This window comes from Marmota flaviventris, chromosome 19 (assembly GCF_047511675.1).
Source record: "Marmota flaviventris isolate mMarFla1 chromosome 19, mMarFla1.hap1, whole genome shotgun sequence".
Lineage (NCBI taxonomy): Eukaryota > Metazoa > Chordata > Mammalia > Rodentia > Sciuridae > Marmota > Marmota flaviventris.
In genome coordinates, this window is record NC_092516.1 from 27,668,271 (window position 1) to 27,804,246 (window position 135,976).

Here is a 135,976-nt window from a genome sequence, read left to right on the forward strand (position 1 = left end):
AGCCTATCTTTGCCCAGACCCCAGAGCCACCTCCTCATAGACACACACATGGCTCTCTGGTTCCCATGTCCCCAGCCCCATGACCCTGGAAGCCTCAATTCCCCCGTCTGTCCCCAGCATCTGCCCCAAGGCCCTGCACATTTGTGGAGAGGTGGCTCCACCTGCCAGTCAAGACCCGGAAGCCCCACTTTGAATGAATCTGGTGCAAAACAACCTTCCCAACTCTGTCCCTGGATGAACTGGGGAGCTCAGACCTCCTTATCTTGGAGGACCCAGCCAGTGACATTCATAATTACCCGAATGTTCATAGCAGGACTATTCACAATGGCCAAAAGATGGACAACCCAATGTCCATCCACCAACGAGTGGATACGCAGAACGAGCTGCAGCCACGCGATGGAATAGTACTCTGCCGTAACAAAGAACAAAGTGCTGACCCATGCCGCGGCCCGAGGAACCTGGAAAACGTGCTGCGTTAAAGAAACCAGAGCAAAACGCACCGTGCCGTGTGATTCCACCTCCATGAAATAAATGTCCAGGGCAGGCAAAGCCACAGAGCCAGGCGGTGGATTCGCAGTTGAGGGGTAGAAGAGCACTTTTGAACCACCCATCCAGTGCCAGACCCTACACAGCCTCTGCCGGTGCTCCACGCACCAGAGTGTGCAGGTTAAAGTGACTTACCCAGGGCCAAGGAGCTGAGGGGGGGTCCAGAGCTGAACCACAACCATCGCAGCCAAAGCCGGAGAGGCACCTGATCTATTCAAACTCACTCCCAGGACATCACCAGCCCCGGGCTGGCTTGAGCTAGGGAGAAACTCAGAAGCCCACAGGCCACAAGGACACAGGAGCTGGTCAGACCTGCCTGAAGTGGCACAGGGCTGCCAGTGAAGGGTGGTAGTGAGCAGCCAGGGCACCTGTGTCCAGGGTAACCTCAGGTGGATGGCAAACAGCTTCTATCCTAGGCAAACAGCGCCTATCCTAGGTGACACCCTCCAATCCAGCCAGGACTCCCCGTCCAGAAGAGGCTGGGGCCCCAGGCACCCGGCAGAGGCCCTTGGGAAGGCTGGTATCCTTGCTCTGGCTGGAGTCGCCCCCACCTGTTTGATTGTGGGAACTGTAGTCTCCGGGTTTCCCATGGGTGCCCGTGGCAGGTGGAGGAGGGTGGAAGGAGGGTCCCCTAAAGGCCCCTTAAACTGGTGCAGGCCTTGCACATGGTAGGCAGCTGCACTACCCCACCAAGCTGCCTCCCCGGCCCTAAACTGGCTGTTTCAAGGCTGAACCACGGTTAGGATCTGTACATTTTTCTTACAAGTTGTTCATAGTGATGGAAAGCGTGAGCTATCGGGCCCCTGGCACGGCTAAGGGTCCGGGTCTGTCCCCAGCGCCCTCCCCCCAGGGTCCGGGTGGGCAGGCTTGATGGCTGCTAGTCCCTGGGCTGGGCTAAGGGCCCTTGGATGTCTGCAGAGAGTGGTCACAGCAAGTGTGGTCAGACTGTGACCCGGAGGCTGCAGAAGCCACCCCAGGCAGGACTTCGGGGACCCTGGGAAGATTGACTGGAAGGGGTTCCCACCCTGGGGGGAGCTGCGGCCCCAGGAAGGCAGGACCCTCCCAGTGCAGGGCTGACCCCTCGCCCTGGAGGAAAAGACCCCATCCCCCAGGTGTCCAGTGGGGACTGAAGGCCTGAGGGCCAGAGCCTGGGCTTGAGGGGACCCCACCTTAGAGGCCTCCTGACCCTCCTGGGGAGAGGGCAAGGGAGCGGGTGTCTGAGGAGGGAGAGAAGTGGGGACAGGAGCCTTCAGAGTCCCTGGGTGACTTCAGAGTCACAGCCCCCACCTTGTCATCCCCCTCCAGGGCGGAAACCTCACCCATATATTTTCCAGGGAATTGGAATGGACACCTGCAGGTCCCAGATTGCCCTGGGCCCCTTCCTCCTTCTCTCTGTCTCTCTCTCTCTCTCTCTCTGGTTTGGGGATTGAACCCAGGGGCACCTAACCACTGAGTCACATCCCCAACCCTTTTTTATTTTTTCTCTTGAGACAGGGCCTCCCTAAATTACTGGGGCTGGCCTCGAACTTGTGATCCTCCTGCCTCAGCCTCCTGAGCTGCTGGGACTACAGAGGCGCCACTACCAGGCTCTGCTAGTCCCTTCCTCTCTCTTAAACCCACTCCCCAATCCCCTGCTTTTCCTCTCCCACCCACAGCCTCTCAGGCTGCCCAGGGAGAAAGACAGCGGCTCTGGGGAGTGGAGGCTCCTGGAGGGGAGGGGACAGGTGGGTGTGGGCAGAGGAGGCAGGGAAAGCCTGGAGCTGGGCCAGCCCGAAGGCCTTGGCACAGCACCCGGGCAGCCCCCAGGCTGGGTTTCAGGAGACCAGGCTGAAAACGGAAGGAACGATCCTGGGCAGGGCCTCTTTATGGCCCCTGGCGAAACCTGGCCCTGGGGACTGGCAAGAAGTTTCTCCTGGGGGAGGGTGACTCACTCCTTCCTTCCCAGCTCGTGACACCTAAGAGCCTGGGAATTACCCGAAAGCAGCCAACCAGGCCACAGAGAGAGAAAACAAGTGCACCCTCCCTGGTCACTCTCACCTCACACCTTCCCAGTGTCCCCAACAGGGAGGGGCAGGCCACACCTCAAACTGGGGACACCTGGAAAAGAAGCGCACACCCTGTCACGCAAGCACAAACCTCCCTGTCAACCCCAACATGCCCCCATCCTCAGACAGACCAAGTCCCCAGAGCCCCTCTGGTCCCGCCCGCAAAGGGCAGCCACCAGGAAGCCCCAGAGACCTGCTCCCACCAGGCCCCACCCAGACCCTCCTGTTGGACCTGTTTGGCTTCTCCGATGGCCCTTAGGGGCTCCAGGGTTGAGGATGAAAAAGGCAGACGCCCTGAGATGGCAGAGGGGAGAAGATGCCAGGCACCCTAGTATCCTAGGGACACAGGACCAGAAGCCCCATCCCACTTCTCCCCCCCCCCCCTCCTGGGTTCGATTTCCAGTACCAAAAAGGAAAATAAAATCCTGTAAATCAATAACAAAAGAACAAAGAGCACAATAGAAACCAAGTGTCCTGTCGGAGAGAATATCAAAATGAACAGCAAACATAGGAAAGATGCCACATGTCACTGGTAATGAGAGAAATGCAAATTAACACAAGATGACACCCACAGAATGTCAAAAATCACTCTCCACAGGGCAGGCTAACAGATGGGCACCACGGTAGAGACCCACGCCTGGTAAAGTGGAAGGTGAGTTCACCTTAAGACCCAGCAATTTCACTTCCAGAGAAAATCTGGAAGCCATCCAGATGCATGTGGATGTGAACCCTGGTACGATCGCACCATGGAACACCACAGAGCCATTCAAAGGAATCAGCCCGAGCTTCTTGTAAAAACCCAGGTGTGTTTTAAAAATATGAATCCAGGGGTCAGTGTGGGATGGTGGGGGTGGGGGGAATCTCAAACTCTCATTGTTTCTTGTAGAACACTGTCACCACCCAGGTCACTTCTGACACCAGATGTGTGCTGGGTTTTCCCACAGAGTAAACTCTGGCTGTGGACACCAGCTGGGTGTCATCTACCCCAACTCGGTCCCCAACACTCCCAGGTCCCACTGCAGAAGCCTGTTGCCAGCCCCTGCCAAGCTTGCAACCAGCCTGCTAAAGATGAGGGTTCCCAGAGGTGCTCACCCTGCAATCCCAGCCACTCCCAAGGCTGAGGCGGGAGGATCACGAGTTCAAGGCCAGCCTGAGCAACGTAACAAGACCCTGTCTCAAAATTTAAAAAAATGTAAAGGGCTGGGGGTGTGACTCAGTGGTAGAGAACCCCTGGGTTCCATCCCCAGCACTTCAAAAAGAGAGTGTTCCCACGACCTTCTCTTGAGTCTGATTAATTTGCTCAAGAAGTTCACAGAACTCAGGGAGACACTAACTTCTGTTGACCAGTTTATTATAAAGGATATTACAAAGGATTCCCAGGGTGAGGTGTGGGGACAGGGACACAGACCTCCCTTCCCCTTTACAAGTGCTCTACCCTCCAGAAATCCCCACTTGTTTGGCCATCCCAAAGTAGCTGAATCCTGTCTTTGGGGGTTTTTATGGACACTTCCTTGTATAGGCCTGACTGAAACATGGATGCCCTTACCGAGGTGCAACTGGACACAGAGGGTATGTCCTCACGCTAATAGGCCAGGCGGGAGACCCAGCAAGGCCTGTCTGTTCAGATTCTTCTTGGCCTCTGTGCAGACATCCTTCCTCCCATGTATGGGGCAGGAGCCCTCTGGAATGAGGGTCCTTAGGATTTCTTATCAGATGAACCTCCTTTTGGCCAATTCCAAGGAAGGCCGAAGAAGACTGGAATTTCTATGATCTGCCTTGGGGAGGGTGTTATCAGCCAGAAAGCATGGACAAAAACCAAGACAGACAGACAGTCATCATAACATCACAGATATCAACTGCAAGACCATTTATGCAAAAAATTTTAAATGCACCACCCGGTTCTCTGCCTTGTGAATGAATGTGTATCTAAGTTAATATAAAACGTGAGGTTGAGGGTGTAGCTCAGGGTAGAGCATATCCTTAGCCTGAGCCAGGCCGTGGGTGCAACCCCAACACCACACATATTCAGGCAGGTAGCTGGCACGCCGACCGAAGGACAGTGTTACACCCTGGAAGAAAGAGAGTGAATGGGGGGCCGGCCAAAAAGGGGTACAGAAGGAGCTTCAGCTAAATGTTACGACTGGTTAAATCTGAGTGGTAGGCCCATGGTTGTTTCTTATATTATGTTTTTTAATACTTTCCTGTGCATTTGAGATATCTCATAACTTAAATATATATATATATATATATATTTTAGATGGGGATAAGGCAATTTGATAGACAAGCTGTAAGATGGCAGGCTGCCATCTTGGTTTCCAACTTGGCTCGACTTGGGCAAGCCCAGAGGGTCCTTGAGCTGTATACACACACAGCCCAGACTGCTGTCCAGGACCTGTGATCAGAGTCAGTCACCTCAGTCACTGCAATGACTCCCTTTGCCTGTTCTTATAATAGGGGCATAAGAAGCCCAAACTGGCCAAGAGGCTCCCTCCTTCCAGAGACGCACTATCATCAGCAGTCCCCCAGATAGCACCCTTTCCTTGCTATGCTCCTAGAACCAGGAAATAAAACTCTCTCAAGAGTAGGCCACTGGCTGGACACAGGGGCAAATGGCTATAATTCCAGCGACTTGGGAGGCTGAGGCAGGAGAATCACAAGTTTAAGGTTGGCCTGAGCAACTTAGGGAGACCCTAAGCAACTTAGCAAGACTGTGTCAAAACAAAAAGTAAAAAGGGCTGGGGATGTTGTTTAGTGGTAGAGCACCCCTGGCCACAGGAGAGATGGCGCTCCACGGAAGCTCTCCTGCAAGACTACCACAGTCTTCAGAAAAAAAAAGTGGGACACTGGCTATTGCACCCTCAATTTTGCCCCTTGGTTCCTGGACCCACACGTAACTCTTATGATCTGGAAACCTAATCCAGGCTTGATGTCACATCCACAAAGCACAATCCAGCCTTGAAGACAAGATGAAAGGAGTTCCCCACCCGACACGTACCTTTTGAAGGACATCCGAACCCCAGACAACTGGAGAAATATATCGACTTTTTAAAAGGAAGGGTGTCAAGGGATCCGGATGTATATACAGGGCACTCCTACACAGATGAGCTTCTTCGTCCTTTCTTCCGATGACTGGTTCTAAGCCAGTCTTCTAGAAGTCACCTCCAAAACCTTTCTCCCACCGCAGCCTACAGAGCTGTGTTCCTCCTCCCCAAATCCCAACCCTTCTCAGCGCTTCCTATACAGATCACACCTGTCCTTCCTCCTTAGCAGACCAGAGAAGGGAACCACACACCTGTGTTCTGGCCACAGGAGAGATGGCGCTCCATGCAAGCTCTCCTGCAAGACTACCGCAGTCTTCAAAAGGGCATCTCCTTGTCCTGTGAGGCCCGTGCCCCAGGGTGGTGCCCTTCATGATAAGGGTAGGGATTCTCCAGACATCTCCCCACTGTTCTTTTGCTATTAGGGACCCTGTGGATCAAATGTGGTGCTGAAGGCTCATCAGAGTAGCCTTCAGAGTTTCTGGGTCCATGAGCTGTGGTAGAAACAGAGGCAATCAAGATTTCCAGGAAACCCCTACTTCTGGGAGAAGGTCACCCATCGCTGGCTGGTCCCTAGGGAAGGCAGGTGTCCTACTGGATTCTGGATTGATGCTATTTTGAAGGCAGTGACTATGGCGGCAGCCTTGGTGAGAGAAGGCATTTGTGGCCTCTGACAAAGGTTCTCTGCCTGGTGAAACTTCAGTCAGGCCCTGGGCCATTTCCCAGGAGCCCGTGCACATCCTTGTAAACAAGCTTTAGCAAAGAGCCCCACTGGGCACTTGGGCCCGAACGCCCAAATCTGATTGCCCTCCACAGCTGGTCAGCTTTCTTGGCCTCCGTCCTCCAGGCGATGTCCCCTCCCCTGGCCTGCCTTCAGCAGGAATCCTGCCAGGTGGGCTTAGCCGGAGTCCCCTCATCCTGAAGCCCCTCTGAGTCATTCCCCATCGCTGCCCCCACCCTGCTCTCTGGCTATAAAGTCCCACTTGCCTGGGCTGTACCTGGAGTTGAGTTCAGTCTCCCCGGGCAGGCCCCCATTGCAGGTATCCACCATGGCAGTCCTGAATAAAGTCTTTCTTCCTATGCTTAACGAGTGTCATGGAATAATTTTTCTTTTTCTTTCTTTTTCCTTCTTTCGCACCAGGGATTGAATACAGGGGCCCTTAACCACTGAGCCATATCCTCAGCCCTTTTTTATATTTATTTAGAGACAGGGTGTCGCTGAGTTGCTTAGGGCCTCCCTAAGTTGCTGAGTCTGCGTCTGAACTAGAGATACTCCTGCCTCAGCCTCCCTAGCAGCTGGGATTACAGGCGTGCGCCACCGTGCCCAGCACTTACTTACTCTCTGTCTCTGTCTCCGTCTCTCTCTCCCCAGTGCTGGGGATGGAACCCCGGGCCTCAGCATGCTAGGCAAGCACTCCACCACTGAGCTACACTGAGGACTTTTTCTTTTAACAACTCCCTCTTGCCCCCATGGCCACTGTGGTCCCAAGTACAGCAGGTTCTAGGCCAGCTAGGGAAGAAGATGGCTGCCAGCCATTTGGGGGCTGTTCATTGGCTCACAAAGTCACTGGAGTCCCTTCAGCAGCCAGACCTCCCTTTGGGCTGGAGCTCGAGAGTCAGGCTGCGGTGTGGCCCCACGAGGGAGCTGGCCTTTGCCAGAGATAAGGCAAGAGCCCAGCAGTGCTGTAACCGCTGATAGGGCCTATCTTAAGTCAACTACTCTCTCCCCGGCCTCAGAAAGCTGCTTTGTTTAACTTTGTGCTGTTTGGATGAAGATATGATAAGGTCCCCAAGGTTTAAATAAACTTGGAAGTCAACAGAGTCTAATGCCTCCATCCCCTGGGAGGACGCTTAGAGACACAAGCACAGGTGGCCCTGTGAGGCTGGGGACCCCCAGGCCTCTCATCCCCCCCTCCCTGGTAGTCCCCTCCCCACTGCCAGCCCCAGCCTCAATCCAAACCAGGTTCCTCAGATTTCTTTCTTCCTTTTTTTTTAAAAATTAATTAATTAATTGGTTCTAATTTGCTATACATGACAACAGAATGCATTTCGATTCCTAGTTCACACATGGAGCATAATTTTTCATGTCTCTGGTTGTACACAAGGTAGAGTCCCACCGTCCGTGTCTTCATACATGTATCTAGGGTAATGACGTCATGTGCCTAGGGTAATGACGTAGTCTCACTCCACCATCTCTCCTACCCCCACTTCCTTTCTGTTTTTCTGTCATTGCCAATAAAGGATCCAGGGCCAAACACCTAACCGGAAAGGCTAAGCCAGGGGTCTCAAACGGAAACAGTCACAGGAACCGAGCAGAGACCTTGAATGTGTCCTCTGCAGGAGATGGTGCTCCTAACACCCTAATCCCTGCGACAAACCTGCAGACAAGGACATAAGATGTTTTGTTCTGATATTTGGCTTTTGACCCCAGTCCCTAACACATTTCCTAAGTCTCTTGGAAGTTCCTGGGCGATGGGAGACTTTCTTTTTTTTTTTTTTTTTGGTACTAGGGATTTAACCCAGGGGAGCTTAACCACTGAGCCACATCCCCCGGCCCTTTTAAATATTTTAGTTAGGGACAGCCTCTCGCTGAGTGGCTTAGAGCCTCCCTAAGTTGCTGAGGCTGGCTTTGAACTTGCAACCTCCTGCCTCAGCCTCTGGGATACAGGCATGCACCACCGCGCCCAGCCGAGAATCTTTCATTTTAATGAGGAGATTCTTAGTGGGTTCCTGGGTAGCGTCAGGATGGGGACCCCTTCCCTGCACTCCTCAAGATCAGAGGATTGGAACTTTCAGTCCTACCCTCTCAACCTCCCAGATAAAGAGAGGCTGAAGGCAGAGGTGATGGCCCTTGGCTAATGATGCGATCAAGTAGGCCCATGTCATGAAGCCACCATAAACTCCAAAGCACAGGGATCAGGGGGCTTCTGGGTTGCTGCACACCTGGGTGTTTCTGGAGGGGGCACACCTCAGGGAGGGGGTGGGACCTATACACCTCTCCCCACCCACCTGGCCCTGCGCACCTCCTCCAGTGGATGTTCACCACCATCCTTTCTAATAAATAAGTAAATGCGAGGGACACATGTCCCCAGATCCTCTGAGCCACTTCAGCAAATTAATCCAACCAGAACTGAGTCCACCAGTGTCTGCGGAAATGACTGTTGGTGGGGCCAAATCCCTTCACCTCTGGTGACCATAAGTGTGCTGTCGGGCGGCAGGTGTTGAGCACAGAGTAGGAAGCCGTTTGGTGTCCCCACATCAAGTACCAGGGACTTCCAAATGTGAGAAGCAGAAATCGACACGTGTTTCCCTCTTCCTTCTGCCAAATAAAAGAAAATCTCTGGACATCACAGATAAAACAGGCATGAGCAGTCGTGGAGGGACGAGCAGACGTGGAGGGACGAGCAGGCCAGCCAGGGATCTCTGGACCCGAAGACACGTGTCACCTGCAGCCCAGCAGCACGTGGCGCACACCACCGGGCGGGGCTGGGGGTGCAGACACGGCCAGGTGCCATGAGAGGCATCCAGCTCGCCGCTGGACCTGCAGGAGCCTCATTGTCCTGGACACCCTGCAGACTGCCTGGACTTCCAACATCTTGTGACCAGAACAGAGCCCCCCAGTACCTCCAGCAAGGTAGTATCACACCCCGGGCTCCCTGCAGTGTCCACAAAGCCCACACGGGGAGCTTGGGCAGGCAGTGATGAGGCACCAACCCTATTTCCCACTGGGTCCCTGTCAGAGGAGGCCACCTCGAGAGCTGGAATTCCCACCCAGGCCAACAGGAATCAGAAGTTCCTCCCCCACTGCCCTAGATACCACTCAAGACTGAACGGGGACCCTGGACTTCTACCTGTCAGTGACAGGAACCGCCTTGTCCTTCTCCTGCCAGAATGATGTCACCATCAAATCGCTAAGACAAAGGCTGCCAGAAGATCCACAGTCTCCCAGCACAAAATGAAAGATTCAATTGAAAATCAATCCTCACTAGAATGAGGCGGGTCTCACACTGAATGAAAAAAAAAGACAATTATAGATCCAACACCAACATGACAGATGTTAGAATCCCCTGACAAGGGACACAGTGGCATACTCCTGTGATCCTGGCTACTCCGGAGGCTGAGGCAAGAGGATCAAAAGTTTGAGGCCGGGGGCTGGGGTGGTGGCTCCGTGGTAGAGCACTTGCCTAGCATGTGCAAGGCACTGGGTTCGGTTCTCAGCACCGCATATAAATAAATAAAATAAAGGTCCTTTGACAACTAAAAAATATTTTTAAAAGAAGTCTCAGGCCAGCCTCAGCAACTTGAAGACATCCCATTTGCAACTTAGCGAGACCCTGTCTCAAAACTTAAAAAAAAAAAAATTAAAGTGGGGGCTAGAGATGTGACTCAGTGGTAAAGCATCCCTGGGTTCAATCCCCAGTACCAAAAAAAAAAAAAACAGACAAAGATCATTTAACCATCCATGATAAAGTGATTCAATGGGCAATTATGAACAAATCTGAAACATGGAAAAACATCAGAATGCCTCAGCAAAGAATTTTCAGTAAAAAAAAAAATAGGAGACATAAAGAAGAACCAAATGGAAATTTATAATTGAAAAATACAATAACTGGGGGCTGGGGTTGTAGCTCAGTGGTGGGGCACTTGCTTAGCATGCATGAGGCTACGGGTTCAATTCCCAGCACTGGAAAAATTTAAAAAATAATGATAATAACTGAGGGCTGGGGTTGTGGCTCAGCAGTAGAGCGCTTGCCTACCACGTGCGAGGCCCTGGGTTCGATCCTCAGCACCACATACAAATAAATAAATAAATGAAATAAAGGTATTGTGCCCAACTAAAACTAAAAAATAAATATTTTAAAAAGAATAATAATAACTGAAATTAAAAGGCTCAATAGATGGTTTGGTAACAGAATGGAGGAGACCAGAGGAGAGAGTCAGTGGGTCAGGGAGAGGGAGACAGAGAGTCTCCCTAGGAGGAACACCAACGAGAAAACAGGCTGAGAAGATACAGGAACAGAGAGGTTAGGAGTACGTGGGACCAAAAAAGAAGATGTCAACTTTCCTTTTTGCTTTTTTTTTTTTTTTTTGGTACCAGGGGTGCTCAACCACTGAGCCGCATCCCCAGCCCTTTTTATATTTTATTTAGACACAGGGCCTTGCTAAGTTGCTGAGGCTGGCTTTGAACTCGCAAGCCCCCTGCCTCAGACTCCCGAACCTCTGGGATCACATGCACATGCCTACGTGCTTGGCACAACCTTCTGTGGCATCAGAGTCCCAGGGGGGAGAAGAAAGAGGGCCAGGCTGGACGAAATGATGGCTGGAAACTTTCCACTTTCCCAACAGACACAACCTACAGGGGCAAGAAGCTAAGAAAATCCCAAAGAAGAAAACCCCAAAGACAATCACAACGAAATATGCTATAAATAAATTGCTGAAATCAGAAGCCTGAGGGGGAAAACTGTAAAGTAACCACTTTACCTAAAAGGGTGAAAGCAAATTTATCACCAGAAACCACAACGGCCAGAAGAAAGTGATACGATACTTTTCAAGTACAGAAAGAAAAAGACCCAGAAAATCCTATATTCAATGAAAATCTCCTTCAGAAGTGAAGAAAGAAAACAAGACATTCTCAGATACAGGAAAATTAAGAGAATTTGTCAAAAGCAGACAACTTCTAAAGGAGAGTCTCTAAAAAGAAGGAGATGATAAAAAAATAGAACATCAGAAAAGAAAATAAATATATAAGTTAGACATGAATAGACAAAAGAATTCTGAAGGAACAGAGTTGGAGGACTTGTGCTTCCTGATTTCAAAACCTACTGCAAAGCCTTGGGACATAGTTTGGTGGTTTCTTGAAATGCTAAATAAGTAATTACTATATTAAAAAAGTGTAGTAATGACATCAATATGGACGTACAGACCAACACAACAGCATAGGAGACTCACGTAGGAAAGGAACAGACATAGCACCCAAACATTTTCAATAAGAGACCCAAGACCATTCAACGCAAAAAGGACACTCTTTACCCAGGCACGGTGGTGCACGCCTGTAATCCCAACGGTACAGGAGGAGAACCTGGAGTTCACAGCCAGCCTCAGCAATTCGGCGAGGCCCTAAGCAACTCAGCAAGCCCTGTCTCTAAAAATAAAACATAAATAAAAGGGCTGGGGATGTGGCTCAGTGGTTAAGCACCCCGGGTTGAATCCTTGGTATCAAAAAAGAAGGAAAGGACAAACTTTTCAACAAGCAGTAATGGGAAAATTATAGTTGTAGATGGACAGAATGCCTTTATTTTATTGCTTATTTTTATGTGGTGCTGAGGATTGAACCCAGTGCCTCATGCATGCTAGGCCTAAAGCACTCTGCTACTGAGCTACAACCCTAGCCCCAGTAATGGGAAAATTATACATCCACATGCAAGAAAATGAAATTGGACCCTTACCTAGTACCATGCATAAAAAATTAACTCTAAATGGATCAAATACCTAAAAAATACCAGTTATGGTGGTGCACACCTGCAATCTCAGTGACTCAGGTGGGAGGCTGAGGCAGGAGGATAACAAGTTTGAGGCCAGCCTCAGAAGCTTAGTGAGGCCCTAAACAACTTAGTGAGTCCCTGTCTCAAAACAAAAAAATAAAAATGGCTGGGGATGTGGCTCAGACAGTTCAGCGAAGAAAATACACAGATGGCAAATAAGCACATGCAAAGATATGTCACATCTTTAGCCACCGAGAAAATTCAAATTAAACAGCAATGAGATACCACTTCACAGCTATCGGGATGACTGAAGCGAAAAATAGCGTCAATACCAAATGCTGCTGGTGAGAATGTGGAGAAACCAGATGCTCCATACCAGTGACAAGGCCAAGTGGTCCAGGCCCTGGGACATAGTTTGGCGGTTTCTTGAAATACTAAATACGCAGTTACTATACAACCCAGAAATTGCACTCGGCACTGATCCCATTAAAAGGAAGATTTGTCGTCACCCCAAATCCTGTCCATGGATGTTTATAGCTATTTTTATTGATCAAAGCCTCAACCTGGAGATTGACAGATATCCCTAGACCAAAATATGTACACCCACACCACAGAATACTACTCGGCTATGAAAAGGAATGAATTACTGATACATGTAACAATCCAGTTGAATCCCCAGAGAATCATGCTGAATGAACAAAGCCAACCCCGAAAGGTTATGCACATATGATCCCATTTATGTGATATCCTTGAAATGACAGAAGTATAGAAATGGAGAACAAAACAGGGGCCAAAGGGGGCTGAGGTTAGAGAGCAAGTAGGTGTGGCGTGTTGACCTCCCGTCCGTGATATTGTACTATAATTTTGCAAGCTGTTACCATTCAGGGAAACTGGGCAAAGAGCATCAGGGTCTGTAGGATTTTTTTTTTTTTCTCCTCCTAGTGCTGGGATCAAGTCCAGGGCTTCGAGCCTGCTAGGCGAGCACTCTACACCCCCCGCCCTATATGACTTTTTTAAATTGTAGGTGAATCTACAATAATCTCAAAATAAAAAAGCTTAATTAAAACCAAAAAGATAGTATGTGTGCTGTATCAGCAGCAACAGAGTGTGCTTACCCCACTTACAAGTATTCTATTTTAATTTTTTTATTCTGTTTTTTATATTTGTTCTGTTTAGATATACATGACAGGGGAGTGCATTTGGACCCATGATACATACAGGCAGTATAAATTATTCTAATTAGGATTCCATTCTTGAGGTTGTGCATGGTCTTTCCCATTCCCATCTCCCTCCCTCCCTTCATTCCCCTTTGTCTAATCCAGTGAACTTCTGTTCTTCCCTCCCCACCACACACACTTCAATTTTTAGAACAACCTAATTTGCTAGTCAAACAAAATTCTTTGCAGATAGAATTCTGCCCGGGGCTGCAATTCACAGCTCCCGTCCAAGCCCTGGAAACATCCTTTAGCACAGGAATCCAATGAGATTGACAGCCAAGTGTAAAATACACATTTAGTGACATGCATTATTCCTACTATTTATTTCTTAGCCTCACACACCAAACAAATACCTCACACCACAGTCACGTGCACAGCCCACCACAGATGCCATATGTTCTGATGCCCCAGTTCAGTCACATCACACGTACACACACACACACACACACACACACACACACACACCAGCACCACACTGACACCCAGATGCTGCAGCAAGTTAAAACGGACACAGCGACTGCAGCATGCCTGGGTGGTGCCCTGAGCGACTCGTCCCCAGGGCTCTACATGGTCTGTGCCCTGAGCCTGGGCATCTGGAGCCCCAAATTCCTCAAGCCCTAAGCTCCTCCCTCCTCGATTCTGATCTCCTGCAGCCTAGAGATGGCAGGATTCTGATCCTGTAGAGACTGCAGAGCACAGGCTGGGGCAGAAGAAAGGGGAGGAGTCCACAGGTGTCTCTGCCAGGAGGAAGTGGGCAGTGGGGCCCGGGGTCTGCGGTGGAGGGGTGGACACCAGGAGGGAGGGAGAGGCGGGCTGGCCCCCTGGCTCTGGGCGCTCTTCTCTTGGTTCTCTCGCCGCCCCTACAGCGCATGCAGTCCTCGACCCACCGCGCCTGGTCACCCCTTCCCTGCCAGCTCCTGCCCCACTCCTGCAGCCCAGCCTTGGAACTCCACTTCCCTCCAGTCACAAAGTGCCTGCTTCAGGGTCCAGTCCTGGAGTGGCTGTCACACCTTGGGCTGTGCTGCTGCTTTTGGATAGGAATGTGGGTGGGGGTGTCCATTATGCCTGAAGATTCCAAGCCTTTTCCATTCCTAGACACCCTGACCCCACCCTCTTGGGCCCATGTCTACCCAAGCAACACACCCACACAGACAGACACACACCAAGGCCCCAGCACTACAGTGGCTTTTATTTTAACAGCTTAATGAGGTATAATTTCCATACCATGGAACTCACCAATTCAAATTGCACAACTCAATAGTTTTTGTTATGTTTTAAGGACTGATGCAACCACAGCACAATTAATGGAGAAGACTTTCATTACCCCAAAGGAAAAAAAAATGCCCTTATCAGTCACTTCCCACTTCTAACAAAACCTTACCCCGGACCCCATCTTTATAGATTTCCCTAATCTGGATATTGTTTATAAATGGAATCATACAGTAGGTGCTCTTTTGTGACTGACTTATTATATTCTTTTTTAGAAACCAAATAATATTCCATTGAATGGATATGCTACTTTTTTTTTTCTTTGCTACCAGGGATTGAACTCAGCGGCGCTTAACCACTAAGCTACATCCCCAGGCCTATTTTGTATTTTATTTAGAGACAGGGGCTCACTGAGTTGCTAAGCACCTCCCTGTTGCTGAGGCTGGCTTTGAATTTGTGATCCTCCTGCCTCAGCCTCCTCAGATGCTGGGATTACAGGCATGCACTACTGTGCCCAGCTGGATATCCTGAAATTTTTTTTTTAATCCATGGTACATTTGTTTATCCATTCATCAGCTGGTGGACATTTAGGTTGTTTCTACCTTTCGGCTATGATGCATAATGCTGCTATGAACATTCGTGTACAAGTTTTTTTTTTTTTCACATGAACATATGTCTCCATTGCTCTTGGGTGAATACTGGAAGTAGAATTGCTAGGTCATATGCAAACTCTATGTCCAAACTTTTGAGAATCTGCCAGACTGTTTTCAAGAGTGTGCACCATTTTACATTCCCACCTGCAGAGTCTGAGGGTTTCGATTGCAATTTCTCCACATCTTTGTCAACACTTGTTATGGTTAATGTTTTGATTACAGCCATCCTGGCGGGTGTGAAGTGGTATCTCTCTGCAGTTTTGTGGGGTGTTTTTTGTTGTTGTTTTGTTTTTTTGACCAGGGGCACTCAACCACTGAGCTACATCCCCAGTCCTTTTTTAATTTTTTTTTTTTTAATTTTGAGATAAGGTCTTGATACGTGGCTCAGGACCTCGTTAATTGCTGAGGCTGGCCTTGAACTCACAATCCTCCTGCCTCAGCCTCCTGAGCCGCTGGGATGACAGGCCTGAGCCCCGCACCTGGCAGATTGATTCCATTTCTTGGCTGCTGTGAATAGTGCTGATGCCTCCTGAACATGCTGAGTTCGTTTCCTCTGGACATCCACCCAGCGGTGGCACGGCTGGTGCTGTGGTGGTTTCCTTTTCCATTTTCCTGAGGGGCCGCCACCCTGTTTTCTATAGCTGCTGTACTAACACACCCTCCCACCAGGAGTGTGCAAGGGTCCCCTTTCCCCTATCCCCTTTGGCACCTGCTATCTTTGGCCATTCTAATTGGAGTGAGGCCACATCTCGTTGTGGTTTGATTTCCTTTCCACTTTGTCAACTGGATCGTTTGTGTTTCTATATTGAGTTGTAAGGACCAGGGTAGATACTGAGCGCAATGTTGATTGGTGATCTGTTTGTCCAGAACCAAAGTCTTATTTGCCAAGTCCCTGAAGTTTGGCCCCTGGGCATGAAGCTCTCTATCCTGCTTGCCCTGCCCAGCAGGTCTGTCTCACCCAGGCTCAAAAACAAGGCCCTTCGTTCCTGCCCATCCCTCTAACCCTAGCAGCACAGAATCAGCCCCTTCTCACAAAGAAGGCAATTGACACTCAGTATGGGTGGATAGGACCTGCTCAAGGTCTAATGACCCACGAGAGTGAAGTCAAGGTCAAATTCAGATCTGACCACACTGCCCTCTGCCCACACCATTTCTCTGAACCTTTGCATACCCTGCCTCGGTTGTTTTCTGCCTCTTGGTACATTTAGGTTTTCTATTGTTGCCAAAATCCTAAGAGGTGAGTCATGGGGACATCATTTTCCTCACTTTACAAGGGAGGAAACTGAAGTTAGAGAAGATGACGTGACTCCCCCCAGCCGTGGAGTCAGCAAGAGTCAGTCAGAGCCATGGCAGCCAACCCTGGCACAACTGGCTGTCCAGTGGAGGACCATGCTAGGGCCAAAAGCCCGCCACCTCAGCTCCTGACATACTGCCTGGGGTAGAGGGGAGGGTCTACCTTTTTTCCTGGTCCAAAGCCACTCCCACTAAAAAGGACCTGGGCTACAGGAGAGCCACCTCCACCCAGCACCCAGCTGGGCCCTCTGGCACTCCCAGCCCTGCCCAACAGGCCCAGCCCAAGACCTTTGCCCTTGCAAGAAGAAGGACCCTGGTTTCCATGGGCCTCTGGCCCTGTTTACCTGAATCTTCTATCACTCCAGGCTGGGGCACTTTTTTTTGAGAGATGGGAAGCAACCCAGAAAACCCCTGAACCCAACTCATGGTCTTGCATTTTGGCAGAGGAGGCCTTGGTTTCCACTAGATTACAAACTCCACCACCACCTTATCCAGGGAACACAGTGTGGGAGGGCCACAGCAGGTCAGGATGCAGAAACAAGAGAAGTCACTAAACCAACAATCAACTGAGAACAGTGCTGGGGTTGCAATAGAAATGACACCGGCAGCACTGGGGATATAGCTCAGTTGGTAGAGTGCTTGCCTTGATGCACAGGGCCCGGGGTTCAATGCCCAGCACCATAAGAAAAAGAGAAAGAAGAAAGAAATGACATCTGGCAAAAATTCGTGGTCCTCTTGGAACAGACTGAGAAAAACAATAAAATATTATAAGAAGAATATAGAGTGTGTCAGAAGGTATTAAACTGCTAAGGAGCCTGGCATGCTGGTGCAGGCCTGTAATCCTAACAACTCAGGAGGCTGAGGCAGGGGCCAGCCTGGGCGACTTGGTGAAATCCTGTCTCAAAATATTTTTTAAAAATATATAGAGGGCTGGGGATGTGGCTCAAGCGGTAGCACACTCACCTGGCATGTGCGGGGGGGGGGGGGGGGGGCTGGGTTCGATTCTCAATACCACATAAAAATTTTTTAAAAATAAAATAAAGATATGGTGTCCACCTAAAACTAAAAATAAATAAATAAATTCTAAACTTTTTCTGAAACTCGAGGAGACTATAAAACACGAAAAGGGACAGGTCATTGTGAGCTAAGTATCTGCAATTTTAAATAAGGTGGTCAGGGATGACCTTGTTGGGCACAAAACCTAAAGGGGGAAAAGTAAGCCAGAGTGTGCATGCAGAGGGGACAAGTGGAGGGGCCAACAAGTGCGGGGCCTTGAGGCAGGAGCCCTGGCACGCCGGAGCAAAAGCCGGGAGACCCCCGTGCTGCGGTGAGGGGAAGAGGCGAATGTGGGAGATGGCAGGATCCCCGAGGCCAAGTCTGAGAGGCTCCGAGCTGGTGGGGAGCGCACAGGGCTGGGAGCAAGGTCTGAGCGAGTGTTTCTGACTTTTCATTTTTGCCTGAATTAAATCTTTCACCACCACTTCATTCAAGTTCCCCGAAGAACTCACTCGGGGCCCAAAGGAGGGAAGAGGAGGCTCCGTAGGGGAGGGAACTCAGTGGGGGAAGGTGGCTGCGGGGAGGGAAAGGCATCCAGGCTCACCGCCAGCGGAGGGGGCTGGACCCGGGCTGGAGAATTTGAGTTCAGCACTAGTCACGGTGACCCGGGGCCCTCAGCAGGCAGTCCCCGGCTTCCGAGCCCACCTCCAGGCCTGGGCAACCCCACCCGCCCGGATGAGGCGGGCAGATACAAGACTTGCGCTGTTTCCAAGGCTGGAAGGACCCCGAGCAGGTGCGCAGTCGCGGGTTCCAACCAACGGCCGCGGCCACGCCCCCGCCGGCGCTCGCGGGCTGAGCAGTCCCAAGAGTTGGCCGCGCCCCCATCCCACGCCTCCCGCTCCTTAGGCGCCGAAAATGGCAGGGGTGGGAAGGGTAGTACTGGAAGTCAAACAGTTTGTGGTTTGCACCCCAAATCCTTGAACCACCCGTTGCCCCTCCTGCCCCAGGGAATTTTTTTCTGAGCTTGGGGACAAAGAGCGAGGAGCGGGGGTTGGGGAGAGCCCGCAGGTCCCGCCCTTAGCACCCCCCACCCGGGCGCACACCGCTCCTGGCCAAGTCCTTCTTCCCAAGGCACTTGGTGAAAGTGGGAGGGGGGCCACGTCACTGTCCCCAGGCCTGGGAGACCGCGGCTCCGCCTCCCCCCCCCCGCCCCCGCCGGAGCTCTGGGCACCAAGCTAAATGTAACTGGCCCCAGCCCAGAGCCAGCCCAGTCCCGGCGCCCGCCCACAAAGCTACAGGTGCAGGGGCAGCCGCGGCGCCAGCGCGCAGAGCCGAGCCGTTAGCGCGCGCCGTCGGTGAGTCGGTCAGTTTGTCCGTCGCTCCGGGCGTTGGTCTGTGTGTCAGCGCGCCGCGGCTCCAGCCCAGGCCCAGCGGCACGCGGCCTCTCTCCTCCCAGCACCCGGAGTCGCCGGTAGAGCCGGCTTTGGCACAGAAACCATGTCCATGGGCCTGGAGATCACCGGCACCTCGCTGGCCGTGCTGGGCTGGCTGTGCACCATCGTGTGCTGCGCGCTGCCCATGTGGCGCGTGTCGGCCTTCATCGGCAGCAGCATCATCACGGCGCAGATCACCTGGGAGGGCCTGTGGATGAACTGCGTGGTGCAGAGCACCGGCCAGATGCAGTGCAAGATGTATGATTCCCTGCTGGCGCTGCCGCAGGACCTGCAGGCGGCCCGCGCCCTCATCGTGGTGGCCATTCTGCTGGCCGCTTTCGGGCTCCTCGTAGCACTTGTGGGCGCCCAGTGCACCAACTGCGTACAGGACGAAACGGCCAAGGCCAAGATCACCATTGTGGCTGGCGTGCTCTTCCTGCTGGCCGCCCTGCTCACCCTCGTGCCAGTGTCCTGGTCCGCCAACACCATCATCCGGGACTTCTACAACCCCGTGGTGCCGGATTCCCAGAAGCGGGAGATGGGCGCCGGCCTGTACGTGGGCTGGGCGGCCGCGGCAATGCAGCTGCTGGGCGGCGCGCTGCTCTGCTGCTCGTGCCCACCCCGCGAGAAGTACGCTCCCACCAAGGTCCTCTACTCCGCGCCGCGCTCCACCGGGCCCGGCATGGGCACCGGCACCGCCTACGACCGCAAGGACTACGTCTGAGGTGGCAAAAGCAGATAGAGTCCTCCGCCGCCACCAGGAGCTGGTGCTCCCACCAGTCCAGCCTGTGGTCTTCAGTCGGAGATCGGCCCACCCCCAGGTGCCAGGCAGCTCTCTAGACCGACTGGGAGAGGCCGGCCCGGCGCCCCCTTTTCCAGCCGCCACCCCTTTTCGGACCAGAAAGCCGGACCGCGGGACCTAAGGACCGACCCGCATGGAAAACAAAACCTCACCTTTTTTAGAGCGCCGGGCTGGGGTGGCCGCCGCTACTTGCCAGCCCCATCGGGCGCGACCCCCAAGCCCGCGTTGGGCAGGGACCGGCAGCCACGAAACGGGCCACTTGTTATTTTTCAATAAAAGTTTTTCCTTTTGCAGTTGCTGGCGCCTCCTTGTCCTGAGCGCCGGCGGTCCGCCACCTCCCTGCTGAGTGCCGCCTCGGGGGTCGCCCTAAGCTGGAATCCCCCTCTCCCGCTGGATGGAGCTCAGAACAGGACGGAGGTTCAGTAACGTGGGAGTGAGGGTGTAAATTGAGCGTGGTGCTCACTGGGTGGTCACTTGCCGACCCACTGGGGATTTGGGCGCTGAATCTACAGAGCCTGTGCGGCCAAAGCGCAATCTAGAGAGTGGGGCACACTGCAGGCTTGGCTGTGGGAGGTCAGGGGAAGGTGGCAGGCTCTCACAGGATGTGCCTGTTGGATGTGCTTGGAACTGGATCCTCCCCAGTGCTTGACCATCTCCGTGCGCTGTGTGAAAGAGCACATTTATTTGATACTGTGATTTCATATTTGGAGAAGGAAAACAAAAAGACCTATTGTTTGAATCCAACTCACCACCAAAAGGAAAGCTGGGCAAAATCTCACCTGGAGGAGAGATGAGAACAAGATCCCATCTTCTTCCTGGGGCACTCCAGAATGGGAAAGAGGGAGAACTGAGAATATACATCTCAAAGGGGCTAGAGGTCAACAATGTTGAGAAATACTTGTGTCTCAGAGACAGGTAAAGGGCTCAGTGCTCAGGCCCAGGGCTAGAGAAGAAAGACTCCTGTGCTCAGAAAAGGTGGGAAAGAAAGGTAGGGTAGCAATCATTTCTGTGAGATAATGGGGCAGAAATAACACAGAGCAAGACAGGAAGGGCTCCAGGTACATGCTCTGCAAATGTCAGGGTGTTGTGTTTCACGTTAAATAAAGAATTTGGGGAGGGGGCTGGGGCTGTGCCTCAGTGGTAGATCCCTCACCTAGCATGGGCGAGGCCCTGGGTTCGATCCTCAGCACCACATAAAAATAAAATAAAGATATTGTGTCCATCTACAACTAAAAAATATAATATTTTAAAAAAAGAATTTGGGGGAGCCTGCTGATGTGGTACTAGCCTATAATCCCAGCCTCTCGAGAGGCTGAGGCAAGAGAATTGCAGTTTTAAAAAGATATGATTTGTTGGGGAGGAGAGCATGAGGTTGGGTGGAGGTGGGGCAGAACCTGAGCAGAGCAGTTAAGGAAGCAAGATTCCCTGGATTTGAGAGCCACTCAGAGGTGCAGGGAAAGGCAGGAAAGGATCTAGGATAACCCACCCTCAATTTTCCACCAGATCAGAGATTGGATGGTGGTGCCATTTACCAAAAAATGAGCCCAGGTTTCTGGGGGAAGCTGATGGGTTCCATTGGGGGCATACTGAGTTGGGCGAACTCCTCCAGGACATTATGGTAGAGACACCCAGGAAGCAGGAAGCAGGAGGGCGTGTTCCCAGGTCTGGTAAACTGGGAATGGTGAACATACATACAGATGGCAATCGAAACCTGGGAAAGCATGAGGTCAGTCCAGAAACCAAAAAAAGAAAGGAAAAAAAAAAAAGTGTTTCAAGGAGGCGGTGTTTGCAACCGTGTCTCTAGGCTACCAAAGTGGTCAAGCAGATGAGGCCTGAGGAGTAGCCATGGGATTAGGAACCCCAGGGGTGGGCACAGGTGGCCTTAGCAGAAGGTGTCGGGGACAGAGGCAGCCCAGGGAAAAGTGAACAGGAGGTGGGAAGTCAAGGTGCAACCTGTAGACCACCTGTCCAAGAGGCAGGCTCATTGGGAGGGTCGGGGCTGGTGACTCAAGGGGGAGCAGGTGTCTGAGATTGGGGAGACTTGAAATGGTTTCCAAATGATTGGATCTTGAACTCGTTTTAGCTGCAGCAAAGTGAAAGCTCAGTAAAATCCTCGAGGCCCCTGGATTTCTAAGGAGAACACTTTAGCACCAGAAAAATTCTTATCTTGGTTAAGAAATGCCAACATGTTGTCACCTCCATGACCCAAGGAAGAGGAGGTGGGTTACTATTAATAGCAAGTGACCCCAGCTTAGGGTCACTCCCCATAAGATCCCAGGAAAGGACTGGGCGGTTGGAAGACTGTCCCCAGCAGATTCCACTTAGAGAACACTCTTCTTGAGGCGGTGGGGCTCAGGAAGGGCTAAAGTGAACCTGTGGCCAGGAGGTGATTGACAGAAGGCTGGGGAATGTGAGAGGGAGGGCTCAGTGAGGGAGGGGCTTGGAGATGGGAGGGGCTGTTGAGGGAGGGGCTTGGAGGTGAGAGGCTTAGGGCTAGGAGGGAAGAAGGGAACTGAGGGAAGAGTTTTCTCTAGGCCTCTCTGGAATTTGGGGCAGTGGACAGAGGGCTAAAGTTTGTCCCTCCCTCCACCCCCAGCAAACCCTTGCCAAGGGAGCCAGATTGCACCAAGCTAGAACTAAGGGACACTGGATAGCCTCTTTGTCCTGGTTACTCATTGACTATTAGCTTCAAGAGGGCAACCTGAACACACCTCTCCCTGCCACGTTGAAGGCCAGCGCCAACCTGCCCCACTAGCTCACCCAGTACCCCCAAACCAGAGGGGTATGACAGAGAAGGGAGACAGACCCATTCCTGTGTTGGGCAGGCAGGGATCGGGGGCCTCAGACTCTCCCCTGGCTGCGTACCTGGTCTCCCCAAGCCTGGGCACCCCGGGACCTCCCGAGGGAATGGGGGAGGAGGAGTAAGACAGTTCCTGGTTCCATCCTACGCCCTCCCCACAAGCTCCCACATCCTTGCCTGGCTTCCGGATCTGTCCCAACTCAACGCTTTTTCAACCTGTTTGGAGTCCAGGGCCCAGGTAGAGTCGGCACACAGACCCCAAGCTGAGGATGGTCCTGGGGAGGGGTCTCAGGAAGTTTCAGGGCAGAGAAAGACGTTTGGTGTCTAGGAACACACCCTGGGCTGGGAGCCAGGAGACCTCATTGCTAGGTCCTCTCCCTTGTGGTTCTAGCCCTGCCCTCCCCTCCCGGGTCTTGGTTTCCTGTCATTTCCACAAGGGAGATGGACCAGATGCCCCATGAGGTGCCATCTTCACCTCCTGCAGAGGAAAATTACCCAGAACCAAACACACCAGGGGCACTTTCCTCATCTACAAAATGAGTGTGATAATAGCATTGAGTTGGGTTAAGGAGTAGTTGAATGAGCCCCCGGTACCCCTTAGCCCAACTCTTCCCATCACCCACACACTACCCCATACTGTTGTTATGTTCGTCAGACTTCCCACCAGAAGGTCATCTCCCGAGGTCACGACAGTATCCTGAGCTTCTCTGTCTGCAGCACCCAGCAGGTGGCACAGGGAGGCTGGTCAGAGATGATTCTGGAATGAAGGCAGGCCTGCCTGCTTGCATGATGCTAGGTACACAGTAGGAGCTTAATTAACGTGTGTTCACGTTTTTAATATTTTGGTATATTCAATCAGGCAGGAGCTTGGGGACATGGGGAAGATGGAGGATTTGTGAGAGAGTCCCTGGGTTTCTTCAAAATCCACAGCCCTGGAGCCCCCTGCCAGGCAGCCCCGGGGCTTGTCTCACCCCACTTCCCACTTGTCCCCTGGGCATCCCAGACTTGCCACACCTGTTTGAGCTCTTCTTCCTGCTCAGAACAAAAGCCAAGTGCTTGGTCAAACAAACACTGTTATTGTGGCTCCCTCAAGGTCTGCTGCAGGCCTGAAAGGAGCACACTGCCTTTGTTTCTTCCCCACCAGGTTCCAGTAGAGATCACCCGTGCCACTGGTGAGCTGGTCAAATAGCCAGCAGGAGCTCCCAGCTCATCAGTAAGCAGGTGATGCTGCCCTTGGTACTGGCAAACCCCCCGAGGCTCACAATGTGATGGGACTGGTTTCAGGTCTTGCCACCCTCTGTCAATGACCTGCCAACCATCTTGTAACTTCTAGACGTACCCCCTCTCTTCACTTGTACTGCCATAGCTCCAGGGGCCACCACTGTCATTCTGTCACAGCTCCAGAGGCCTCCCACCTCCAGGCTCCCTCTCCAGAGTCCTGCCCGGCTATGCCCCTTTCTAAGCCATTCGCCACGGAACCATCCGGAATTGGACCATGTCCCTCCTTTATTAAAATCCTTCAGGCCCTCTACCTCCAGATGGCTCTTAGGACCTACCAGGATCTGGCCTGCCTTGAGAGCCCCTCCAGGGGCAGGCCCTCCTGTGTCTCCACATGGTCCCACCTCCTCCCCACCCCAGCCACGAAGGCCGACCTCCTGGCCATCCTTTTTCTCCTCCAAAATCCTGTGCCTGCTGGACCCTGGGTCTCAGCGCAGATCCCTTTTTCTTGGTACAGGCGCCCAATCTCACCTTACCCATGGGGCAAACTTAGAGGTTCCTTCTTGTCTCGGTTGAGGGAATGTTCCCTGATACCCCTGCATCCGGGACCACACCACAGCACTGGTCACTCTGGTCCACTGTCTCCTCTTCGCTTGTGTTCCTCCTGCCTGTGAACCCTCCGTCTGTGAGGGGCCCTGAACATCCTGTTGGCCTTTTATACCCCCAGCCAACACTGAGCTGAGGCTCAGTAAAGAGAAGCCAGGTGAGGCGGTGCCAGCCTGGAACCCCAGCAACTCAGGAGGCTGAGAAGGAGGATCAGAAGTTCAAGGCCATCCTCCGAAACTTAGTGAGGCCCTGTCTCAAAATAAAAAATTAAAAGGGCGGGGAATGTGGCTTAGAGGTAGAGCACCCCTGGGTTCATTCAATCCCTAATACTGCAAAAAAATAATTAATTAAAATAATCATAATAATGGGGTGGCATTGCCACCCAGCCTAGAGAAGCAGAGGGGGAAACCAAGCTACAGGAACGGGGCTGAGAGGCAGAGGGAGGGAAAGGATACTGCACAGTAGGAACCTGTACAAGGACACCACCTCTGCTGGAAGGGCAGAGAACAGATTCAGAGGCCATAACTAGTATTTTGCATTAATTTTTTTAGTTGTCAATGGACCTTTATTTTATTTATATGCAGTGCTGAAAACTGAGCCCAGCGCCTGCTCTCTATCATGGACTTACAGCCCCAGCCTCATAATGAGCATTTTGATGATATCCAATAGGAGAAAAATGCTGGGCACAGTGGTGCATGCCTATAATCCCAGTGGCTGAGGAGGCTAAGGCAGGAGGATCGCAAGCTCAAAGCCAGCCTCAGCAACAGTGAGGTACTAAGCAACTCAGTGAGACCCTGTCTCCAAATAAAAATACAAAATAGGGCTAGGGATGTGGCTCATTGGTCAAGTGCCCCTGAGTTCAATCCCTGGTACAAAAAAAAAAAAGCAATAGGAGAGAAAATAATAATTCATTACAATTGCTGGGTGCAAGGATTGAGTGAACGTGGACAATATCACGTCTGACCTGCTAGATCCCAAGTTTGCTGACCACTGCACGTCCCTGCCTCTCCTCTGTATCTTCCTGTTGGTGTAACACATATCAGTACAACAGTTCTGGAGGACAATTTGTCCACTTCTATTAAAAAAATAAAGTCTCTCAGTCTGGGAGTGTAGCTCAGTGGTAAAGCACTTGCCTAGCGTGCCTTGAAGCCCTGGGTTACATCCCCAGAACCACCAGGATTTTTTTCTAATTTTTAAGATAAATTCTCTTAAATATAAAAATACTCTGAGACCCTGCAATTTCACAAGAGAGGTTGTTCAGAAAACACCCTGTGCAAGGATGGGGCTATGCATTCCATCCACCCACCCACAGACGACCGGCCCAGAGCCCCAACTCCAGAGGTGACTCATGGCTAGACCAATCCCATCGTGGTGGGGGGTTCTCTTTGCCTTTTGGTTTAGAGGGGCATGTGACAGTTCCAGCCAATGAGACAGGAGGGAAGGTCTGCTGGGAATTTGGATTCTGCCATCCTAAAGAAGAGGCACCTCCTCTTCTTCCCCTGGATGCTACCTTGTCTGATGGGGACCAGCTTGAAACCCAGAAGAGCCCAAGCACGAAGCCAGTGACACAGTTTGGAGAGGAGGAACCTGGAGACCCCTGGAAACATTTCCCACCCACTAATGGTGACCTCCCTGGGACCTCTGATTCCTCTAGATCTCTGCTTGTGGGAGATGCGGCTTATCACTTAAGCCCCAGTTTGACTTGGGGTTTCAGCCCAAGGAGTGAATACAACTCAGCCACCACAAAAATAATCAGGTACAACAAATCGCACAAAGTGGGCTTGCAAAAATTAATTAATTAATTAATTAATTAAAGCAAACCTGAATCTTGGGGCTGGGGGTGTGGCTCAGTGGTGTTTAGCATGTTGGAGGCCCTGGGTTCCATCCCCAACAGCCTGAATTTGATCAGTTTTTTAGATCCAGTATCAATTTACAAGATATGCAAAAGAGAAGGGAGCACATTAAATAGAGAATTAGAAAAATACAGAATATGCAAATTTCTGTTGGACAAACACCTTCAGACCCTCCTACCAATTTTTTTTTTCCAAGAAAAAAATGAGATGTAGGGGAACCCTCCAGATCAAAAGAGCCCTTAAAAATACACACCCACACAGGGTCAGGCTCCATGGCACATGCTGTAATCCCAGCAGCTCTGGAGGCTGAGACAGGAGGATCATGAGTTCAAAGCCAGCTTCAGCAATAGTGAGGAGCTAAGCAACTCAGTAAGACCCTGTCTCTAAATAAAATACAAAATAAGGCTGGGAATGTGGCTCAGTGCTTGAGTGCTCCTGAGTTCAATCCTTAGTACCTCCCCAAAAAATACACACACACACATATACATGTATATATATATAAAATCTCAACAGACCGCAGCTGTAAACCTCAATTGATTCCTGATTCAACTGATAATATTTGTGGCATTTGTGAAATAGTTGAAAATCTGAGTACACACCTGTAATTCCAGCAACTCAGGAGGCTGAGGCAGGAGGATAAAAGTTTGAAGTCAGCCTCAGCAACTTATTGGGCTGGGGATGTGGCTCACCCTTCAAATCATGCTTAGGTTCCATCCTCAGTGCAAAAAAAAAGTACTGAGTGGACAAATTGATGATATAAGAAATTATTTCTTTGTAAAGTGTTTAATATGATGGTTTATGAGGGGTTTTTGTTGTTGCTTTCTTTTGTTTTTTGTTTATTTGGTACCAGGGATTGAACTCAGGACACTAAATCACTGAGCCACATCCTGAGCCCTTTTCATTTCTGTTTTTTTTTTTTTTTTTTTAGAAAAATTGCTAAATTACTTAGGGCCTTGCTAAGTTGCTGAGCCTGACTTTGAACTTGAAATCCTCCTGTCTCAACCTCCCCAGCCAGTGGGATTACAGGCATTCGCAACCATGCCTGACTGTGAAGTGTTTGTTTTAATTTCTTACCTTTTAGAGGAACATACTAAAATAATCACAGATGAAATGATGTAATGTCTGGGTTGTACTTCAAATCAATGTGTAGGTGCAGGGGAGATGCCTGGGGTAGAGATGAAACAAGATTGAATGGTGCAGGGGGTTCACACATCATCCTATCTCCCTTTGTGTGTGTGTGTGTGTGTGTGTGTGTGTGTGTTTGTAGTTGTAGATGGACAACAAGCCTTTATTTGTTTAATTTATATGTGGTCCTAAGGATTAAACCCAGGGCCTCACAGACATGCTAGGCAAGTGCTCTGCCATTGAGCTACAGCCCAACCCACTTTGTATATGTTTAAATTTTTCCATAATGAAAACTTCTTTAAAAATAGATTTATATTAATAAAAAATATATACATCACTCAGAAATCCCTTTTCACCTTGTAATTGAACTGCACTCCCTGTCTGCTGCATCCTTAACCTCAAGGGGACCTGAGGTAGGTCCCAGGACACACCCCCCCCCCAGGGGTTCCTTACTCCCCAGCGTTTCCTAGTTCCGGATGGTGCAGTATCTGCATGTGACCTGGGGTTATCCTCCTTCCCATTGCTGGGTCTGGGGCTGTGGCTCAATGGCAGAGCGCTTGCCTTGCACCTGTGAAGCCCTGGGTTTGATCCTCAGCACCACATAATGATAAATAGGTAAAAATAAAGATATTGTGTCCATCTACAACTAAAAAAAAATTTTTTTAATACCTAACATAGTGCAAATACTATGCAAATGGATGTACTATGTCGCTTAGGGACTCGTGGCAAGAAAAAAAAATCCTTGTGTGTTCAATACAGACGCAATTTTTTTCCCCAAGTATTTTCGATCCCGGGTTGGCTGAATCATTAACCTGCGGTTGCAGAAGGCCCAGTGCATGGATATGTTCTGGGAGCTGTTCAATCTTTTTCTTTTCTTTTTTCCTTAATTTTGAGACAGGATCTTGCTAAATTGCTGGAATGCGGGAACCTGATCCCCAGCGTGGCCTACAGGCGCGCTGCCACCTCCCTGCCCCGCAGCGCCCATCCTTCCAGAGCCTTTTCCCTGCTCCGGTCCCCAGCAGAAGCCGCCCTCACGCCGCGCGGCCACTCCTGCCTGCCCCTGCCCATACCCGGCCTCCACTCCCAGGACTCCGCAAGGCCACAGGTGCCTCCGCGTAGTCACCGCTAACCATCAGGCTCCTCTCCCCAGCCTACTCTCTCGCACGCTTGTGACCCGGGACGGCTGGCTCCCGAGTCCCCCTCGGCCGCCCGCCCTGTAGGAGCCACCCTCACCTGACCTCCCTCCTCCCTGCGCCGGCCTCCCCCTCCCACTCAGGCGTCCTCTGGTTGGGCCCTCTTCTCTTCCTCCAACGTGCTCTTCTCTTTGATCGTCTTCACGCTGCCAAGCTCTGTGATCATGGGCAATTAATTAACTTCTCTGAGGTGCCATTCTCCCATCCATAAAGGGGATCTAAGTGATAACGTGCGCTCTCGGAGTCCTTAGGAGGATTAGCTGGGTTAATGGATAGAAAGCATTGGCAACAGTGTTTGGCACATGCCAAGCCCTCAGTAAAGGTTAACTGTTTTGAGCTCTCAGGGATATTTCAAAGGGAACATGTCCCCAGGTGGAACTCTAGGTTCTTACCACTAATATCCTAGAGATGAAAGCAAAGATTTCTCCATCTCTGTAAATAAAGCAAGGACCCAGCCTGGATGTGGTCCTGATTGCTTCTCCTCCCTCATCACCATCTCCCTTCCTACCCAGACAATTCTTCATCAAGCTTCTTAACTCTAGCTCCAAATTACACCCCAAACCTACCCATCTCTCTCCACCTCCACGTTCACCTCCCAGTCAAAAGTCACCATGGCGCATCCATTGTGGGCAGGGGATGTGGCTCTGGGATAGAGCGCTTGCCTTGGCCGTGCAAACCCTGGTGTTCCATTTCCAGCCCACCCACCAGATGTCCCAACCCAATATCTACATTTGTGCCTCCTAATTGATTTGTGTCTCTTCCATTTCCTCTCTAACCTGTTCCCCCTCTTCTGGTTAGCCAAGCAGTCTTTGGCTAACTGGGGAGGCTGGGGCAGGAGAATCAAGCTCAAGTTCAAGGCCAGCCTCAGAAACTTTATAAGACCCTGTCTAGAAATACACAAAAAGGGCTAGGGGTATAGTTCACTGGTAGAGCACCCAGCACTGAAAATTAATTAATTAATTCAATTAAAAGCCATGCTTGGTAGCGTTTAAGGTGGCACTACCTGAAATCCTAGTGACTCGGGAAGCTAAGGCAGGAGGATTGCAAGCTGGAGGCCAGCCTGGACAATTCAGTGAGACCCTAACTTCGCAAGAACTTGTCTCAAAATAAAAAATAAAAAGGGCTGGAATTCCTAGAAGAAAATGTAGGGTCAGCACTCTAGCATATGGGCTCAGGTAGGACCCCTAGAGCTCAGGAAATAATGCCAAGCATTAATAAATAGGATGGCATCAAATTAAAAGGCTCCATACAGCAAAGGAAGCAATGTGAAGAGAGAACCTACAGAATGGGAGGAAATCTTTGCTAGCTACTCACCTGACAGAGGATTAATATCCAGAATATATAAAGAACTCAAAACCCTTACCAACCAAAATAAATAACCCAATTAATAAATGGGCAAATGAACTAAACGGACACATCTCAAAAGAAGAAATACAAATGGCCAACAAATATATAATAAATGTTCAATGTCGTTAGCAATTAGGGAAATGGAAATCAAAAGTACACTGAGAGGGCTGCGGGTGTGGCTCAGTGGTAGAGCACTCGCCTAGCACGTGAGGGACGCTGAGTTCGATCTTCACCACCATATAAAAAATATAAAAAAATCTTCACCACCATATAAAAAAATAAAATAAAGGTATCGTGTCCAGCTTAAAAAAAACTAAAATATCAAACAAAATATTTTTAAAAAACTACACTGAGATTTCATCTCACACCAGTCAGAATGACAGTCATCAAGAATACAAACAAGAAATCGGACACAGTGGCACACACCTGTAATCCCAGCAGCTCAGGAGGCTGAGGCAGGAGAATTGCAAGTTCAAAGTCAAGTTGGGATTGTAGCAATTTAGTAAGACCCTAACAACTCAGTGAGACCCTCTCTCTAAATAAAATATAAAAAGGGCTGGGGGTATGGCTCAGTGGTTAAGTGCCCCCAGGTTCAATCCCTGGTACCCCCCCCCAAAAAAAAAACCCCGAATACAATCAATAATAAATGTCAGAAAAGACGTAGAGAAAAAGTAACTTTTACACCTGCTGGCGGGATTGTAAATTGGGACAACCACTCTGGAAAACGGTGTGGAGGCTCCTCAAAGGACAGGCATGGAGCAACCACGGGACCCAGCTACATCATTCTTCAGTATTTATCTAAAGAATTAAAATCACCATACGATAGTGACACATGCAGACCCGTGTTTGTAGCAGCACAGTTCACAATAGACAGACTACAGACCAGCCTGGGTGTCCATCGATGAATGAAAAAAGAAAATGTGATATATATATATATATATACACACACACACACACACACACACACACACACGCATATACATATAGATATGTACACACATACAATGTGTTTTTGTTTTATTCATCCACAAAGGAAAATGAAATTTTGGTGTTTGCAGTAAATGGATAGAGACCTTCATGTTAAGTGAAATAAGTCAAACTCAGAAGGTCACGGGTCATACATTTTCTCTCACATGGGGAAACCAGAGGGAAACAGGGAAATGAAGGTGGGGGGTGGATCTCCTAAAAATCAGAGGGAGATCAACAGAGGAAAGGGTGCAAGGGGTAGGAGAAGAGAGGGAGGGTAAGTGCTGGGGAGCGATATTGGCCAATATATATCATTCTATTGTGTCCACGTGCACAGATGGGAGGAGAAATCCCATCAATATGCAATATGTAATGCACCAATTAAAAAATGTAGAAAGAAAAAAATTCTACCGGTACCAAAAAAAAAAAAAAAAAGCGGGGGGGCTGAGGATATAGCTCACTGGCAAAGTACACCTGTGTTCAAGCCCCAGCTCCAAAGTCATAACAACAACAATAAAGTTGTTTGCAGACCAATACAGGGTTCTGGCAATCAGTCCACAAGCCCACCTGCATAATGTAATTTTCTGTAATTCATCTTAGAGTCCCCCCTTGATGCTCCACTCGGCCGAGGCAACAGGTAACAAGTGCAGCTTCAAAGTCCCCAAGATTGGGCCACAAAATCCCAGAATATTTAGCAGGACCGAATATGGGGGCGCGCTGGGGAGAGGGCGAGTTGGCAGTATCTCAATGGTCCCTTTGGTGCTGCAGTTGGCACCACATCTGCTCTGGGCTTGAGAAGGGGGAGTGTTTTGTGAGCCCCCTACAGTCCCAACCAGCTGGTAGGCTAGAGAGCCTTTCCTCAGTGGGAGTAGCAGTGCATAATCCCAGCAGCTCAGGAGGCTGAGACAGGAGGATCAAGAGTTCAAGGCCAGCCTCAGCAATTTATTGAGGCCCTCAGGAACTCAGCAAGACCCTGTCTCTAAATAAAAAAAACAGGAAATACATAAACCAGCTTTTCTACTCTTAGGGATGCTACATGCATCCCTTGGGGCAATGAGCACAGAAAAATAGGAAAAGGTAGGAAAGAATAAAACAGATTAAAACAGAAATATATTGCATGGCTAGGCGCAGTAGTACACCCCTGTAATCCCAGTGGCTTGGGAGGCTGAGGCAGGAGGATTGCAAGTTTGAGGCCAGCCTCAGCAATGTAGTGAGAACCTGTCTCAAAAATAAAGAACAAAAAAGGGCTGAGGATATGGCCCAGCAGTAAAGGGCCCCTGAGCTCAATCCCCAGTACCACAAAATTTAAAAAAAAAGAAATACATGTGTGTTCTGAGCAGATCATGCTGGTTAAGGAGGGGGGAGGTCACTGGAGAGGCCAAGATGCACACGTCCAGCCAAGAGGCAACAGTACAGGGGAGAGAAATCAGAGCCATCTGGAAACAGAACGAGGTGGGGACTGGGTTAGGGAAGGTGGGGAAGGAAGAAGCATCAAGAGTGGCCTGAGGGCCGGCCTGAGGACATAGGAAGGCTTCACCTTGTACTTGGTACACTGGCTTCAGGAACACTCTCTTCCTCTGAAACCCCTCCACCTGGCCAGCTCCTACTCAGCCTTCGGATCTTCATTCATTCAAGCGTCTCTATGCAGAGCTTCCTTGCCTGCCCCAGGGCCAGGTCTGGCTCCTTGGAGGCCCTCAGTGTGCCAAGGAATGTCCCCAGGATCTGTTGGGTCTGAGTTGATGGGGGCTCACTCGCATCCCCAGTGCTCAGCACTTAGTAGCTGCTCAACAAAGGCTCCAAAACACAGGCAGAAGAGACAGGACTATATCCTGCAGGCTGGCCTTTCACAAGGAGAATGTGGTTGCTGGGTTTCCAAAGACAGACTTCCCCCATGTTCCTCTCATGTTCACTCCCAAAGGGAATGCGTTGTCACTCTGACTGTATAAGATTCTGTGTGTGTGTGTGTGTGTGTGTGTGTGATCATTTGCACACAAGTCTGGAGGCAGAAAACAAAGTTGACACAGTTTGCTGTTAGCAGGGGCCCATCCGGGTGCCAGGGGATGAAAGCAAGAGACGAATACATTGGCCTGGGAGCACAGAAGGTAGAGGGTGGGGCACAGAGATGCCCTTGACACCAGAGCAGCAGATGGTAAGTGCAGTCCTCACCTTCTGTGGGCCTCCCTACTCTTTTTTTTTTTTTTTGCACTGAGCCTTGAACCCAGGTCCTGGTGCATGCTAAGTAAATGCCCTGCCACTGAGCTACACCCCAGCCACCGAGCCTGCTCTGAGGAAAACAAATGCTCCCACAACCCACTGCTATGTGGCTCATTCATTTACTTGTCTAGGAAGGTGCCTGGCCTTTGTGGAAGCTCAATTCTCTACCCACTATGGCAGGAAGGAGAGAACCTTCTCCAAGTGCTCAGTGAGTCGTGGGAGAGGCCAGTCAGGTAACCAAGCCTCAGGGATTACCATTCCCGCTGGGAAAAGCTGCTGTGCGGATTAAAGCAGATAATGTATAGGAAAGTCCAGGCAGTTTAATAAACTCGGGTTCAGAATCTGGGAAGAGAGAAGCCGGGCTGACGGGGGGGGAAAGGACAGGAGGCGGCGCTGGGTGGATTGACACAGATGGGTCCCTGGAAAGAGCCCCACCTGGAAACCTCAAGGGGCCTGGGGGAACCCCCATGGGCCACAGCACCGTGGACACCCCTGCCCCACCCAGCCGGCTGGCAGGAATTTGCCCTGGTGACCTCCCCCAGGCACACTCCTGTCACTATGGAGACAGGCTGTGGAACAAGCGGCTTGATTGTCCCTGCTCAGCGGGGCAGGTGAAACCCTGGCCACGTGACCGATACTGGGCCAGGTGCGGTTATGGAACACAAGCCACCTCCCACCTTAACCCATTCAACACCGCCACCACCACCAGTGCAGTGTCCCTGCTGCTTCAAGCCACACCCCTTTGGCCCTTGGTCCCCAACCACAATGGCAGTGACGAAATACAGCAGCATTGCACTAGGGTCAGTGGAGGGCAGATTCCAGGAAGGAATCCGGACTGGGCCACCCACTGGCTGAGTGACCCACTGGCTGGGTGACATGGAGCTGGGTCAGTTTGCCTCCTCCCTTTCCTTGGGGGAATGGATGCCCCAGGAAGGCTGGGATCACCAGGAACAAGCATGTGAAAATGTACTCTCTACCCCACTGGCCTGACACTCCCGCCTGAGAGAGGGAGACCCTCACCAACCCACAGCGGGCCTGCAATAAACTGGGGAGGGTGGGTGGGCAGCCATGGGCCTTCCTCAACAGCAGCGGGTCCTTTACAGGCAGCTGCCACCCGCCCACCACTTTCTCTGGAATGTTCACACGGAAACCTCAAACCGACAGGTTTTTCTGCTTACCAGGCCCAACCTTGACCAGCTGGGTGACAGGGCTGGGCTGGGGGCTAGGGACTGAGTACAGGCCTCAAGGCAGAGGTGCCCCCAACTCCCAGCTCTTTGGCTCCAGAGCGAGAGGTCAAAGGTCATGGGACAGGCTCAGGTTACAAGGCTAGACAGTAGGGAGGGGGTAGTGTTTGAAAACACCTTTGAAATACTACCTTTCTGAACAAGTAGCCTCCATTTCCTGCTTCCCCAGCTCTAGAAAAGCACCCTTGGATGACCCCTCCCAGGCCAAGACCAGCCCCATCCGGGGCTCAGGTGTCCCCATCACACCCCTAATAAACTAAGCTGGCAGCAAAAGAGCACACCACCTGGTGTTCTAGAGTCCCCAGTGACCCCAGGGCCCTCCTCAGATTAGAACAGAACACCTGCTGAGAGCCCCAGGCAAGGAGAGGGCACCTGGGAGTGAGAACACAATTTACTTCCCAAAGGAGGTGGGGGAGCGCAGGTGTGTCACTGGGGGCCCACGGGTCATGGTCTGGAGGGAGCAATGGCCTGGCTACCTACTGAAGCTCTGCGTAAGCACTTGCAGGTGCTCTTGAACCCCTTGATGATCATTCAGCAAAATTACTATTACACCTTGGACACAGGAAACTGGCCTAGGGCAGACACAGGAAAGGCCAGCTCTAGAGAACTGTGCAGGAGTTTGACAAATGCTTTGAGGACACGGGGTAGAAAAGATTCATCTCAACTCAGGAAATCTGGGAAGAACTGAGAGGAGGTGGCAGTTATCCTGGGCCCTGAAAGATGGGCAGGATTCTGGAAGGCCAACATAGCCCCAGAAAAGGGAATGCGGGAAGGATCTCACTGGGGGAGCCTGAGAGTGCTTTGATTTAAACTCCTAACTTTAAGGACAGAGAGTCCCTGAAGGCTTCTAAGCAGAAGGACCCCTTGATGACACCAACTGGGAAAGAAAAAAATCAAAAGCAGCTACTCTTGAAAGTGTTAAAGGATGGACTGCAGGGGAGGCCAGCTGAGACCTGAAGCAACCTAGCCCAAACTGGGAGAGACCAGGACAGCTGGCTGGGGTTCCCAAACGAAGTGGTTTCCATGCAAGATGAGCTAAGTTCTGAGGGTGGAAAGATGAGGATTGCCTGTTACTCTGCTGCTAAATGGCAGGGTGCCGATCTGTCCAGCAAATGATCGCAATAGTGCAAACATCTGGCTGGGATTTGACCCTAGTCTCGGCCCTGACTCGCATCAGGAAAGGGACCAGACCGAAATTCTGGTTGTTTCTTGCACAAATCTTTTACCCTCTCTGCGCTTCAATTTTCTGTGAAAAGCCCATAGGGGTTGAAGGTGATCTCTAGAGCTCCTCCTAGCTCTTTCTAGAGGGGACTTCAGGACGCATAAAGTGCTCCCGTACCGTCGAACCCCAGCTGTGGAGCATGGCGCCACCAAGCTGGCGCCCGGACGACAGAAGCCACTCCTGGCGCCTCTCACCCCCGCGCCGGCGGCATAGAAAGAATGGCACCCACCCAGTGCGGTGCGTGAGGACAGATGAAGAAGCCAGGTGGGGGCTGGGCGCCGGCCAAGGCACAGCCTCTCGGGCTTGCCAAGGATCCGCCCCGAGGCCGCGCAAGCTCGCGCTCTGAACTGGGGCCGTGTGCAGCGGCGCAGACCGGATTCCCAGATCGCTGTGCCACCTGCGTAGAGCAGCGCACGACGGGGCGGGGCGGGGCGGAGCCAGAGTATCGGATGGCTCCGCCCAGGGCGTGGCCAGGGGCACGGCCGAGCGCAGCCTGCCGAGATTACGTAGAGACGCACGGAGCGGGGCCAGGGGGTGGACTGGTCTTTGGGATTACGTAAGGGGACACAACCAGGGGGCGGGGACTCGATGGACTCTTTGCGGGCTAGGAGAGGGGCGGGGCTCCAGACAGAAATGGGCAGGGCTCCGTGCGAAGGCGGGAGGCGGAGCGTGGGCAGGCCGTCCCCTGCGAGGTGCGTGCCGGGTAGTAGCCGGCATGCTCTGCTGGGCCCGATCCTGCAGGCTTCCCCGTGGGGCGCTCGGTCCCTCCACTCCCAGCTTCTCGAGGGTGCCCGTCATACGCAGCAGCAGCAAAGGCCAAAGGGAGGGCAAGCCGAGGTCAGTCAAGGGCACTGGGAAGTGGTGCCCTCTGCTCCTCCTCCCGCCCAGCCCCGATGGCCTTAACGGCCCCTCCTCCCCTTGGGCCCACCCCCTCCCCCGTCTCTCCTTCGGCAACCCTCCCCCTCTCCCAACTCAGACCCTCCCCCCATCGTCCCCGCAGGCCGCTACCGCTGTCCTACAGGCTTCTGGACGGGGAGACGACCCTCCCGGCTATAGTCCTTCTGCATGGGCTTTTCGGCAGCAAAACCAACTTCAACTCCATTGCCAAGGCTTTGGCCCAGCAGACAGGCCGGAGGGTGAGCTTCCGGGTGGGGCGGGGCTTAGGGGCGGGGCCTATGAGTGGGGCGGGGCCAGTCCCTAACCCTCACCTTGGGGGCCCTGGTTGAGGAGTGGCAGTTTTCTGGACACTGTAACCCTGAAGCAGAAATGGAAGAAGTCCTTCCAAGGATGAGTTCGCTGTTCCGGCGAACCCAGGCCTTGGAGGGACTCCCCATTCCTATTCCCTCATGCTGCCACTTGTCCATCCTTCGTTCATGTTTTAGATCTCCACTGGCCTGCTCCACACTGAGCTAAGACCAACACCCTCCCTTTGAAAGTCCCTGCTTGTTCACCAGGGACGGCAGGGAGCTCACCACCTCTTAACGTTCCTCTGTTGGAAATTCTTGGAGTCTCCTTCTGGACTTATTCCGGGGCTACACCTAGCCAGCCCATTCCTTCAGAGACGTGGTCACACCCCTTGGGCCTTCTCTTTTCTTGCAGAGCATCCCCAGTTCTCCATCTGGACCTCTTGGGTCTGGGCACTGGGCACTCTCACAATCTGAGCCCTTCCCCCTCCTCAAGGTCTGTCCCCAGACTCGCCCACCTTGATCTGCAGTCCCTATTGGGATACCTGTGCTGCTCCATCTCCCCAGGTGCTGACAGTAGATGCTCGGAACCATGGTGACAGCCCCCACAGCCCAGATGTGAGCTATGAGGCCATGTGCCAGGACCTGCAGAGCCTCCTGCCCCAGCTGGACCTGGCACCTTGTGCCCTCATTGGCCACAGTATGGGAGGAAAGACAGCCATGCTGCTGGCGCTCCAGAGGGTGAGCCGCCCCTGTCTGGGGCTACCTCCCTCCAACTTAGACCTTAGATGCCCAGCAGGTGACCTGGGACTCATAAGCCTTAGAGGGCCAAGTTTGGGCTCCAGGAACTGGGCCTGCTCTGAGACTGGTCCCCAGTCCAATTATCTCCCACAGCCAGAGCTGGTAGAACGGCTGATTGCAGTGGACATCAGCCCAGTGAAGACCACAGGCACCTCAAAGTTTGCGACCTACGTGGCTGCCATGAAGTCCATAGACATCCCAGATAAGATGCCCCGCTCCCAGGCTCGAAAATTGGCCGATAAGCAACTCAGCCATGCCGTCCAGGTAATGCACCCAAGCTCCCTGATGGTACTGAGACTAGGATTTGTCAAGGGCAGAGTGGTGGCCTCACAGGGAGCCGCCCACCTGCACTCAACTTTAGACCCCCACAGGACATGGCCATGCGGCAGTTCCTGCTCACCAACCTGGTGGAGGTAGATGGGCACTTCCAATGGAGAGTGAACTTGAATGCCCTGGCTGAGCACTTGGATGAGATTATGAACTTCCCACCACAACAGGAACCCTATTCTGGGCCAACTCTCTTCCTCCTTGGTGGAAGTTCCCATTATGTGTGGTAAGCCAGCCCCAGCTACAGGAGGGCCACACCTTACTCCCTTAGCCCCCCAGCCTGGGGAGGACTGGGGTGTGGGCACAGGGTACCTGAGAGCCTGGAAACTACTGGGCATGTGGACTCAGGTGGCTCTCCCTCTCTCCCCACCCTACCCCTGCTTGTCCCTTTCTGTCCCCATTTACTCCTTCTCAATGGCTGCCTCTGTGATGCCCAGTCCCAGTCACCACCCTGAGATTAGACGACTCTTTCCTGGCGCCCGGATACAGACAGTGCCTAACGCCAACCACTGGGTTCATGCTGACCGCCCCCAGGACTTCATGGCTGCTGTCCAAAGCTTCTTGGTCTAAGAGGTGCTGCCTGCAAGAGGAGCAGGAGGTCCCAGGCTTCGTGTCCTTGCAGCCTGTTCATGTTGCCACACAGGACTCGGGCGCGTACTGAGAGGGCACGGGGGTGTGCAGTGGCGAGGCCTCCAGGTTTAATGAATAAAGACAATTCCCCAAAATCCTCCGACGAGTTCTCACCACCAGCGCCCCAGTCGGGCCCAGGGGCTCCTGGGAGCACCAGGGACCCCATGGGCACCCTGAGCGTCCCTGGCTTCTCTCTGCAGCTGACTCTGGACCTGCTGCCTCACCAGCTGCTGCATGTCCTCCTGGGGCAGGAGAGCAGGTTCAGGGCTGGTGCTGGACTGGCTCCCCACACCGCCCAGGCCCAGCTGGTATCCCCAACCTACCTCCCAGGCTTCCACCTCCTGCCTCAGCCTCAGTTTCTCCTCCAGGACCTCCAGCAGCTGGGCCTCCACCGCACGCAGCCTGGCCTTGCATGTGTCCAACTCGGCCTCCACTGCCCGCTTCCTGCAGGTCGCAGGGACCGCAGCCTGAGGCTCTGGGCCCTGGCGGTGGGCAAATGTGACCACAGCCCCAGCCTTAGCCACACTGTGGGTGTTCTAGTGGCTTTTCTCCAGGATCGCCTGACTCCCCCCCCCACCCAAGCAGAGGCTTGAGGATGGCCCTGTCCCTGCCCACTCAGCAGGGGCCCTGAGTGTGGCCCTCTCCCCACCCACCCCAGTCCCCACAGCTGTCCTCACTTGGCGATGGCTTCATCCCGCTCCTGCAGGACCTGGTCCAGAGAAGGCTCTGTCTGGATGGCCCCCAGTGCTCCAGCCGCTGGAGATTCTGGGCTCTGTTGTAGGGGACAGAGGAGGGGACTGTGATCTGGGGCTCCGCTAAATGAGGTGTCCCACCCTGGAATTTTCTGCCCTGGCCTTGACCCTGATGCTGGTGTCAGGAGGGGAGGAAGCTGAGGTGCCCTGTACCGGCTTCAAGCACCCTGGCCTGTGGCTGCTGGGAAGTAGAGCACAGACCTGAGAGGGCGGCAGGTGACACTGCTGCTTGGTCTCAGGGCAGCAGAATGGGCAGGGTGTTTGAGCCCCCAGAGACAGGAGTCCTCACCCCCTCCTCAGGAAAGGAGAAGGTAAGTGGGTTCAGGACACTTACCCCTTGAGAGCCCTGGACAGAAAGAGTGGCCGGGTGACGGGGACTCTTGTCGGCAGGGTGGGGCAAGGAAAGGACATGGCCCTTGCCCTCCCTTCCAGGCAAGGCACTCCCTGGCAGGCGGGACCCAGTGGGCAGGCCCCAGCAGGCGGGCCCAGGACAAGGAGCATAGGGCCCCTCCCTCCTGTCCTGCATCCTGCCCAGTGGCCTGTGCCAGTGCCTTCCTGCCCAGTCACAGGCCTCCCTTCTACTGCCTCTTGTGATGACAGGGTCAGCAAGATGCTGCAGCCCCCCCCCCCCCCATGAAGGGCCTGTCACCTTGATACCTGGAATGGCATCGTCCCCACACAGCTCTGATCTCACCTCACAGGAAATAAGGAAAAAAGTTTATTTGCGATCCTCCTGCCTCGGCCTCCTGAGTCCATGGGATTTCAGATGGCACCCAGCCCTCTAGACAACTTGACTGTCCCTCCTCCCTCCATGGCAGGCAGCAACTGCATTGCTACACTCTAGAGAGCAGGTCTCAGGACCCCATATCACCTTCAGTGACAGTCTGTCTCCATGGGCACATTAAGTGACAAAACTCATAAGGAGACTCATCCCCACTGAGAGGCCTTTGCAGTAAGATTGTGTCTTGGGGGTTGTGTTTCCAACTCAGCCTAAGCAGTAAATGCTTCCTCTAAGACCCTCTGTGACTCCTGATCTCTGGTCCTGCCCAGTGAGGGTTGCTTCAATGGCCAGTCTCAGTGATTTTTGTGACTGTACCCCAGGTCAAGAGGTGGGCTTGGCCTGTACCCTGAGTATGGCTCTGCCATGAGCAGACAGGCCCTGCTCCCAGGGTGCTCCAGGGCTAGGAAGGATGAAGCTCAGGCATGGTGGTAAGAGGGTGGCAGTGGTCCCCAGGTGGGAGCACAGAGACGGCCCCTCAGACCCATCAGCCACAGGGATTCTTGAGGTGTTTGTCCAAGGTGAATCTTGCAGGCTGTCTGTCAGAGCCAGGACAAGGGCTAACACTCGCTAACATTTAAACTTTTTATTTTGAAACAATGTCAAATTGCTGTTTGATGTTAAAAAAAAAAAAAAGCTTTTGCAGTTAAATATTCTATTATGGTATCAAACATTATGCCTGATTGTACATCTTGCTGGTCTCCCTCAATCAAGAACAATTTGCAGCCTTTGAGTTTCATGACCTTGACATTTTTGTAGTTTACAGGGAAGTTATTTTGTAGATAGTCCTTCATTGGTCTTGCTCCGATCCTCCCTCTGATTGGACCACTGTTGTGCGTTTAATGAATGCTGCGTTCTATCCAACGTCGACTGGAAACATGACTGGGGGTGTTAATGTGGGCCAGTTGATTAAGAAGCATAAAAAGGTGGCTCACGCCTGAAATCCCAGTGGCTTGGAAAGTTGAGGCCGGAGGATTGTGAGTTCAAAGCAAGTCTCAGCTACTCAGTGAGACCCTGTCTTTAAATAAAGTATATAAAAAAAGGGTGGGGAATGTGGCTCAGTGGTTAAGTGTCCCTGGGTTCAATCCCTAGTACCAAAAAAAAAAAAAAACAAGCTGGGCATGGTGGCACATGCCTATGATCTCAGTGGCTCAGGAGGCTGAGGCAGAAGGATCACAAGTTTGAGGTCAGCCTCTGCAACTTAGTGAGGCCTGAAGCAACTTAGCAAGACGCTGTCTCAAAATAAAATATAAAAAGGGCCGGGGACGTGGCTCAGTGTTTAAGCACCCCCTGAGTTCAGTCCCTTGTACCAAAAACAGACGGAAAGAAATGAACAAGTACATATATTATAAGAACTGCTATGGAGAAAAAGTTGACGGAGAGAGAAGGAATGGGAAAGGACCATTTTACATAATTACGCAGTTACCCTAAGGACATCCCAAATATTCACATACCTAAATGTAAAACAGCCACCTTGATCATGCTCGGGATTTGGGATCTCATTATCAGTGAGTGACGGCATCAATGATGGGTTCAAAAGCGCTGTGTTTCCAAGCAAAAATGACAATGATGGGTTTGAGACAATTGTCAAGGGTCCCGGAGGAGGCGCTTGGGATGAGACATGATTCTTTCAATGTCAAGGGGAGGCAGAAATTCAAGGGAAGGGTTTGGAAAAATCTTTCACAAACCAGGAGAGTGGGAAAGCTTTGTTTCCACATAAAATTCTCCTTTGAAATATAGGACTTTAAATATTTAAATTTTCAATATTTTAACCACTCATCCTAAGTAGGGATTCAATTATTCATCTCCATCTCTAAACGTTTAAATTAAAATATGAGGCCAATTCTCTTTTAATCTCCTCATTAGGAAAAGGAAGAGAGAGATTTATATTCAGGCATAGAGCGAATTTCATCCCAAAGTGCTGTCTCAACTGCCTGCATCCCCCGAGTCCTGCTCCCCATAATGGCTTGGCCAGGGCCTCGGGTGGAGGCAGATGGTGGCTCTGGACTAATGGTGGACTGGGGCCGGGGAGAACCAAAGTGGCAGTCAGCTGCCTCTCGGACAGGGGACTGGAAGTCTGTGCTCAAAACAGCTGGGATTTGCTGGGCTGGTGGTTTATAAACGCTGTCACCTGACCCTTCACATCCTTGTCTGTGGGTGCCTCCCTGAACCTCATTGTCTTCATCTGTAAAATGGGTCTAGTAGGGTGGCCTCCCTGAGAGGGTCACAGTAATGGCTAAATAAGACCCCACACTGTGACCAGTGCTTTGTACCATAAATGAGTCAGGACCAGGAAAGGAGCCCAAGAGAATAGACCTGCAGGACCCAAGAAAGCAACAACAGCACAACCTTAACATCAACAGCAACCCCCCCACACACACACACACATACATGCACGCACACGCATGCAAACACCAGCCACGAAGGGTCAGTTGCCCTTCCTGTTCTCCTCACGACTTTGCCCCAGAAATGTCTGTTCCTGAATCTTTCACAAAAGTTTCCTGCTCCAGACCTCCAGTCCCTGTACTTCCCCAGCACTGGCTTGTCATTGTCACAGCGTTTTCTCCCATCAGCCGGAGGGCTTCTGGATGAGGTGGTGACCTCATCCCAGCCCCAGCACACAGGTGCAAAGCAGGAGCCGCGGGGAGGAGGCAACACCGGCCTTGTCCAGCAGGTGGCAGCAGCCCCCAACATCAGGATCCCAACAGCCTTGGGCTCACCCAGGCCCAAGCCCGGGGCCTTGGAGAGCCCCCAAAGTCCCAGCCAGGGCTCCTTTATGGGAACACTGCTCATTCAAATGTGCGAATTTTTAACAATACATGTGCAAACTCTGGGAATCAGTGAAATATGACCAGGTTCCTGCCCTTCAGTTCCTGAGTCTAAGGAGGGGACAGACACTGTCCGCGCCTGACAGTTAATGCTGTCATTAGGTCTTCATGGGACATGCAGAAGGAGCCCAAACTCATCCTCCTGCTCTCACAGAGGAATGATTGGAGGAGGTGATGTCTAGGGGGAAGGGCTAGGGGTCACAGCCACATGCATGGGGGAGGAAGGACACAGGCTTGGGACACTGACATTGCAGAAACCAAGAGGATGCATGCCATGGGTTGTAGGGACTGCAGTGGGTGGGCACTGCACACAACTGCTCATGGTGGTAAGGCTGGGCCAGGCCACAGAGGACATGGCAAGTCACGTTGACATACCAGGACCTCCTATTGCCCAGGCAATAAGGAAAGCTCACTGCCCAGAACAAATGGGCGTGGACAGCCAGGAGTGGTGGTGCATACTGGGAACCCCGTGACTCAGGGGTCCGAGGCAGATGATGATGAAGAGCATGGGCAACTGAGAGAGACCGTGCCTCAAAATAAAAAATTGTTGGAAGGCGGAGGGTGAAGCTCACTTCCACCCCAGTTCCACACACACAAGTGGGAGGCAGAAACAGAAGCCGGTATTGGGGCTTACAGCTGCCCCCTTCACTGCAGTGGAAACAGGACATCAAAGAACAGACAGGGGGGGGGGACAGGGGCGTGGCATGGGGACTAGTCCCCAGGGGGAATGAGCCCCCCTCTCACAATCCCTGCCTTGGTTACCCCCTGGAGTATCCTTCCCCATCCCCCACCCAGCCACTTCCAGTCCAAATACCCCCACCCCCGCTCCACGGAGTGCCCCAGATTCCAGGAGGTCAGCTGCCCTGGGGGACCCATGGCATCTTCCACACAGGGTCTAACTCAGCCCAGGCCCTTTTTCTGGCTCTTCTGTCTCCATCCATCCATTGTCAGGAAACATTCCAGGTGGAGCATTCTTACACACACACACACACACACACACATACACGCACAAACACGCACACGTGAACACACGCACACACGCACTCCCTGGACAGTGGCCTATAACTTCCACTTCCACCTGAGCAAGACTATTCCTGACTCCGAGCCTCCAGCCCCTGCTGGGACCCCACATGGGCCATCCGGGCGACCCCCCTGCACGTGGAAGCAGACCCCTCGAACACCAGATGTCCCAGTCTGAAGTCACCTCCTTCCCATTCATTCCAGAGGCTAATCCTGTTGGCGCCACCTTTCCCAGGTACCCGGAATATGACCGTTTCTCACCACTACCACCTCCATGGCCCTGGGCCAGCACTGTCACCTCGAGCCTAGCGGGTGCCCCTGCTTCTGCCTCAACCCCCATCTGTCCCTTTTCAACCCAGAGCCAGGCTGTTAAAGTCAAGAAAGGGTTACATCCCTCCACTCCTTCTGGGCTTGTCCTTGCCCCCTGTAGTCCAGCGAGGACCAGGCCTCCTGGCTTCCTGGTCCTTACCCAGGTGTGCCAGGCAAGCTCAGTCCTCATGCGAGCTGTTCCCTCCACCCAAAGTGCTCCTCCCTACATGGCTCACTCCTACCTCCTTCTCAATTTCCGCACACGCCACCTCCTCAGCAAGGGCCTACCTGACCATCGAATTTAAAATCCTCCCCCAGCCCCAGCAGTCTCTACTCCTTATTTCCTACTTTATCTTCCCTATAGCACATTATCGTCACCGTGATGTTATAGACCAAGGACTCCATGAGGGCAAGGACTATTTGTCTGGCTTGTTTTCTGCTCTATCCCCAGAATCTAGAGTAGCCAGCACAGAGTAGATGCTCAATAAATACCTTTCAAACAAAGGAATGGGAATCTAACCCACAAGGCTCCGCCTTCTCTACACAGTAAAGTTTAGCATTCAAGGCCTGCCTCCCTGGCCTTGTGTGCCACCTATGCCCACTCAGGCTCACTTAGTACCACAGCAGACCCTTGACGTGCTTCAAGCATGCCCACTTCCCTCTGCCCCTGCTCTTTTCTTTCTTTTTTGGTAGCAGGGGCTTAACCCTGGGGTGCATGCCACTGAGCCACATCTCCAGCCTTTTTATTTTTTAATTTTGAGACAAGGTTTCACTAAGTTGCTTCAGTTCTCACTAAATTGCTGAGACTGGCCTCAAATTTGCAATCCTCCTGCCTCAGCCTGCCCCATTTCTGGGATTACAGGTGTGCACCACCACGCCCAACTTCCTGTGTCTTTCTTTTGTCCAGGATGCTGTGACCTCATCCCACTCAATGACAGTTGTCTAGGTCACAATCCTCGCTGGCAGTCACCCTTTGGGAAGGCACTCTGGCTCCCTCTCATATTAGAACCAGATCTGGGTGCCCTACTTCACCAGGACCACCCTCAGTACAGAGCAGGGGCCCCAGCACATGGCTTCCCACGTGGTGTTTGATGAATGAATGAATAAAGTATAAGGTTTATATCAGAAAACCAGAGTTTACGGTGAAGGGCTCCCACCCCTTTCTTTATTCTTCTTTGATGCAACCATTTCATGTGTCTCAATGACTGATGCTGGGTGACCCCAGGGCTCTCTGAGGCCAGGAGCTGTCTCCACTTCCCAGACAGCCAGACTGGTCTCTAGGAAAGCTCAGTGGACCAGAAGCCAGGCAGCCTCCCCTGCCACTTGTTCCTTATAACCCTGGGCAAGGTCTTCTAGCAGGTGGGTCCTCATTTCTCATCAGTCACATGGGGTGCCCCGGACACCGCCTCTGCAGGGCATTCAAGGTTGAAACCTGGACAACTAGAAGCAGTGAGACTGTCTTCAGTGCCAGGTTACATCCCTGGGCCAGATTTTCCAAGGAAGAAGGGAAGGCTGGAGTGTGTCCCCAGCCTGTCTCTCAGCCAGCTAACCTGTGCCGGAAGTCTGGGAGAGGTGCCAGGCCCAGACACACTGGGCGGCAGGAGCTGGACAGGCTCCAGAGTAATGCCTTGGCAGCCCTGGGAAAGGCAAAGGGGAGTGCTTGGCTTGAGGTTAAGAGGGTCTGAGCCACTACACAGAAGACAGCTGGGACTCGAGGGGATGCTGGTGTGAGTGTATGTATGTGTGCGTGCACGTGTACTCCTGCAACAGATGCTGGCAGGGACCTAAAGGTTACATCTGTTCCCGACTAGCCCCCCACTTCCAGTCCTCCGCAGGTACTACTAAGATCTTCCCATTGATCCAGCAGGAACCTGGGCCCCAGTCTAAGCTGCTCCAGCTTCCAGATAGGAAGTAGGACCTCAGGCCTGGGGCTCAGGGTTGGGGAAGTGGGAAAAGGGGAAGGAGGGACCTGTAGCTTAAATCTCCCTTTCCCAAAGATCAAGGGCTTCCTACATTCTGCTAGGCGTGGAAACTAAAGAAAAAAGGGCGGTCACCCAGCATGGGACAGATTAAACTGAGAAGTTTTGGGGAAAGAGGGGCCCAGAGCCTGTGTCTGGAGGAGATGATGGGAGAAGTGGAAGAGCAGGGGCTCAGAGGCTGGAACTCTCCTTGGGGGGGGGGGCGGGGGGCGGGGCGGACTTTGAGTAAAGGAAGGAAGAGGCGCAGGGGGTCCCTAGTCAATAAAGTCAAGGAGGGAGTTCCAATCTCTAGCCAAACCGGGGCGAAGTGACAAGCTCTGGAGTGAGGATCCAGGGTCCAGACCGAGGACGCCCAGTGGCCGACTGGAAAGAGGGCTGGGGCAGGGGAGGAACAAGGGCTCTGGGACTCCATCCTCTGAAGCGATCCTGCCTGAGGAGGGTAGGACACCGCAGGATGCGGGCTGGGGGCGGGCTGGGGGCGGGGCCAGGCCGCGCGCGGATGGCGCTGGGCGGGGCCGGCTGGGCTGGGCCGGGGTCCCGGGGGCCGGGGCGGGGCCAGGCAGGCGCTGCGCAGCCGCGGGGCAGCCGCCGCGCATGCGGGGCTCACTCGGCTGCAGCCGGCGCCGCTGCCACTCCCGGGAGCATGAAGGACCGAACCCAGGAGCTCCGCACGGTGAGTCCGGCCCCGCGCGCGGCCGCTGTCCGCCGGCGCCGGCGCGCCGCGCTCTCCCGCCCGCCTCGCACGACCCTGGGGAACAGCCCGGGCGCCCCCCGGGAGGGAGCCTGCGGGCGGGGACCCCGACCCCTCCGGGTCCCGCCCCTCGGACCCACTTGGGGTCATGGGCTCGCGCCAGCTCGGCCGCGTTGGCCGGTGGACGGGAGGCCGGGGCCTGGGGTCCTGGACAAACTTTCCGGCGCCCCTGGTTTGGGGGGCCCAGGGGTTGTCGTGGGGTTTCGGTGGCGGGACGGAAGCCTGACCTCTCCTCGTCAGCGGAGCAGGTCTTGCCTCTGTAGCTCCACTGCCCCTCGCGCCGAGCCTTCTTCCCCCTCGGTGTAGAAACACGGCAGGACCGGCAGGACCGCAGTGGGAACCGGCCCGGGGCAGCCCCCCGCACGGAGCCCCGCCGCGGAGCCCGGCCCCGGGTGCGGGTGGCCTCGTCGGCGGGAGCCACAGGTGCTGGGCTGTGGCTCCCGCCCAGCACCTGTGGCTCCCCGTCCGCCAGGTCGTGGTCGGATCCTCTGCCCACCCTGGGTTGGGGAGGGGGTCACACCTGTTCCCCGCCCACCTTCAGGCTTCCCGGGAGCTCAGCCTGGCATTTCCAGCCCCTTCCCGGATCCCCTGGTCTGCCTGCGACCTCCGTCTGTTTTTCCACCTGTGTCTGGAGGCCCCTGGGGTGTGGTTCCAGGGGCGGGGTTTCGGGGGGCAGTGGGAGGATGCACAGAGGTTCCGACTCCGAGCCCACCGACCCCCAGCCCAGACGGGGATCTCCTGCCACCTGCTCCTCGTCAACGGGGCTCCCCTTCCCCTGGCCTCTGCAATTAGGGATGGCAGGGAGGGCTGTGGAGGGCAGTGGAGGAAATGAAGCCTGCCTGTGGGAGGGGCCAGTCAGGCTCAGTACCAGGTTGCCTCATCTGATCCCCTGACTGATCCCACCCATTGATCTGTGGGTGCCACCCCACTTCAGTGGCTCCCCAGAATCCTCCATCTGTGCCCCAATTAGAGCCCCCGAGCCCTAGGTCCCCTTATATGCAAAGTTTCAAGTGTCCTTGAGCTTTTGACCCCTTGGCTTGTGCTCTGCCCAGAGGCTAACTGCCTCTGTGCCCGGGGTGCCCCTGTTGTGCCCCCGTTGTGCCCCCGTTGTACCAGTCTTATCTCCTGGGCAGACAGAGCCCGGGGTGTTCTCCCGCCTCGACGTCCCTGGCTGCAGCATGCCATACCACCTGCCTTATTCCTGGCTGAGTGCCCCGCCAGCCCCTCTGTGAACCCCAGGAGGTCTCAGAGGAAGAAGATGCCCCTCCTGTCGTCTGAGGTCTCTAAATGCTTCCCCGCAGCCCTTGCGGTTGCTCTCAAGTTTCCTAGCAGTGTTGAGTCGGAAGCGTGTCAGCCCAGGATGAACAGCTGTGAGCTGTATTTGTCCATGTCAGGGTGCCTGGTTGGTCCCTCAAGGGACTGCGTGGGAGCTGAGTGGTCAGGGGCACAGAATCCCATACACTTGATGGCGGCCCCTGGTTCATCGGCCATCATCCCCTCTGCTGAAGAGGAGACTGAGGCACTGGAAAACTGGTAGATGGAGGGAGGGGTGTTAGAAAGGGGCCTTGCTGGTTCCTGGCTGGGACTGGGGAGCCCCAAGAGAGCTTGGATTGAACTTGAATCCAGATCTTTGCCCTGCTCCCAGATGAGCCTGAGTGGTCCCTCAGACAGTGGGACTTGACTTGGCTTTGAATTGTCTGAGGCGCTCTCTCCAGGCACCCCAGCCCCACCCTAGGCACTCAGAGCCCATGAAGGCTGACCTCATTGTCACCAGCCCTGCTGTGGAGGGTTTCTAGCAGCTCCAGGGAGGCTGGCAGGAGCCCTCTCTGGCTGGGGTGACTAGTCAGTCCTTCCTAGAAGTCCCTTTCTCTCTCCAGGCCTGGGGCGTCCACCTGTGAAATGGAAATAGGAAAACCTAGATCCCAGCTTCTCAGGGCGAGAGGTGTGGTCCCTAGTCCCCTGACTTCAGCTGCATATTTGGGGGAATCTTTGAACCCCAGGACCTCTAGGAATGAAGAGGCCAGTGGTGGCCAGGCTGGACAGAGGCAGCGCCTAGGACAGCAGCTGTCATGGCCCTAGCCTCCAGCCTCCCTCCTCCTCCTCCTCCTCCCTCCTCTCCCCCACCCAACGCCACCACATTTGGAAGGAAGGCGACGGGAGCTTATTTATAAAAGTCACACTTGGAGAAGGAGCTGGCGAGCTTCCTCAGCTCCGCAGGCCAGGCCCGGCCCTCCAGCCTTCCCCAGCCCCCACCGTCCTGGGCAGATCCTCCCTGTTCTGTAGGCCATAGTGAGGGGACCATGGGGACCAGGGTGGGGGCCTCAACTCTGCAGCAGGCCCTCGGAGGAGACTAGAAGGTTAGCCCCTGGGGTGCAGGTGACCTCAGAGGGGAGATGGGTGACAGAGCCGGGCAGACTTTGGGGGTAGGGTTCCCCAGACAACCACACCCTGGCATGTAGCTGCCCCCACCCCCCGACTCAGAGGCCTTCCTGACTTTCCCCCAGGGGACTCCCCAGAGCGCCCACACACCTTCCTGCATACACTGGGCCACGCGGGTCATGTGGGAGCTGCCATAGGAGGCAAAGAGTGACCACAGAGGGCGGGTTGGGCCACCTCGACCCTGGGAGGGCCCAGAAAGGGAAGCTGGACTTAGGAGGAGAGGGGTGATCCAAAAGGAGGGGCCAGCTGAGGAAAGCCAAGGTTCGGATTGTCCAAGCAAGAGACACGGGCTGGTGGCCCTGCACAGGGCCTCCCAGGGCCCCCTGAGGTCTGTAGCAGGCTGGGCTCCCTGGGGCAGCCAGGAACCCCAGCCCCCAGCTGGCCTCTGCCGCCTCAGCTGCTTCGATTCCCCATCTGTACAATGGAGCCAGTACTCCTTGCCCACAGAGGAGGCAGGAACAGGAGCCGGGCAGAGTCTCCCTCCTGCCCTCCCATCAGCTCCTTTGAGGACCTCAGAATAAACAGGGACTTTGGGCACATCCCCCCACCCAGGGTGCAGACGGAGGTGGCCCTGCAGGTCTGTCCAGTCTAGCCTCCTGTTTTAAGCACCACAAAAGTGAGGTTCAGAAAGGGCCCGGGGTTTATCCAAGGTCACAAAGCAGAGCCCAGCCCCTTTCCAGGGCCGGAAGTGCCTCCCTGAACTCTCTGGGGCCCTGTGAAGGGGCATCTGCCGCCTGGGGACCTGGCATGGGAGGCACAGGGAGCACCCAGACTACAGACCCAGCGGTGGGGAGGAGAGAGGCCGGACCACAGAGGGAGCCTGCTTTCCTGGAGACCCAGAGTGGCCTCTCGCACATCCTGATTGGTCTCTGGGCCTTGCTGCACTAGTGGTATTGACTTTGATTAGTCATTAAAAAGAGGAAGGGAAAAAAATAGCCCCGGAGGCAGACAGCAGCGGGCGCTGGGCTGAGCAGTGACGAATCAACCTGCTGGTTGGCCAGGCGCCATCGCCGGGATGGCTGGAGGCCGTGGCCAAGGAATCAGACACAGGTCAGGAAGCTGTCCTGGAATCCTGCAGCCTCTGCCAGGAAGACCACTGGGGCTGCCCGCAGCAGCCAGGGCAAGCCTGGGGCCTTCTGCCCACCGTGGCTCCCGAGGGGGGTCTTCTGATGGCCTCTGTGTTGGGGGCGGCCCTGGTTTCCAGCTTAGGCTGGGGAGATGAGGCTGGAGCTGGACTGCTTGGCCAGAGGAGGAGAGCCAGCAGCATTGCCCTGGGGCGCGGGGTCACCAGCCCCGCCCCACAGCCCCCATTCAGCCCTCTGGGTGGAACCTGGGGAGCAGGGGATTCTGTTGCTGGACCACAGAAAAGGAGGGGTGGCAGGGAAAGAAAGAAAGAAAACCCAGCCAGACAAATGGGAGGTTGGTGGCTGTGAGGAGGGAGAACGGGGTGCCCCCAGATTTCTGGCTTGGGGGCCTGGGGCAGAGTGGGTTCTGAGCTGGGGGCTTAAGGAGGGGGCTCTGGAGAAAGGTGGAGTCGAGCGCTGGCCAGGTGGCTGGCAAGATGCCCATGTGGTACTTGGGCACATCTGTCCAGCCCACTTGGGCCCTTGAGCCTGCAGCTGCCCTACAACTCCAGCTGTCACCTCCACATCAGGGCTTCGCAGGGCCTCAGATCCAGTCCAGCCCCCTTTCCAGACTTTCTGCTGCCGCTCGGGGGGCTGCAGATTCCCAAGGGAGCTGGAGACCCAATCCCCCAAACAATGCCTGGCTGCCCTCTTCATGAGCCTGTACGGCGCCCACCCTGGCCAAGGCACCAGGACGAGCAGGCTCACCACATCACCCCATTCTGTCTTGGTCAAGCATGTGGGAGGGTTGGGAGGTGAGAGAGGCAGGTAGGGCTCTGATATCCAGCACCCCAGGGGCTTGCATTTAATTCACCGCCCAGTGAGCTGAGCGAGGGTCTGAGTTATCTGAGGGTGTCTCTAGGAAGGTGCCATAAGCTCTGGCCTGGATGTAGTTGAGGTTGCAAAGAGCATCGGTCAAGAGCCACCAGCGTCTCACAAACCTCGCTCCTCTGGTCTCCTACACACGATTCCCAGCCCTACAAGAACCAGAGCTGCAGACTCTCAGGCCCCAAAGGACCTGAGAAGTCCCGTGGCCTCAACTTCTAGCCTCAGCTAGCATGCCTCCTGTGACAGAGAGCATAAACAAAGACACAAAGCAGGAAAGAAGTCCTTCACTTGAGCCCCAAATCCAACCCACACACTGGTGGGAAAAGGCTTAGGTTTTTCCTTGTTGGGAAGCACTACACGATCACCTGTATCATTTCTGGCTACATTAATAAAAGTAGACCATCTAGAAAGAGGAAGGAGGCAGGACACAGTGGCACATGCCTGTGATCCCAGCTGCTTGGGAGGCTAAGGCAGGAGAATCACAAGTTCAAGTCCAGCCTGGTCCACTTAGTGAGAACTGGTCTATAAATAAAATGTCCTTGGAATTCTACCTTGGGCCAAACCACAGGAAAGGGAAGGAATATCTAACAGTGGAGTCTGCCTAAGATGTGCAGAGATGCCCCGGAAAGCTAGTGAGCTCTCTGTCACAGGAGGCATGCTAGCTGAGGCTAGAAGTTGAGGCCACGGGACTTCTCAGGTCCTTTGGGGCCTGAGAGTCTGCAGCTCTGGTTCATATAGGGCTGTGGATCATGTGTGGGAGACCAGAGGAGCAAGGTCCTGATTGGGAGGGACACCTCCCATTCCGAGTCAGAGAAATGCGCGGACCCAGGGTGGCAGAGGAGTGGGAGGTCCTGAGGGGAAGGTGCCCGCTATGTCCTTGAAGCATCCCCTCAAGGGGACACAGCTGGTTTGACTGCAGCTGTGAGGTCGGGCCCTAAATCCTGATCGGCTTGGAGGCCACCCTGAATGTCATCTCTAAGGTGGACCTGGGCCCCTTCCAGCTCTGCCCTCTCAGTCAGGGCCTGGAGGAGGCCGTGCACCTCCGCCACCAGCTCTGACTCAGGAACTTCCTCCTCCAGCCTTCGGCCTTACAGGGAGGCCTGGAGGGCAGGTTGGCGCTCACTGGTTGCTGGAGAGGATGGGGCCTGTTTGACCGATGGGCAGGTCGAGGTCCAGAGAGGCGCCAGCCCAGATCCCAGGGGCTCGGCAGGGCTGGCACTGCCTGTCACCTCTGGACATTCTTCTTGCTGGAAAAGGAGCTGGAACCCTCTCCTTCCACCCTTTCCCATCCTCATCCTTCTCGGCACCAGAGGAGCAGAGGGGGCAGGATTCTCCAGTGGCAGGAACCCTTAGGACCACTTCCCAACCTGCCTGGCCACCAAGGACAGAGTGGGGTTCCTGGGGCTGCCCTGGGCCTCAGTTTCCCTAGAAAATGCTCTTTGACGATTCCTGGGCCTGGCTTGGTCCACAAGTATGAAAATGGTGCCCGATTCTCTGTGTCTTTGGGTGGGCCTGGGGGAGGGGCAGCCACCTGGCAGCAGCCGCACACATTGTGGGGAGAGGGAGCAGGGGTTTATTTTAGCAGCTGGGGGAGGAGGTGTGATCTTTGATGGGAGGAGGCCCTGGAGCTGCCTCCAGATAGCTCCCAGCCTCCTGTCCTCTCTTGGTGGGTCCCTACGTGGCAGGGTCTTGGTGGGACCCCTGAACATCTCCGCCGTCCACCCTCCTCAGTCCTCTCCTTGCAGCCAGCCATCAGTGTCCCCATTTCACAGAGGTGCAAACAGACAGAAGGATGACCCTCAGTGGGCAGTGTCTGTCCTGGGCCCAGCCCAATGGTTCCATCAGATTTCCTCATCCCTTGACCCCCACCTGACGAGAGAGCCAGGCAGTGCCTGCCCCCCGCCCCCTTAGGGGCCCTGAGCCCCAGTCTGAGAGGCAGTGCCCCCTGCCCTGGGCAGCCACCCTGCCTCTCCCTGCTTCGGCTCTGGAATGGGACCTTGGGTAGCAGAATGGGCTGGCCCCCCCGGCTGACTCCAGGTGTCGGGTGGACAGTCATGACTGCGGCCAGCACAGCAGAGACGGGATTCCCCCTCTCATGACCGGTGGCTATCGCGCAGGTGCTCTTGGGGCAGCAGGGTGGGGCCACACCTGTGACCATGGCCTGGAAGTGACCTGCCCCTCCTGCCTGCTGGCCCCGCTCTGTGTTGGAAGGAAGGAGCATCTGGGTCCAACGTGGAGGCTGACAAGGAGTGAGAGCCCTAAGAAACCTGAGCTGGCCAGGCTGACACCCAACAGAGCGCCTCACAGACGGCATCACGCGGGCCTGGCTGGGTGCTGTGGAGGTGGCATCCACCTTGCGAGGCAGGGTTCAGTGACGCCCAGGCCCAGAGGGCGGCAGGCTCCCCAGCAGGGGCCAACCAGGAAGGGACCTTGGAAACGCTGGGCTTAACTAAGACCACAGGGCTGGAGAGAGGAGGACCTGCTGGCAGGCAGTCTGTCCCAGCCAGCCTGGGGACCTAGAGGGGCCAGCCAGAGGCCCAGCCAACTTGTGGGCTCGCTTCAATTTTGGGGCCACTGAGTCGGGGGACTGCACCTTGAGGTTGGGCTGCCCGCCCCATGGCAGGGCCTCTGAGCCACTGGGAGGGAGTCCCTAGTCTGGAGGTGGAGACCTGGTCCCTTTACCAACTTGACAGCCAAGGCCACTCTCTTAGGCTGCATGCTCAGGGATACTCCAGGTCTCACTATGGCTGAGAGACGAGAGCACAGGCAGGACTGTCCCTGTCCCTGCCCAGAGGCCCCCCTGAGGGAGGTGGGTGGTTGGCACTGCTACATCCTCACAGATGCCCTGCAGCTTGGGGTCCCAGGTCCAGTGGGACTTGGGGATCTTACATGGGTCCACTCATTTATGCACAACCCTGTGCAGGCCAAGGACAGCGACGATGATGATGATGTCACAGTCACCGTGGACCGAGACCGCTTCATGGATGAGTTCTTCGAGCAGGTGGGAGCCAGCCCACCCTGCGTCTCCCTGTGCCCTGCCAAGACTTGGGTGGCCACTCTCCCCCCTGAGCGGGCCCAGCAGCCCGAATACACCTGTGAATGACCTCACTGGAGGGCAGAGGTGTTGAAGTTCAGAGTGAGCTGAGCTCACGCCTACCCCCCCACCTTCCCGCCCAGCCCGGCTTTGAGCAGGCCCTGGGCCCATGCCATCCCTCCTGGGCTTTTTTCTGAGCCCCCTGGCCTTGATCTCCAGGTGGAGGAGATCAGGGGCTTCATCGACAAGATTGCAGAGAATGTGGAGGAGGTGAAGCGGAAGCACAGTGCCATCCTGGCCTCACCCAACCCTGACGAGAGTGAGTGGGGGCCTGGGGACGGGCCAGGACTGGCAGGGGTACAGAACCTGGCATCCCGCACTGCAGGCGGCTGATGAAGCAGCGGTTGTGTCCTGGGGTCCAGGGGCCAGTGCCCACGGCCACCAGTTGGATCTGGGACTCCTAGGAAGTCTTGGGTGGTGGGAGGGGCACGTGATCAGCACCACCCTCCCTGAGTACCCTGGTTTTTTCCTAAGGCCACAGGTCTGGCCACTGCCCTGCCTAGGATTCTGAGAGGGAGGGAGCAGTCTCTGATCAATAGGAGGCCGTCCTGCTGGCCCCGCCCCTGGCCGCCTCCCTGGGGAGCAGATGGCTGCTGTGGGAGGGCATGCCGGCCAGGCAGGCAGAGCTTCCGGCAAGAGCTGGCAGCCCTGGCACCTGGCCACTTGGTACCCAGGAGCTGGGCATTCTCACGGGTCCAGGAAGTCACCTCTCCCTCTGCACAAGGAGCCTGTGTACTCCGGGATTCCACCCTGTCCCCTGATGGTTCCCCTGCCCTGGCCCTCTCATTCCTGTTGAGATACTGATTAATACACCAGTGTGCGCCAGGCTGCCATGAGCAGCCCCGCCCAGGATCGTCTCCCTGGAGGGGCATTCACCCCCCCCCCAAGCTGGCAGAGATTGGCCCCCTGTGGCTGGACCCAGACCCTAATGCCTCCAGGCACTCTGCTCCTTGCAGCCCTCTTACCTCCTGCCCCTCCGGCTTCTCTGGAAGGTGCCAGCTCATGAGGCCTATGAGGAAGCACAGGAGAGGGACCTCTGGGGCAGGGGACATGCCAGTGAAACTATCATGCTTTACCCCCTCCCCAGGGATGTATCCAGGACAGATAGGTCATGATGTGTCTCTCTGCCCATCTGTACCTGAGTCACTGCATGACCCTGTGTGATTGCTCCTGCCGAGGGTCAGGTGGTGACTGTGAGTAAGAACAGAGCACCCTCAGCTGCCCCAGGGGGTGGCAGGGCAGTGGAGCCTCTCAGCAGCCACCCTCAGGCCCCCGTGCCACTGTCTGTACTTCTCCCACTGTGTGCCAGGATGGGGACCGTGCCTGTGAACTGAGCAGTCGAGACCTGGCTGAGACCCAGGCACGCAGCAAGGGGAGGGGGCTCTTCATGGGGCGCCAGGGCTGAGCGGAGTTGGGCAGGTTGGCAGGGGGTGGGGGGGCTTTCCTGGTCCAAGGCTGGCATTGCTGCCTCTGGGGGCCGCCATCCGGCTGGGCTATTTTGGGTCTGAGCAAAAGAGGCTGAGACGTCAGAGCAGCTGGTAACCAAGTTTCCCTCTGTTTGCACGGAGGAGGCGCCACCCCTGCTCTACGGAGACCCTGCTCCACCCCACTCAAGTTCCCCTTGGGAGATGACCCCTGCCTAGGCCCTTCCTGACACCACGTTGAGACCGGTCTCCAGTCCCACCTTCTGGGGAGTCCTAGGGGTTGCCTAGGGCTTGGGCATGCCAGGAGCACCCCAGCGGAGGTGGCCAACCCCTCAGGGAGGGCCGAGCTGTGCACCCCCAGGGCCTCTGCCAGCCTAGGAGGGTGGTCCTGGTTGGAACAAGAGCCAGAGCACCATGTTACTGCCCTCCTCCTCCTTCACCTCATGGCCCCAGCCACCTGTCACCTCCAGGCCAGCTGTGTCCAGGGAACCTGCCTCTGGACCTCTTCCTCAGCTCCCCCCACAGTCCAGGTGCCTCCTCCCCCAGCTGCTGCATGGTGCTTGGCACCTGGGGGTGGGGTGGCTTTGTGAGGAGACCCCGATCTGTCCTATCAGGCACCTGTGGCTGAGACTCCAGGGGATGCAGGTTGGGGGAGGCTCCTCCCAGCCTGGCCTGTGTCAGCCCCACTGGCTGGCCACGTGCCCTTTTGAGCCACCAGGTACGGCGAGGTGAGCCTGCACCCCCACCTCCGACTCATGCAGGCGTCGAGTAAATGCTCCCCGGTGCCAACTCCAGCCTTGCCAGCTGCTCCACAATTATTTCTGCCTTAAATTTAGACCCATCTGTTATCTCCAGGGGGTGAGGGAGCCAGTGAAGGAGGAAGGAGGTGCCTCCGAAGGCAGTGCAAGGGGTGTGGGCTGCAGCTGCCAGGCCTGGCCTGAGATTGGGGGGTGCAGGCAGAGCCTTGGCCCAGGGGAGGGGAGGCCCCCTCCAGGCCCACAGTGAGGGAGATAGACCCCAAATATAGGCAGGGATGACCCAGGTATCCACACCCCACCCCTCGTGCCTCCCCAGAGACCAAGGAGGAGCTGGAGGAGCTCATGTCCGACATCAAGAAGACGGCAAACAAAGTTCGTTCCAAGTTGAAGAGTGAGTCCACTGATCACCCCCCTCCAGGAGGGGGGCACTGGGTCTTGGCTCCCTATTCACTCACAGCACCTGGCGCATCCCACTCTGGACATGGCCCTGGCCTTCCTGGCAGAAATCGAGCAGCAGGGGCAGAGGGTGGTCGGAGCCACCAGACCCAGCACCCAGTAGATGCAGATATTGGGGTGTGCCCAAGGCCTCACAGGTGGCCCCCTTCTACTTCCCGTATCACCATTCAGGTCACTCATAGACCACTCCACCCCTACCTCTGCTGGCTATGGGACGCCAGATCCTGGGCGGGCTGGGGACGGTGGTGAGTGGGACAGGTTGTGGCCCAGCAGCCCTGTGTCCCCCACCCCCAGGCATCGAGCAGAGCATCGAGCAGGAGGAGGGCCTGAACCGCTCCTCCGCAGACCTGAGGATCCGGAAGACACAGGTGTGCCTGGACTCCAGGGTGGGCGGGCACCTGAGGCCCCAGGTCGAGGTGGGCCTGACACCTGTTCTCCTGTCTCGGATTCCCAGCACTCCACGCTGTCCCGAAAGTTTGTGGAGGTCATGTCCGAGTACAACGCCACGCAGTCTGACTACCGTGAGCGCTGCAAGGGACGCATCCAGAGGCAGCTGGAGATCAGTGAGTGGTGGGGCCAGGCCTGGAGGGATGGGGCAGGGCCTGGAGGGACGGGGTGGGGCCCGGGCTGCCAGTGAGCACCCTGGAGAGGGCCTGGCTCAGAGTGACCCCACCTGCAGCCGGCAGGACCACCACCAGTGAGGAATTGGAGGACATGCTGGAGAGTGGGAACCCCGCGATCTTTGCCTCTGGGGTGAGTGTGACCCCACCTCTCCTACCAACACTAGCCCCGTCCTCATCCCAGCTGTGTGCTCAAAGCACTGGGCCTGGTCTATTTGGACACAGACACCCTAGGGCAGGTGTTAGAAGAGGGAAGGGGCCAGGCTGAGGTCACATAAATGTAGGGAGAGTGGCTGCGAGACCCATGCCCTTGGTGCCTCAATTGGACCCATTTCCTTGCTGTCCCTGATCGTTGCCTGGGCTTCTCCCATCATCCTCAGGACCGGCTTCCTCTCATGGAGGACATTTGGCCATCTCTACTTTCCAGTGAAGCTCTGTGCCCTGCCAAGCAGGAGGAACCTCCCAAAGGAGGTGGCACTGGGTGTGAGTTCCAGAAGGGAGGGGCGTGGAGGAAAGGCAGCTTAAGGACTGTCACTCACCATGTGGCAGGCACAGGTGGGGAGTGTTATCAGCCCTATTACAGGTGGGAAATTGAGTCACAGAGAAATTAGGTGACAGCTCATATAATGGAGGACCAGTAGGAGGCGGGAGGGTTGTGGCTGGAGAGGAAGCCCAGCTTCCAGACCAGTTCTGCCATCCCAACTGCCTTCCTCTGTGGCCTCTGCCCTCCTCATCCTGGGCCCCAGGCCTCAGCTCACTGCTCCACCCCCTAGATCATCATGGACTCCAGCATCTCGAAGCAGGCTCTGAGCGAGATTGAGACCCGGCACAGCGAGATCATCAAGCTGGAGAACAGCATCCGTGAGCTACATGACATGTTCATGGACATGGCCATGCTCGTTGAGAGCCAGGTGAGTGCCCAGTCCTCGCTGCCGCCTCCCAGTCCCCAGCAGCACGCAGGGCTGCACTGACCTTCCCCTTTCTGTCCAACACGCTGCCCTGCTCGGGAGGGAACAAGTCCTCAGGTAACAAGCCACCAGCTGTGGGCAGTGCCTCTAGGGCCCTGTGCTCCCCTTCCTCTGCATGGCCTTGCATGACCCCCAGCCCTGCCTGTCTGTTCCTTGGCTGTTTATCAGGGGCCACCATGGACTAGATAGATGCTTTTCTAGGAGCTGGAGGGATAGCAGCGAAGGACCTGCTTCCTGGAGCCAGTGGCTCTTGAGTGAAAGAGCAGCATCAGTAAAGAGCAGGTGGAGTGTTCTGGCACCAGGTGCTCAGGAGCCACTAGGGGGAGGCAGAGTGCAACACTGATGCTCAGACTTGGAAGTGCCTGGGGTCACCCTGAAGGCTTGTTGCAGGTCTCCTGGTCCCCGTGCCCAGAGACTGGGCGGCTGAGGCAGAGGCCTGGACATGCGTTCTCACAAGCCCAACAGCAATGCAATGCAGTGCTTCTGGTCTGAGGGCCACACGTGGGGGCACTATGCTGGGTGACCTGATGGCCTCTAAGCATGGAGTGAGTCAGGGAAGGCCAGAAGAGGGGCATTTGCACTGATGCCAAGAGATGAAAGGAGCCAGCCATGAAGACTTCCCAGGGGAGGAGAGATGAGCTGGCCTAGGCCAGGGGATCAGCACTCCCCAGGTCCCCAGCCAGGCAGGAGCTGGACTTACTTGAGGAACGGGGCAGGGAGACCCTGCTCGATGGAGACGCCTCAGTAGGCTGTGCTGGGACCTGGAGGTGCCTCTCGATGGGGGGTGTTTAGTATGGGAGTGACAAGAACTCAGAAGTGGGGAGGCTGCATCCTGGAAAGACAGACCATGGTGACGTGGTCACGAGTGAAGGCCATGGAGTTGGAGGGGGAGTCACAGCTTTTCCTTTTCCCCTGGGTTTTCTGGTGGTGGTTACAGTCGTAGGTAATGGCAAGATTCCTTGTTACACATTCCTACAAGCTGCTGTTACCCCTGGTGTCCCCCTCCCCTCCCTCCTTGCCGGCTCCTCGCCCTTGGAGCTTCATGAGGTCCCCCCTTCCTTTTTCTTTTTCTTCTCCAGCTTCCACATGAGACAAAACATTCAACCTTTGACCTTCTGAGTTTGGCCATCTTCACTTATTGTTCTTAAGTTCCATCCGTTTTCCTGCAAATGACATAATTTCATTTTTCTTTATGGCTCAGTAAAATGCCATTGTGTATAAATGCCACATTTTCTTTATCCATCATCCATTGATGGACACCTAGGCTGGTTCCACAGTTTGGCTATTACGAATTGTGCTGCTGTAAACACGGTCTGCATGTGTCACGGTAGTAGGATGACTTTAATTCTTCAGGATACAGTACTGAGGAGTGCTGTGCAGAGGCTTTTTGATTTGATGCCATCCCATTTATTAATTCTTGGCATTATTTCCTGAGCTCTAGGGGTCCTATTGAGAGAGTCGTAGCTGAGCCTGTATGCTGGAGTGCTGACCCTACATTTTCTTCTTGGAGTTGCATAGTTTCTGGCCTGATTCCTAGGAGGACAAACACCTTTGCCTGGAGTCTTGTGTCAAAGTCAGATTGGCCCCTGGAAGGAGCATGAGGCCAGATTCCAGGGCCCAGGGCTAGGAAAGGGGTCTTAAACAAGAACTGGATGGAACCATTGTACCCAAGGAGGATGGAGTGTGGACTCATCAGTAGTCACCTCATGAGCTGTGGCCAGGGCAGGGTCAGACTCCAGCCCACACACTCCTGCACCCATCTTCCTCTGCTGGGCATCAGGGTGGGAGGTGTCAGGGTCCTAGCTAGCATTCTCTGCATGGTTAGTCCCCATCCCTTGGCTGAGACTGCATGGCTGGTTCCAACCTCAGATGGCTGCTCTGTAGGAAGAGGTGGGAGTTGTTCCAGAAGCCTGTGTGCCCAGCCAGGGTGCCTTGCCTGGGGGTCACAGGTGAGATGTTGCAGCTGGGCCTCCCCAAGCCCCCTTCTCTCTTTCCCTTTAGGGTTTTCTTCTGGTGCCCTGCCCTGAGCCGCCTCCCTGAAGAGGGAGCCCTCTGGAGCCCCGACACCCCTGGCCCTGCAGGGGGAGATGATTGACAGGATCGAGTACAATGTGGAGCACGCAGTGGACTACGTGGAGAGGGCCGTTTCTGACACCAAGAAGGCTGTCAAGTACCAGAGCAAGGCGCGCCGGGTCAGTAGCGAGCACCCACTGGAGCTGGGGTCCATCGAGCACCCTCCCCATTCTGCAGCTACTCCACCCCCACCAAGCTCCAGCCAGAGCCTTCACCACCCATCACTACGCACTCCCAGGCTGTCACCCCTTCCCTGAGATCCCCCAGATCCTCTGGTCCTTGGTCCTCGTTCTAGTCCCTCTCCAGCAATGCCTGCCTCTCCCTCTTGCAGAAGAAAATCATGATCATCATCTGCTGCGTGATCCTGGGCATCGTCATTGCCTCTACCTTTGGAGGCATCTTCGGATAGAAACTACCCACCTGCCGCTGCACTCTGGACGGTCCATCCCGAGGAGCCCTGGCTGCTGCTGCCTGGCTGGGTCGCCCTCCCACCCCGCCTCCTGGCTCAGACGCCCCCACCCCACCCCATACTGCCCCTCTCTGCCCTGGGCTTCCCTCTCCTGACTCTGCCCTGAGCCGTGTTGTGTGCATGATTTGTGACAGTGTGTGTCTGTAGAGGAGGCAGAGGGGAGCAGGGCATGGAAGAATGGGGGGCTAGGGATGGATCCATGCGGAGAAGACCCAGGTCTTACCCAGCTTGCTCCACCTTGACCAGGCAGGGCTGGCAGCTGGCACATACTGCCCTGGCTTGGGATCTGGGCTGCTTCCAGATCCCCACCTGGCTTCCACCTCACCTGCCCATCTTCTCTATCCTTTGGCCTCTCCAGCTGTTCCCCCAAGCCGAGCCCCCTGAAGGGTGGGGACCAGCTGACCACATGGTGCTGCTTTCTGGGTTAGGGGAGGGTGCCCCTGAGGGATAGCCCAGCACTAAGCCTCTATTAGCTGACCACTGCCAGGAGGCTCAGGGTGCCATGGCTGCTGGCTCGCCAAGATCAGGCTCCCTCTCCTACCTGGGGCAAAGCCCAGCAGGTCCTCGGCCTCAGCCTCCCTTTGCACAGCCCTCAGCCCCAGGAGCAATTTCTTTGGGGTAGGCAGGACCCCAGGTAACCCACTGGAAGATGGGACCCCAGAAGAGGCTGGCTGGCTCGTGCCCAGGTGCGGGTGACCCTTGGCGCTGGGAAGGCAGAACAGGCTCCATCAGGCCTTTCCCCATGAAGGCTGCAGCTTGGGTCAGCCACTGTCCCAACAGGCCTCATCAGTTGGGACCTTAAGCCAGCACTGCATGTTGGGGACAATGGTCCCGGCTCTTCCATGCTCCCAGAAGCCAGATGTCACTCAGGCAGGCCTGCAGTCTCATCCTGCCCTTGCTGTCCCCCACTGATGTGCCACATGGTGTCAGTGTCCCTGATGCAGTATTCAGCAGCCAGTCGCGGAGGGCTCCCTCCCTCCCCTGCCATCTTGGGGCTTCAGGTCAGAGCGTGCCCCCCCCAGACCCCTGCCTTGTGGACAGGCAGGGAGTGTGCATGCGAGTGCATGCAGCAGGGCGGGGCTGTGCAGAGTGCCCTGCATCCGTCGGCTTTGCTCCCGCCCAGTGACTGTGACCACTGTCCGTGTTGCCTTCTTGAACTGCGGCTTCTCCTCCACCCCTTCACCAAAGGTCTTGGTACAACCAGCTGCCCATTTTGTGGAATTTTTATGTAGAATAAATATTTGTATCTGTACTACAGGCCTTTGTTTGCCATTTCTCACTGGCTGCAGTGACATGGCCTTAGAACTTGGGGTGACCGTGGGCATTAACAGAAGGGGCTCAGATGCAAAGGACCCCAATCTCCCCCGGCACACATGCCAACATCTCCATCTGGCCATTCAGTGGGCAACATCCGGCCTTTCCTATGAGGACAGTTCCAAAGTCCCACCCTCACTCCAGGTTAAGTGGCCAATGCCTTGACAGAGGCGAGGCCTGCAACCTGATCCCTGGGACAGATATAACTCTAGGGTGGAGCTCCCCAGGCCCTAAGCCTCCCCTCCAGCCACCCACGAAGGGCTCAGCCCCTGCTCAGTGCCCAGTGCCTGTTCACACTTCACATCCAGCTCTAGTCCCTCTGCTCCCTGGCCCAGACCTTGGTTATCAGCTTGACAGACTCACACCATACATCCTGGAACAGGACCTGCCCCCTGACCACTTCGGATTGGACAGAGACAGCCTCTGAGGCAATCAAGTGCTGGGCTAGGAACATCACCCACCAAAACCAAGGTGGCAGAGGCCTGCAAAGGCCTCAGGCCAGTGGGCACCACTGCCACACTCACCCTGACCACCTTTCCCCACTCTGCAAGTGGGCGCGATGTGCAAGTCCCACGTGACAGGAGCCCTTAGTTCAAGGAACCTACCCTGCTCCTTGCTTCCACCCAGCTGGATCTTGAGACCCAATTCTTGCCTGGAGTCCTGCAGTAGCCCCCAACAGAGGGATTAGGGAGGCTGGGACAGGACTGGACTAGCTGGGGCAGAGGGAGGACAGAATGGGAGTTCACTTCTACGCAAAGTGGTTTATTGCTTTTAGAACAAAACAAGAAATCCTTATAACTTATTTAGTGAAAATAATTTTAGAACTTTTCTAAAATACTATGTTGTCAACTGCAGAAGTAATCACTTCAAAATAGAAAACTTCCTGGGGGCGAGAGCTGAGCTGGCGGCTCCCATGATGGGTCGGAGCTGTCCAGAGGTGGCCGCCACTTAGAAGCGCGGCTTGCGCTTGCGGCCGGTGTACTGAGTGTCCGGTCGGACTTCCCTGTGGGAGACAACAGTGTCTCAGGACAAAGAACCCGCAGCCCTCCCAGCAGGTGAGCCCTCAATGGCCATGGCCACCGCCCCCACGTTGCTGCTCCCTGCCCGCTACTCACTTGCCCTGACGTCTGCGGCGCTCCTTCTTCTCCAGCACCCACTCTCGGCTCTTCCTCACCAGGCCTCGCCGTGCCAGCCTGTAGGGAACCCTGGGCCAGAGGCGTGGCCATGAGTGGTGGACTGAGCTGCCCCTCGGCACATGCTGACAGTTTGGGAGTTTTCCCCCAATAAAGGTGGTCTCTCACTGCCCCCTCCTGCAAGTACTCCCTCTTCCATGATGGTGCGTCCCCAGGACAGCCCCCTTCCTAGTACAGGTGCTGGGGCCAGAGGTGTGCGGCCTTCACTTGGCATCTCTGTGGCAACTGTGCTGGGTGCACGTACTTCCTGCCTCTAGGGGCTGCACTACTTTGGGGCCAACTTTGGCCAAGAGCAGGTCAGTGCTGGCAGTGCCAAGGAAAGCCAGAGGCCCCCTGCCTAGGGCTGCCACAGGGGGCCCTGGTGGTCCTGTGGAGTTGGGATGCCTGGAAGTGACCAAAGGGCTCCCAGCCACTCATGTCTGAGGTAGGAAAACAAGACTACCAGGCTCCCAGCAGCCCTGACGAGGACCTCAAAGACTAATCTTGGCCCCCAGCTCTGGCTGAGGAGACGAGAACCCCACAGCGCCACGGGAGAGAGGCCACAAGAGGAAGCCTGGGCTGGTCCCCTAAAGCCACATCCCGGCCTGGTAGCAATGCTTCCAGCACAACACAGGCAAAGCTGCCCGCCACTCCCCAAGCACCCGCAGGCACAGCCTGTGGAACCAGCCTTGCCCTTCAGGTACCCCTCGAGTACACCAGGGCAGAGGCAATGCTCTCTAGGCAAAGCCAGTGTGGAGGCCCAAGAGCTGCTCAGGGTGTACCAGAAAGGAGCACAGAGAAGGACCAGAACAAGGGACCCTGGGGTGAGGAAAGACAACTGGAAGAGCCCAGAAGACCCAGGAGAGTCCTGAGAAGCAAGCGAGGCCAGAGCCAGCAAGTCCCACTGAACCCCAGTACTGTTGCACAGGTGCGTGCAGGAGCTGAGTCCCAGAAACCATAACGAAGCACTCAGCACGCAGCAGCCGCAAGCAGCAGTGGGAAAGGCCTGGGGGACATAAGGGAGCAGGTGGCTGGGGTGTGACCCACAGGCCAAGAGAAAAGGGGGCGTGGCCTCAGGAGTTTGGAGGGTCAGTTAGGATGAGGAAGCGCAGACCAAACAGGAGAAGCAGAAGCAGCAGAGGCACAGCCTCACTAGACAAAGCCTTCAACTTGTTCCTAATCCACCTATTTGAAATTGTCCTCAATGTGATGAGACAGTAGTGACAGTAAGTTAGAAGGCTGCAGCCGCCCCTATGTCCACATTGAGCCACGGAGCAGGAGCCTGCAGAGCAAGGGAGCCACGAAGCACACACTGTGCTCCACACGTGGTGACAGGGCAGGGTCATCCCCTTTTAAACAGCTGGGGAATGGTGCCCAGTCCCCCAGCTCACCCAAGTTTACAGCAAGGACATGTGGTCAGCAGACTCAGGTATGAGGACCAAGTGGCATAGAGGTCAACACAACTGTACCCTCCTCTGCCAAGCAGACAACCCCCACCCCAGCCAAGAGGAACAACCACAGGACCCCTCAGGGGTCAGAAGGAGTGGTCTGGTGGCTGCAGGAACACTCAGTTTTCACCTTGAGACTGGTTTCATCCAGCAGAACCAGGGAACAGCTTCCCTCTCAGCCACCACATAATCCACTACACATTCAAGAATCCCGAGCACCTTCTATTAACAAGAGGCTACTGTTGATCCAACGATCTGACACCAGCCCCACCAAGATTTCATTTTAGTTGGGGATACAAATAATAACCACGCACAAGACCCAGAGCAGGGACAGGTGGAGAATGAAGGCGACAGGAAGGCCACCACAGACAGTGGGCAGGGAATCGACAGGAGATGATGAACCTTTGAGAAGAGGTCCAGTGTCGCTGCTGGGCAAAAAACAAGTTGAAATTTGTTTTCAAGTTTCAACGGATGGACGGACAGCAGGGAACCTCGGCAGTGACAGTCTAGGCCAGATTTGGGGCACATGTTGAGGGAAGGATGACAGGACTCATGGGTGGGCTGACTGGATGTCACACGTGAGGAAGGACAGGAATGACTGAGAAGGTGGGGAACTTGGGAGTCTGACGGGCAGGTGGTGAGTCCAGGCAAGGGGACTGAGAAGCTGGGAAACCTGCAGTGGACTGAGGCTAAGGCTGTGACATGGGCTCTGAAATCCTGGCTGACATTTAAAGTGGCAGAGATGAGAGCAGTGGGCCAGGCTGCCCAGCACACCACCCAGGAGAACCCACAGCACACTGAACAGGAACAGCCAGCGGAGCTGCAGGGAAGCAGGACAGGGTGAACAGCCAACAACATGTCCAGAAGAGAGTGGCCTCTGTGTCAGACCCCACTGAGCACGCAGCTGAGATGTGGACAGCAGAGGGCAGGACTGAGAGGAGGCGGATCTGGCAAGATGGGGTCAGTGGGGAAGCTGAGGGCCTGCTAGGTCGGCAGAAGAGGAAGCAGGTGGAGGCGAGCAGGCGCTCTGCTTCCCAGGAAGCAGACAGACAGAGTGACAGTGGGCAGCTGATCCGGGTTGAGGGAGGATCTTTTCTGAAACAGGATAAATTGTGTGCAGATGCGAATGACCCAGGAGAGTGGAGATGAGGATGCAGGAGAGGGAAGGGGAGCCGGGAGGGAGCCACGCAGGGACGGGGCCCAGGTGTGTGGAGGCGGCAGCTTGCCACGAGGGGCAAGGGCACCTGCGGGCTGACTAAGGGAGTCGAGCTGCCCAGACATCCAGAAGTGTCCCACCCTCCAGCTCCAGCAGAAGCAGGCACAGTTCAAGAGCGATGTCCAGTTCCAGTCCCACCATGGCATCCCCACTGCATCTGAGGCTGAGGCTTGGGATGAAAGCAGAGAAACACTACAAACCTGGTGGTGACAGGCCCTGCCCCTAACCAGACTCCGCAACTGCTTTACCTCTTATTAGTGAACATGGACTCAGTGGCCTCCTCTTCCTCCTGATTTTCACTCAACCCCTGTAGGAAACAAAGTGCTCTTAGACCACCCTGCAGATCCGCAACCCTGTTGCCCAATCCAGACCCTGAGCCCAAGCTCCTGCAATAGGCACAAGGTCTGTTCCAGAAAGAGCCAACACCCTTTGGGACCTGCGGGGCAGGCAGTCTCTGCCTCCAGGTTGCAGAAATAGACATTCCTGGCTCTGAGCTCTGGGGCTTGGGCCACCTTGACCTCTGTTCTCTCAGAATGCTCTTCAGGCTAAGCTCCACAGCTGGAAATGCTGGAGACACAGGCCTAGAAACCCAGGGTCCCTCACCTTCGGCAGGAAGGTTGAAGGCCCAGAAAACAGACAGAGGTAGAACCTGAAACGAGAATGTAAGGGAGGCCCTGACTCAGAGCCCTGCGGGAAGTGGGGAGTCCCACTGGCCCTGGGACCCACCCCGGTACCACCCTGGTTCATCCGCTGGCCTACACAGCCCACCAACCCCGCTCACTTCTTTGCCTTGGCACTGTTGGGGTAGTCCACCACCACGCCACCCGTGAAGCCGGCCTTCGTGGCCTGGGTTGTGATCAGCTCCAACTGAGGAGAAAAGGGTGGGGAGCTGGGCAGGGGAGGCTGAAGGAGAAGGCACATTCCTCCCCTCAAGCAGTCAGGCTGCTGCCCAGACATGGAAGGCCTTTCTCCATAAGACACCCTCAGTTAGTCCCACAACCCCCAGAGCCACAAAGAGGCCCGCTCCTCCCTTGGGGGATTAGAGAAGGGAGATCCCCCCGGGTCTCCCTCTCCAGCCCAGGAACCCATCTCTTCATTCTAACCTCAGCAAATGAATGGCCACCAGCTGGGAGCCACTCACTCATGTGTTAGTCAAGGGGACTCGTCCTGTCTGAGTGGACATGAATTCATCATTTCTACCCACAAGGCCCAGAGCAGACACCTGCTCACTCCTTGCCCTCCCACCATTTATCTGGTTGAGGAAATCCCACTACCTGTAATACCACCTTGTCTGTCAAGAGAAGACAAGACACCTAACTGGTACCATGGACACCACCCCTCTTAGGATAACCAGTCACCATCAGGGGCTGCAGGGCCCACTCTTGGGTGCTCAGTCCCTATTCCCACTGACAGCCTGTGAGGTTCCTTGTCTGTGGTCTCCTGGCTGCCAGAGGGCAGCCGAGGGAGCACCAGGGCAGCTCCCTGTTCTGCACTCGCCACCAACTGCCACCCCCAGCAGCCAGGGCTCACCTGCTCAGAGTTCTCAGGGTACAGCTGCAGGACGGCACGGGCACCACGGGCCTGGGGGCAACAGAAATGTCACTGCCTCACAAATGCCCTAAGGATCAGGACAAGGCGGCCTTCCTTCACTAAATACTCATGAGCTCCCAGTGTGTGCAGGACGCTGATCTTAGGGCCAGAGACATCTTCATGAACAAAAGACACTCCCAAATGGTCGGAGCCCACTTTTTGGTGGTGGAGGCAACCAACTGACAGCAGTGGTAAGTACCAAAAGGAACACTCAGTAGGCTGGAGGGGGCGGGCTCCTGGGCTCCCTTTGGTTTAAGGCAGGCCTCGCTCTGAGGGCCCTGGGCGGAGTACTCATGTGGGGGCAGCTGCTGCTGGAATGAGTGAGGAAGGGGGAGCACCAAGGCCCCTGCAGCTCCAAGATGCACCCAGGGTGCGAGTGGGAGAAACCCAAAACCCTCAAGACCAGTAGCCAGCCACCTCCAGGGACCATTTGCCTGGGAAAGTGGGGTGAGGAGGGGGGACTAGGGTGGCAAACACACCCAGGTCTTTCAAACTGTGAAAGAGTTCCTTTAGGATTTAGAATTTCAAAACCCATGACTGAATCTTAGGAAAAAAAATGAAATCAACACCATTCCAGTTACAGAGACAAAATAAAGCTAACAAATGCTCTTAATGATAAATAATCAACCTGCTCCCATCTAAGGCTGACATCAGTGGGGGGGGGGGGGGCGGAGAGGGAGAGACATGGGAAGGGTACAACTTCCGGAGTGCCCTCTGTGCTGGCCATGCCATTCTGTCCTCACTCTTCTCAGCCCACGTCCCCAACTTCTGATTAAAATGTAGCAGAAAGCCCCAACTTCGTAGGATGCTCTTAAAAGCCCTCTGGCAACTGACCCTGTGTAATATTATCTCCCAGAAACCCAAGGAACTGTGATCGACAGAGGCTGCCCTATTCCAAGTTCATACCTGGGTCTCATACTGACTCCAGTGTCTTTGGGGATTGATTAGTGTCAGCCCACTGCACCTGGACTTCTGTTTTGGCTAAGGGCCTGGATAGCGGCAACCACATTAAGGTCCTGCCACCCCTCCCATTATGGGACCCCTCAACTCTACAACCCAACCTGCAGGGGTGGGTAGGAAGGACAGCCAGCCCGGAAAAGGAGGAGACCTCATACTCACCAAAACAGAATACAGAGAGGAAAAAAAGTGGTACAGGCGCTTGGCAGGAATGTCGGACTTCTTGTTGGCATTACAGAGCCACTGCACAGCAGAGATGCTGAAAGGAAAGGGATCAATCAGGAGAGGGACCAACCCTTGGCCTTCCGGACTCCAGGCTTCTTCAGGCCTCTGGCACCTTCCACCATGGCCTCCTGCCCAGAACACCTTTCTTGGAAAGTGCTGGCCCATTCCTGGGCACTCTTACAAACTGGATCAAGCTAGCCAGCACTCACCTCCTGAGTCAGGCCCCCCACTCTCTTCCCAGTCAAGGAAGGGCACCCAACTGGTCCAGCTGCCCCTTTATGCTAAGGTGCTTCCTTCTGTGCCTGCCCAGGGTCTTTGCAGTCCTGATCTAAGCCTTCAGCAGTTCCCATGTCCCCCTCCCAGCTTGCCCCCACCTCAGCACCCAGGAGCATTTCAAATGCTTCTCAACCTCCCCTCACTCTGCTTCCATCTCAAACAGCCTTCCTCAAACAGATTGATTGCATTGCTCCCCACCCCCATCACCTACTAAATAAAGCCCCGATGTCTGGGGTGCTCCTAAAAGCCCCCTGGGGAACTGACCCTGTGCAATATCAACTCCCATGAAACCCTGCGTTCACCCTGTGCTCCCTGGCTCCCTCCCACCCACCGATGCCCTCTCTTGCTCCTCTTCTCTTGCAGGCCCCTCACTACCTGAATCCCACCCGGCTCCTCTCCTTCAAGGCCTTCTGCTCTTCTTCACAACTCTGGCAGGCCCCACAACTCCCCAGCGCACACCCCACAAGTGGCTTTGTGTTCAGCGGCCTGGCTGTCTACGGCCCTCATAAAGCACAGACAATCTTAAAAGCAGCAACTGTGTTTCATTTCTACGTATTCCACAGCACTCTGTACAACGTCTTACGTATACAAAATGTTTTTTAAAAAATACACCATAACATCTCTTTTCTTAAAAACAAAAATGAGCCAGGCATGGTGGCACACACCTATAATCCCAGCAACTCAGGAGGCTGAGACAGGAGGATTGCAAGTTTGAGACCAGCCTCAGAAACTTAGCAAGACTCTGTCTCAGAATAAAAAATAAAAAAGGACTGGGGATGTAGCTCAGAGGTAAAGCACCCCTGGGCTCAATCCCTGGTACCAAAACAAACAAAAATAATAATAATAAAAAAATGAAGTTGGTGCAGCCATCCAAACCTCTAATCCCAGTGACTTGGGAGGCTGAAGTAGGAAGACTGCAAGTTAGAGGTCAGCTCTGGCAACTTAGCAAGATCCTAAAAAGAGCTAGGGTTGTGGCTCAATGGTACAGCATTCTGGATTCAACCCCAGTACCAAGAGCGGGGGGAGCTGGGGGTGCAGCTCAACAGTAGACTCTACACTTAGGATGCATGAGCCCCCCACCCCCCACCCCCCCCCCCCACACACATACACGACCACTAGCTCCTGATATACATACTATATTAGTGGCCTTTGGTTTCTCACAGCTTAGAACACCTCACCTAATCATTCCTGAAAAAACAACTGCTACCCTTGAAATGTCCCCTGACCTAAGTCTTACTCCTACAATTAAGAAAATCTTCAAATTCAAATATTGATTCCTCACCCTAATCCTACCCCCAACCTAGGATTGCCAAAGGAGGTATCCCCAAATGAAGGACTGTAACTTCTCCCTTATCCCAGCTTCCACTCCCAGCAACAGGGCACTGCTCCAAACACTGAACAGAACTCAGCCAGGAAGACAAAGAAAAACTTCATATTTCCAAGTCATTTCAGTGTTCTAAGATCTTTTACCAAACTAAAAACATGCCCCAAACTTGACCCAACAACCAAGAAAGAGCTCCAAAGCCAATGAAGACATTAGAGTATCCCAGGCACTCTCCACTAGTTGTTTGAAAAGAAGAAAACAAGACGTCTTCCAAGGCCCACGAAATGGCTTCTAGAGGCTCAAAGCCCCTCGACCCCAGCATATACAAGCACACAGAGAATCCATACTGAGGGGTCTGAACCTGGCAATGCAAGCTGATCACAGTAGACAGTTTTGAAATTAAGCACACATTTTTGGGCCTTCTGAAATAAATCTGAAAATCCCAGGAGATGTATACTTTCAAATATCCTGTGTGACTCTGCTATAGCCAAGTTTGGGAGCACTGGCCTACAAAATTAAGAACAGGAAATGAAGACCCTCACCTGATACAACCATCAAAGGAGCCTGGTTTGAAGGGGATGCCCTGGCCCATATCCCCCAAAAGCAGGTCTCCTTCCGTGTCTCGGTCCAAGGCTGCATCTACATGGAAGAAAAGGACATAAGAGAAGCAGACAAGGAGTACAGCTGCGCCCTACTCATGAGGGTGGCCACCCTGGTGTGAGACAGGGCATACTCACCCAGCATGGCAGGGCTGATGTCAATGCCCACCCAATAGTGCCCTTCATCTGAGAGATAATCTCCACTCAGCCCGGAACCACATCTGGAAGACACAATGGGACAGGGAGGGCCTCAGTACTACTGAGTAGCAAAAATGCTGCCAAGGCAACCTGAACCAGGCCCCAGGACCTCACCCAATGTCCAACAGGTAGCAGGGCTGACCCTCGGGCAGATTAAGGAGCTCCAGTGCTCGCCCAGCCATCTTGGTCTGGACATCGATCATCCGTGAGCTGGGAAGGCAGAGTACAGTGAGTGATAAAGGAGTGCTGGGCTTACACCTCACCAGAACAAAAACCCAGAAGAAGAAAGGAACCATCAGCCAGAGGTACTCCTTCTTGACCCTGCTCCTTGTAATTATAACTTAAATCTATTTAACAGTGGTCCTAAAACTTCATGGAATACAACAACATGCTATTTTATCGTGACATAAATTATATACACCAGCTGCTAGGCTGATGTGAAGGGAGCAAATCCTTTAGATAATAACCAACCAGTGACTAGCTACAGCTCCATCAGGCTTCAATGTTCTATTACTTATAAATATATTCTTCCAAAGAGAAAGTGACTCTCATATATAAGAATAAAAAATGCACAACAAGAACCTAAAGCAGGGTCGGGTATGGTGTCACACTTCTGTGATCCAAGCAACTCAGAACGCTGAGACAGGATCAAAAGTCTGAGGCCAGCCTCAACAACTTGAGACCTTAAGCGACTTAGTGAGAGCCTGTCTCAAAATAAAAAATAAAAAGGGTTGAGGATGTAGCTTAGTGATAAAGCCCCAGTACTAAAAGCAAAAGAACAAACAAAAACCTATAGCAGGGGCTGGGGATACCCATCGGTGGTAAAGTCATGGCTAGCATGCATCAGGCCCTGGGTTCAATCCCTACTACCACAAAATACATAAATAAACAAACAAACAAAAAAAAAACAAATAGGGCAAATAAATACATAAACAGGACATGTAAGGCATGGAGTTCGATTCTCAGCACCTCACTTAAATAAATGAGTAAAATAAAGGTCCATCAATATCTAAAAATAAATAGATAAAAACAAAATCATAAGAAATAACATGCAAGTCTTGTGTGACTGTTAAGTAACTACAATTAAAAAGTAGGTAAACTGGGGCTGGGGATGTGGCTCAAGCAGTAGCGTGCTCGCCTGGTATGCTCGGGACGCTAATAAAATAAAGATGTTGTGTCCACCGAAAACTAAAAACTAAAAATTTAAAAATTCTCTCTTAAAAAAAAAAAGTAGGTAAACTGCAGTAAGTTTATTTGTAACTCCATATGTCAAATAATGGTTTATTTAATCTAATATGCCCCGATTTTTTTGGTGGGCAGGGTTCCAGGGATTGAACTCAGGGACACTTGACCACTGAGCCACATCCTCAGCCTTATTTTGTATTTTATTCAGAGTCAGGGTCTCACTGAGTTGCTTAGTGCCTTGCTGTTGCTAAGCCTGGCTTTGAACTCATGATCCTTCTGTCTGAGTCTCTCAAGCTGCTGGGATTTCAGGCATGCTCACCTCACCCGCCCCAAATATTTATTTTGATATATTATCAACATAAAACATTATAAGACATTTTACATTATCTCTATACCAAATCACTCAGACCATATTTCAATAGATGGCTTCAGGCTGCCACAATTAACAGGTCTATAGTATATCCAACCTTCTTAAGATCAGGGGGAAGAAAAAAAGAATCACACTCCACAGTTTTCAAAATGCCTAAACATGGAGCTCTGCAGATGGAAGTCTATGTGTGTCTCGTAAAGACAAGTGGACCAGAGGTTTTTGCTGACCCTCTCAGTCTTGAACTCCAATTTGAACGGGAAGGAGAACCCGGGTATCCTGTAGAATTTTCGACAGCGTCGTATACTGGAAAGGGCAGTTTCGGAAGTCCCTGCTGAAGCTTCTACTTGCCAAATGACTCTGTACCTGTCCCAGTAGCTACCCTCCAGGCATCGCAGATACCTGTGCCAATGGCCAGCCGTCGTGCAAAGGTAATGCGACAACGTACCTCGATCATGCGAACCTACCTATTATTTCCTCCCCACCCACAGAACCGACCCTCGACAACGCCCTCCGCCCCCTTCGCCAGGCGCTGGAACAGCGGCCGCCCTGCGCTCGGAACGCCACCGGGTAAAGCAGGCACGACCGCAGCTGGGCGCCGCGGTTACCGAGGCCCCACGGGGATCACGGCTTAACGCTGCCTTGACGGAGGCAGAGAAGTGGCCTCGCCCAGCTCCCTGCTCTCCCCCGCCCCCACATTCTGCATGTTTTCCAAGTAATGCCGACACTTGGGGCAGCTGCCGGGCCCCGGCCCCCCGACGCCGCGGGATTCCAGGCTCCCCTCACTTGCGAACGTATTTCCGGGCTTCATTCTGGTCGTAAAACTGCGGGGAAGAAGAAGAGAAAGGCAAGTAGAGGAAAGAATTCAGACGCCGCAGCCCTAGAAGAGGAGAAAGCGATACCCGCGGGCCAAGCGCCTCACCAGTTCCGGGGGTCCGCTGTGCTCGGGTCTCCGACCCCGAGACGCCATCCTCTAGCCTCCTCAGCACGCTGGCGTTCCCGGAACCCGGCTTTTATGTCATCAGCCCCGCGACTGCCTCGAAATGCGCATGCCCCGCCCCTCTCCCCGCCTCCTCGTGCACCTGATTGGCTACCCAGCGCCGCCCACCCCCTTTCAAGATGGCAGCTCCGCGCCGGCCTTGCTGGCCGCGGTTGTTCCTGTGGAAGTTGTGGCAAACCCGGAGGTTTCCACAGAATTCGGCGATACACCCGGACCTGCGAGCGAGGACTTACTCCGGAGGAGACGGCCCATACTCGCGCACGGCGCTTTACGAGCTGCTCGGCGTTCCCTCTACGGCCACCCAGGCGCAGATCAAGGCGGCTTACTACCGGCAGAGCTTCCTCTACCATCCCGACCGCAACTCGGGGAGCGCCGAGGCTGCCGAGCGCTTCACGCGCATCTCCCAGGCCTACCTGGTGCTGGGCAGTGCCACCCTCCGTCGCAAGTACGACCGCGGACTGCTCAGCGACCAGGACCTACTCGGGCCGGGCGTCCGGCCCTCGGCCGACCCGGCTCCCCGCGCCCCGCCGTCCAGCTGCCGGGCCCGTGAGGCTGGCGGGGCCGCCTCGGGCGCCCCCCGCACCATGTTCAACTTCGACGCCTTCTACCAGGCTCACTACGGAGAGCAGCTGCAGCGCGAGCGGCGCCTCCGGGCCCGGCGGGAGGCTCTTCGCAAACAGCAGGAGGACCAGGCCAAGAAGGGGTTCCAGTGGGAGGAAACCCGGGACACGACTTTCATTTTTCTTCTCCTCTTAATATTCATCCTCATCGGCCTTCGTATTTGATGAGAGACGGGAAGGGCAGGAGAATTGCCCAGCCAGCCCCTAGAAAACGCCCTTTCCTGTCCTCTGAACCATTGGCCTTGCGTAGTCTACTTCTGTTGGGGTCCGAAGGGATGTGCCCCTTGACCTCCCGAACCTGCCCATCCTAACTGGTGACCTGCACATCCCTGCGGTCCAGAAAAGGAGGCTTATCGATGCCCAAGAGGCCCCAGCATGAAGAATCCCAAAGGCCCCAAGTGGAGAGTTTTCGCGAGTCCCTTGGTTGCCTGCTTCCAGAGGTCGCCTTCCTGATGTCCACTTCAGGAATTCTCACTCTGGCTTGATCCAAAAGCCCTGAGCAATATTTGTCTGCTACTGCCCCGTATTTGTGTCTCGGGGCTCCTGGGTAACCTTGAAACGTGCAATATGCCCAGTTGTTGGCTGCCAAAAGAAAAATTCTGGGGCTGTACAACACTTGTCTTTCTGTGTGTTCCCCACGCCACAGATGTGGACTGATCCAGTGTAAGGATGTGGTCCGTGGAGAGCTTGCTGCTCCTCAAGGGTCTGCCCCACACCACTCTCCCTTCTGTTGGTGGCACATGGGAGTGAGAAAACAAGGTCATCAGGCATAAGGAGTGTGTGCCCCGTGTCCATATGAATCTAGTGTGTGACCTTGGAGAAGGAGTGAATCATTTGCTCTCTTGAGGCCTGTCACCCTTTATTAACCATAGTTCTAGACCATAGTGATTACAGCATGAAGGGCAGAGTTCACCTTGGGACCGTGTGCCTGTTACCTGGTCAGCCCTTTATTAGCCAGTCTGATTGCTAACTGTGCAGCCCGTCTCCTCCAAGAAATAGACTGACTTGGAGCTTGAGTCCCTGGAGGGTGGCCCATACTCCTGTTTAGCTTGCAGTGCTTATCACAGGCCCCATAAGCCATGTCCTGAAAACCAAGCCACTGGAGGCTGTGAGAAACTCGGGGGGTTTGGAGTAGCCAGGCCTCCTGAGGGTCAGAAGCCTTGTTGGTCAAAGTGGAGAGTGTTCCTCCTGCACAACTGCATGAAGGGTTGTTTGGAGTTTTGGGTATTTGGTTTTTCTCTCTGGTGCTGAGCAGCTGGGCAGTAAGACTCCTTTCACTTACCACCTGTGAGAGTGGGATGGCCATGAGATGGCAGAAGCTGGAGTGTCTATGCCCAGGGCTGAGTATAAAGCTGTGGGAGAGGAAAACCCTTACAGGATATCTAGGCCAGGTTGAGGACCCAAGTCTAGGGTATAAGCAAAGCCCAAGGTGCTTAAGTATGTTAATGCCAGTTTGTGCTCTTGATGTTTTGTGTAAGATCCTTGTATAAATTGGGGTATACCCACATATAGTCCAGCTTGATCTCTTGAAAACTATTTGATTATCTTGCCTAGGAGGCGGGGGTAAATTAGTCATTAGATTCCCAGTGATCATGATTCCGTAGTAAAGATTCAAACCCATGTAGATTCAGAGCTGCTTGGCTCTGAGCCTTGATTTACTGGTAGAAGGTTTTGGTTATTTTTTTAATTTTGTTTTGTTTCGTACCAGGGATTGAACTCAAGGGCACGAAAACACTGAGCCACATCCCAAGCCCTATTTTGTATTTTATTTAGAGACAGAGTCTCACTGAGTTTTTTAGCACCTCACATTTACTGAGGCTGGCTTTGAACTCGCTATCCTCCTGCCTCAGCCTCCCTAGCTGCTAGGATTATAGGTGGGTTTTGGCGACCCACTAGAGGATATGTGTACTTTTTAAAAGAACATTTAATGTTGTTATGTTTCAAGTTCTCTTTTGTACATATAAACTAGGGGAAGCGGAGCTTAGCAGAATGTGCACAAGTGAGTGATTTCTCATCCAAGAAAGCAAGGCTTGACAGTACTTGGGGTGGGGGCTTTTGTTTCCATCAGAAGGGCTCTTTAGTTTGGGTTTGTAAAAGCACTAGGGATCTGTAACACCATGCACCCATGACATAGACCTTACGTTTGTCTTCTCCCAGCCAAGAATGTTTCCTGTGGCCCTAGAACCAGTAGATAACATAGAATTTTACAGGTTTCAGACTGGGGGGATGGTTCTCAACATGAAAATTCTGGGGACGTTCCATAACATTCTATGCAACTCTAAACAGGTTAGTTTGTAAAGTTTATTAAGCATCATCCACCTGGTCAGCCTCTCCTGTGGCTGTGACAAGGACCACTGCACTCTGAGAGTGTCCATCCCCATAGGCTTCTGGTCTTTTTTAGGCCACAGCCGAGCTCTGAGAGGCTCTATCCCTGCTGTTCCTAAAACTGAGTCTGAGTCTTCATGGAAAGGGAGATGTGTGGGAGGACTTTGAAGGATCCCCAACTGGTTCCCATGATAACATTTGTCTCCCCCTTTCCTGATTGTCTGAGTCTTACTCTACCTGCCCTGGCAAGAGGAGGCTGCCATGGACACTAGCCTCTGTCTTGTAGGGCTTATCCCCCTAGTCCTGATCCTGCAGGAAGGCTCAGACATGCCCAGTCTTAGTCATTTTTCTTCTTTTGGTTGCAAACTAAAATCTCCCCTGAAGTTTGGACCTAGAACGAGAGACTAGCAAAAAGGGCCAAATCTGCCTCAGGCTGTGCTCAGTGGGGTGGGGAAGGGGGTGCAAGTACAGTAGAGGTCAAGAGAGCAGCAGGCACCAGGCCCAGGTGGGAAGACTTGGGCAGCCAGCAGGGACCAAGATGCATGTGTGTAGGCAGTTGTGTGTGGTCCTTGGAGTTGATCAGAACTGTGTTCCTTTTGAGCCAAACTGCTCCCCCCTCATTGCTCTTTTATTTTATTGCTGGGTAAACTAACCCTTTGCAGATCCCAGCATTGACAGTAAGAGTCCTACTTTCTTCTGAGATCCCGGCTGTCATCCTGTGGGTGCATCTTCAGCCTCTGTCATGGAACCAGAAGGAGCCAGCCTTAGTCCAAGGAGTCATCCCTTGGATCACAATTGACTCAGGTCTTCACAGGTGCCAAGCAATTGGCACCAACACTCCTTTTTTTGAGAAATGGGAGAAGCCTGAGTCTTGAACCTTTGGGCTTTCAGGGAGGTCACCAGACCCCACGAAAACAGGCGAAGAGAAAGGACATTGGTCAGTGGTGGTACTCCTTCAGTCCTCTCCCTCACACCCCCTCTTCTTTTTTTTTTTTTTTTTTAGAATTTTAATATTTATTTTTTTAGTTTTTCGGCGGACACAACATCTTTGTATGTGGTGCTGAGGCTCGAACCCGGGTCGCACGCATGCCAGGTGAGTGCGCTACCGCTTGAGTCACATCCCCAGCCCTCACACCCCCTCTTTTAAAGTGCTATGGATTGAACCCAAGGCCTCACACCTGACCCTGGGCATGTATTTTACTGCTGAGCTACATCCCCACCCCCATCCATGCTCTTGAAGTTGGTGCACGAGAATGTGGGCTCTAACCTGGCCTTTGCGTACTCTCGATTCATCTGCCTGTGATTAAGTCACATACTGCCATCTGCCCATGCACAAGAGCATGGCAGAGAACCTGCCTCTCCTGCCCCCCAGCTCAGCTCTGGGATGTAGCTTATAGCCCAGAGAGATTTGTGAAGAGCAGTTGAGTGTCCCTCTGTTAAGGTATGTGGACCTTCTGACCTTGCATTGCCAAGAACGCTCTCATCACAGCAGGTAGCCCATATGGGGGGGGGTTCATCTCTCACTGGCTGTCCTGAGGTCACTTGGTCCTGTGACTCTAGACATATCTCCAATTGCCATCTCAGGCCTGGGATCCTGCGGCTAATCTTGAGGCTGGTTGACCTCCCGCTCACCCTACCTTTGCCCCTTTAGCATCCACACCCTCAGTCCAAGGAGGGGATGCATTAGACACAAGAAGGCCTATTTCAGAAGACCTGGGGCAGACAGATTTGTGGTTCATGGGCCACAGCTAACCTGTTTGGCTGGGATGTGTCCTAAAATATCTTAAACCAACATTCAAAACTTGGGAGATTTTTGCAGAAAAATAGATTGCTAACCTCTTGAAAAATGAGAATGTCTGCCACCATTGAGCTGACTTAATTTCCTGGGCACTGTGGGAGAAGTCAAGTTAACAGCCACTCACTCCTAGATGAACACTGCTTCCCAGGCTGCTACATGCCCACCAGCTGGAAGAGGTGAGGTACACAAGGCCTCCATCCACACACTTGCACCATGTCCCCAGAGCACAGAAATGTCTTTCTGCGTGTCCACCAAAAGGGGAAACCAACCAGCTTGTCCCTTTTAGAAACCATTCAGCAACCTCTTGTCTGGAAGGTTGGGGTGAGCCTATAGCCAGGGCTCTGCAAGGCCACAGTGGCTCAGGCCTGCATAGCTCAGTGAGCCTTGATGGTCCATCTCTGGACAAGAGAGGAAGCCTAGAAAATGATGGGAAGCCAGTGATTCCCAAACCAGGAGGCATATGTAAGACTTTCTGAGAAACAAGAATTTTGTGTTTATCCCAAAGGGTAGGAGATTTGTTATTTGGGGGTATTTTTGGTTTGGGTTTATAAAAGCAGTAGTGTCTATAAAAGGACCTTGATGTAGTCCCTCAAGTTTGTACTTTTTCACAGAGGATTATAGTCAGGATCATTCCCTGGGGCCTTAGAACCTGGAAGCAGAAAGTCTTAGAAAGGAGGAAGGGCCCAGACTGCCTGACCTCTTCCAGAATATTCCAGAATACTCCATGTGCCTTCAAGCCAGGGGCTTCCTGAAGTTTTTTAGCCATCCAACTCGCCTCTCCCTTGGCCCACCCAGGAAGCCCACTCCATCCCCACCTACCTCAGGTCTTGACCAGGCTTGAGCTGAACAGTGAGAGGCCTCACTCCCTCTACAGGTGGGTCTGAGCTCTTGGTGGAAGGTGAGGTGTGTACAGGGCCTTTGGAAGGACCGCATCTGGTTCCCATGGTATCACTCTTCTCCCTCCCCAGTCCCACTCTTACCTGGGTCTTTCCTTTGCTGTTCACCTGCCCTCTTCAGACTAGATGCTGCCTCTAGAGGCCATTCCCCAAGTCACGATAGCAGAGAAAAGCTTGGTCATGCCCAACCTCAGCCCCATCTCTCCTGATTACAATCAAAACTCCTGGAAGCTGGGATGAGGAATGGATTCCAGGGCAAGAGAGGTTCAACCTGTCCCAGCTGAGACAAGAATGAAGGTTTCCCTCACTGATGAGTCGCTGTCGTCTCAGCAATGGAGCAATGAGGCCAGGGTGGGACAGGGTGTCTTGAGTGGGCACTCATGGTTTTAACTGTACCCCTACTAGGGGCAAGTCACTGGCCCAGAGGGCTCTCTGAAGCTCACATGGGCCTGCTCCTCCAGCTGTTGCCTAATCTCTAAAGGCCCGTCAGGCACTGTACTGTGATGCCTCCATGTGAGCGCAGCACTCAGGGCCTTGACCGAGCGCGGTCTGCTTCCATTGGTCTCCTCTGACTCTGGCACCACAGGGTACAGTCCTTTAGAAATGCCAAAGCTAAACACCACACACGTGCGTTTCTCAACAGATCCCTCCTGGGACTTAGTTCCACTCCTTCCAGTCCTTATTCCTCCAAAGGTGCCCTTTTGGGATCTCTATCTTGTAGTGTCAAACTTCAGTGGGATGCAGAGCCAACCCAAGACCTCCCTCATTCAAGATGGTGCAATTCTTACTCTCACGAACCAGACCAGGCCAACTTTGCAAGCTTCTATGGCACTCTGACAGTCCCCTGTGCCTGCAAGCACTTCCACACCTCCCTGAACATCATTCTTTTCCTTAGCCGGGACCCAGGTTGAGCCAGGGCATGTTCCTGCTCACCCATATTCTTGCCCACACTCATCAGCCAAGTTGACCTCCAGTCTCCACCTGGCTGAAGACAAAGCCCTTCTGTCCCACAGACACTCCATCGCCCAGAGAGGTGGTCATCTGGCAGGCCAGAAGGAGCAGGTGCCATCCTGACTGGGCTTACAAGAGACCCCGGAAAAGAAAGCGCGTACAGGTGGAGCAACTGGAGGCCGCAGTGGAGCAGAATGTGCTTCTGGCCAGAAGTGCTGGGAGATAAGATTTAGGAAGGGCTTTCACAGGTTGGTGACCAGAGGAGGCTTCGCAGAAGAGGCAGCAGCAGTGCTGGACCTGCAGGACGCTGGGCTTTGGGTGGGTGGAGAGGAAGGGAGGGCATCTCAAGAGGAAGCGGCCCAGAGGCTGAACTGTGGAGGCTGCGCCCGCAGAATGGCTGGCCAAGGGAGCAGAGAGGAGTCTGGCAGCGCGTCATCCGCATCATCACATTTATTGACGGCCCCTAGGAAGCGGGGCTGGGGACAGAACATACAAAGACAAGGACCTGCCCTCAAAAAGGTTCCATTCTAAGGAGACAGGGACAGAAAAATACAGAATGGTCTTTCCTGGGGTGGCCTGCTCTCACTGGCGCAGGTCAGAGCCCTAGCCTATCTTGCCCCAGGGTCTGGAGCAGGTGCAGAGCACGTAGCAGCCCCAGGGCCGTGGTGTCCCTGCCCCGCAGCTGGGGCCTTGACCACCTGGCTCCTAGGTGGTGGGCCCCAGAACTGGGGGAAAAGTAGGCTCAAGACCTGATGGAAACACTCCTGTTGGCCTTGGCGTTGCACGCACCCAGTGGAGTGGCAGAGTGAGACAGGCCCCAAGGGGAAGCGGTACCGTCCTGGCCCCAGGCCCCAGGCCCTGTAGGTAAGTGAAGTTCTTCCATGGGGCTGGCCTGTCACCCCAGAGGCCCCAGCCAGGGAGACAAGAAAGGCAGAGTTTCCTCATCGCCCGAGGCCCAGCACCCTGCCCACCCTACCCAAGCCCTCTCTGGGCCTCTTGGGGTGACCCTCCTCCCCAGCTCAGCCTCCAGGGCCAGGGCCTGCCTGAGGCCAGGGGGAGGGGCCTGCCCCTCCCCCCACCCAGGCAGTGGGGGAGGAGGAGGAGCCACGAATCAAGTTTGTCTAGGCCCCCCACTGGGGGGCCACAGCCTGGATCCTACCGGTGGGGGGGCTCTGGCTGAGAGGGCCGAGGGCTCAGCAGAGGGGCTGGGCCAAGAGGGCACCCAGGGGAGCCCTTGAGTGGTGGCACTGGGCGGGAGTCCAAGGGGGGCAGGCTCCGGGGCACTGATGGTGGCCCCCGGGCAGCCCCAGTGGGCAGGACAGCTGCAGCAGGGAAGGGCTTGGGGGGGTCCGCGGCCGCAGTGGGGGCTGGCTGGGCAGACCGCTCCCGTCGCCGCAGCAGCTCCTGCAGCTTCTCAGCCTGTGTCCGCCTCAGGTGCGCCAGGGCCCGGCCGCGCTGGAAGGCCGGCAGGAAGGCCTCCAGGCTCTGCTCCCCCAGCAGCAACTGCTCCATCTGCTCCTGGGCAGAGGGAGAGAAGGCTTGGGAGAAGCATGGCCAGGGACAGAGTCCCTCCCCATGGCGACCACCGCTGGGAACAAGGGCCCCTGCGTTCCAGTCTGGACCAGCCTGACTTGCTGAGTGACCAGGGATAAATGCCCTCCTTACTTCCAAAATGAGGATGTCATCACCAGACCTGCCAGGTCAGAGCTGAGGAAGGATCAGAGGTGGGCACATACAGGTGTCTCATCAAGAGAACTCAAGCAGGGTCCTCTTCCCCTGTGTCCTTCACCTCATGGGGTGCCACACTCCCAGCCTAGCACCAAGTCCACTCAGGTCTCCCGTAGACCCCTCCCAACTCCACTTCTCTGAGACATTCACAAGGGATCAAGGGCAAAAGTCATAGGTGGGGACAGTGAGCCATTCTATCCAGGGTTGGAGCAGTACAGACAGCCACAATGGGCTATGGCCAGGCACTCAGGGCAGGCTTCCCAGAGGAGGAGCTCCCAAGTCTTCGATGTAATGAGACCAGAGTGGATAAGATGGGTCTCCCTCTGGTCCCCATGCAGACCCAGCCACCTCCCCTCACCTCCGCCTCCTGCTCAGCCTCTTCCAGCTCAGCCTGTAGCCAGCCCAGCGCACAGTGAGGGCTCCAGCGATGCATGCTCTCCTCTGAGGGCCACAGAGGGACACAGTGACCAGCTAGGATGGACAAGCCAGAGCCCCAAAGGCCGACTCTCCCACTGACTATGATTCCACACTGCCCGTCTCCTCTCTGGAGCCTTAGATTCCTCATTTGCACAGTGCCCATGTGATTACCTTGTGGGTCCCTCCCCAATAAGATTATGCCCCCAGTTCAGTGAAGAAGGGAAGGCAGTGACTTTGTCTCCCAGAACACCCAGGGGGCACTTGGGTATTGGACCCAATTCTCCCACTTCCTGGGACCACACTCAGCCTCTCCAAGCTAGGTCCACCCACCTAGAGCCCCTTCCCCAACTCCATTTTCCAGAAGGCTAGGAATAGCACCCCTCAGATGTACCAAGGAGTAGGTCTGCCCGAGTCCCACCCTTCAGAGCCTACTACATGCTCTGGTCAACTAGCCAGAAGGCCAACTGCTCCCCCACCCCAGGCAGTCTTCCAGATGTCCCCTCACCAAGTCGCTGCAGCTTGTCAGCACAGTTCTCAGCCACCTCTCGAAGCTCCTGGTACTTGATGGCCAGGGCTGCTCGGCCCATCTCCAGGCGAGGCCGCAAGGCCAGGTTCTCCTTGGCCAGGGCATAGTTGGAGGCCAAGCATGCCTCCCGCTCCAGCTGCAGGCCCTGGAACTGCCAGCAGAGAAGAGCTAAGAGGGGCCCCCGGGAGTCTGCCCAGGCTCACCTTGCTGCCATCCTGGGCCATAGTAGTGCCTGTGGGCCAAGCTGAAGGCACCAGCAAGGCCCCAACCTTCAGGGCTGCAAGCCCAACAGGTGGAGGGAGTGCGGTGGCAGGGACTCAGTTTTGCCTTGAGCTCCTCTTTGGACCTCAGTTTCTTCTTCTACAAAGCGAGTTCAAAACACCCGTCTTATGGGGTCATTGTGAGACTTAAGTGAACAAAACTATGAAGGCCTCTACAAATGTTAGTTAATTTTTAATTTTTCAATTAATATGTCTGCTCGGGTCCCTGAGGAGTTCCCCTCCCTCTTCTGTCCCATTTTCCATGCATGGGCAGCTTCGCTCCTATTCCAGGCCTTTGTCTGCTTCCTCCTCAGGTGTTTGTGCTGAAAACACTCCCACCCCAGGGCTGACTCTCCGGAGTGCTGTCTGCACCCTGTCCCTTGGCAGCCCCCCCAGTCAGGTCACCCTCTCTTCCCTTCACACCCCTCCCCTGCCCTCCAGTGGAATCCCACGCCCCCGCGCATACACACCCCCTTTTCCTCCCTGATCCCCAGCACCTGCTTCCTGCTCTGGGCTGGCAGAAGGCGGCCCCCGGCCCTGGAGAAGTCTGGGAGGGCCGAGCCTCCCCGCCTGCCCCTAGGGAACGCACTCCCCTCCATCTGTCCCCTGTAGGATGCACCTGCCCCTCCTGTCTGCCTCCTGCCCCCGCGGACACCCAGCCCGGGCCTATCGCCCGTGAAACAGACAACTTTCTCCTCCGGTGGCCTCCGGAACGCGCGGCCCGCGCTCGGCAGCCGCCCCCCGCCCCCGCGGCAGACACAAAGCCCCCTCCCGCGCCCAGACGGCGCAGCCCCCGGCGGAGCCCCGGGTGCCAGACAGGCCCCGAGTTCGCCCCGCGGAAGGCGCCTCCCCTCTCCGGCCCTGCGGAGCGCGGGCGCGCGAGCGGGGCCCCGACACGGCCGCCCCTGCCCCCCGGAACACACCTCCCGAGCATCCGCCAGAGGACCCGCCTCGCGGCCGCCCCGGGCGCACGGCGCCTCCCGGTCCCGCGCCCCGCCCGCCCGCCCGGCCCGGCGCCCCCTCCCCGGGCGGCCCCGCGGGGCCCATCGGACGTGCCCGGCGCCGCGCCCCGGCGGCCCGGCCCGGCCCGCGCGGCCGCGGTGGTCGCAGGTCCGGCAGGCCGCGGCCCGGCCCCCCGCCCCCGCGCCCCCCGCGCTACCTTCCTGCTGAGCCGCACGATCCGGTCCAGCTTGGGCTCATCCTGGAGCAGGTCCCGCAGCTGCCCGGTGCTGAGGATCCCAAAGCGCCCCGGGCTGCCGGGCTCCGGCCCCGCCCGCGCCGCCCGGGCCCGGTACATGCCGCCCGCCCGCGCCCCCAGCTCGGCTGCTGGCTCGGCCCGCTCGGCCCGCTCCGCCCCGGCTCCGCTCCGGCTCCGGGATCCGCTCCGGCTCCGGCCGCGCGCGCCGCTCCGCCGCCAGGGGGCGCCCCGCCCGCTCTTAAAGGGGCCGCGCCGCCGGGCTGGGGGTGGGGCAGGGAGGGGGCGGGCCGCACCCCTGGCCGCCAGGGCCACGGAGCGCGGCGCGCACCCCCAAACCGGCCCAGAGGCTGAATGTCGGCTGCGGTGCGGAGGGCCTCTCAGCGCACCCCATCGCCCCACCACCATTCACCTGGAGGCGTGGACCGTCCCCCCTAGTGCTGTCTACAATTTGCAAGGCTCTTTCTCATTTACCCCTTGGATTTGCACGAATTTGAGTTCGGCAGGTGGCCAGGAGCTCCAGCTCTGCTGCCAACTTGGACAGGTCACTCGCCTTCCCCGAGCCTCAGTTTGCTCTTCTGTGAAATGGGACGGTGGTACACAGGGAGCATTCGAGATCACAGATGTTGAATGCCTTACCGGTAGTAGGTGACTTGGTACCCAATATGAGTTACTGTTACCTTGGAGATGAGGAAACATCTCAGAGATGATGTCAGCTCCCTAAAGTCCCATTACAGGCGAATGATAGACAATCCCAGTTCTTCCCTTTTGTGCAGGATCCAGAGAGCACATGATGCCTGTCTGTGCAGGGCACTGAATTATACACGCTGTGAGGACATTGTCCCTGCCCTCAGGGAGCTGTCCGATTAAGGCAGTCACATTCCCGCTCAGCTTACTCTAGTAAAGACAGAGTGGCAGGTGTCAGTACACATTGGCTTCCAATTCCCATCTTTACGAGTGGGCTTTTCAGGGCTGGGATATAGCTCAGTGGTAGAGCACTTGCCTAGCATGTGTGAGGCACTGGGTTCAAGTCTCAGCATTGCATATAAACAAATAAAATAAAGGTCCATGGGGCTGGAGCTGTGGCTCAGAGGTAGAGCGCTCGGGCACAGGCGAGGTCCTGGGTTCGATCCTCAGCACCACATTAAAATAAATAAATAAATAAATGTGTTGTGCCAGCCACAACTAAATAGATAGATAGATAGATATAGATATACACACACACATTTTTTTTTTAAAAAAGGTCATTCGACAACTTTAAAAAATATTTTAAAAATAGCATTAAAAAAAAGTGGGCTTGGCCATTGACATTCCCCATCTCAGGAAATAGAAGGTCAGAGATTAAGTTACTTATATTAAATCAAACCTCAATGAGTGAGCTTGTTCCACTTCACCGCTTGCTCTGAAAATTCAGGTGAAACCAGGATAATCAGAAAGTTTCGTCAGAGCAGTGGACATCCGAGCTGGGTTTCAAAGGATGAATAGGAGTTCTGAAGATTAAGGAGAAAATAAGGGAACCAGAGAATTCCATAAACCAGGGAACAGGAGCCCACTGTCTCCAATGAGCTTTCAGGGATCTCCTAGACACTGTGCCTTCCCTGGCCTCCCTTGGCCTCTCACACCCTGGGCTGTCAGCCTCCTTCCTCCTAGGAGGTCAAGGTAAGATCTGAAGGTGGGCCTGGGATTGTGGCTCAGCGGTAGAGCGGTTGAGCGCTTGCCTAGCACGGGCAGGACCCGGGTTTGATCCTCAGCACCACATAAAAATAAAGGCATTGTGTTGTGTCCATCTGCACCTAAAAAATAAATATTAAAAAAAAAAAAGATCTGAAGATGGGACCTTCCTCCTCTTGTGAGGCCCGGAGCCCCAGAGCCTTGCTTGTGAGCCTTTCCCCCACGCTCTTCAGACCCCCAGTGTCCTCTCCTCCCCAGCTCAGTAGCTAGCTCCACTGCTCAGTAAGGAGAAGCCTGTCTCAGGTCCTGCTTCACCTCTTTGGACATTCGTAGCACCTGCCCAGGGCCCTGCTTCCCTCCCGCCTCCAGGAGAGGCAGCTCTCTTCCTTCCAAATGCCTCGCTGGAGTCTCACCTCCATTGAGTCTCACCTCCCCCTGAGCCCTGTAAGGTGCCTGGCGCGCTCTGTCACTAACGTCTTCTGTTCTCTCTTCCACCTTTAATTTCTGCCTTTAGAATTACACCTCCCTCTCACCTCCCCATGGATATTTTTCAAATTCCCGCTCTGCTCTCCACTTTCTGCCCCACCCCCACCACCCCATTACGTGATTCATTTGCCTTGAACCTCACTCCCACCATGCCAGGGGCTTCTCTCTAGCCAAGGTCATCCACTCCTTACTTCCTGCCAGTATTCTTTTTCACATGCCAAATTATTGACCGCCATTTTTTTTTTTTTTTTTTTTGGCTAAACATCTATCAGAAACCAGGCATTTCATATCTATCAAGCTGGCAAAAATTAAAAAGTCAGATACTATCCAGTGATGGTGAGGACAGGAACACCCAGCGTACCTAAGCAGGACTTGTGGGAGAGAGCATCGGCTGGCTTTGGAGAGCAGTTTGACAAACAAGAAAGTCAAAGAGGCTTGTGCCACCCCCTCCCCAGCTATTTCTCTCTATATTAGACAGAATAATGCCCTTGCCCAAAGAAACCCCCTGGAACCTGTGAATATGGGATCTTACATGGCAAAAGGGCCTTCGCAGATGCCTCTGACTTAAGGCTCTGGAGATGGGGAGATGATCCTGGATCATGTAGTCACAAGAGGGAGGCAGGAGGGTCTGAATGGGAGAAGGAGATATGACAATGGCAGCAGAGAGAAATCCGAAGATGTTACATTGCTGGCTTTGAAGAGGAAGCCATAGATCACAATCATCTAAAAGCTGGAGAGAGCAAGGAAATAGATGCTCTCCTGGAGACTCCAGGAGGGGAAGACTGCCTGTGCCTCAGTTTCTGCCAAAACCCATTTTGGAATCCTGACATCCAGAAGTTCAGGATAATCAATTTGTGTCATTTTAAGCTGCAGGTTTGATGGTGATTTGTAACAAAAGCAATAGAAAAGAAATACTAACTCTTAGGAATTCTTGCTCCCTTGGACTGACACAATTGGACAGAATGTTCCCAGTGGCAGTATTTGTAATTACAAAAAAACTGGAAGCTGCTTAGCAAGTGCCTGTAATCCCAGTGGCTCTGGAGGCTGAGGCAGAAGGATCACAAGTTGAAATCCAGTCTCAACAACTTGGCACAGCTCTAAGAAACTTAGCAAGAGCCTGTCTCAAAATAAAAAATAAAAAGGGGTGGGGATGTGGCTTGGTGGTTAAGTGTCCCTGGAATCCCTGGTGCCCCCCCCCCCCCGCCCAAATACTCATTCCATAGGATACTACTTTTTATATAAAGTTCAGGAACAGGCAAAACTACATATTTTTTTTGCAAATAAGTACAGAGTAAAAAAGTAGCAACAATAAACATCAAATTCAAGAGCACAGCTACCCAGTGGAAGGGATATGGAATTGGTGGTAGGGAGGGCAGTAGATACTGGAGATTTCATGGCAAGGATGGTTTGATCTCTCTTTCTCTCTCCCTCACTTTTTAATTTCTTTTTTCCCAGTGCTGAGGACTGACCCTAGGGTCTTGTGCACACTAGGCAAATGCTCTACCTCTGAACTACATCCCCAGTCTGAGGTTGATTTGATCTCTCTTTTTTTTTTTTTTTTGAATAAAATAAAATAAACTTATTTATTTTTAAATAAAATAAATAACTTTATTTTATTTATTTATTTTTATGTGGTGCTGAGGATCAAACCCAGTTCCTTGCACGTGCTAGGTGAGTACCACTGAACCACAACTCCAGGCCTTCATTTGATCTCTTAAGCTGGGTGAAGGTACATACACAGGTGCATACTATATTATGCTTTTTGGTAAGTCTGAAAGTTTTTAACAAACTGAAGAATTTTTGAGGGTCTGTTTTTAGATCTCAGCTTTGAAGCCTGGCAGATTTGGGTCCCCTTCTGAGCTTTGCCACTTCCTGACTATGATCAAGAGAAAATCTGTCATTGCCAGAACCTCAATGATATCTCCTGAAAAATGGGTGGGTGGGAGATCAGATGAGGATGAGCATGATATCTGGTACTTACTGTTCCATTAACAGCAGCAGAAGGGCTGGGGTTGGGGCTTGGTGGTAGAGTGCTTGCCTGGCACGGGTGAAGCACTGCAGAAAAATAAATATATAATGGTCTGGGGTTGTGGCTGAGTGGTAGAGCACTTGCCTAGCACATGCAAGGCCCTGGGTTCAATCCTCAGCACCACATAAAAAATAAATAAATAAAGGTATTGTGTCCAACTACAACAAAAAAATAAATATTAAAAATAAGTAAATAAATAAAATAAAGATATTGTGTCCATCTACAACTACCATATATGTATATATATATATATATATATATATATATATATATATATATATATATATATATAAAAATTAGATAAAAGCAGCAGGAATGTGTTTGTCCTGGGAATTTTCCTCAGCTTTTCTCTTATGAAGTACCTAATATTTGCCTGCGATTGTCAGGGGTCCACCATGCAAAGTTGCAAAGGGCAGACCTTGTCCACAGGATTCCGCCGCCTGGTTCAGTTTTTAAGTGCATTGTTCTCTGGGGATCTATTCTTTTCTTCCTTAAAAAAAAAAAAGAAGAAGAAGAAGAAGAAGGAAAGCTTTGTTGAGCTATAATCCACATGTCATACAATTCAACAACTTAAATTGTACAAATCAATGTTTTTTTGTTTATTTGTAGAATGGTGCGACCATTGGAACAATTAATTTTAGAACATTTTCATCACTCCCAAAAGAAGCCCTGTAGCCATCAGCAGTCATTTCCGGTATAAGATTTATTTTTATTTTCTCATTGTGGTAAATATGTAACAAAATTTACTATTTTATCCATTTTTGGATTTTGATTTTTTTTCATACCAGGGATTGAGCTCAAGGGCACCTTACCACTGAGCCCCATCCCCAGCCCTTTTAATTTTTTATTATAAGAGAGGGTCCCACTAAGTTGCTGAGGCTGGCCTTGAACTTCTGATCCTCCTGTCTCAACCTCCAGAACTGCTGGGATAACAGGCATGTGCCCACCATGCCTGGTTATCTTATCCATTTTTAAATGTACAGTTTAGTGGCATTAAGTGAATTCATGCTGTTGCCCAACCATTAACACCATCAGCTTCCAGAACTTTCCCATCTTCCCAGCCTCAAGCAACCACCAAATTCCAGTCTCTGAATTTGACTACTCAAGGAAACTCAAGTTAATGGACTCATATCATACTTGGTGTGCAATACCTTTAAGATTCCCACAGCACAGTGCAGGTCAGGATTTTCTTCCTTTTTAAGGCTGAGTATTATTCTATTGCCTGAAAAAAAATTTTTTTTAGTTGTAGATGGACATAATACCTTTATTTTATTTGTTTATTTCTACGTGGTGCCAGGGATCGAACCCAGTGCCTCACGCATGCTAGGTGAGCGCTCTGCCACTGAGCTACAACCACGGCCCTGGTCTCTCCTTCTTAAGGCTTAATAATATTCCATGTTATGTATATACCACAGTTTTTCATCCACTCACTTGTTGATGAACATGAGGTGGTTTCCACTTCTGGTTATTAGAAATAAAGTTGCTGTGAACATCTTCATATGAGATTTTGTGTGACATATTTTTTTTTATTTCCCTTGGGTATATGACAAAGAGTCACTATATGATAATTTAATGTTTAATTTTTTTGAGGAAAGACCCGTCTTTTTCAAAGCTACTGCATCATATGATACATGCCCTGTTGACATCGGAGAATTCCCATTTCTCTGCCAACATACTGTCTTGTCTTAAAGAGCCACCCTAATAGGAGCAAAGTGGGACCTCGTGATTTGATTTGCATTTTTCTGATGACTGATGATATCAAGCAGCCATGGGCTTATTGGCTGGGTTAGTCAATTTTTTGTCACTGCAACCAAAATAACGAAATGTTTACTTTGGCTCACAGTTTCAGAGGTTTGAGTCCATGGTCAGCTGGCTGCATTTCTTTGGGCCTGAGGTGAGGTAGAACAACATGGCAGAAGGGCAATGTGGCGGAACCTGCTTGGCTCAGAGCATCCTGGAGGCAGAGAGGAGATGAAGGGGCCAGGTATGGCAGGGAGACTGAGGCAGGAGGATCGTGAGTTCGAAACCAGCCTCAGAAAAAGCAAGGCCTTAAGCAAATTAGCAATACCTTGTCTCTAAATAAAATACAAAAAAGGGGCTGGTGATGTGACGAGTGGTTGAGTACCCCTAGGTTCAATCCCCAGTACCAAAAAATCAAATAAAATAAACCTTTCCAGGGCATGTCCCCAGTGACCCACCTCCTCCAAATGGGTCCCACCCCAGGAGTCCTATCAGCTGTCAATGGTCAGAGTGCTCATGGTCCAGCTATTGCCTGAAAGTGCCACCTCTGTATACCTGGGACTTTGAAGGACCTTCTGGATCAAAATTATAACACTGGCCTGGCACAGTGGTGCACACCTGTAATTCCAGAGGCTTGGGAGGCTGAGGCAGGAGGATCACAAGTTCAAAGCCTCAGCAACAGGGAGCTGCTAAGCAACACAGTGAGACCCTGTCTCTAAATAAAATAAAACAGGGCTGGGGATGTGGCTCAGTGCTGGAGTGCCCCTGAGTTCAACCCCTGGCACCAAAAAAAAAAAAAAAAAAAAAATCTATAACACTGGCCAATTTTACGCCTTCTTTGGAGTAGTGTTTATTCAGAGCCTTTGCTTATTTTTCAATTGGACATTTGGGGGGGTTCTTACTGTTGAGTTGTAAAAATGGTTTATATCTCCGGACACTAGCCTTTTATCAGATATATGATTTACAATTTTTTCCCATTCTGTAGGTTGTCTTTTTATTTTCTTAATGGTGTCCATCCTTTGAAGTACATACATTTTAATTTTTTTATTATTTTACTATTATTATTTTTTAATATTTATTTTTTTAGGTGTAGATGGACACAACAAAATGCCTTTATTTTTATGTGGTGCTGAGGACCGAACCTGGGTCCTAACCGTGCTAGGTGAGCGCTATACCACTGAGCCACAATCCCAGCCCCTTATTTTACTATTATTTTGATTGCCAAATTTATCTATTTTTTTTTCTTTTGTGGTCTGTGCTTTGGCATCGTGCCTAAGAAACCATTTCCTAATTCAAGGTCACAAAGATTCACCTTTACTTTGAAGAGTTTTAGATTTTTTTTTTAAGTAGTCTTTTCTTTTTTTTTTTAATATTTATTTTTTTAGTTTTCGGTGGACACAACATCCCTCTTTGTATGTGGTGCTGAGGATTGAACCTGGGCCGCACGCATGCCAGGCGAGCGCACTACCGCTTGAGCCACATCCCCAGCCCAAGAGTTTTAGATCTTTAGCTCTTACACTCCAGTCATGAATCCATTCTGAGTTATCTGGTGTGAGGTAGGGATCCAACTCCATACTTTTGCATGTAGAAATCCAGTTGTCCCAGCACACACCTCTTTTTAAAATCTGAACCTTGGTACACAGAAATAGATCAATCCCAATTCATGTGTGTGTGCATGTATTTTAATACATTCTCATCTTTGATCCATATGTCCCTACTTTTATTTAATTTATTCATGTATCAACTGGGCATGGTGGCACCCACTTGTAATTCCAGCAACTCAGGAGGCTGAGGCAGGAGGATTGCAAGTTCAAGACCAACCTCAGCAGCTTAGAGAGGCTCTAAGGAACTTAGTGAGACTCTGTTTCTAAATAAAATATAAAAAGGGGTGGGGATGTGGCTCAGATGGTAGAGTGCCCCTGAGTTCAATCCCCACACTACAAAAACTTATTTATGTATTTATTAATCTATAATGAATACCAGTGAAACCACTACCCAGCTGCATAACTGAAACCTCAACAATAATTTACACCTACTAGGTGCCTCTGTCCAAGGCTGTGCCCTTACCATAACCACACTCCTGAATTTGGGGACGATGATTCCCTTGCTTTTTAAGAATAGCTTTACTGAGGTTCAGTGAATGCACAATATAATGTGCATATTTAAAGTGTACAATCTGAAGAGTTTGGGCAAAGTTATACTCCCATAAAACCACCTTCAAAATCAAGACAAGGAGGGCTGGGGATGTGGCTCAAGCGGTAGCGCGCTCGCCTGGCATGCGTGCGGCCTGGGTTCGATCCTCAAGCACCACATATCAACAAAGATGTTGTGTCCACCGAAAACTAAAATAAATAAATAAATATTAAAATTTAAAAAAAAAAAAAATCAAGACAAGGAGCATCTCCATCATCCCCCAAGGTGTCTATGTGTCCCCTTATAATCCCTTTTTCCGTCCCTTCTCCCTCCCCCCAACTCCCTCCTCAGATAGCATCTCTGATATGCTTTTTGTCACTGTGGGTTGCTCTGCAGTCTCTAGAATGTTATGTAAATGAAATCATACAGTGTATTCAATACAGAATTATTGTTTCATTTTCCCAAATCATTGCATCTAGCAACAGTTTTTTCTTTTTGTTACAGCGTAGTATTTCACTGGGCAGACATACCACAATTTGTTGATCCCTTCACCTGTTGATGGATATTTGAATTGTTCTCAGTTAGGAAAATAAATAAAGCTGCTGTGGACAGTTATATACAAGTCTTTGTTTTGGTTTGGTTTTCATACTGGGGGTTGAAACCAGGAACACTGGATGGCTAAACCCCTATCCCTACTAACTTTTTATTTTGTGAGAGGGTCTCACTGAGTTGCTTAGGGCCTCGCTAAGTTGCTGAGGCTGCCCTTGAACTTGCTATCCTCCTGCCTCAGCCTCCAGTGCAGCTGGGATTACAGGCATGTACCACCATGCCCAACTATTCAACTTTTTTTTTTTAAATTTTAGCCATTCTAACAGAGGTATAGGTCCTTTTCCTTATTATACGTACACTAACAATACACTGCCTATTTGTGGTTGTTTAAAAACATTTTAAATTTTAAATGACACAAAATTGTACATATTTTTGGAGTACAGTGTGATATTTTCAATACTTGTGTACAATGTATAATGAGCAGATCAGGGTAATTGGCGAATCCATCACCTCAAACATTTACTATTTCTTTGTGTTCAGAACATTCAAAATCCTCTCTTTTAGCTATTTTGAAATATACAAGTAACAGTTGTCCACCATAGTCATTCTAATTACAAAAGAACCCTAGAAGTTGTTATACCTCTTCTTTTTTTTTCCATTCTAGCACTGGGGGTTCACTCTACCACTGTCCACATCCCCAGCCCTTTTTATTTTTTATTTTGAGACAGGGTCTCACAAAGTTGCTGAGGCTGGCCTCCAACCTGCCATCCTCCTGTCTCAGCCTCCCAATTTGCTAGATTACGGGTGTGTGCCACCATGCCCAGATAATAACCATTATCCTACTCTCTGTTTCTCTAAGACCAACTTTGAGCTTTCACATATAGGGAGCACATGCCATATCTGTCTTTCTGTGTCTGGCATTTCACTTAACCTCACATCCTCCAGGTTAGACTGTGTTGCCACAAATGACCAAATTCCATTCTTCTTCATGACTGAGCAAGATTCCTCTAGGTACATATGCATTTTCTTTATCAATTCATTGGTGCATCATTGGCCATCTAGGTCGATCCCAGTTTTTGTATCTGTTTTGGTTTTATACCTGTAAAAAAATGAAGGACATCCTTTTGTTGAAGGAGCATTTTTTTTCACCACATGATGATCATATTCTCCCAGCGCGAAGCTAGGCGCTCAGGAGGCATGATACAGGCAGAATGAGCCCACAGCCAGCACACTCAGCTTCCAGGGGGTTTCGCCATTTGCCTTGTCAGAGGCTCGGGATGACCTTACCTATGCCCAGAGTCTCCCTCTCCCCCCTTTGTTTGGTTTAGGAGGTCAGCTTCCTTCCAGGTGCTCCAGCTCAAACCAAGAAAGCCTTCCCTGAAGCCTCCACACTCCCGGCCTTCCCCGAAACCACTTCCTAACTAGGGTCACAAAGACTCATGGTTGCTTTGAAGAGTTTTATATCTTTAGCTCTTACACTTTGGTCGCGTGTCCATTTCAAGTTGATTTTTGGATACGGTGTGAGGTAGGGATCTGCGTTCCTCTTCGGTCCCTAAATCCTCTTCATGCAATTCAGTGGACTTGTCCTTGATATTATGCTCAAGATTCAGAGTTAATAGAGATTCTAGACCTTTGTAGAAACCGATGCTAGAAGTATGGCAAAATACGTGTCTTAAGTTCCAGGGGTCCTCCGTGTGGTCCACCCAGTGGTTGTCATGCTGCTGGCCCAGCTTAGGTAGCCCCAGGCACCCCAGGGCTGAGGCGCCCACCCCCCTGAGGATCCCTGGGCATTTCCCTGCAGTGCATCCCTCTTTACTGACCCAGCCAATCAGGAGGGTCCTGTGTCCCTCCGTAGTTCTCTCCCCAGCCCTTTCTCAAACTTGGAAAGCCAAGCCAGACTCCTGACCTGTCCAGGTCCTACGCTGCATTTTCTCCCCTCTTCCATCTTTGCTCAGAACATCCTCCACCTAATGCCCTTTTTCTCAAGGTCTTCTCCTAAAGCTGAAAGCTTCCCAAGGACCCATCCACCCTGGCCAGGCTAGCGTGCACCTCCCCTCCCGCCCAGGGAGAATGGTCCTCCCTTCCTGGCTCATTCCACGGGAGCCCTGATCCTCGCCCCAACTATTCCAGCATCACTTAAGACTCACCTGTCCCCCTGTGCCATGAGAGGTCCCCTTGGTGCAGGGACAGCACAAGATCATGGCCGGAATGGAGCCAGGACATCCAGACCTGTAAGAATTTAAGTGAGTTGCCTAACCTCTCTATGCCTCAGTTTCCTCATCTGTAAACTGGGGAGAAAACACATCTCTTCCAGCTGTTGGAGGGATTAACTGGTGAAGTCCCAAGTTTTCAATTCTGCAAATATTTCAATGAAATTGACACAAGTGCCTTAAAATAGGTTGGAGATCACAATCCAGACCGAGTTCAGATATCCTTTATTATCAATAAGAAGGAAGATACAGATTGTCCTATAAATAGGACACTGGGACAATATAGTATCTGATATTGGAAATACAGAGAATTCCTCAAAATAAAATGAAAACAGTTCTAGGAAATGCTTTCATGAATGTATTTCTTATATTACATATTGGTTACATGCTTAATATTTTATCCAGTTGAACATGTAATGGAAGTAACTTTTGCAGTAGAGTTTGTGCCATCTTTACAATGAATTTTAAAATGGTTTTAAATGCTCCTGTCATTTACCTATTGCTTTTCCACAAAAACAAAAACAAAACAAAACAGACCTTTCTACACCAGGTCACCCCCGTAATCCCAGCAATTCGGGAGGCTGAGTTAGGAGTATTGCTAAGTTTGAGGGCAGCCTCAGCAACTTGGCAAGAGCCTGTCTCAAAATAAAAGAAAATACAAAGGGCTGGGGATATGGCTCAGTGGTAGAACACCCCTGGGTTCAATCCCTGGTACCAAAGGGGGAAATCAGACCCCTAACAACATAACAATTATTTCCAAGTTACCCTAAGTACATATTTGTATATTTGTTGCTCATTTTAAGTTTTTGTGGGTTCCACATCTGGGATACCAGAACAAAATGAGTTGATGAATGAACTCATCTGAAGGGTTTGGAAGATGGGGAAGGGCCCTGGCAGGTGGTGAGTCCTTAGCAAATGTCTCTCAGCAGCGCAGTCTTGTGTTCAGTTGAAGAGACAGGCTGGCAGGACTCTGGAGAATCTTTTCTGATCCTTTTTGTTGATCTTCAGGACTCTTCCCAACAGGAGGAGACCCTCCACCTCCCCAGCTTCCATTAAGTGATCACCAGAAGCCATCTAACCTCCCCTCCCTTCTTCCCCAGCATCCAAGTCACCATGAAAACCTTCCTCCTCCGGAAGCAGGCCAGGATTGGGTTGCTTCTAGACACTTCTCTGCCTCCTCTCTGTGTGTGTGGCCCTATGATGACAGCTACCCACTCTTCACCTTGCCTGCCCCTTCCTCTGCAAAGAAGGCACAGCTTTCTGAACCATTTCCAGGTCCACCTGAGGGTGTCCCAGGAGGTAGCTGGAGCTTAGAGGGGTCCTGAGGGAGAACATCCTGTCTAAACCTCCCGCCTCCTCTATTTCACTGGGGTATTGTCAATTCAAGATGTCCAGTTACATCTGAGAGTTTGTTTGTTTGTTTTTGCAGTACTGGGGATTGAACCCAGGGCCTCATGCATGCTAGGTAAGCACTTTCCTACTGAGCTACATCCCCAGTTCTAAGTTTGGGTGTTAGATATGCATTATGAATAATCTTTTAATATAAATATACCCCAGCTCGGCACAGTGGTGCACACCTGTAATCCCAGCAGCTCGGGAGGCTGAGGTAGGAGGATCGTGAATTCAAAGCCAGCCTCAGCAACTTAGCAAGGCCCTGAGCAACTCAGCAAGACTCTGTCTCTAAATAAAATACAAAAACAGGCTGGGGGTGTGGCTTAGTGGTTAAGCACCCCTGAGTTCAATCCCCGGTATAAACAAACAAACCTCAAATATTTCAGGAGACATCCTGATACAAAATACTTATCTGAAAATTGAAATTTAACTGGGCATCTTGGGCTTTTGTTTGCTAAATCTGCCACTTATGTGTATGGGGAGGCTGAGGTCCTAGGAGATGCCATTAGGACCTCACCCAGTTACAGAGCCAGTCAAAGGCAGGGGCAGGGCTGTACCCCAGGGCTGCTTGTGCCCTGGCTCAAGCCCCTTTACACGCACAAACATGCATCATCACTGGTCTCCTTCTCTGGGTCCTGGCCCTGATGTGGACAGGTGTCTGGGCAAGGCAGCAGAACTGAGACCCATAGTAAATCATGTGAGGTGGCTGTCATGGACAGATGACAGAAAAGAGGTAGAAGAAGCAGGGGGCAGCATGAATGTAGGGTGTGAGCAGGATCCTGCACAACTCAGGGCCTCTTCTAGGCCCAGCCCAATCCTCCAGTATTACCCGCCACAGCCCCCTGCCCGGCACCTCCTGTCACCAGCAGGAAACTCTGCATTGTCCTTAGCAGGACTCTCTCCACCTCTGCTGTCTCCATCAGTAGAGAGCAGGAAGGATGCTCCAGGGTTGAGAGGACCTGCCCCATCATTGCACAGGATCAGTCTCCTCCTCTGTCCACCCTGACTGCCCACTGCTGCCTGCCCTACTCCTGCCCCCAAGAGCTGGCAGGTGAGCTAAGGCCCTGAATCCCCTCCCAAGCGGAGTTGACTCTGAGGACTCGGATGCCTCATGGCTGGGCTTTGAATGCAGTACTCGGCCACTGTGGACCTGCCCTGTCCCTGTCCCTGTCCTCGACTTTGACTACTATGCTAAGGGTGTGCCAAGGTGTTTGTAGAATGAATGTAGGTCAGGAGGACAGAGCCTCAGGAGCAGGAGGATCCCAGGGCTACTGGAGGCAGGAGGAACTGAGTGTATGTGGGGGTGTCCTGAGGAGAAGGGTGGGCGCAGGGGCAGAGGCTCATGGGGAAGTCTGCAGGGAACGGGTTTGGAGGCAGGGGACTCTGGGAAAAGAAAGATGTCAGAAAGAGGGGTCCCAGAGAGACGGCCTCTTGGGCAGAACAGAGGGCTTCCAGGGACCTTAATGTGGAGGAAGAGGGTTCAGAAAGGGGAGTTCAGTAATCGGGATGGCGTCCCAAAGGGGCTGCGGTTCCTGGAGCTGGCAGAGGCCCATCCCAGGCCCTTCCTCTGCCCACTGGGCACCGGGGGCTCCTCCCTGCTCGCTTTGGGGGCCAGGCACCAAGCCCCCGGGGAGGAGGGTTAAAGGTGAGCGGGCACGAGCCAGCGGCAGACGGGGATTGGCAGGCGCCGGAGCCCACGGCCTGGGCCAGGGCTGCCCCACAGGCTTGCAGCCGGCGGAGCGGCTGCCACCCACGTGCTAAGGAGAGAAGGAGGCACCGGATCAAGGGGCAAAGGACACGCCGGAGCGGGGAGGGCGGGGACCGGCAGTGCCCCGTCCACACCCGCGGGTAAAAGCCGGGTCGGCGGCGCAGCGCACGGAGCCCTCTGCCGCCCGCGCGGGGAAGGCGCTGGAGCGGCCGCCGCAGCATCCCTCGCCCCCGCCGAGACCCGGGGAGGGGGGTCCGGGCCGGTGCCACCTGCAGATCCCGGAGTCCAGGGAGCGCGCGGCGGCGATCAGGTGAGTGCCAGCGTCTCCCCAGCGGAGTCGGATCCTGTTCCGCACCTGCCACTGTGCAGGGCACTTGGGTGGCTCGGCGGGCGGGTGCACCGCCGTGTGTCCCCCTCCCTCCGCTCGGCGCCCACGGAGAAGGAGGCCAGCTCCTACTCCCGGGAGGACGCTGGATCAAGAATCCGGAGTTCACGTTGGTCCTTCCAGGAGCAGAGAGAGAGGGTCAGGGGCTCTCCTGGGTCCCAGGGGCTGGACTAAAGTTGGATAGTGACCTGGGGGTGCTGTTCTTGGAGCTGACTGTGGGCCCAGGGAGGCAAAAGGAAGGGCCAGATGTCAGGATGGGGCATGTGGGTTCCTGGCCACCAAGGTCTGCAGATAGGTAGGAGGGCTGAATGGTCAGTCTTGGAAAGGCCAGGGCTTCCTTCCGGCTCTCAACAACCCTTGTGCCTCCTGAGGCCACCTGGTGGGGAGGGGGCAGATGTGGTCAGGCTGGGCTGGTATGGAAGCGCTGGGTTCTTGTCTGTGCCAGGCTATGTGACCCCAAGGTCACATGGGGAAGCACTTTGCTGGCCTTCTCTGGGCCTGCCTCTTTCTCTGTGACGTGCAAGGCTTGCCCCTGGGCCACTCATGTGCAGATGGGGACACCAGGGTTCTGTGGAAGACAGGGAAGCCCACTCCAGAAGGGTCCCTCTAGTCCTTCTGGGTGATATCACAGCTAAGCCTGGGGATCTCACCCAGGCTGCCATCTTGCCCAAGGACTTTGCCTATTCTCAGCAGCTGGCCTCTCCCATCTCCAGCCCAGGCTCCTAGGTCCACAGGGAAGCTCAAGTGGGGGGTCCAGGAACTTCAAGCCCATCCCAAGAAGGCCCAGATCCTCAACCTCAGGTCAGGGAAGCTTCCAGAAGTGGAGGGAGGTTCCTGCTCCGGAAATCTGAGCTGTGGCCACCAGAATTTCCTCCTCTTGACAAAATGACCCTCTGGTGTTCCCCTAAACCTCCCTGAGAATACAGTCTACCCTAGGCCAGGACTCAGCTTAGAGCCCAGGTCAGGGCCTATTTTGGGACTTTTGTGGAGAGTAGCTGAGAACCAGGGTCAGGTACCTGTCTGTGGTCTTGGAATCCTGTGACTGAAATCCTCAGACAGCTCTGGTGGGATGGTGTGCACAGGAGAATGAGGTGGAGGGCAGGTGTCACTATCTAGCAAACTGCAGAGCAGAACAGGAGGGGCCGTGCCCTCGAAGCTCCTGTGGACCACCCCTGCCCAGCCATTCCACTCCCTTGGGACAGACCCCTCCCGGGGTTCCCCTGGGGCTGCCCAGGGTTTGGTGCTGGTGCTGTGTTGGTTCAAGGCAGGCTTGGGGATGTCGGAGGCTGGGAGGGGCCTTCCCAACATGGCTCAGGGAGTGACCCTGGTCAGGGCCAAAGAAGGGGTTTGGGCTCCTGCGCAAAGCATCCCGGGGGGCTGCCTCGGGCTCAGGACATCTCTTCCAACTGGGGGAGGGCGGATCTGAAGTTTTTCATGCTCTGTGCAGAAAAACACATGTTCTGTGTCCTTCTTCCTGATAATTTGAGAGGGAAGATATTATCTTCCCTCTATGGGCGAGGAAGCAGAGGTCTAGAGAGGTCAGAGCACTGGCTCAAGATCACACAGCCTAGAAGTGGCAGAGCTGGGATTCAAACCCAGGCCGCCTGATTCCAAACCTCTGTCTGCTCCCACAGCTGCCTCTGACTTACTCCCCAGGTGACCTTGGCCAGCCTGTCCTCTTTCTGGGGCTCACTCTGCTCAGCAGTAACTTCAGGGTGGAGTAGCTGTGGGCAAGTGCATGCTCTGCATAGGGGGCTGTGTTGGCTGCCCCTTGGTCTCTGAGGTCAGCTCGTGAGCATCCGTCCGCATGGTCTGCACCCACACATCAACCTCCCTCCCATCCTTCATGCACCTGAGACTCAGGCAAGGTAGCTCCCGCCTCTTTTTCCTCTTGGAGGTTGGCTAAGCCCCCCTTGAAGAAGGGAACCCCATCGGGGCAGGAAGGAACAAAATATTCCCAGGACAGGTCCTGGCCCTGATAAATAGGGGACACACCTCCTTGACTGACTCCAAGATACGCAGACTGGGAGACAGTCATGTCTGCCCTGCCCTGGGAGTCCCCGGGCCTCCTCCTGCATGGCTTTGCGGGTCATACCAGCTCTGGTCCCTTACTTAGCCCCAACAGCCGTGTGGCTCTGGGTGAGAGAGCTGCCCCCCGAGGGTCCCCTTTCCCATCAGCCCAGGCATAGGACCAGTGTAGGATCAGCTATCCAGCAAGGGGAGGCCGGGGGTTCTGGGTGGAGGAAAAGCTGTCACCTGTCTGACCAGCTTGAGAAATCTGTGAGTGCCCTGGTGGAAGTGGCCTCCTCGTCTTCTATGTTCTATAGTACTTTATTTTTATTTTCACTTATTTATGTATTTATTTTGGTACTGGGGACTGAACCCAGGGGTGTTTTACCACCGAGCAACATCCCCAGCTCTTTTTATTTTTTATTTTTATTTGAGACAGGGTCTACCTAAATTGTGGAGGACTTGCTAATTTGCTGAGGCTGGCCTTGAACTTGATAGCCTCTTGTCTCAGCCTCCAGAGTCAGTGGGATTACAGGTGTGCGCCACTGCACCCGGCCAGCATCTGTTTTTTTTTTTTTAAACATACTTGGAGATGTTGGTGAGGCAAGAAGAGCTGCTGAGGCTGGAGGGAAGGAGGAAGGAAACCCACAGTGATCAGGAATCACTGCCCCCGATTTCATTTGATCTTGGTAACAACTGCATTTAGTACATGTGACATCACAGAGCCAGAAAGAACATCGTAAAGATGAGAAAATTAACACTCAGAGCTCACTGTACCTTTCCTTCCTCCTACAGAGGAACCAAGGTCACATGGTATGGCATTGGTGGCCACAGCAGTCCAGGTCCTATACCCCACGCTCCTGGGCAGGGGGCCTGGAGGGAGGGGCATTGTCTTGGGCGTTGCCGTCTGAACGCCATCCCCCCAGGTCTGGGATGTGGGCAGACTTGACGGTCATTCCACCCCCACGAGACACCTCCTTTACTCCTGGCAACTGTGGGCAGACCACACCCTGGCACCCTGAGGAGCACAGAAGTGCCATCCAGGTCCAAAGAACGAGGCTGCACTGCTGGACACTCCTGTCCAGGGGCCTCTGTTTCCTCATCTAGAAAACGGGCCATGGCCTCTGGGGCCTGCTCTGCATCTCCTGGATCCCTGTCTCTCTGTCTCTGTCTCTCTCTCTTCCTTTGGTGCCAATCCCAAAGCTGAGGGGCAGGACACCCTGCTTGGTCTCTGAGGTCACGTGATGTATGGTCCGAGCCCCAGTTTCTCCCTCTGAGAACCCTGAGTCTGTCGCCCTTGCCCCCTTCTGCTGGGTGGCCAGGCTGACTTTCCCAAGAATCTGGCAGCCCTTCACTGTCCACATGCCAGCTGCCCCCTCCCTAAGTAGTATTCATCTGTCCTTGAGCTCCATCTCGGGTGGGCTTCCTTGACGTGTGATATTGGCAAGGGGATGCCAAAGGGACAGGTCAGCCTTTGGTTTCTCCCAGCAGCCCCATGGAAGGGCACATTTGGGCTCTGCTATCAGCTGCATTCAGGTCCAAATCAGACCTGTGCTACTTACTCATTAACTATACGACCCATGAGTGTCCTCATATCTAACAGGTACCAGAGAGACAAGTAAATAAACAAACAGTTCCCAGAGCCTAGCTGTATACAATGGGGACACTCCATGCTGTGTGACAGGGGGTTAGGTGGATTGATTACACTGATAACCGATAGACAGCACATGGCAGCTCACGGGAATGCCTGGTAGGGGGACAATGGGAAATGTCATCTGGCTCTTTGTCTCTGGTCTTTGGAATCTCCAGATTGGTGATGGGTGTGTGCTAATGACAGTGGCCTGAAGTCCCTAGATAGTTTCAGGATGAGTCCAGTCTGACCTCTGGGGAAGGCAGAGGGGCTGGAGGTTGAGTTCAATCCCTGTATAAGTCAGCTTTTTGTTACTATAACAAAATACCCAAAGCAGCTTAACTTTATAAAGAAAAGAGGATTTGCTGGTTGTGATGGCACTTCCTCTATTCCCAGCTACTATGGAGGCTGAGACAGATGGAGCTCAAGTTTGAGTACAACCTGGGCAACTTAGTGAGACCCTGTCTCAAAATAAAAAATAAAAAGATCTGAGGATGGGATGTAGCTTAGTGGTAGTGCACTTGCCTACATGTGCAAGGCCCTGGATTCAATCCCCCAACACCAAATTTATTTATTTATTTATTTTGAGTTTTGGAGATTCAAAGGAATGACACTCACATTGCCTCAGTCTGGTGATGGGCTTTTTGCTGGCAGGGTCCTGAGGTGGTACACAGCACCACACGGCAAGACACAGGGACCACCCGTGCCTGTGTCTGTGTGTCTGGTCTCTGTCCCTCTTACAAAGCCACTAGGAATCAGCCATGGAGGCTGCACCCTAATGGCCTCATCTAACCCTAGTCACTTCCAAAGACCCTGCTTCTAAACACCATGGTTGGATCAAGTTCCCACCCTCTTCACATCATTAACACGTGACTCTGGGGACTAAGTTCCTACATGAATTCAGGGTCTAGGGGACAAATCACACCTAAGCTGTCAATCACCAGTGGCCAATGGTGCAATCTATCACCCCTTCACCTCCATAAGATCCCCTAAGCACAGGGTTAGGGAGCTCCCATGCTGGAGACCCCCAGAGAGGACACAGAGGGTCTGAGCAGTGCTCCATACTCTGCCCACACATCTTTTCCATGTGGCTGGTCCCGAGTTCCATCCTCTACAATAAACTGGTAAATGTAAGTAAAGTGCTCGACTGAGTTCTGTAAGAAATAGAGCAGATTATCAGTACCCAGGAGGGGGTCAGAAGTACCAGTGACATTCTAGGCTTGGGACTGGCATTTGGAGCTAGGGCAGCCACGTGGACTGAGCCCTTCACCTATGGGGTCTGATGCTAACTCAAGGTAGTGACAGAATTGAGTTGAATTGCAGGACACCCAGCTGACTTCCTTCTGACATGTGTGGTGTCAGAAGTGTGACTCAGGAGGCTGAGGCAGGAGGATGGTAGATTCGAGGCCAGCCTCAGCAACTTTGCAAAACCTTAAGCAACTTAGTGAGACCCTCTCTCAAAGTAAAAAGTAAAAATGGCTGGGGATGTGGCTCAGTGATTGAGTGCCCCTGGGTTCAACTCCGGTACCACACACACACACACAAAAAAAAAAAAAAAAAAGTGGATTAAAATCATTTATGGTATACAGTGGCCACTGACATATTTGCAGACTGACAGACGTAGCATAATGGCTTGTCTTGGTGAAACAGCCACTTCAGGTTCACACAATTCCCCTGTATGGCCATGATACTGGGAGTTCACTATCCTGGTCCTCCAGCCCACCCTGGGCTCCTCAGAATGAGAATGTGACTGGCACACAGAGAGACTGCCCCCACCCCAATTTCAAAAGCAATACCTAAGTATTAGACCACATTGTCATTTGTAGAAATTTACAAAGAGAATGTCTATGTGACTTGTCATCCCACCCAGGTATCATTAGGTGCCTATATTTCCACACTTTTTTTTGGTGGGGGGAGGAACCAGGGATTGAACTCAGGGGCACTCAACCACTGGGCCACATCCCCAGCCCTATTTCGTAGTTTATTTAGAGTCAGGGTCTCACTGAGTTGCTTAGGGCCTCGCTAAGTTGCTCAGGTTGGCTTTGAACTCCTGATCCTCCTGCCTCAGCCTCCAGATGTGCTGGGATTACAGGCGTTTTTCATTGTCTTCCTTTTTTTTTTTTTTTTCTTTTTTTGGTATTGGGATTGAAGTCAAGGGTGCTCTATCACTGAGCCACATCCCCAGCCCTTTTTATTTTTTATTTTGAGACAAGATCACACTAAGTTGCTGAGGCTGGCCTCTAACTTGCGATCTTCCTGCCTCAGCCTCCTGAGTTGCTGCTGGGATGACAGACACACACCACTGTGCCTGGCTCTTTTATATTTTTTTATTTGTTTTGATTAGTTATACATGACAGTTGAATGCATTTTGACACATCAAACATAAATGGAGTATAACTTCTCATTCTTCTGGTTGTACATAATATAGAGTACACCAGTCATGTAATCATATAGGGTAATTTTTTAATTTTTTTGTTCCTGATGTAACCCAGGTCTGTCACATTCTAGGCAAGGGCTCTACCACTGATTACACCCCAGCCTTGGCATGGGGTCTTAGGGCTACCCAGGAAGCCACCAAAGTGCTGCCGAAGGGAAAGTTCTTGGCAAATAACTGCCCATCATGCCACATACCACTGTTTTCCCCCTCCATGGGGCCTTGCACACCATCCACCCCACCACGAGGTGCATCCCAACGCCCTATATCTCTACTATTTAGCCTTATTAGTCAAAAAGTGTAGGAGTCGGCGTGGTGCCGGCCTACAGTCCCAGTGACTCAGGAGACTGAAGCAGGAGGATCACAAGTCAGAGGCCAGCCTCAGCATCTTAATGAGACCCTAAGCAACTTAGTGAGACCCCCAAAATAAAAAGGGCTGGGGGGGCTGGGGATGTGGCTCAAGTGGTAGCGTGCTCTCCTGGCATGCGTGTGGCCCGGGTTCGATCCTCAGCACCACATACAAACAAAGATGTTGTGTCCGCCGAAAAATGAAAAATAAATATTAAAAATTCTCTCTCTCTCTCTCTTGTCTTCTCTCTCTCTCTCTCAAAAAAAAAAAAAAAAAGGGCTGGGGATGTAGTTCAGTGGCCAACCACCCCTCGATTCAATGAGACCCTAAGCAACTTAGTGAGACCCTCAAAATAAAAAGGGCTTGTTCCTTTATGGTGACAAAGGGCAAGGAAAATCCCTGCCTATCTACACCGCCCGGGGGACAGGGAAGAGAATGCTTCTGACAGTGCTGTGGTTCCGCCAGGGCCGGGCTGGGGGACTACTGTGTCCTGGGGAGCTTTGGGTGGGGTGTTGTGGCCTTGCTGGCGCGGGAAGAAGGATCCCAGGAGAGGAAAGGAAGGAGAGGGACTGAGGGGACCTGGGCCTGAAGTTACTCTGGTTCTTCTAGAACCTTCTGGGAAACCCAGGCAGCTGCCCTCCTCAGGTCTTCCCGGCCTCCTCAGTGTCCCTGGCACCAGGCCAGGCCCTGTGCACCGTCCCGCCTGCCCAGGAGTCTCTCTGTCCTTCCTTCCTCCCTACCCCACACCCCTGGCCTAGGGCGGGAGCTCATGGGGCGCTGTCTGGTGTCTGATGTGGAGCAGCCCTGGGTTCCCCTCAGTCCGGCCAGACGGTGGGAACCGTCCTGTAGGAGGGGACCATTGTCCTCACCCCACTCACAGGGAAGTGAGATAAGGCTGCGAGGCCGCATGGCACAGGAGTCGGGGTGCAGGGCACGGTGCGATGGGTGCTTCTCAACCCAGGGGAGAGAGAGAGACCCTTTTCATTTTTTTTCCCCCTTTTGCTGGATGGAAGGATGGAACCCAGTGCCTCGCGCTCGCCAGGCCAGTGGCATGCCTCAGAACCGCTCCCCAGCCTCCCTCTTTCAGTTGTACTTTCTGGGGAGGCTCAGGGGCGGGGCAGTGGCTGCCTGACCACGCCCTCAGGGCTGGGTGGGCGTGGCAAAGATGCCCACCGCTGCACCCTGTGGCTCCCAGCGCCGCCTCTGTCTGATCCAGCCTGGCCCTCCCCGGCGCTCCCACCCCCTGCAGTCTGGTCCCCACCTGGTCTTGGGAGACCCCCCAAGCACATTTTCTTCTAAAGAGACTTCCCAGACCGCTCCCTCCCCAGGCTGCTAATTGTCCTTCCACCCTCTGAACCTCCTCAGTCCCCCTGGCACCGTCTCTGCCCCTCTCTGGTCACAGCTGGGCAAGCTAAGCAGCAAGGAGACAGGAGTCAGAGCACCAGCATCTGGGCTCCCCCACTTCCACCCCAGCTTAACAGAGGGCTGACATCACCACGGGTGCCCGACCAGCACGAGTGGGGATTTGGTGGGGGGTGGATGAGGAAATGAATGGTCAGGTACATGAACACGTGAAGGATGGATGGGCAGGTGGGTAGATGGCCGGGGATGGATGAATGGCTGGGCAGAAGAGATGGGTGGGTGGGTGGATGGATGGATGGACTGGTTATAAGTGGATCGAGGTAGAGGAAAAGGCAGATGGGTGAACAGAATGATCATTAGGGGATGGATGGATGGAAAGGTAAAGGACCCCACGGTCGCACAACTGGACAGATGGACAGATTGACAGACAGATAGCTGAATGCCCCCTTGATGTCTAGCCTGCTGTACTTCTTTCCCTCCTTGTCCATTCTTCAATCTCAGGGCACAAAGATGCGTGCTTCTCAGTCAGGACTACAGGTAGTCTTCATAAGACCTTTTTTTGACTTGGTATTTTCATAATTTAAAAATGTGTGAAGAGTTGGGCGTGATGTCAGACATCTGTAATCCCAGCGGCTGGGGAGGCTGAGGCAGGAGGACCGCAAGTTCAAAGCCAGCCTCTTCAATTTAGCAAGGCCCTGAGCAACTCAGGGAGAACCTGTCTCTAAATAAAATAATAATAAAAGGGCTGGGGATGTGGCTCAGTGGTTAAGCCTCCCTGGATTCAATCCCTCTTACACCCTCCCCCCAATAAGTATGAACACTGTGATTGCCATTTGTACATCACTACACATAAACATAGAGTGTTGAGACTCATATTTGGGGGAGGGTATCCAGGGACTGAACTCAGAGACACTTGACCACTGAGCCACATCCCCAACCCTATTTTGTATTTTATTTAGAGACAGAGTCTCACTGAGTTGCTTAGTGCCTCACTGTTGCTGAGGCTGGCTTTGAACTGATTATCCTCCTGCCTCAGCCTCCTGAATTGCTGGAATGATGGGCGTGCACCACCATGCCCAACTGAGACTCATATTTTTTAACAGAACAAATTGGATGGTTCTGTTATGAAAAGTAATCCCTCTGGCTCCTTTATTTAATTTTATTTTTCTTGTGGTACTGGGGATGGAACCTCAGGGTGCTGTAAAACTGAGCTATATCCTCAGCCCTTTTTAGTTTTTATTTTGAGGCAGGGTCCCCTGAGTTGCTGAGATGACAGGTGTGCACCACTATGCCCAGCTGAACATCCTGACTTTAGTCCTATTTAACAATCTTTCCTTCAGGATTCGTTCATCTGCTTTACAGATGTAGAGACTGAGACCCAGTAAGAAAGTGGCTTCCCAACTTGGCACCCATTGGAGACACAGCCAAAAGTCCTCTTTCTCCTTATTTGCCCTCCACGCGGTGCTTCCTTGACTCATGAATAACATTCCCCTTCCTCTCGGCCGAGTCACCATCTCCCTCCTCTCTGCCTGGAGATGCCCAACCCACCCCAGCCAAAGCATTCTTTTTGTTGTTGCTGTTCTTTTTACTTGGACATGAAAGTAGAGAGTATTTTGACATATCACACATACATGGAGTATAACATCCCATTCTTGCGGTTGTACATGAAGAGGGATTTCACCGGTCGTGTGTTCATAGATGAACATAGGAAAGTGATGTCTGATTCATTCTACTGTCTTTCTTATTCCCAACCCTCCTCCCTTCCCTTCATTCCCCTTTGTCTAATCCAACGAACTTCTGTCCTTCCCTCTCCCTGTTGTGAGCTAGCTTCCACCAGAGAGAACAATCAACCTTTGTTATTTCACTTAGCATGATAGTCTCCAGCTCTATCCATTTATTGGCAAGTCATAAAGTCATTCTTTTTTATGGCTGAGTAATATTCCATGGCGTATGTATACCACATTTTCTTTATCCATTCATCTGTTGAAGGGCATCTAGGTTGGTTCCATAGCTTAACCATTGTGGATTGAGCTGCTATAAACATTGATGTGGCTGCATTACTATAGTATGTTGATTTTTAAGTCCTTTGGGTATAAATCAAGGAGTGGGATAACTGGGTCAAATGGTGGTTCCATTCCAAATTTTCTGAGGAATCTAATCTCCATACTGCTTTCCAGACTGGTTGCACCAATTTGCAGTCCCATCAGCAACGTATGAGTGTTTCCCCCCACATCCTTGCCAACATTTATTGTTTTTTGTATTCTTGATAGTTGCCATTCTGACTGGAGTGAGATGGAATCTCAGTATGGTTTTAATTTGCGTTTTTAAAAATATTTGTTGACCATTCATATTTCTTCTGTGAAGTGTCTGTTTAGTTCCTTTGCCTATTTATTGATTGAGTTATTTGGTTTTGTTGGTGTTAAGTTTTTTGAGTTCTTTATATGTCCTGGAGATTAATGCTGTATCTGAGGTGCAGATGGCAAAGATTTGCCCCCATTCTGTGCAGCCAAAACATTCTTTAGTGGAACCTTCTGCAGACCCAGCCTGGCAGAAGGAGCTGGGGTGCCAGGGTGAAGAGGCAGAGGTCATGTTCCTGATGTTGATGTGCTCCCACTGGTGAGGAGACCACCGAATCTCAGACTGCCAGACAGGCACACAGGAGCAAGGGCCGGGAAGGAGGGGGACAGGCTGGGCCCTGGACCCACACCAGGACAGGAGCAGAGGTGGCCATAGCCAAGGGAAACAATCCATTAAATACCCGTCATGCCACCAGCACCTTGTAAAGGTGATTCAGGAAATAGATGGGTTGATATTGTGTGTGTGTGGGGGGGGGGGTACATGCCCACGCGCACGCACGCACGCAAACATGATTTCTTTTCTAAAACCACCTTTAAGTCTAAATACATGTAAAAAACATATCCAGAGCAATGAATGTTTCCAGAGAACCACCCATGTTTATCACAAACTCAGATAAACAAAATGTTAGCAGCCCCCCAAAAGGCTTGGTCACCCCAAAGCTCAACGCAGCCCAACACCGCAGAGCTCTGTACGAATGCGGGCTTTGGAGCTTCATATAAAGGAAATCAACAGCACGTGGCTTTCATCTCACACTTCTCTTGCTCAACACATTGTGAGTGAGAGGCCCCCGGGTGGCGGCATTTCCTTCTAGAGCACAGAGTGGCTGTGCAGCGGCGCATTGATCTGCGCATCTGTGGACAGACATCTGGGTTGTTTGCAGCTTTGGGCTGATAGGAACAGGGCTGGAGGCTAAGACAGGAGGATGGCAAGTTGGAGGCCAGCCCGGGTAATTTAGCAAGACCTTATCTCAATATAAAATAAAAAGAGCTGGGAATGTAGCTCAGTAGTGGAGCAGCCCTGGGTTCAATCTCTAGTACCAAAAACTAAGGAAGTGCTACCTTAAATAGTCCTGTGTGTGTTATTGGTGTCTTTTAGTGGACATGTGCACATATTTCTGAGGAATTGCTGGGTCATTAGGTAGGTAGATGTTCGTCCCTAGGGGTTATTGCCAAATATTTTCCAAAGTGGCTGTGCCAAGTTATACAAGCAATAGTAATAGATGAGGTTCTGCTCACATCCTCCTCTTCCTTTTCTTTTTCTTTTGAGACAGGGCCTCACTATGTTGCCCAGGCTGGTCTAGAATTCGTGGCCTCAGGCAATCCTCCTGCCTCAGCCTCCCAAATAGCTGGGACTGCAGGCAAGCCTTTAATTTGAGAAAATGAGTTCTTGAATAAGGAGCTGGCATCGGATTGCCTGCCTTTGGATCCTAGCCGTCTCCTTAACATGTGACCTCCAGGGCTGGGGGTGTAGCTCAGTGGTAGAGCACTTGCTTGTCCGAGGCCCTGGGTTGGATCCCTGCACCCAGAAGCAAACAAAACATGCGACCTTCAGCAAAGCCTGCTTCCTGATTTACAAAATGGGTTAAAAGTCATGATGTGTGCCAGGAGAGGTGGCACTGTGATCCCAGCTACTGAGAGGCTGAGGCGGGAGGATCACAAGTTCAAGGCCGGCCTGAGCAACTTAGCAAGACCCTGTCTGAAAATAAACAATAAAAAGAGAGGGGACGTAGCTCGATGGTAAAGCACCCCATGGTTCAATCCTCAGTATCCCCCACCCTCAAAAAAAAAAAAAAAAAAAAGAGAGAAGAAAAGTCATGTGGCTTTTGTGATGATTCTCAATATCTCTTAGTAAGTGCTCCATAAATGTTAGTTATTTATCACCAGTTTTACTACAGACCTCTAGAACACTTTACCTCTTCCAACCTCAGTTTCCCTGCCATAAAATGGTTGTAAAAATACCCACATATTCACATAGTTGAGAATCATGTGTAAAAGTGCTTAAATTTTTTTGTGAGATATGACTTATTCTTCTCCCCCCACCCCCGCTTTTTTTTGGCACTGGGGATTGAACCCAGGGGCTCTTTACCACCGAGCTATACATTCCAATTCTTTTTATTTATTTTATTTGTTTGTTTATTTATCTTGGTACTAGGGATTAAACTCAGGGGACCTTAACCACTGAGCCACATCCCCAGCCCTTTTTTTATATATATTTTATTTAGAGACAGGGTCTTGCCAAGTTGCTTAGGGCCTTGCTAAGTTGTTGAAGCTGTCTTTGAACTTGCGATCCTCCTGCCTCAGCCTCCCCAGACTCTGGGACTTCAGGCATGCACCACCACACTCAGATAAAAACTTTTTTTCTTTAGATAGGACTGGAATAGCCACGTGTGTGAGGTGTGGTGGCACAAGCCTATAATCCTCAGGAGGTTGAGGCAGGAGGATTGAGAGTTCAAAGCCAGCCTCAGCAATTTAGTGAGGCCCTAAGCAATTCAGTGAGACCCTGTCCCTTGATAAAATATTTTTAAAAGGCTGAGGATGTGGCTCAGTGGTTAAGTGCCTCTGGGTTCAATCCTTGGTACAAAAAAAAAATTAATTTTGAGACAGGGTCTTGTTGTCAAGGCTGGCCTCAAAGTTGTGATCCTCCTGCCTCAGCCTCCTAAATTGCTGGGATTACAAGTGTGGACCACCACATCCAGCTGAGATATAATTTACAAAATATAAAATTCACCCCTTTTCAGTGGTTCAGTCTGGAAAGAAACTCCTAGCCCATTAGTCATCAGGCCCCCCTCCCTGGCCCCAACCCTCAGCAATTGCTAACTTGTTTTCTATTTCTATGGATATTTAAAGTGCCAATTTATTGCTTTTCTAAAGTTTTTTACTTTTGCAAAAGCAAAAGTTAAATACTAACATCACTGCTTGTCTCTAAAGCAAAGCCAAGTTGTGGGTAAATTAATGTGTTTAGATATCCCTCCAAACTGTGTTTGACATGATTTCCAAAAGTATGTGTTTTGGACACACATAAGATGCACTTAATACATTTGTGTGTGTGTGTGTGTGTGTACAGATAGATAAGATAGATGGGTGAATAGATAGATGGATAGATGAAAGGATGGGATAGATACAGGATGGTCCAGGCGCAGTGTCACACGCCTGTAATCCCAGCAGGAGGCAGGAAGATTGCCGGTTTGAGGTCAGACTGGGCAATTTAGCAAGATCCTGTCTCAAAATAAAAAGTAGTAAAAAGGGCTGGGGATGTAGCTCAGTGATAAAGCATCCCTGGGTTCAATCCTCCCTCCTGAGAAAAAAGAGAGAAGGATAGGCCAGGTGCGTTGGTGCACGCTTGAAATCCCAGTGGTTCAGGAGGCTGAGGCAGGAGGATCATGAGTTCAAAGCCAAGCTCAGCAATTTATCAAGACCCTGTCTCAAAAAAAAGGGGGAGGCTGGGGATGTGGCTCAGTGGTTAAACACCCCAAGGTTCAATCCCCAGTTAACCCCTTCGCAAAAAAGAGAGAAGAATAAATGGATGGATGGATGGACGGACGGATGGATGGACAGACAGAGCACACCTAGCAGACAGCTGCAGTTTACACTCATTCATTCAACAAATACCCATGTGCACTTGGGAAAATGGGCCATAGAGAGAAGCAGGATGTGATTCTTGCTTCCAAGGAATTTGCCATCTAGTGGGAAAGAGAAACCCGTGCACCCCTCGCTGTGAATGCAGAACAGAAGGAAATTAGACTTGGATTGACTGGCACAAGGGTTGGGGGAGACTTCGATTTTTACCTGGAGAACCCACAGAAGAGGTGTGAGGTGGTACTTCAAGGATGTATCCTGATGGGAAGGCAGTGTGGGGGAGGAATACTGAGAGCCAAGGCTGGGATGCAGGGACACATGGTGTCAAGCAGTTCCACTGGGAACAGCCGGCTCTTCACACCCCAGTCAGGGCTTGTCTTGCACCTCCATGGACGGTAAACCAGAATTGTTGTCTGAGAGGCCATGGTTAGAAGGGGTCAGATGGGAAAGGCAGTGAGAGGGGAGTCAGGCTAGCTGTGCTGCCATCTGGGCAGGGCCACCCTAAACCAACTGTGACATGTCAGAATTTGTGGACATTCTCACATTTATTGTGTACTATGGTATTGTTCTGTTTTGAATTTCATAGGCAGAACGTGTCTTTTCAGTATGAGACCTCCCAAGGTGTCATCAGGCAGAAGTGCAGAGGGCTCTTGATTGGCAGTTAATGACCGGGGAAGGGAAGGGAAGGGCGAGGGAGGGAACTCACCCATAATCCTTCCACTCCACTCAAACCCAGCTCAGGGGAAAGTCTCTGAAACTGAAGGAGGACAATCCTGAGATTTACTGCTGGAGACAGGAAGCCAGGGAGGAATGCTGAGGGGGAGCTGGGGACACTGATAGCAAAGACTTTGAACTTTGAAGCAAGGGTCAAGTTGCCAGATCCTAAGAAATGGCTGAATTCAGTGTCCCCATTATACAGGTGGAGTGACCAGGGAGACAGATTTGCCCAAGGTCATTAATGGAATTAGTGGCAGAGCAAGGATTATTTGGGGTCTCTGCTTGAGCTAAGGCCCCTGAGTTGGGAGCACAGGGAAGGGAGAAAAAGGAGGTCCTACTTCCTACCCCCACCCCCATGCTCCAGTAAGGTGACAGATGTGAATGCTCCCACCGGGTTTCTATCCTCAGAAGTAGGAACAAAAGCTGGACCTCAGCGTCAGTGAGAGGAGGGGATGCTTCTGCGCTGAGTGCTTCCTGAGGGATGTCCAGGGGACGGTGGCCAAGGCTCCCCCTTACCCACCACTGGTAATGGTCCTGCTGAGCCTCTCAGGACTCACAACCAGGGAACCTCGAAGTATGCCAATCATAGATGTGAATCTTTCAGCTGTTGGAGGGCCGTGAGGGGTCAGGAGCCAAGAGATCAGGGAGGTCGGGTAGATGGACAGTAGTTAGGTCGGGGGAGAAGCCACCCGGAAGCACGAAACCAGGCACCGAGGTGTGATGATCGACTTTTCTGAGAACCCTTTTGGGAGAAGTAGGGGCGGTTCCATGAGGACTCCAAGTGGTCAAATCAGAAGGGAGGGACAGAGGGGAGGTCGGGACAGACCCCTCAACGAGGGGATCCCGGGACTCACACCTGGGACATCGATTGCGCCAATATAAGCCCCGCCGGGTCCGCTCCCTTCCCCCTCCCCCCTCCCCCCTCCCCCCGGGGCTCAGAGGCTCCGCCCCCTCGAACGGCCTATCGTGAGAAAGGGCGGGGCTATGTTAATAAGGCCGGGCCGGCCACTTTGAGCGCTCAAGTGGCTCTGCAGAGCGCTGGCCAAGCGGCAGCGGCCATGGCGCTGGCAGGTCTGACCACCGGCTTGCAGGTCCCACGGGTCGACCCCGGCGCGGACTCGGACTCGGACACAGACTCGGAGGACCCGAGTCCCCGTCGCAGCGCGGGCGGTCTGCTCCGCTCGCAGGTCATCCACAGCGGGCACTTCATGGTGTCGTCGCCGCACAGCGACTCGCTGACCCGGCGGCGCGACCAAGAGGGGCCGGTCGGGCTTTCCGACTTCGGGCCGCGCAGCATCGACCCCACACTCACCCGCCTCTTCGAGTGCTTGAGCCTGGCCTACAGGTGAGGGCGGCTCCGGAGCCCGACGGCCTCGACTCTCGGTGGCGGGACTGCGTGCTGGGGCCCTGGGCACCCCACGCGAGTCTGGTCCCCGGCTGCGCCGGGAAACTCCGGCCACAACCTGGGCTTCCCACTCTCCCAACCCTGAGTGTCCTCAGCCGCGACCCTGCCCACTGGCTTCCGACCGACCCGTACACTCCGCACCACGTCACCTCCTCCCAGAGCGCGGACCGCTTGCCCTCGGTAGGCCCCCACCAGGCCTGTCTCCCAGGTCGCGGCTCCTCTCCCCGCAGAGAAATGCCAGGCGTCCCTCGCGCTCCCAGGACCGTAGGCCCGCTTCACCGGGGCCATCCCACCCGATCAGATGTGGCCCTGACGCCCTTCCCCAGCAGCCCATTGACCCCTCTGTTCCTGCACTGGTACTCCCAGTGCCCGTAGTCGTTCCAGTCCTTAGCCACCGTCCACTGAAACTGAACCAGTCTCTCATCCGCTTTCCCCCAATTGCCGGGACCCCATTTCGCGATCTGCTAGGTCAAGGGTGGAGGGAGGAGGGTGCCGGAGCGTGCAGAGGCGCTAGCCTTAAAAGTTCCCGGGGAGGCCCGGCAGGGGGTGCTGTAGGCCGCAGGGGCTGGTGCGGGGGGAGGCCAGGGCTTGCAGACCCGGGTGGCCGCGGGCAGCAGAGCGCCTAAAGCAGTCTGGGATCCCTACTTAGCGCGGCACAGAACGCGCAGGCCGCACCCGGTTCCCTCTCCACACCCGTGTCCCAGAGGAGGGCGCGAACTGGGGTCCTGGCTCAGTGCCCTGGAGCAAAGTTCTCTGCAGCCGAGGGGCCAGGATAAATTATCAACCGAAAACAGGAGAGGAGAAAGGGGGATCGGCGGCCTTGATCTCTTCTCTGTGCAAATATTCCTCTTCCTCCGCGGCGCCTCCTCCCCTTGAGAGAAGCCCTGGCTACAGACCGGTACCTGCCGCCCCACAGGGAGCTGGAGCTGGGGTGCGGATTGCCAAGGAGTTTTGCCTACCCGGTGGCCACCGAGCCGCGCGACCCCATTGGCTGGAGGCAAAGTAACCTTGGCCCACAAGTTCTGGCCTCGGGCCCAGGTCATGTTGCAACCTAATCATCCAGGGCGCTAGACCGATGTGGAAAGTTCAAATTCCCGTCCCTTTCTGCCCTCCCCCATTTGGACATCACGAGACGGCCCGGGACAAAACATCTGAGGTCCTAGGACACTGGATGTGCCCCCTTCTTCCCACGCTCCCCTAAAGGTCTTCATTTCCCACCCATTTTACACCCCTTACACCACAACAGCTCCACATGAGCTGGGTAACCTCCGCCCCTCAGCCCAGACTATGGGTAGGCGAAAGGGAAGGTTGGTAAGATGAGGGACAGAGAATACCCCCAAATTGCCCCCTAAGAGGCGGGCTGGAGGCTGATATAACCCCAGTTGGGGGCGGCTGGGGTGAAGAGAGCTGCTGGATTTTCCCCACCAAATGCACAGAATGTTAAATCTCCCTATCCTGTCCTGGGTGCCAGCCTGAGCACCGAGGATGGGGGTGGGTCAGCCGAGGAGACTTCCGGTTTCCCCATTTGGTATAGGAAAAAACTGGGATTCAGAATGGGACAGTGTTTGACCTGCAGTTACAGAGATCTCCTGGAGGAGCCAGAATTGCAGAAGCAGTGTCCCAGGGAAGCAGCTGGATGGAAAGGGACCAGCCAGGCAGGCAGGGGCTCCAGAAAGTGGTGGGAGAAACAGGCCAACTTGAGAAGAACAGCCTGCTGCCTTTCACCCTCCTCAGGGCAGTGTGGGCAGGGAGAGGACTTTTCTAGTAGCCTCTGTTCCCTGGTTTCGTGGGTGGAAGCCCCAGGGAGGCAAGTTGTGGAGACTCCAAGAAAGCACTTGTTCATGGTCAGAGCAGGGTAGCTAGGGAAAGAGTGGCCTCCGGAGGGTGGGGCAGCAAAAAGGACCCCTGTTAGGGCTACTTTCAAGGGAATTCCTCCATGTCGGGGGTGGGGTGCTGAACCAAGTTCTAAGGCTCTCCCCATCCCATCCCTGAGATTCTGAGCTTCCCATTGGTCACAAGAAGCTCTTGAACCTTATCCCAGGGCTTTTGCACCAGGCTGGGTCCCACCCCTCACATCCAACCAACCAAATGCTTTCCTCCCAGGCTTAGATGTTGCTTGGGCCACACACTTCAGCAGGGAGATGGTGGAGGGCAGGCACTAGGTGATCACGCGGGGCTGGGAGGTTGCTGGGATACGGGCAGGGGTAACAAACTCAGGAGTTCCCCCACCTGGGTGGACAAAACAAGCTGGCCCAGGAGGGGGCAGAGTCCCCCCACCCCCAGCCATGTCTTCTTACTGGACAGATGGTGTTTATCCAACTGCAGGACAGAGGGGGCCAGCCATCAGGCTAGGGCACTGGCTATATACTTTATTTGGGTAATGAGGCCTGTTGTACTCTGGGGTGACAGTCTCCTCCCCCCAGCAGCCATCATTACCCCAAAGCAAACACAGGAGCTTGGAGACCAGAGAGGAGAGGAGACCCAATGATCCATGCACCCAAGGTGCCATAGAGAGAAGAGCTGAGGGGTCAGACTGCCACCTGTCACCCCCAGGAGGATGGAGGGGCCCCTGGAAAGAGCTGCCTGGCCTTCTGCAAGGCTCGGGGTCTCCCCATCTGAGCGAGGGTTGCAGAAGGTGAGCCAGAGGGACTTGTATGCAAACCTGGCTTGTAGACCCCACAGGGTCTAGTGTCCCAGAGCATCTTGACCTCCTGGGTCAGCTTGCTGGTGGTGATAGACTTGGCCTGTGTCCAGCAGGACCCTGAGTCAAACCATCATCTGCATAGAGCCCTTCGCCCTGCAGACTTAATGGACCACTAACTGGTGTTAGGCTCAGAGTTAAAATGCCCTGTCTTCTATACCTTCCTGTGGGCCCTTGTGGCCCTAAGAAGGGCACACCATCCAGCTCAGTACACACTACCAACCCGGGGCTGGAGATGGGCACCTAAAGGGCAGTGTGAAGGGCTCCTGGCTGCTCTGAGGCTACCCCTTGGGAAGAGTCTTCCTCGCCATCCTGGCACACTGTCCTCATGCCCTTGGCCTCTCCTGGTCCAAAGGGGCCAGTGAGACCAAGAAAGTCTTTCCTTTCCTGTCCCTCGGGGTCATCTCTTACTCTTATTAAATAAGAAATGGGCACCATGGTGCACGCCTGTAATCCCAGCAGCTTGGGAGGCTGAGGCAGGAGGATCACAAGTTCAAAGCCAGCCTCAGCAACTTAGTGAGACCCTGTCTCTAAATTAATAATAAAAAGGGCTGAGGCTGTGGCTCAGTGGTTAAGAGTCCCTGGGTTCAAATCCCAGTACCAAAAAAAAAAAAAAGAAAGAAAGAAAAGAAAACACAAATGTGGCAGGCATCAAGGCATCATGACTCATGCCTGTAGTCCCAAGTACTCAGGAGGCTGAGGCAGGAGGATCTTAAGTTTGAGGCCAACCTCTGAAACTTAGAGAGATCCTGTCTGAAAATAAAAAATAAAAAGGGCTGGGAATGTTCAGTGGTAAAGCACTTGCCTAGAATGTGCAAAGCCCTGGGCTCAATTCCTGCAAAAAAAAGAAAAGAAGGAAGAGGAAAAGAATTGGTCGACCCTCCCCAGCTGGTCCACAAGACAGATGCCTGTGAGGCCACCCAGGAGGATGCAGTTGTTCTTATCACCATGCTGATAAGCAAGGGTCAGCCTGGATGACAGGCTGGTGTCTGCGGGGAACACGGCATAGAGCCCAGTCTTTAAGGTCTGACTCGAGGAGTTTCCAGCAGGTTGGATGCAGGGCTGGGAGAGCCAGCCACACATGCCTAGTGCATGGGAAGAGGGTGGAGCCAGTTCCTGCAGGAGTCCCCCACCTTTTCCATCCCCACCCCACCCTGACCCATCCTCTCCCCCCGACAGCGGCAAGCTGGTGTCTCCCAAGTGGAAGAACTTCAAAGGCCTCAAGTTGCTCTGCCGAGACAAGATCCGCCTCAACAACGCCATCTGGAGAGCCTGGTATATCCAGTGTGAGTGGGCACCGTGGAGTGGCCTGTCCGCAGCCAGAGGGCTCTACAGGGAAAGCCCCCGGGGGCCCTCAGAGCCAGCTCTGGCAGAGCGCTGTGGCGTTTTGGGGAGCTCCCCCTGACTGGGATGTCTGAACTTCTGACTCCCAGAGGGTGCTGGGGAATGTGTCCCAGAGGGTGCTGACCACTGTGAAACCAAAGGGCACCCCTTGGAAGCACTAAGGTAGGCTAAGATTATGGGCCAAGTTCAAGGCCCATTCTGGATCCCACTAGTAGAGTCAGGTGCCTTGAATGCCAGGCTAAAGAAGGGTATTAAACATCCTCTCCGCCAACTGCATCACTTTATGAATGGGGAAACGGAGGAAGGTCTTGCAGGGGTCTCCACCAGCTTTATTGAAGTCCTTACTGAATACCCAGCAGGTATTTGGTAGATGGGATCCAGAGAAGCCATATAGGGTGGTGGAAGTGACCCTGGCCTTAGAGTTCTCACCCTGTCTCTGCCCCTTGCTGGTTGTGTAACTTCGGGCAAGAGGCTTAACCTCTCTGAACCTGTTTATCTATAAAATAAGAGCACCAACCCTACCTTTCATGGTCGATGTGGAGACAATAGATATGAAGGTGCCTGGAATTAAGTTATATACCTGAAGAGGTCATGTTTATCCATTTAGGGACAGTCCCCTGTGCAGCAGGGCAGCATAGGCTGAGGATGGGATCAGTCAGCTGAGTATCAGGACGTTGTCCAGTTCAGTTAGGTCCTGCTGCAAGATCAAAGGCAGCTCTGAGCTGGGAACACACAGCCCAGGAGGGACACACACGGTCTTCTGTGCTGGCTCTGTGGATCCCCTCCAAGCAGAGGGAGTGTCATTTTCTGGCTTTCCTTCATCTCTGTGCCAGGCACCATCATAGAACCTCTTAGTCAGGGCTTTCCAGCAACTCTGAGTGAGGGGTATGATGGTGCCCATTCTGTCGATGAGCCACTGAGGCTCAGAAAGGCAGAGACATGTTCAGGTTCACGGAGCTTAAAGACAGCTGGCAGCCGCGCAGCACCCCGCCCCCCACTCCCACTGCTGGCTTCCAGTGCTCTCTGAGCACATGCAGGTCGCCCACCACAGGGGGCAGCTGGGCTGTGCAGGAAAGCAGGAGATCCAGGCCTTTTGGATGCTTTCTCTGGGTCTCTACCATTTCTGAGAACTTGCATGACAGGTCCCGGCCAAAATGACCAAACCAGGAAGCTGATAAGCCAAGGGGAGTCAGTGTCTCCCCACCCAAGGTCCCCCTTACTCCCAAAGCTGAATGGGGCATAAACCATTTACTCTGCAGAAGTTTCTGATGACCGCTGAGTCATGATGCCCCCATCCCTGGGGTCCTCACCCAGACGATCCTGATCTCCAGCTATGGTACAAGTTGCCAGAGGGACCCCAGGTTCTGAATGGCACAGAGCTGGATTTGAACCGAGTCCCAGCAGGTCCTGACTATGTGTGTGGCCACAGGGAAATCGCCAGCCTTCCAGATCCAAAATTTGCTCATCTGAAAAATGGGTGTAATGACAGGTCCCAAGCACCAGTTTACTGTGTGATTTCAGTGAGGCCGTCTGTACCTCCGCAGGGAGCCTGTACTCAGAGGGACTCCCTGGATATGAGTAGCTGGGTTTGATCATTATTATTGGATCATGGTGGCAGCATGTGTCAGGAACCCCCTCTTCCTCCAAAACCAAAGGTTTGAAGGTGGGCTGCAGACAGGTAGAGAGCTGCCTGGCTCACCCGGCCCAGCGTCTCGCCTTAGTCCCCAGTAGGGGAGGCCCTGCTGCCCCTCAGCAGCCTCCTGACCTCCGGGGTCCCTCCTTTCTGCCCCGCCACTCGCTCTCCCATGCTTGAAGAGCGTCTTGGTTTCCTCCGAGCTCCCAGGGCACTTTGCACCTCTCCTGGGCAGGCGAGAAGGACTTTCCACTTGCACTATCTGTGCTGTGTTTGTTTACTTCCTTATCTCTCCATGGAGCTGAGAGCGCCCTGATTCAACCATGTATCCCTGTCCCAGCATCTGTCCCAGCAAAGGTGCAAAGGAACAAACTTACCAAACAAAGCCTTCCCCAGCCCCAGGAAGCCACACTGTCACAGCCCTTCTGTCCAGAGCACAGGGTCTCCGGGCTAGGCAGGAGAGGCCACTCAACCTTGATTCTCTGGGGGCCCTGGACATACATAACCTTTCCTGGTGGTCATGTTCTCATTTGGGACAGACACTCTTCAAAGCCTTCCTTGCTCTAAGCCCCTGGGAGTCTATGCACCCAAGTTCCCTTGTTTCCTGTCCAAGCCAGGCTCAGGAGCCAGGACCAAGCCCTTCCTCCAGTCCAATGAGCGTCCACTATGCAGAATATCCTTGAGGGCAGGACTTTGTAAATGGTGCCAAAAGTCCTAATGAATGTCACACTCCAGCGGTCCCCAACTTCCATGTCCATGTTTGTCCCAGAGAAAATTGGCTGAGGCAAGATAGGTCCTCATGAACTGGCCCCTCTTGAGGAGTTGGTGATCGTCGTCTTTGCAAGGGTCACCTTTGCTTTGTTTGGTTTGTTTTATTTTGGTAGTGCTGGGGTGGACCCAAGGCATGCTAGGCCAGAGCTCTACCACTGAGCTACGTCCCAGCCCGATTCCCTCTAACAAAGGCTTGCTGGGTGCCACCCTGTCCCAGGGGAGGCAAACCTGCACAGGGTTGACAGGCAGGGTGGAGCACGGGAAGACATGGCCATGGGGGCTTGGGGAAGGAGGGGCTGCCCCGATGGGTGGGCAGAGGAGGAATGGGCATTCCTGGTAGACCGTAGGCTGTGCACCTCCGAGGTGGGGCTTATGAAGGAGATGGGAAGGGAGAGAAGCAGGTGGGCCCCAGAGTCGAGGAAGTCCAGTTGAGACCAGGGCATGACTGAGAGAGAGGAGAGGGAGGGGAGGGAGGGTGGAGGAAATGTCACAGGTCCTGTGGAACTGATGTGGTCTGTCCACGCATTAGACTGGAATGCTGGGTGTTGGTGGGGAACTTTTGTGGCAAGTTTTGGGACATCCTTATTGAGGGTCCCTAGGCAGCTGGGATATGGAGTTGGAGCTGGAAGGGGGCAATGAGAGAGGCTGGGGTGGCACCGCAGAGGAGACAGTGCCCAGAGGTGAGGGGGCAGGAGAGCAGAGGGGGGCTCCTGGAGGAGGTGGGCGGTGCATACTGAGGTCTGGGGGGACGGATCCAGTGGTGTGGGGCAGATGCTGAGTTTCAGGAGGTGGAGATGAGAGTGAGGTGTGGAAGTGGAAGCAAAGGGGTGCAAAGACACAGAGAATTAGCTGGGAGCTGGGCACAGTGGCACATGCCTGTAATCCCAGCAGCTTGGGAGGCTGAGGCAGGAGGATCAAGAATTCAAGACCAGCCTCAGCAACTTAGTGAGGCCCTAAGCAACTCAGAGAGACCCGGTCTCTAAACAAAATATTTTTAAAGGGCTGGGGACATGGCTCAGTGGTTAAGTGCCCCTGGGTTCAACCCCTAGGACCAAAAAATAGGAAGGGGCTGGAATGTGCTTCTGAGCCAGAAGGAAAGGACCTAGGAGAGGTCAGGATTGGAGACAGAGAGGTGTGGAGGTTGCTGGACAAGGGCTCAGGGAGGTGGCAGGGAGAAAGTGGGCCAGGGCTGGTTTTCTGAGGTGGGAGTGTGCATACCAAGGAGCCAGAGACAGGGGACCCTGCCTGTGACTTGTGGCCTCACAATCTATTCAGCAAACCTTGCCTGTGCCCCTATCAAGCTCCCAAAGAGGGCAAAGAAGATCCCAGAGGGCCAGGGCAAGCAGGAAGGCTTCCTGGAGGCAGTGCTTAATCCAGTCTCAAAGTCCAGGCAGGATTTCATAGGGTGTCACTTGAGGCCCAGTTTCTCCTGCCCTCCATCCCCGTGGGGGGGATGAGGGAGCTTAGTGCCCCTCACCTGGCCCCCTTCTCTCAGATGTGGAGCGGAGGAAGAGCCCCGTCTGTGGCTTCGTGACACCCCTGCAGGGGCCAGAGGCTGACGAACACCGGAAACCCGAGGTAGCTGAGGCTGATGGCCGCCACCCACCTACCCACCTACCCAATCTCTTGTTCCAAATTTTTTTTTAAAAGCCCTCCCCCCTTCCTCGCGCTCTGTGGGAACGGCTGGCCGGGCGGGCAGGGTTTGGATGAGAGTTGGGAACTTGGCGGCAGGGTGCCGATGTCACGATGTCACCCTTCCCACTGAGCCCTGTCCCCTGACCCTCCCCAGGCTGTCGTCCTGGAAGGGAATTACTGGAAGCGGCGCATCGAGGTGGTGATGCGCGAGTACCACAAGTGGCGCATCTACTACAAGAAGCGGGTCAGTGAGGGACCCAGGGATGGCCCCAGGACTTTCTCCTGTGGTTGCTGGCCACAGACTCTTGGATAGCCCTGGAGGGGCTCCCCGACCCCTGCTCCCTTCATTCAGAACCAGGCTGACATCGCCACCGTGTGGCCACATGGTCTCCTCGCAGACTGCCTACTCTGGGTGGCTGCAGCCTGGGGAGCCCTGGGAGAAACATTGGGATCCCATTGATGGGGTTGGGGACGGGGGAACTAAGGGGAGGAGGCAAGGGATCCAGCGTCCATCTCTGTGTCCCTGCAGCTCCGAAAGTCCAGCAGAGAAGGGGATCTCTTGGCCCCCAAGCAGGTAGGTGCTTGGGAGTCCAGTGGGGACTGGGATCTGCCTGCTTCCACCCAGCTAGCCAGGGCAGCGTCTGGGGGTGAGGGTGGGTTGTGAGGGGGGTGCAAGTGGTTCAGGCCGGGAAAAACAGAGATCGCAGGAAGAGACCCTTATCTTTTCTGATAAGGGTGTTGGCCATCCTGGTCTGATTCCTGGAGGAAGTTGTTGGAGAGTGATGAGTTGACCTTGGCCTTCCAGGAGGCAAACCTGGTGGTGCCCAGGGAAGGTGAAGTGGTGTGTCTCAGAGAGGCCCTCGGCTGGGGGCCACTTCATCCCCAAGCAAGGGGTGACTTGCTTGGCTGGTCAGTGACCGCTCCATCTCGCTAGGTGGAAGGTGGGTGGCCGCCGCCAGAGCGATGGTGCGAGCAGCTCTTCTCCAGCGTGGTGCCCGTGCTGCTGGGGGGCCCCGAGGAGGAGACTGGTGGGCGGCAGCTGCTGGACCTGGACTGCTTTTTGTCCGACATCTCCGATACACTCTTCACCATGACACAGCCCAGCCCCTCGCCCCTGCAGCTGCCCCCCGAGGACGGTGAGGGCCTGCGTCCAGGCAGGAGGCAGGGGAGGGCGGCAGGATGGCCAGAGGAAGGGGTGCAGGCGCTGAGTGCCTGTGTCCAGGCAGGAGGCAGGGGAGGGTGGCAGGATGGCCAGGGGAAGGGGTGCAGGCGCTCCTGCCCCTCCGCCACTCCTGATGTCTCTCTGCCCCTCCAGCCTACGTCAGCAATGCTGACATGATCCAGCCAGACCTGACGCCTCTGCAGCCCAGCCTGGATGACTTCATGGAGATCTCAGGTGGGGAAGACCCCTCCCCCAGGTGAGGCAGATGGGCAGGGTCAGTGAAGGAAAGTCTCAGGGTGACCCTGAGACCCCAGGCCAGTGCAAGGCCCCTCTGGGAGGGCAGATGGTCTGGGTCATTTCTGAAGCATCTTTCTGACCCTCCTTTGTCCAGCTTTAGGATACAGCCAGTGTGGCCTATCATTAGCTCAAGGCCAGATGAAATTCGGGACTAGGAGAGCAGGGACTTTGAAGCTGCAGGCTCCAGGGGCTCCCAGGAAAGCAGAGCATGCCAGACTTTCTCGGAGGGGAAAGGGACCTTGATTTGTTTGGGTCTGTTTATTATTTACATAATGCTTTTAAAAAGTATTTATTAAAGAACATGTCAAACATACACAAGTAGAGAGAGAGTCGGTCAACAAACCCCACATAGCCTCCATCCCGACCTGCCAGCTCTCGGCCACTGTTTCACCTGGCCACTCTCCCCCTCCTTCTCCTGTAGTATTTTTGGGAAAATTCCAACCATCAGACCTTGCAAAGCATTTTGGAAAGTAGTTTCCCTGCTTCCTCTCCTGACCCAGGGCCATGAAGTCATCATGTCTTAGCATCCTTTTTTAAAAAATTTGGTACAGAAGATTGAACTCAAGAACTGACCTACTTGCCCAGCAGTTTTTGACAGGATCTTGCTAAGTTTCTTAGGGCCTTGCTAAATTGCTGAGGCTGTCCTCAAACCTGCAATCCTCCCACCACAGTCTCCTGCATGGGATTATAGGTGTGTGCCACTGCACCTGGCCCTGGTGTCCTTCCAGAGATAGAGATATGTCCGTATAAGCCAATGTGGACAATATCTGGTTCTGTTTTCACAGCAGATTCTTCCTCACATTGTTTTTTTCACTGAGCTATAGATCTTGCAGACTGCTCCCTATATGCATGCATTTAGGAGCCCCCAAAGCCATTTTGGGGGCTAGACAAACATCAAAGCTCAGTCTGTCTCACTCAAGGCCAGGGGAAAGAGGGAGGGTCCCTGGGATACAGGCTTAATTTCAGTGACCCCCCCAACTCCTTCCCCACAGGGTCGTGGGCCTGTCACTCAAGAGGAGGAGGCCTATGGGGCGGGGATTAGGGAATGAGGAACCACCCCTACCCCTGCCCCAGCCCTGGGCTGGGTGGGGGCTGCCGGGGGCAGAAGTGGATGGAAGTGCCCTGGGAGCAGACCAGCCTGGGAGGGCAGCAGCCCTGCCTGGGTACCCAAGCACCCACCACAGGTAGGAGCCCAGCTGGGTCCCTCGAGGCTCCCGGTGAGACCCAGACAGACTGGGGCTGGGCACCGGCTTCTCAGTCCAAGGTAGCAGCTGGGTGGGGGCAATTGTGGGTCATGCTGAGCAGGGCTAGTGTGGCCCTCTCAAGTCTCTGCACCCGGAGGGCAGGGAGCATGGGGGCTCTAGGGCTCATACTCCAGTTGTCCCCAGGAGCCCCTTCCTGGAAGGCTGGACTAGAACCCAGGGAGGGTACAGAACTCCATGGAGACTGGAGGCTAGGTGAGGGCAGGGCACAGGAGGTAGCTAGAGGACGGGGCTCCAGGAAAGGAGGGCAGGCCAGGGAGGGGAGCAGAGGTGAGGGAGGGATGGGCTCCATGAGAGGTCAAGGCTGGGAAGTGGCTTCTCTCAAGCCAGGGTGGGAACAGGCATGGGAAGCCTCGGGTAAGAGGGAGACTGTGCCTCAGGAATGCACGGGGCTTGCCACCCCATGCCCGAGCCTCTGTGGGCGCAGTGGGCGGGAGGCTCTGTGTGAGCTGGTTCTAAAGCCCTGGGCCTCAAGTGGCCTAGTGATGAGGCCCATGGTCCCTGGGGAGCCGGGGTGGAGGATCAGTGACCACCACCTGGTCCATCCAGTTTCTCCGTGAAAGGGGGCATCGTGAGGAAGCTGCCTTCTAACCAGATGCTGAGAAGACAGATGTGGGCAGAGAGTAGGTAACACTGCTGAGCCTGCTGCCTCAGGGCAGGTCCACAGGGACTCAGGGCTCAGACGTGGCCACAGACTGATGCTGACCCCTAGGTTCTATGCCTTCTGGCAAAGCAGAATCACCTAAGACAGACAGACAGACAGACACACACACACACACACACACACACACACACACACGACTCCTGTAGGTTCTGCATCTGATCTCCTGAGAGGGGGCTCCTGGGAAAGAGGCCCGACCAGCTCCCTTAGCCAGGGACCCTGAAGGGAAAGAGTGGACAGGGTCCATCCCAGGCCTATAGGAAGCTGCCATGGCGGGGTCAGGTCTGGCAGCCCAAGAAGCCCTGAGAGCTGGTACAGACCGCAGGCCAGTCAGGGTCAGAGAAAGGTGCCCGGAAGGGAGCGGGTGGGCGGGTGGCGCCCAGGCCCGGGATGTGGTCAGGCCACAGGCAGCTGCTTCCCAAAACCAGAATAGCCCAGGACTTACACAACCCGCGCCCCAAACAATCCGGCTGCCCGCCTCCCCAGCCCTTCCAGGCTTCTCAGCGCCCCCTGCTCCTCAGCCCAGGCTGAGACCACACTTTGGGCCCTGTCACCCCGTCACACCCTGCCTCCTCCTCCTGGGCTCTGCTCTTGCAGCCCTACCTGTTGGCTTTCCAAGAAACCTGACCTTCCCTGACCCACTGACCTCCTGACCAGCTCACCCCTAACTCCTGCCACCCGGGAGCTCCTCCCGGCACCCCACCCTTTGCCCTTTTGGCCCTTGTCTATGCCACCCTTTCCAGACCTCCAGCAGAGTTTGTAAGGGGAGCAGGCAAGGGGATGGGGTGGGGAAGGGGCTCTTCTGGGACTAGTGGGGGCTCTCTGGGGGACCCTGGGTCCCTGCTCACTCACTCCCCGACCCCTGCTCTATCCACTGGGGCCCTGTCCCGCCCCAGCCTCTGTCTGCTTCCCCAAGCGAGACAGAAACTCCTGGTTTCACAAACTCCTGTGGAAGCCCCTCTCCCCCTCCAGCGCCCACCCCACCTTGGCCAGCCTGAGCCCTAACCCTGCCACCCTGTGTGTCCAAATTGCAGATTTCTTCACAAACTACAGACCCCCACAGATACCCACATCTTCAAACTTCCCAGAGCCCCCCGGCTTCAGCCCCGTGGCTGACTCTCTCTTCAGCAGCGGGATCCTCGTCCCGGAGCCACCCCCAGCCCCCTCCATCATGACCCACCTCCCGGGACACAACCGCCTGCAGGTGAGCTCCCCCCACCCCACCGACCATGCCCAGCTCACCTGAGAGCTGGCTCTGGCTGTGGCCCTGCCCATGTCCAGGCTGTCTACAGGAACTTCCTGAAATCCAGGTCTTGAGCTGGCCAATCCAGAGAGACTCTGGGAGGGCCATGTAGCAGCAAAACTGGACTGGTGTAGGTGGGGGAAGGCCCAGGGCATGAGAACCACAGAGCTGGGCACCACCTGGGGCTGGGTTGCTCTGGAGAGCTTTCTGGAAGAGAGCAGGGAGTTCTGAGTCTTTGTGAGCCTCAGGTGTGAACAGAGGAGACAGAGAGGGCAAGCCAGGTGGGAGGAACAGCGGGAACCAAAGCACGGAGGCAGGAAGTTCACAGATATGTAGGAAACAGTGAGTCTACCTCTTGGTTCAGAGGTCACGCTCCTGTTTCTGTGTGAGAAGGCTTTTCCCTCCAATCTCAGACTTTGAGGCACTCTCCTAGTTGGTCACTGAGGGGTCTGTCTCCTCTGCCAGGAGCTCCCTCCTGGAAGGGCTAGTTTTTGCTCACCTCTGCATCATGGTACCTCGCACAGCCCAGGCACAGGGCACCACTCAGTAAATATTTGTCCAATGAGTGAACAAGAGAGAGAATGAGTGTGTGAATGGATGGGTGTACTGGTGAGTGGACAACTGCATTGTCAATGATGGCGCATGGGTAGGTGAGAACAGGTAGATAAGTGGTTGGTTGGATGGGTGGGCTGGTGGGTGGGTTCATAGACACCACAGATTGATAAATGGGCTGGTGAGTGAATAAATGGCTGGTGAAAATGCAAATGGCGAGTGGATGGTTGGGTGGATTACAGATGGGCTGGTGGGTGGGTGAAGGAAATATGGGTGGCTCAGGTATTAGCCATGACTCCATCCCTAGGAAGCTGCTTTGTGATAGGGAGATGAAGTAGCTCAGAGATGACAGAAGAAATAGGTGGAGGTTGGATGGATGGATGGATTGGTGGATGAGCAAGTGGATGGATGGACAAACAATGGATTAGTGGGTTGGTTACCAGATGGGTTGGTGGTTAAGTTAGTAGATGAATGGATAAACTATTTGGCAGATGCATGGGTGGGCAGGGAGACTGATGATTTTGCCTAATTTGTGCATAAATGTAGTCTACTCCTTTTTCCCATTAGATTATAATTTCTGTGTGTGGGGTGGGGGTTGTTTTTAAAGGCAGGGATCATTTCTCCCCTGTGGCCCTGGCCACAGCTCAACCAGAGCAGGAGGCTGCTTGGGTTGGCTGCAGGGAGCCCTGTCCCCTGCTCTTAGTGTCTGTCTGTCTCCCCAACTAGGCTCGGAACAGCTGCCCTGGCTCCTTGGACCCCAGTGCCTTCCTGAGCTCTGACTTCCTCCATCCTGAAGACCCCAAGCCCAAGCTCCCGCCCCCTCCTGCCCCACCACCTCTCCTCCAGTACCCTCCCCCTGCCAAGGTGCCAGGCCTGGAGCCCTGCGCCCCTCCCTCCTTCCCGCCCCTGGCTCCGCCCCCTGCCTTGCTGCAGGAGGAGCCCCTCTTCTCTGCTAGGTTTCCCTTCACTGCAGTCCCCCCTGCCCCAGGAGCATCCCTACTGCCGGCTCCCACAGCCTTCCCACCCGTGCAGCCTGCCCCAGGCCCTGCCCCTGCGGCCTTCCCCTTAGACCATCTGCCCTCGGGGTACCCAGAGCCAGCCTTGGGCCCTCACTTCGCAGTGCCTCAGGGTGTGCAGCCCGGAGGCAAGCCCCTCACCCCATCCTCCAGGGGACGGAAGTCCTGTGGCCCCACCTTGGCCCCTGCCACTGCCAGAAGCAACAACCCCTGCCTCACGCAGCTGCTCAGGAGAGGTGAGATGGAGGGGCAGGGCCTGGAGGGAGGGGGTGGGGATGAGGGGGCGACCTTGGGGTGGGGGCTGGGAGAGCCCAGGGCGAGTTCCTTCAAGGTGGGCTGTACGTGAAGCGGGTGGGCTTGCAGGAGGGGGGTCTTGAGCCACCGTGGGCTTGGGCCAGCCCCAGCAGCCCTCACGGTCCTGCCTGTGCACAGCCAAGCCTGAGCAAGCCCTGGAACCACCGCTGGCACCCAGCGCCCTCCTGCGGGCCCCAGGGTCTCCGGTAAGATGGCGGGCACTGGGAGGTGCGGGGAGCCCAGAGACTCTACGCCACTCTCTGCCCTTTTCCACCCAGCAGGAGACCATCTCCGAGTTCCCCTGTGCCTTCTTTCCTCCAAACCCGGTCCCTACACCACCCCGGCCACCTCCAGCCCCGACCACATTGGCCCCTCCCAGGCCCCTGATTGTCCCCAAAGCAGAGCGGCTGTCACCTCCAGCACCTGGTGGTAAAGAGGGTTGCAGGAATTGGGGAATACAGGGGGTGGAGGGAGAAGAAGGATAAAGGAGAACTGTGTCTGGGGTCAGGATGAGAGGAACAAGGCAACGGGACCCTCTCCCCTGTGTGTTGGTCTGTCTGTGGGTCTGTCTCTGACACAGGCAGCGAACGGCAGAGGTCAGGGGAGCTCAACTCCATACCAGCCCCAGGGGCGCTGAGTGTCAGCGTCTCCCCCCCTCAGCCCATCTTCTGCCGGGGCCGTCCTGACAATAACAAGGTGGGCACCATCCCTGGCCCGAGATTGGTTTGCTACCCCAGCCCCTCCCAGGCTCCTTCCTAGGCTCACCCCATTGTCTGCTCCCCAAGACTGAGAACCGGCGCATCACGCACATATCTGCCGAGCAGAAGCGTCGCTTCAATATCAAGTTGGGGTTCGACACCCTGCACGGGCTCGTGGGCACACTGAGTGCCCAGCCTAGTCTCAAGGTGAGCCCCAGCCACAGGGCCTCTTCCTGGGCGGCTCCCCCAGCAAGACCAGATCCCAGGTCCTCCAGACACTCTGGTAGGACAGCCTCCAGCACGGAGGCCCACACTGGTGGCGCCCGCAGGTGAGCAAAGCAACCACACTGCAGAAGACCGCCGAGTACATCCTCATGCTGCAGCAGGAGAGGGCGGCCATGCTGGAGGAGGCCCAGCAGCTGCGGGACGAGATCGAGGAGCTCAACGCCGCCATCAGGTAGGCAGGGGCTGGGCGGGTGGCCGGGGTAAGGGGTACATGTGGCCACTGAACCCCCAGCCCCTCACCCGCTCCACGCCCCTAGCCTGTGCCAGCAGCAGCTGCCCGCCACCGGGGTGCCCATCACACACCAGCGCTTTGACCAGATGCGAGACATGTTCGACGACTATGTCCGGACCCGAACACTGCAGAACTGGAAGTTCTGGGTAGTATCCTCACTTAGACCAGCGGCCTGGAGGAGCAGGGACAGCTGCAACCGGAGGGCTACTTGGGCCCAGGGAAAGGGCTGTGGTTCTGCCCCCTGCTTTCAGGCCTTTGGCCAGCAGGATGGCCTGGAGGTGGAGCTAAAAGGGAGACTGAGGAAGGAGCCCTGGGCAAGAGCAGCCAAAGCCCCGCTTTCAGGAAGTGCTGGGGTGTCCTTAAGAACCCAAAGTGGGTGGTGTGACACCTGGAGAAGACATGGAAGCCACAGGGTCAAGGTCTTGACTGAGCCAGGGCAGGGAGCCCAGGGATAGGGGACAGTCCAGCATGAGCAAGGGCTGTGGAAGAGCCAGAGAGCTAGACCACCATTGGCAGGATGGGAGGAGGCACAGCAGGATTGGGGTCAAGGTTAGACAGTTCCGGGTTCTTCTTTCCCCTGGTTTGGGTCAGATGTCAAGGCTCCATGTGAGGTGGTGGGGGCATCATGTGGACCACAGGCCTGCTCCTTGACCCGGGCCCAGTTCAGCGTCCTCATCCGGCCTCTCTTCGAGTCCTTCAATGGAATGGTGTCCACGTCAAGTTTGCACAGCCTCCGCCAGACATCGCTGGCCTGGCTGGACCAGTATTGCTCCCTGCCTGCCCTCCGGCCAAGTGCGTGAGCCCCCATCTGCCCACCCACTGAAGTGTCAGGCCTCAGGGGAGGGGGTTCCACCCTGCTCAGGCCCCTGTCCAACCTGCCTTCAACATAGACTAGGGTTTGGGGCCCTTCCACCAGGCCCCCTGGATGATCCTCCAGCTACCAGGGTAACTACAGGGAGGTGTCTCTGTCTCTCCTCAGCTGTCCTGAACTCCCTGCGCCAGCTGAGCGCCTCAACCAGCATTCTAACCGATCCCAGCCGTGTGCCCGAGCAAGCCACGCGGGCAGTCACAGAGGGTCCTGTCAGCAGACCACTATAGTCCTGGCAGATGACGCTGAGCTCCAGTGACAACTTGCTGGGCACTCTCCTCCTGTCCCAGGCTCTGACTGGCTCCTTCCCTGAGGGTTGAATGGGACCCATGTCTCCCGCCTCCTAGAGGCCAAGAAGAGGTGTGTCCCTGTCCCTGCTGTACCACTGATGTGATGCTGGGCCACTCGCAGCCCATCTCTGGATTTCTATTTCCATTCAGCAAAATGGGGATAGGTAAGGTTCAGCCACCAGATGACCCCAAGGCAGCTGTGACACTGGGGACCTAAGCTGCCAGCTCAGAGAAGGAGGAGGATAGCCCTCTTTCCCTGTCACTTCTGCCTGCTCCTCCACAGGGGCCACCAGCCTCAGTTCCTGAGCAGGGAGACAGATAGGAGGGTCTCACTCTGCTCCTGCTGCCGAGCTGCAGGAGGCTTCCCTTGGGTGAGGCCAGGGGGGCCTGGTGCCAGGAGAGACCAGGGCGGGGGTAGCCACAGCAGGACAGGCATCTTGTGTGAGTGTGGCTGTGTGCATGTGGGTTTTATAATTCTTGATCAATAAAAGAAGAAAATGCCTGCCTGTGGGATGGCGGCGTGACTGTCAACATGTGTCACTCTGGGTGGTCACTTCTGCTGACAGTGGAAGGTCCCTTTGTAGAGGGCCATTTGGATTGTGAAATGACCTTAGCTTTTACTTTGAGCTAGAAGCTGCTGGAAGGTTTTGGGTGGAGGTGAAACTTCTTTCCAGGAGCTCCTGGGTGCGGAGCTGACAACGGGAAGAGGCAGGGAAACCCACCCCCTGGAAGTCCTCCTCTGTAGACAGCAGAAGGCTCCATGGGCTCCGTGCCTTTGGAGTTGGAAGACAGCAGAGCCAGGACCAAGGAGTGGAAGTGACCTCCCTGCTGTGTGAGGGGACAAGCAGAGGGTGGACAGCTACTTGATTGGGATGCCCTAGAAGGAACTGGTACTTCAGGTGTGGAGTCGCAGGAAGAGGCTAAGGCCCCCATGCTTCTCCTTCCTTCATTCATAAAACAAGCATTGCCCCAAGGACTGTGGTGGGGCCAGGCCAGGGCGGTGACTCTGTGGATTCTGTTCATTGCTGTATCCCTCCTGCAGTTGGCATCCAAACCCGCAGGCTGGGATCCTTTTACATCTTCTAAGAACTTCTGGAGACATTTTCAGATATAAATAGCAGACAGAGCTTTCTGTGGCCTTTCCCTTTCCCTCATTCATTTGAAAAAGAACACTAATTTGGCCATGGTGGCCATACCTGTGATCCCAGGAGGCTGAGGCAGGAGGAGTGCAAATTCAAGGCCAGCCTGGGCAACTTAGTGAGATCCTCTGTAACTTGGAAAGACCTTGTCTCAAAATAAAATACAAAAAGAGCTGGGGATGTGGCTCCATGGTAAAGTACCCCTGGGTTCAATCCCAGTATCAAAAAGAACAAAAGCAATAATTGTTGAACATTTCTAGCATTTATTAAGTGCAGATCATTCTTTTAAGTGATTTGGGTATTAACTCATTTCATCCTTACTGGTGGGTTATGAGGATTTCCCAGTAAATCTAAGCTGGGTGTGGCCATGCATGCCTGGAACCTCCGCTGCACTGGAGGCCGAGGCAGGAGGACTGCTTGAGCCCAGGGGCTCCAGGGCAACCTGGGCAGTAGACTAGGACCCCATCTCTTAAAAAAATGAGTAAATATATACAAAGCATCTACAATGGTGCCTGGTATGTAACACTATGTAAGTTATAACAATATTATTATCTGCATTTTAGAGCTGGGAAACTGAGGCACAGAAAGGTTAAGCCACTTGCCCTAGGTGGAATGGTTTGTGAGCCACTCAATGCTGCTTCAGAGGTGGCTTCGGCCACTCTGCTATGGGGGTGGTGGGTGTGCCCAGCTTCTGGCGCTCTTTGCTGCTGCGTCCTTCCAGGACATTCTCCATAAGACATACCCTCGATCCTGCTCAAGATGGCTTCTTCCCTTGAAAGTGTGCTTACACTGGTTGGCTGTCTCCCCTCCTCTCCCACGTGCCCATCGGACCCTGCCCAATTTAGGCTCCCCCTCCTCCTAGAACCCCCCAGCTGGACTCCTGCCTCCACTCTGCTCCCACTGAGCTCATTTCTGACTGAGTCTCTGCTTGAAAAATCCAGGTGTGCTTCCAGCTTCCTCTGGGCCCTTGGCTTTCTTGAACCGTTCTCTCTCCAGATGGCTCTTTCTCCCTGACAGTGCCTTCTGGGTTTCTGCTGCCTCTTCCTCAGCCTGTCCTGCCCTGGCTCCCTTTTCCTCTTGCTCTGGGGCAAATGCTGGGCCTTGCTCAGGGGAAGCCCCTTCAGCCTCTCTGCTGAGGACCTCCTCCTCCATGTCTATCTCTGCTTCTCCCTAGCGCTATATACAACAACCACATGGGCCGCCCTGACACCTCCTTCCAGATGTTCTCCAGCTCCCTTGAATTTGTGGTGACTTGAGCTGGTCCTCTCTGTTCTTGGGACAGGAGCCATCATCCAAACTTGTGTGGGCTTGAAGCAGATATCTTCAACCCTTTCCCACACCCCACTGCCCTGTGCTACCTCTTCCTGAGGCCTGGCCAGTTGACTAAGCCTTTTCCTTTCAGCCATCCCCTGGTCCACAAAACATCACCTTTCCATCTACTCTAGCATTTGCCTTCTGTGTCCCTGCCAGCTGCTTCTCAAACTTTCCTGTGCGATCGAATAACTTGGGGTGCTTCAAAAAAATCTTCATGCCCTGATCCAGCCTGAACAACTCAGATCAGAATCCCAGGTGTGATGCTTAGACACTGGCTTCCAACATTCAGCCAAGGTCAAGAACTCTAATAGAGGCTTTCAGCTGTGAATAACGTGTAGCTGGGGCTCAGATTAGTTCCAATCAGAGGTTTTGCTTTATTTTCTGGTACTGGGGATGGAAGCCAGGATCTCACACAAGCTAGGTAAGTGCTCTGCCGCCGAATTATATTCAGCAGAGGTTCTTAAACTTTACTGTGCAACAGAATCAACTAGGGAGTTTGTTAAAATACAGATTGCTGGGCCTAACCTTTAAGTTTCCCAGTAGCAGGTCAAGGATGGAGTTTAAGAATGTGCATGCCTAGTACTCCTGGACCACACTTTGAGAACCACTATCTATGTGGTTTTTTTTTTTTTTTTTAAATTTTGTTACATATGACAACAGAAAGCATTACAATTCATACTACACATATAGAGCACAATTTTTCATATCTCTGATTGTACATGAGAACCACTATTTAAATAATGAGGAATCTGATTACTTTGTCTAATACATGCTTGCCCCTGTGGAGGCCAGCCTTCTGAGCACATGTTCAAGGTGCAACTTCCCCCAGCCTCCTTTCTCCACAGTCTCCCTCCCTTCACATTACAAGGGGTTATGAGTCTTTTTGGGTCCTGGGCTGCAGCATCAAGCTTTGCCCTCACAAGGCATTATCCTCCCTCTGCTTCACCTCTCCATATGCTGACGCTTGAAGCTACAGCTTGACTGTACAGGTCAGCCAAGGCCCCCTGTCCTTGGCATGCTCTCCCTGATCCACCTAGCTCCCCCAAATCCTACTTTGTGTCCATGTCCTGCCTGACTTTGATCTTGGTTTCCAAATGGGCTACAGCACATGAGGGGTAGCACAAGGTTTCATGGGAGGAGTGTGGATCTTGGAGCACAGCAGAACTAGGTCTGACTCGGGATTCTCTCTCCCTGCTTCCTTGTTGACCTGGGGCAAGTTACTTGACCTGATCCTGTTATTTTTTTCCAGAGTCTGATTAAAACTAAATTATTTCATAACATCACCTATTTTTTTTGGGGGGGGGTAGTACTGGGTATCAAACCCAAGGAGGGATTCATGCCTGCCAGACATGCACTCTAGCACTGAGCTACATCCACAGCTCTGACATCACCTGTCTTAAAAGCCACTGCTGTGAACGGATTTTGTAGCCTTGCCTGAGCTGTACAAAGAGGGCTGCTCTTGCTTTTCTTTGTCCCATATTCATTAATTGCAACAAGTCCCCAGGTTCTCTCCCTACTTGTGCCACCTTGGGAACATCACCCGACTTCATATAGTCTGTCTCCTAATCAGTGGAGACAACGTGGGATTAAAGAAACCCAAAACTGCTGGATCAATAAATGTCCCATGCAATATGCTTTTAAAAGTAAAAGCTTGGCCTCTAGATGGTGGCGAAAGATGGTGGTTCATGGCCATGCCTACACTTCTAAATAGCAAGTCAGGGAGGAAAAGCCCCAG

The 135,976-nt window shown here is 53.6% G+C and overlaps 7 protein-coding genes and 1 non-coding gene across 15 annotated transcripts; 5 read left to right on the top strand and 3 right to left on the bottom strand.

The window, feature by feature from the left end:
• Positions 1–18,976: 18,976 nt before the first annotated feature.
• Positions 18,977–19,636, top strand: Cldn3 (claudin 3). Its single transcript, XM_027948789.2, has one exon. The coding sequence runs from the start codon at positions 18,977–18,979 to the stop codon at positions 19,634–19,636; it is 660 nt and encodes a 219-aa protein (XP_027804590.1).
• A 16,517-nt stretch (positions 19,637–36,153) lies between these two features.
• Abhd11 (abhydrolase domain containing 11) lies at positions 36,154–38,541 on the top strand. 2 transcript variants are annotated; one of them, XM_027948520.2, is made up of 6 exons: positions 36,157–36,339; positions 36,503–36,638; positions 37,254–37,427; positions 37,581–37,751; positions 37,859–38,040; positions 38,252–38,541. In XM_027948520.2, the coding sequence occupies exons 1-6, from the start codon at positions 36,218–36,220 to the stop codon at positions 38,382–38,384; spliced, it is 918 nt and encodes a 305-aa protein (XP_027804321.1). In that variant the 5' UTR covers positions 36,157–36,217; the 3' UTR covers positions 38,385–38,541. The 2 variants fall into 2 exon arrangements, with proteins under 2 accessions (XP_071461526.1, XP_027804321.1); XM_071605425.1 differs by lacking the exon at positions 38,252–38,541 and having other exon boundaries at positions 36,154–36,339; positions 37,849–38,034.
• Positions 38,542–46,732: 8,191 nt separating this feature from the next.
• Stx1a (syntaxin 1A) lies at positions 46,733–62,366 on the top strand. Of its 2 annotated transcripts, XM_027948807.2 has the most exons (10): positions 46,733–46,783; positions 54,176–54,253; positions 54,506–54,605; positions 56,845–56,919; positions 57,279–57,352; positions 57,439–57,547; positions 57,664–57,737; positions 58,378–58,515; positions 60,654–60,764; positions 60,977–62,366. In XM_027948807.2, exons 1-10 carry the CDS (start codon positions 46,754–46,756, stop codon positions 61,052–61,054), a joined length of 867 nt encoding a protein of 288 aa, XP_027804608.1. In that variant the 5' UTR covers positions 46,733–46,753; the 3' UTR covers positions 61,055–62,366. The 2 variants fall into 2 exon arrangements, with proteins under 2 accessions (XP_027804608.1, XP_071461574.1); XM_071605473.1 differs by lacking the exon at positions 60,977–62,366 and having other exon boundaries at positions 60,574–60,704.
• An 808-nt stretch (positions 62,367–63,174) lies between these two features.
• Bud23 (BUD23 rRNA methyltransferase and ribosome maturation factor) lies at positions 63,175–74,010 on the bottom strand. Of its 2 annotated transcripts, XM_027948459.2 has the most exons (12): positions 73,908–74,010; positions 73,772–73,809; positions 71,548–71,643; positions 71,374–71,456; positions 71,179–71,275; positions 68,974–69,070; positions 67,795–67,845; positions 67,046–67,131; positions 66,868–66,913; positions 66,513–66,571; positions 63,544–63,633; positions 63,175–63,431 (listed from the first exon to the last, which is right to left on the bottom strand). In XM_027948459.2, exons 1-12 carry the CDS (start codon positions 73,953–73,955, stop codon positions 63,377–63,379), a joined length of 846 nt encoding a protein of 281 aa, XP_027804260.1. In that variant the 5' UTR covers positions 73,956–74,010; the 3' UTR covers positions 63,175–63,376. The 2 variants fall into 2 exon arrangements, with proteins under 2 accessions (XP_027804260.1, XP_071461812.1); XM_071605711.1 differs by lacking the exon at positions 73,772–73,809 and having other exon boundaries at positions 73,908–73,972.
• LOC114103184 (small Cajal body-specific RNA 20) lies at positions 64,035–64,162 on the bottom strand. Its single transcript, XR_003584614.1, has one exon. It is a non-coding gene; the product is annotated as a small Cajal body-specific RNA 20 (non-coding RNA).
• An 84-nt stretch (positions 74,011–74,094) lies between the features above and the next one.
• Dnajc30 (DnaJ heat shock protein family (Hsp40) member C30) lies at positions 74,095–75,378 on the top strand. The gene has a single exon (XM_027948500.2). The coding sequence runs from the start codon at positions 74,105–74,107 to the stop codon at positions 74,768–74,770; it is 666 nt and encodes a 221-aa protein (XP_027804301.1). The 5' UTR covers positions 74,095–74,104; the 3' UTR covers positions 74,771–75,378.
• A 5,629-nt stretch (positions 75,379–81,007) lies between these two features.
• On the bottom strand, positions 81,008–84,867 carry Vps37d (VPS37D subunit of ESCRT-I). Of its 2 annotated transcripts, none has more exons than XM_071605793.1 (4): positions 84,666–84,867; positions 83,226–83,397; positions 82,662–82,744; positions 81,008–82,087 (listed from the first exon to the last, which is right to left on the bottom strand). In XM_071605793.1, the coding sequence occupies exons 1-4, from the start codon at positions 84,801–84,803 to the stop codon at positions 81,731–81,733; spliced, it is 750 nt and encodes a 249-aa protein (XP_071461894.1). In that variant the 5' UTR covers positions 84,804–84,867; the 3' UTR covers positions 81,008–81,730. The 2 variants fall into 2 exon arrangements, with proteins under 2 accessions (XP_071461894.1, XP_071461893.1); XM_071605792.1 differs by having other exon boundaries at positions 81,008–82,093; positions 84,666–84,865.
• Positions 84,868–98,754: 13,887 nt separating this feature from the next.
• Positions 98,755–132,319, top strand: Mlxipl (MLX interacting protein like). 4 transcript variants are annotated; one of them, XM_071605361.1, is made up of 17 exons: positions 98,755–98,929; positions 118,725–118,831; positions 122,789–122,871; positions 123,083–123,172; positions 123,458–123,502; positions 123,863–124,064; positions 124,244–124,324; positions 127,345–127,514; positions 128,832–129,357; positions 129,554–129,621; positions 129,694–129,844; positions 129,996–130,111; positions 130,201–130,320; positions 130,443–130,570; positions 130,656–130,779; positions 131,293–131,422; positions 131,610–132,319. In XM_071605361.1, exons 4-17 carry the CDS (start codon positions 123,131–123,133, stop codon positions 131,726–131,728), a joined length of 2,022 nt encoding a protein of 673 aa, XP_071461462.1. In that variant the 5' UTR covers positions 98,755–98,929; positions 118,725–118,831; positions 122,789–122,871; positions 123,083–123,130; the 3' UTR covers positions 131,729–132,319. The 4 variants fall into 4 exon arrangements, with proteins under 4 accessions (XP_071461462.1, XP_027804501.2, XP_071461461.1 ...); XM_027948700.2 differs by lacking the exon at positions 98,755–98,929 and adding an exon at positions 114,450–114,784; XM_071605360.1 differs by lacking the exon at positions 98,755–98,929 and adding an exon at positions 114,450–114,784 and having other exon boundaries at positions 130,467–130,570.
• Positions 132,320–135,976: the final 3,657 nt, after the last annotated feature.

Excerpts from the sequence above, each read along its gene's own strand:
- Cldn3 (XM_027948789.2), top strand. The coding sequence starts at position 18,977 with ATGTCCATGGGCCTGGAGATCACCGGCACCTCGCTGGCCGTGCTGGGC.
- Abhd11 (XM_027948520.2), top strand. The coding sequence starts at position 36,218 with ATGCTCTGCTGGGCCCGATCCTGCAGGCTTCCCCGTGGGGCGCTCGGT. Across the intron at positions 36,340-36,502 it reads CAAAGGGAGGGCAAGCCGAG|GCCGCTACCGCTGTCCTACA; the intron begins GTCAGTCAAGGG and ends TCGTCCCCGCAG. Across the intron at positions 37,428-37,580 it reads TGCTGCTGGCGCTCCAGAGG|CCAGAGCTGGTAGAACGGCT; the intron begins GTGAGCCGCCCC and ends TATCTCCCACAG.
- Stx1a (XM_027948807.2), top strand. The coding sequence starts at position 46,754 with ATGAAGGACCGAACCCAGGAGCTCCGCACG. Across the intron at positions 58,516-60,653 it reads CCATGCTCGTTGAGAGCCAG|GGGGAGATGATTGACAGGAT; the intron begins GTGAGTGCCCAG and ends CTGGCCCTGCAG. Across the intron at positions 60,765-60,976 it reads ACCAGAGCAAGGCGCGCCGG|AAGAAAATCATGATCATCAT; the intron begins GTCAGTAGCGAG and ends TCCCTCTTGCAG.
- Bud23 (XM_027948459.2), bottom strand. The coding sequence starts at position 73,955 with ATGGCGTCTCGGGGTCGGAGACCCGAGCACAGCGGACCCCCGGAACTG. Across the intron at positions 66,914-67,045 it reads AACAGTGCCAAGGCAAAGAA|GTTCTACCTCTGTCTGTTTT; the intron begins GTGAGCGGGGTT and ends TTCTCGTTTCAG. Across the intron at positions 66,572-66,867 it reads CTTCAACCTTCCTGCCGAAG|GGGTTGAGTGAAAATCAGGA; the intron begins GTGAGGGACCCT and ends TGTTTCCTACAG.
- Dnajc30 (XM_027948500.2), top strand. The coding sequence starts at position 74,105 with ATGGCAGCTCCGCGCCGGCCTTGCTGGCCGCGGTTGTTCCTGTGGAAG.
- Vps37d (XM_071605792.1), bottom strand. The coding sequence starts at position 84,803 with ATGTACCGGGCCCGGGCGGCGCGGGCGGGGCCGGAGCCCGGCAGCCCG. Across the intron at positions 83,398-84,665 it reads TCGTGCGGCTCAGCAGGAAG|TTCCAGGGCCTGCAGCTGGA; the intron begins GTAGCGCGGGGG and ends CTCTGCTGGCAG. Across the intron at positions 82,094-82,661 it reads AGGCTGAGCAGGAGGCGGAG|GAGCAGATGGAGCAGTTGCT; the intron begins GTGAGGGGAGGT and ends CCCTCTGCCCAG.
- Mlxipl (XM_027948700.2), top strand. The coding sequence starts at position 114,498 with ATGGCGCTGGCAGGTCTGACCACCGGCTTGCAGGTCCCACGGGTCGAC. Across the intron at positions 130,112-130,200 it reads GCCGTCCTGACAATAACAAG|ACTGAGAACCGGCGCATCAC; the intron begins GTGGGCACCATC and ends CTGCTCCCCAAG. Across the intron at positions 130,571-130,655 it reads GAGCTCAACGCCGCCATCAG|CCTGTGCCAGCAGCAGCTGC; the intron begins GTAGGCAGGGGC and ends CCACGCCCCTAG.